The 143187-nt window shown below is 43.8% G+C and overlaps 3 protein-coding genes, 1 long non-coding RNA gene, 16 other non-coding genes and 2 pseudogenes across 30 annotated transcripts; 15 read left to right on the top strand and 7 right to left on the bottom strand.

Moving 5' to 3' along the window:
* Window positions 1–8139: 8139 nt before the first annotated feature.
* LOC133489400 (serine/threonine-protein kinase pim-2-like) lies at window positions 8140–8775 on the top strand. Its single transcript, XM_061798427.1, has 3 exons — window positions 8140–8281; window positions 8371–8538; window positions 8648–8775. Exons 1-3 carry the CDS (start codon window positions 8140–8142, stop codon window positions 8737–8739), a joined length of 402 nt encoding a protein of 133 aa, XP_061654411.1. The 3' UTR covers window positions 8740–8775.
* A 4456-nt stretch (window positions 8776–13231) lies between these two features.
* Window positions 13232–13304, bottom strand: trnat-agu (transfer RNA threonine (anticodon AGU)). The gene has a single exon. It is a non-coding gene; the product is annotated as a tRNA-Thr (tRNA).
* Window positions 13305–14166: 862 nt separating this feature from the next.
* LOC133489579 (U5 spliceosomal RNA) lies at window positions 14167–14280 on the bottom strand. The gene has a single exon (XR_009791978.1). It is a non-coding gene; the product is annotated as a U5 spliceosomal RNA (small nuclear RNA).
* Window positions 14281–14962: 682 nt separating this feature from the next.
* Window positions 14963–15153, bottom strand: LOC133489576 (U2 spliceosomal RNA). Its single transcript, XR_009791977.1, has one exon. It is a non-coding gene; the product is annotated as a U2 spliceosomal RNA (small nuclear RNA).
* A 1365-nt stretch (window positions 15154–16518) lies between these two features.
* Window positions 16519–16697, top strand: LOC133489578 (U2 spliceosomal RNA; annotated as a pseudogene).
* Window positions 16698–18716: 2019 nt separating this feature from the next.
* Window positions 18717–18907, top strand: LOC133489574 (U2 spliceosomal RNA). Its single transcript, XR_009791975.1, has one exon. It is a non-coding gene; the product is annotated as a U2 spliceosomal RNA (small nuclear RNA).
* Window positions 18908–21464: 2557 nt separating this feature from the next.
* On the top strand, window positions 21465–21628 carry LOC133489573 (U1 spliceosomal RNA). The gene has a single exon (XR_009791974.1). It is a non-coding gene; the product is annotated as a U1 spliceosomal RNA (small nuclear RNA).
* Window positions 21629–22725: 1097 nt separating this feature from the next.
* LOC133489575 (U2 spliceosomal RNA) lies at window positions 22726–22916 on the top strand. Its single transcript, XR_009791976.1, has one exon. It is a non-coding gene; the product is annotated as a U2 spliceosomal RNA (small nuclear RNA).
* A 1012-nt stretch (window positions 22917–23928) lies between these two features.
* On the top strand, window positions 23929–24092 carry LOC133489572 (U1 spliceosomal RNA). Its single transcript, XR_009791973.1, has one exon. It is a non-coding gene; the product is annotated as a U1 spliceosomal RNA (small nuclear RNA).
* A 2404-nt stretch (window positions 24093–26496) lies between these two features.
* On the top strand, window positions 26497–26608 carry LOC133489581 (U5 spliceosomal RNA). Its single transcript, XR_009791979.1, has one exon. It is a non-coding gene; the product is annotated as a U5 spliceosomal RNA (small nuclear RNA).
* A 4458-nt stretch (window positions 26609–31066) lies between these two features.
* LOC133489571 (5S ribosomal RNA) lies at window positions 31067–31175 on the bottom strand (annotated as a pseudogene).
* A 16153-nt stretch (window positions 31176–47328) lies between these two features.
* trnak-uuu (transfer RNA lysine (anticodon UUU)) lies at window positions 47329–47401 on the bottom strand. Its single transcript has one exon. It is a non-coding gene; the product is annotated as a tRNA-Lys (tRNA).
* An 859-nt stretch (window positions 47402–48260) lies between these two features.
* trnak-uuu (transfer RNA lysine (anticodon UUU)) lies at window positions 48261–48334 on the bottom strand. The gene has a single exon. It is a non-coding gene; the product is annotated as a tRNA-Lys (tRNA).
* Window positions 48335–59899: 11565 nt separating this feature from the next.
* trnak-uuu (transfer RNA lysine (anticodon UUU)) lies at window positions 59900–59972 on the top strand. The gene has a single exon. It is a non-coding gene; the product is annotated as a tRNA-Lys (tRNA).
* A 243-nt stretch (window positions 59973–60215) lies between these two features.
* On the top strand, window positions 60216–60288 carry trnak-uuu (transfer RNA lysine (anticodon UUU)). The gene has a single exon. It is a non-coding gene; the product is annotated as a tRNA-Lys (tRNA).
* A 910-nt stretch (window positions 60289–61198) lies between these two features.
* trnak-uuu (transfer RNA lysine (anticodon UUU)) lies at window positions 61199–61271 on the top strand. The gene has a single exon. It is a non-coding gene; the product is annotated as a tRNA-Lys (tRNA).
* Window positions 61272–62622: 1351 nt separating this feature from the next.
* Window positions 62623–62695, top strand: trnak-uuu (transfer RNA lysine (anticodon UUU)). Its single transcript has one exon. It is a non-coding gene; the product is annotated as a tRNA-Lys (tRNA).
* Window positions 62696–72482: 9787 nt separating this feature from the next.
* On the top strand, window positions 72483–72555 carry trnak-uuu (transfer RNA lysine (anticodon UUU)). Its single transcript has one exon. It is a non-coding gene; the product is annotated as a tRNA-Lys (tRNA).
* A 596-nt stretch (window positions 72556–73151) lies between these two features.
* trnak-uuu (transfer RNA lysine (anticodon UUU)) lies at window positions 73152–73224 on the top strand. Its single transcript has one exon. It is a non-coding gene; the product is annotated as a tRNA-Lys (tRNA).
* A 15814-nt stretch (window positions 73225–89038) lies between these two features.
* LOC133489308 (uncharacterized) lies at window positions 89039–116290 on the bottom strand. Its single transcript, XR_009791866.1, has 7 exons — window positions 116075–116290; window positions 103466–103495; window positions 100544–100621; window positions 100358–100453; window positions 100087–100259; window positions 94123–94321; window positions 89039–89713 (listed from the first exon to the last, which is right to left on the bottom strand). It is a non-coding gene; the product is annotated as an uncharacterized LOC133489308 (long non-coding RNA).
* On the top strand, window positions 103397–113340 carry LOC133489306 (gastrula zinc finger protein XlCGF17.1-like). 11 transcript variants are annotated; one of them, XM_061798256.1, is made up of 4 exons: window positions 104065–104523; window positions 104966–105067; window positions 106087–106226; window positions 110900–113340. In XM_061798256.1, the coding sequence occupies exon 4, from the start codon at window positions 111079–111081 to the stop codon at window positions 112024–112026; it is 948 nt and encodes a 315-aa protein (XP_061654240.1). In that variant the 5' UTR covers window positions 104065–104523; window positions 104966–105067; window positions 106087–106226; window positions 110900–111078; the 3' UTR covers window positions 112027–113340. The 11 variants fall into 11 exon arrangements, with proteins under 11 accessions (XP_061654245.1, XP_061654241.1, XP_061654243.1 ...); XM_061798257.1 differs by lacking the exons at window positions 104065–104523; window positions 104966–105067 and adding an exon at window positions 103927–104029; XM_061798253.1 differs by lacking the exons at window positions 104966–105067; window positions 106087–106226 and having other exon boundaries at window positions 104059–104523; window positions 110900–111066; window positions 111193–113340.
* An 8980-nt stretch (window positions 116291–125270) lies between the features above and the next one.
* On the top strand, window positions 125271–139969 carry LOC133489305 (zinc finger protein 135-like). The gene is made up of 3 exons (XM_061798249.1): window positions 125271–125406; window positions 137833–137943; window positions 138497–139969. The coding sequence occupies exons 1-3, from the start codon at window positions 125286–125288 to the stop codon at window positions 139612–139614; spliced, it is 1350 nt and encodes a 449-aa protein (XP_061654233.1). The 5' UTR covers window positions 125271–125285; the 3' UTR covers window positions 139615–139969.
* The last annotated feature ends 3218 nt before the right edge of the window (window positions 139970–143187 follow it).

A 143187-nucleotide genomic window follows, 5' to 3' on the forward strand; every position in this document is an offset into this window, starting at 1 on the left:
AAACGCAGATAAATGCAGAGGGTTGCGTCAGGAAGGGCATCAGGCTTAAAACTTTGCCAAACAAATATGAGCGTTCATCCAAAGAATTCCATACCGGATCGGACGTGGCCTGGGTTAACAACGTCCGCCACCGACGCCGTCAACCTGCGGTGCGCCGTTGGAAATTCAGCTACTGTGGGTCGAAGTCAAAGAAGAAGAGGTGGAAAGCGGGTTCTTCGGCAGAAAGAGAAGAGGAAAGCACAGAGCCTAGAACTGAATGTGGGGACTTTGAATGTTGGGACAGGAAAATCTCGGGAGATGGTGGATGATTTGGAGAAAGGTTGATATATTGTGTGTCCAGGAGACCAGGTGGAAAGGCAGTAAGGCTAGAAGTTTAGGGGCAGGGTTTAAATTATTTTACCATGGTGTAGATGGGAAGAGAAATGGAGTCGGGGTTATTTTAAAAGAAGATTTGGCTAAGAATGTCTTGGAGGTGAAAAGAGTATCAGATCGAGTGATGAGGCTGACAACTTGAAACTTGAAATTGAGGGTGTTATGTGTAACGTGATAAGTGGCTATGCCCCACAGGTAGGATGTGACCTAGAGGTGAAAGAGAAATTCTGGAAGGAGCTAGACGAAGTAGTTCTGAGCATCCCAGACAGAGAGAGAGTCGTAATTGGTGCAGATTGTAATGGACATGTTGGTGAAGGTAATAGGGGTGATGAAGAAGTGATGGGGAAGTACAGCATCCAGGAAAGGAACTTGGAGGGACAGATGGTGGTAGACTTTGCAAAAAGGATGCAAATGGCTTTAGTGAACACTTTTTTCCAGAAGAGGCACGAACATAGAGTGACCTACAAGAGCGGAGGTAGAAGCACGCAGACGCATCTTGTGCAGACGATGTAATCTTGTAGGTCACCCTATGTTCCTGCCTCTTCTGGAAAAAAGTGTTCACTCCAGCCATTTACATCCTTTTTGCAAAGTCTACCGCCATCTGTCCCTGTGTCTCCTGCGGTACAATGGCTCCCCAGTTACCAAGTTCCTTTCCTGGATGCCGTACTTACCCCTTACTTCTTCATCACCCCTGTTTCCCTCACCAACATGTCCATTACAATCTGCACCAATCACGACTCTCTCTGTCTGGGATGCTCAGAACTACTTTGTCGAGTTCCATCCCGAATTTCTCTTTGACCTCAAGGGCACATCCTACCTTTGGGGCATAGCCACTAATCACATTATACAAAACACCCACAATTTCAAGTTTCAGCCTCATCACTCGATCTGATTCTCTTTTCACCTCCAAGACATTCTCAGCTAACTCTTCATTTAAAATAACCCCTACTCAATTTCTCTTCCCATCTACACCATGGTAAAATAATTTAAACCCGTCTTCGCCTTCGACCCATAGTAGCTGAATTTCCACCAGCGCCCTGCAGGTCAACGGTGCCGGATGTTGTTAACCCGGGACATGACCGATCCGGTATGGGATTCTTTGGATGAACGCTCATATTTGTTGAGCAAAGTTAAAAGCCAGATGCCCTTCTTGACGAATCCCTCTGCATTTATCCAGGTTTGGCACCGGCCTACAGTTTGCACTGGGTTGTGCCACCCATAGGGGTGCATTAAAAGAGGATCAAACCCAGGTCAACCCAATGTCCCAACCCATAGTCAATGTTGAACAACACTTGACCAAATAGGCTTAAGAATTAATGTTCCCTGACCGGGAATCGGACCCGGGCCGCAGCGGTGAGAGCGCTGAATCCTAACCACTAGACACCAACAACTGCAAATCCAGGACTTGTCTGGATTTAAAGACAGGGGTAACAGCAGATTTCCAGGCCTTTGGAAAGTGACCAGATGAAATTGAAAGATTAATGATTGAGGCAATAGGAGTAGCAAGAGTTGAACCTAGATCTTTGAGCATGCTCGTGTCCATTCCAAAAACATCCTTTGCCTTAGATGGTTTGAGTGAATGAATTAAATCGATAACTTTGGTCTCAGTAATATTTGTAATAGTAAAGAACTGCGTTGCAGACAATGCAGGGTATTCCTTCCTTTGTTTTACAGCAAACTTAGAAGAGATTTCTGACACAGATTCAATGAAGTATTTGTTAAAAGCATCAGCCATCACTTGAGGTTCCGTCAGGATGTTTCCATTTAATTGAATTTGCATTAGTTTTGTTTTGTTATTTTGTGTATCACCCAATAGTTTTTTAATATAATTCCAGGTTATTTTTGAATTTCCCTTCGCACTATTCAGAGCAGTAATGAAAAAGTCAGCTTTAGATTTTCTTATTTCTTTCACTACCCTATTTCTCAGTGAGATAAAGTGCTGTCTATTGTATCCTGATTTGACCGACAACTTCAAGGAATGATCGCGTTCTTTCATCAGTTTCAGAATAAATGTGTTTAACCAAGGCAGGCCATTCTTTCTAGCTTTTAGTTTAATTATCCGTGTAAATTGTATAATAATTTCTTGTATTTTGTTGGCAAATTTAGAACACTCCTCATCTAAATTTTTACCAGCGAGTAATACATCCCAGTTTACTTCTTGGATGGAATCTTGGAAATTTTGTTGTTCATGTTTTGGTATCCTATTGGATTCAGTGGTGGCCAAGGGTTTGAAGCGCTTTTTATTTAATTTTCTTGGAACCATTATAAGATTGTGATCAGACAATCCTGTGAGCATATTGTATGGCTTCAAGATCCTTTCTGGCCTATTAGTAAAGGCTAGATCAATCTGAGTTCGGGTGGAGTTTGTAATTCTCGTAGGGCCATTGATAACCTGAGTCATATCCATATCATCCATAACCCTTTTCAATTTTTCCTAACTTTGTTAACTTCCCAATTAACATATTAGGTCACCCATTATTATCACCTCTTTTGCAAGATTGAGTTGTTTCAGTAACATTTCCAGCTTTTCATAGAAAGCGGCATTTGATGAGGGAGGCCTATAAGTAACTACAAGAATAAAAGACATTTGCTTTGACAAAGAAACAGTTAGTCCAGTTCTCATCTGTAACATGTATTTCATTACAATTAAAAGTGTCCTTGGCATAAATCATAACACCTCCTCCCTTAGAACCCTGTCTGTCATTTCTAAACATTTTATAACCAGGTACAGATAGTATTGCCGAGGGCGAAGATTCATGGAGCCATGTCTCAGATAGGCAGAGGAAGTCAATATTTGAGTCAGTGAGAAGGTGATTGACCTGATCACTTTTCGTTAAAATGCTTCGTATATTTCAGTGTGCACAAAGAATGCCTTTTGGTTTACGTGTTGAGTCCCATATTAATTTAGAGTTATTAACGGTTTGGAACGCCCTCCATTTCCGGTGCTTTAGTATTGCGGGGTTTGGCAGCCCCCTGTTTCTTTTATTGGCAATGTTTGCATATAGTTTTACGCTGCCAGCTTCCACATCAGCCGGCAGCGGTGGAGGCCCAGCCGTCGGTGGTGGTGGAGGCCCAGCCGTCGGTGGTGGTGGAGGCTCAGCCGTCAGAAGTGGAGGCTCATTGGCACACATGATAACACAGCAAGACAAGAAGAAACCGCGTCAAAAAGGTTGTTTGGAATCATACACCCAATATTGAGCCATTTTGACAAGAAAGCAGTTGAAGAAGTTGCGACTTTTGCGAGGACCAAGAAAAGCCCAATTGGCACGCCAGCTAGCTAGCTAGCTGGCTGGCTGGCTGACTGTCGACAAGTTCCCAAATACAGAGTGGCGTCCAAACACCAGAAAGTTTACCTTGCCTGTGTGCGGCTGGGCTTCGTCTTCGACGGAGCCGGCAAATTCGGTCACTTCGTCCTTCGTGCGCCGCCGACGAGGAGCTCCCTCCGCCACGGTGTGACCAACTAGCTGGTGGCACGTTAGCTCGGCGGCTAGCGAGGTTAGCCGAGTAGAAAGAGGAGGACGCGTTTCACTTCGGCGGACTTCGCTGCCTCGCCAAAAGGTCCGCCGCGCCGGCCGGTTCCCTCACACCTGGGCGATGGGTTGTGCTCTTCGAAGAGGAAACCGACACTTCAATTTCATCCAGACAGAAGCGCTGCACGTTCCCAGGCACAAGCTCAAACTCAAACCGCCTACGTCACTCTCAAACTGCCTACGTCACCGTTTCCTCATTCTTTTTGATTTGAAAAGATTTGAAAAGGACAGTTTCACACCACACACCAACCCGGCCGCACCCGCGACCACAATCACACCTCTGACCTCTGCGTTAACCATCCATGAACAGGATGTGAGACGCATCTTCAAACAACAAAAGATTAACAAAGCGGCAGGCCCGGACCACGTGTCTCCATCCTGCCTCAAAGTCTGCGCGGACCAGCTCGCGCCAGTCTTCACTCAGATCTTCAATAGATCTCTGGAACTGTGTGAAGTACCATCCTGTTTCAAATGCTCCACGATCATTCCAGTCCCCAAGAAACCTCCAATCTCGGGTATAAATGACTACAGGCCTGTCGCTTTGACATCTGTGGTCATGAAGTCCTTTGAAAGTCTCGTGCTGGACCACCTCAAGAGTGTCACAGGTCCCCTGCTGGACCCCCTGTAGTTTGCCTACCAAGCGAACAGGTCTGCGGATGATGCAGTCAACATGGGACTGCACTTCATCCTAGAACACCTCGACAGTGCAGGGACCTACGCGAGGATCCTGTTCGTGGACTTCAGCTCAGCGTTCAACACCATCATCCCTGAACTCCTTTCATCCAAGCTTCTCCAGCTCAGCGTCTCACCTGCCATCTGCCAGTGGATCTACAGCTTTCTGACGGGCAGGACACAGCAGGTCAGGCTGGGGGAGGCCACCTCATCCACACGCAGCATCAGCACTGGGGCGCCCCAAGGTTGTGTCCTCTCTCCGCTGCTCTTCTCTCTCTACACGAACGACTGCACCTCAGCGAACCCGACTGTCAAACTCCTGAAGTTTGCAGATGACACCACTGTCATCGGCCTCATCAAGGACAGGAAGCGGAGCGGCTGGAGCTGTGGTGCGGCCGACACAACCTGGAGCTGAACACGCTCAAGACTGTAGAGATGACCGTGGACTTCAGGAGGCATCCTTCGCCACAGCTGCCCCTCACGCTGTCCAGCTGCCTTGTGTCAACCGTCGAGACCTTCAAGTTCCTGGGAATTACAATCTCCCAGGACCTGAAGTGGGCGACCAACATCAACTCCGTCCTCAAAAAGGCCCAGCAGAGGATGTACTTCCTGCGGCTTCTGAGAAAGCATGGCCTGCCACTGGAGCTGCTGAGACAGTTCTACACAGCGGTCATCGAATCAGTCCTGTGTTCTTCCATCACAGTCTGGTTTGGTGCTGCTACAAAAAAGGACAAACTCCGACTGCAACGGACAATCAAAACTGCTGAAAGGATTGTCGGTACCCCCCTACCCACCCTTGAGGACTTGCACGCTGCCAGAACTAAGACAAGGGCGTGCAAAATCCTCTCGGACCCTCCCCACCCTGGTCACCAGCTCTTCCAGCTCCTTCCCTCAGGTAGGCGCTACCGATCAATGCAAACTAGAACTAGTAGACATTCCAACAGCTTCTTCCCTCTTGCAATCAACTTCTTGAACAGCTAACTTACAATTCCATTACAACAAGCTGGCAATTTTTTGACTTGAGTTCGTTGTCACATTTCTGTATTATGTATTACTCGTGCACTCACTGTAGTTGTCTCGCCGTGCTGCACTATTTGCATATAGTGGCCACTCATGCCAGAGTAGCATCTGCTTCATTTGCACACTGATTGAGGAGTATCTGTAACATTTGCACAACCATTGTCCCAGATTATCGCAGTACTCGCCACTTTAAACCGCATACACTCCTTGAAGTCTCAGTGCCCTTTGCACAATGGTCATTGCACCGGACTATTGCGTCATTAGCCATTCGAACTGAGGACTCTGCATCTTTTTGCACAATTGTTGTTTGTTGTTGTTTTTTGTCAATGTCTTTATGTCTCCAAAGTGTTCTGTAAATTGACTGTCTGTTGTACTAGAGCGGCTCCAACTACCGGAGACAAATTCCTTGTGTGTTTTGGACATACTTGGCAAATAAAGATGATTCTGATTCTGATTCTGATTTTCACACTTTTTTTCAACCATATTTTTCCCACTTACTCTTACTACTTACTGGTCCTGTCTCATCATCTTCCTGTCTTTGAAACAACATATCTTTATCCCTACCTGCCTGCCTTTTCTGTTCACTTTTTAAGGCCTTCTTTTTCTTACTTCCTTTTTCTCTTTTAGACACCATGTTGAGCCAGAAGAAAAAGTCGTCATATCCCTTTTTCTATTTTTGATATATTATTTTTGTGTCAACATTTGATTTCGTCTCGAAGTTTAACCAATTTTTGCGAATTTAGCTGGCCAGCGAAACCGTATTTGGTTATCCACGTGTTTAAATGTTTTATTTTGGGAGGGTTTTGGAGTTGAACATATTTCCAGTCTTTACACATTAAGCGTTCTTTTGGATCCGTTTTACTGTTATTTTTTCCCATTTTGTGAATTTGGAAGTCAGTTTATTTGCACATAGAGTGACCTCAATACTGACTTTATTCAAGTGACAATGAACGTCTGGGTTTTGGTAATCCTCAAACTTCTTCCCACACGGGGCAGAGGATTCTTGCATCTGCTTCCAAACCCAGTTGTCACTTACAATCCTGTCTTATACATTCATACTTTTACACATTCACACGATACTAGTAACGTTTTTACAAACACACGAAAACACGGAAACACGCCGTCCTCGCGGAATTTCTCGGACTCCGCCGTCCCTCTTTTACTTGCCAGTGACTAGTATTACACAAGGTTTATTCTGCCGCATAATTCTTTGTCGCGCAATTCACTCACTCTTTAATCCTTTTTAAAAAAAATTAACACATCAAAGTCGTCTTCAATCCTGTGGATTGTCGTCAACCTTCAGATCCCAGTTGAGGAGAACGAAGACCAGTCCCGTAAAGGGTCTTACTTGCCGTGGCCACGGTCTCTTAACTGGAAGTCGGCTCCACAACTGGAATCCTCAGGTGTGTTGACATCCGTCTCGAAGGACCAATTTTAATGTTGGATCTATCTCGCCCAACACCTATAAAAATAGACACCAAGGAATGAAGACGCTGGTTTCTTTTTGCTCATGAGGAGAACATGTGGGAGATTGTTCAGTTACATTCTCCTATCACGATCAAAACAATCTCCCCTGTTGCTCCTGTATTTATTTAAAATAGGGAGGTATCTAAGTTACAAGACATAACATTCTAAGGGGAGGGTTTCAAGGTGAAGATATGAGATTAACACCTGGCAATGTGTCCTTGATCAAGGTGCCCTTTTCTGATGATTCCTGCTGAGTCATTTTCTTGAAGGCGAGACATCTTCCTCTCCCCCACGGTCAGCAAGCAACCATCAAAATTGTCCACAATACCAATCCAAGCCAGCAAATAAATGATAACTTTGTACAATTTATTTAACACATCCCAATAATTGTCCTAAACGTAGGTGTCCACGATCAAAGGTGAAGAAGAACTTTTTGACTGCGCTGTAGCCTATTGCAGCTTCCCCAGTCACATTTTGCAACCTTTAGAAATTGTTTAGTGGTGGTTCACAGCGCTCTGCTCCTGAAGGGCATCCAACAAAGATGCCATTTCCAAAATGGCTGACAGGAAAAGAACAGGCTTAAACAAAACTTTTTATTTTTAATTCACCTTCAAACAAGTATTTCAACTACAAACTGAACATTTCACTGATTAGTAGGTTAAATTAAATAGGCCTCATTACTTTTGGACTGCCCTATTATTTTCCATAGGTTAGTTTTGGCACTGTCAGAGACAAGTGGCTGCTTGGAAAAGCATTTTCATTTTCATTCGTGAAGGCAGCACTTCATAACTAAGCAGGCTTATTAAACTTTTCGTCATTTCGTGTGGAGATACATGCATGTGGAGCAAGCAGCGGACACACAAAGTTAAGAACGCTTTGTTCACCAACGCATTTTCGGAAATAGGCAACTAACACAAGGTTTACTTGGTTGTGTAATGTCACACAAGAAGAGTGAGCAGGCCAACTATTTGCATAGAAGCCATGAAAAATATCATTTTCTAGATGTCCCCTTTCAAATTTCATCTGTTTGTCTTCATCTCAGAACATCTTGAAGCAGCTCGTGGTCGCAGCAGTCACGATGGACACTGCAAACGTTTTCCATCGTCACATCAAGATGGAAAACGTCCTCATTGACACCAGCTCCGATTTCCCTCGTGTCTGTATCATCGATCTTGGAAATGGCGGCTTTGGAACCACTTTGGTGCACAAGAATTTCCTTGGTACAGTGTTCACCTCCTGCTCTTCATTCACATCTGCTGTTGTTCTCAGGCTGAGTCTCATCATTTATTTCTCTCTGTATGTCTTGTAGGAACCATTGACTTGGCTCCTCCAGAAGTTGCTGCATGTGGGGAGTACAAGGCCAACCCCACCACAGTTTGGCAGCTCGGCACTCTGCTCTTCGAAATTCTGCATTGCGCTCCATTCGAACCGGAGGAGTTCTTCCTCAGGCGGGAAATCGACGCAAGGCTCTCTCATAGTAGGTTTAAGGATCCAGTCAGTACTGGCCATGATACTGTCAGCAGCGTTGTAGTTCGTAGACCACTGAAGTTGCCAACTTCAACTTTTTCTTGCATCTGTCATCGCAGCCTGCCAAGATCTGCTGAGCGCATGCCTGACAAGAAACCCTGACGCCTGTGCCACTCTGTCCCAGCTTCAACAGCACCCTTGGTTCCACTGAGGCAGCACGGAAGACTACTGATCAGCCTATTTTATTCCTGAAATTCATATCAACTGTATATATTGCTGTACAAAGAGATCCAACGGTGACAAGATGCTTCAATTTTGAAATCACACCGTGTTTATACTGTATATTTCTGTATTATTTTATGGTTTTTATATTCAGACTTTTTAGCTTTACTGTCATTCCAAAGACTTTTTAGAATGGTACACATTCCGTTCCAAATTAAAATGAACATAAAAGAACATGCAACAATCGTACAAAACAAGCTAAACATTTTTGGCAATATGGCAATTGTACATTCAAATTAACAGTAGCAACAACTGAGCACAAGCCAATATGAATTATATGTTGAACATGGAAAAAAATATTTCCTCTTTAAAAAAAACAAAGTATTGCACAAAGTTAAAATAGTGTACAATGTAGCACTGATAGAGCAACTTTATTTTTTACATTTAGATCATTCTTATATTCGTTTAGTTTTTCCTCCATTTTTAATCCCTAAAGGAATGTTCAAATTTCACCTGTGACATCAGAATGATCAGTAAACAATTTCCTGGTGTAGCATGAGTCCATAGGCTTATATTTGAATATTTTCATTTTCCCAATTGGATTAAATGATCAATATAAATTTTCTATACCGCCTGTGAGTTGTCGCGCATTCCAGCTGACTTTGGGTGAAAGACGGATATAACTAAGTTTTCTTCTTGTACAAATAAGCCACGCTCCAACTGAAGTTTAACCAGCATTTTTCTTCTTTACACAAGTAAACACAGTGAAAAACGTGCGCTTTCTGACCAGAAATTTAGGAGTTGTTACAGTCCTTTAGCGTCCATTTTCTTGTTTTCACCGACCAGCCTTTGTCCCCTGGCAGCACGTTTCCTTTTCACTGATCATGTGACGCTGCATGCTGACTATTCAGTGGCAATATACACTGTGACCAGTAGGTGGTAGTAACATGCCACAGAACTTGTAGACATTACATTTGAAACAAGACATTTTCTCTGTAGGAACAGAAAACTCTGGACAAAAAGAAACACATTTTGTGACAGCTACACTGCCACCAATATTACAAAGATTTATATTCACCCATATGTTAAACAAATTAAATCTTGTAATTTTCTCTGAATTGACAATCAACCATCAAGTCATGCCGCCTCAACATCAAAACAATGTACAGGAAGTCCTTGAGTTACGACATACTCGACCTACGACATTTCGACTTTATGAGGCTCGTGGTTCGTCCGCCATTTTGTCCCAGCACCATAGTGTTTTTGCTTTGCTAGTGCATAGTGCTTGTCTGTGTTTGTGCGCCGAGAGTATCTTTGCCTTTTTCGCCCTTCTTTTTTCACACTCTCAGCATTAATGGTAAGTACAGTTTTTTAGTTTCTTTATACGAAGTGTTAACCTTTCCTGCTACGGTCACCTGACCGTAGTCGGGAGACGCAGGGGTTAACTCCCTTCTCTCGTTGCACAGCTGAGCTGGGTGGCGGCAACAATAAAGGCACGAAGCACCAATTTGCTGCTTTAATGGCTTTATTAGCTCCTCTGCACATTCAACGTCAACGGGTCCTCCGCTACTTTTCCCCGGTCGCCGTCACTACACTTGCCACTGTACACACTCGCACCGGCGCGCACTCCTTCCTCCTTCGCAGTCCCGCCGGACGACGCCTGCGCAGTCCCGTCTCACTCACACATCGACGCCCACGCCCATGCAGTACCACAGTTCTTCTCTGGGTCCTCTGTCATAGGCTTTCTCGAGATCTACAAAGACACAATGTAGCTCCTTCTGACCTTCTCTGTACTTTTCCATCAACATCCTCAAGGCAAATAATGCATCTGTGGTACTCTTTCTAGGCATGAAATCATACTGTTGCTCGCAAATACTTACTTCTGTCCTGAGTCTCGCCTCCACTACTCTTTCCCATAACTTCATTGTGTGGCTCATCAACTTTATTCCTCTATAGTTCCCACAGCTCTGCACATCACCTTTGTTTTTAAAAATGAGCCCCAGGACACTTTCCCTCCATTCCTCAGGCATCTTCTCACACGCTAGAATTCTATTGAACAAGCTGGTCAAAAACTCCACAGCCACCTCTCCTAGATGCTTCCATACCTCCACAGGAATGTCATAAGGACCTACTGCCTTTCCATTTTTCATCCTCTTTAATGCCTTTCTAACTTCCCCCTTACTAATCATTGCCACTTCCTGGTCCACCACACTTGCCTCTTCTACTCTCCCTTCTCTCTCATTTTCCTCATTCATCAATTCCTCGAAGCATTCTTTCCATCTAGCTAGCACACGACTGGCACATATTGGCACATAGAACATATTTCCATCTCTATCCTTAATCACCCTAACCTGCTGCACATCCTTCCCATCTCTATCCCTCTGTCTGGCCAGCCTGTATAGATCATTTTGTCCTTCTTTAGTGTCCAACCTGGCATACATGTCATCATTGAGTTATGCATGCAAACCGAAAGGAAAAAACACACACAAGCATTCTACGCACAATTGTGACTGTTCTCGCTCTGCTTACGGCAAGATGTTTAGTCTCAAAATAAACACCAAACGCCATTTTTTTGGGAGGAACGCGGCAACAACCCACCGCCTGATGAAAATTTAAAAAAGCGTGGGAGTCTAAGCGCATCGTCGGCCTTTTTCCTGATGAACTGAGGCGACGTGATAACGAGGCTGTAAAGCGTTAAGTGTCAGTGATAAAGTGTTAAATATATTCTAGAAGTTATCATTTATTTGCTTAGCTTGCATTAGTATTATGGACGATTTTAGATGTCTCGCCTTCGAAAAGATGACTCAGCATCATCCGATGGAAGGGCGCCTGGACCAAGGACGTGATCGGATGTGGTCGGGTCGGGACAAGTGTTGGTCCAATATTTTGTGTTGTGTCTTATTGCTTAGAATACTATGTCTGGGAAAAACCCTCTTATTATCAAATATTATGTGTCGTGTCTTATTGTTTAGAATACTATGTCTGGGAAAAACCCTCTTATTATCAAATATTTTGTGTTGTGTCTTATTGCTTAGAACATTATGATTTGTAAATCCCTCCTATTTCAAATAAATGCAGGAGCGAGGGGGGGATTGTTTAGAGCGTGTTGAGAGGCTGTGATCTGAACAATCTCCCATACGCCCTCCTCATGAGAAAGAGAAACCAGCGTCTTCATTCCTTTTGTGTCTATTTTTTATAATGTTGGGTAAGATAAATCCAACATTAAATTGGTCCTTCGACCCGGATGTCAACACACCCGAGGATTCCAGTTGTGGAGCCGACTTCCAGTTAAGAGACCGTGGCCACGGCAAGTAAGACCCTTTACGGGACTGGTCTTCGTTCTCCTCAACTGGGATCTGAAGGTTGACGACAATCCACTGCTAATGACGCCGGGAGCTGCAGACTACATATAAATCAGACATTTTTCTTTCTCTTCTTTTTTTTAGTTTATCAGTTTATCAGTTTATTTTTGAAAGGGGACAATGCAATTTCATAAAACACATGAAGTACACATTATTAGACCAGGCCAGAATTAGCCAGAAGGCTAGGATACATAATCAAAGTATACTATTAAGAGAGAATAAAACCATAATTTTTTTGATCATAACAAAAAGACAACATAACATACTTTTAAGGGGGAAAAACAACAACACCTTTGTTCTTAAAAATGTCCACCAGCACACTTTTCCTCCATTCCTCAGGCATCTTCGACAAATGACTGAGAACTATGTGAATTTCTTGGGTAGCCCCTCACTTACACTCTGGTCCTGTAGATGTTTATAATTTACATAGCCACTCCCAACACACGTCAGTTGTCCAGCCGGGTCTACGACCCCCTGTCCTGCAGGCTTCCACTCCTGTCCCTGTCCTGTCCAATCCTGTCCTATCTTGTTGTATCCTTACCTCGCAGGGTGTAGCACAACTGACCCATACAACACTCGATTCTGCGTAATTGTACTATATTACTTTCCTCATCTTGTTAACAGCTAGAGTTTCATCTTTTGTTGTCTTCTTTTCCTCTATTATTTAGCTACCTTTTCACTCTGTCTCCTTTTTTTGTTTCTGAAATTGCCCTTTAAAAACTTTGCTCTATTTGACTGAACGATTGTAATTCTCAATAAATATCCATTAGAATACAAAGAAACCACATCTCAAGAATGGTTAGCATAAACATTGAATCTGTATCTGGGTGGCAGGCGCCAGTGAGAATTTAAATCACGACCCCTGGTTTACAAGACCAGTGCTCTCGCCCCTGAGATATGAGACCTTCTGTTAGCATTTTCGCTCATGAGCTAATTTTACAAAATGAAGAGCAAAGCTTGGAAATGTATGTGATTAGCTTGTTAACCATAGTGCTAACGGTAGGTTAACAAGGGTTGACAGAGTATGTCATGGGTTTTGACATGTGCAAATTGACTATTCAGGAAGCTGGTTTCCTACCTTGTCTAGCATCATGTACAACAAATAGGAAACTACACTTCAGGCCTCAGTGAGAATTGAACGCACGACCCCTGGTTTACTAGACCAGTGCTCTAGCCACTGAGCTATGAGGCCTTTCTTTTGTGTTTAGAGTTACCATTTTGGTTAACTAGTTAACAGCAACAAAGTGGGCAAATGCATTGTCAGCTTATTAAGAAACAAAGTATCAAGGAATTGTCTTACCAACACACATTTACACATTTTTGGATTCATACGCGACCAAGACGCGGAGTTAAATGACGTCATCGATCGGATCGGCGACTTATGACATGAAAGCTGGCCAGCATAAAATGCTAATTATCGGCCGATAACGTTAACACCAATCAGAACGGCGTAAAATCTACTTTTAAACAAAATAATTTATTCTTTTCAATTTATATGAAAGTGGGTCGCGATTTTGCAACATTAGCCACATGCAAGCTGAATGTACTACTGAACTGAATGTCCTGTTCGCCACAAGTGATTCGTTCGTTTAACGAGTCCTGTCCTGCCACGAGTGACTCAGGCGGAATTTCACTGCGAACTAGTACGATGAGTGATTCGTACTAGTGCAAGGAACGACATATTATGCAGTGAACGTACTCGTGAGTGATTATAACCGTTCTTCCTTACGGGACAGCTTTCACGAGCATCCGTTTCTCCAAGCTAAACGGCTAATGTTGGGTCAGTCAAGCACATGAAAACAAACACACATATTTAAAATAAATGTTAATTCATAATAAATGTACACATGCATACAGACATATTCCCCGGTGTCTCTAATGCAACAATTATATCATTTTAATTAATAACAACACAACTGCAATTAAGCTTACACAGCGCTTCTAAAACCACTCTGACACTTAACAGTAATCAGATGAATGTATTTAATACAAAATCATGAGTGAAACAGGTTTATGTATTCAGACAATAAAGTTAACTTTTCACAACAAGAGAAAGCTCCGCTTTCGCAGAGCATCAAAACATTGAGATAGACTCTTGTTGTTCCTTCTCACGGAAATCTTTAGTAAAAGGCGAAAGATTTATACGATCTGAAAAGAAACAAGAGTAAACTGCTTTGGTCAGAGCGAAGCGGACTATGTCATTGTCCGCCATGCCATTTTAACAGACGGTCTTAAATTCAAACAATTGGACTTTTTTTTCAACACTAAGAAAAAAAATCCACCTACATTTGACATACTCCAATATTCTCATCCTGTCACGCAAAAAGACAATGTAAACGTGTATAGATGCTCTGCTTTGCCGTTTTTTTTTTAATCAAGATTGACAACCATTTTGATGCACGGCATTGTGGGAAGGTGACACATTTCATGTCATCTGATTGATTGGGCGGCACGGTGGGCGACTGATTAGAGCGTCAGCCTCACAGTTCTGAGGACGCGGGTTCAATCCCCGGCCCTGCCTGTGTGGAGTTTGCATGTTCTCCCCGTGCCTGCGTGGGTTTTCTCCGGGTACTCCGGTTTCCTCCCACATCCCAAAAACATGCATGAATTGGAGACTCTAAATTGCCCGTAGGCATGACTGTGAGTGCGAATGGTTGTTTGTTCCTATGTGCCCTGCGATTGGCTGGCAACCAGTTCAGGGTGTACCCCGCCTCCTGCCCGATGACAGCTGGGATAGGCTCCAGCACGCCCGCGACCCAAGTGAGGAGGAGCGGCTCAGAAAATGGATGGATGGATGGATCTGATTGATTGGTGTGTTCGTTTGAGTTTATGATTATTTGGACAATCTTGTGGGGGTGCACCATTCCTGGAGGTACTGCGATACCAGGTCGATGCGTGGAGTGGACAGAACAAGCCCCTATTCCATCTCACAGTCCCAAAAACGAATTTAATATATGGTCCCCAGATAGGGGACGTATCAGATATTAAACTGATAAGAACAGATACTACACTTGATCTTAGCCAAAAGGCCGAGAAGCGATGCCGACATAACGCCAGAAAAGACGACCTCATTCTCCAGCCTACACGCCAAAATTATGGTGGCACATATCGACAAGATAATCACAGAGGAGTCACATATGGACACGGCAAACAACAATTATGAAACGAATGTCAACTGTGTCGTTTTTCAACGTTTATATTGAAAGAATGTTGTCAGATGCTCGTGTTCCTTGGTCACGTGGTCCACGTCGATCCATTAGAATGCGGACATTAACGCATATCCTTAAGCCGTGTATTAAGACCGAAGAAAATAATGAGTTATTTGGAATACAAATCGGTTGTTGGTATAATGTTGTGGCCACGAGCTGAATAGCTGTTTGCTCAACATTTTGAAATGAACACACATTTTGAAATCAATGGCTGTGCCTCGGTCCAATACTTACAGTTTCCTGCTTTGGGAACTGACAGTAGGACTCTAGCGCCATCGTCGCAGAGGAGGCGAATTACACCCCTTCCGCTAATTTAGTGACACAACGTTGCTGTTCCTCATGTCGTAAGCCTTAATAATCGAATAAAAACATGCCAGAAACATCAAAATCCTTGAATATTTTCCATTAAACATTTCAACGTATACCCCAAAACAGTAAGCATGCCCTGCCCAAGAATTAATGCAAAAAACGACAGAGTGAAAGCAAAACCAACCACTTGTGAAGTACTTAACTATAATCAGCCATTATTATTTTACAACACACAACAATAGAAAAAGAAAATCCATATTCATAAACAAATTTAGTTTGGTTGTCATATAGAGTATGTAGGAGAGTATAATAGTCTTAAGGAAATGTATGGTCACGAGAAGGCCCCGTGTTTCGCAATTAGCTTTACCTATTGATGTGAAGTGACATATCCAATTTTGCTTTCTTAAAATCTTATGACTGGTCACTCAAAGGAGATTGACAACTTAGAGGAGTCTGTAATAACATTTTGTTTCAGTTGTTGATGGCGAAAATGCAATTTTGTCATCGAATTTGTTCATTTTACCTAACTTGACCGCTTGTATTCCAAAGTGATGCTCAGGTCACCTGGGATATCTCAGCTTTCTTACGTAAAGGCGAAATAAGTGTTGCTATTGGACAATGACTTCCTTATAAAACGCTAAAAAGATGTATTTTTTGTGATTATTCATTGTTAATGAATTCATATTAAAATGTGCAAGTGGACATAATGTCAGAGAGCACTGAAGACTTTACCAATTATTCAGAAATAAGTTACAAATTGCCCTGCGATTGGCTGGCAACCAGTTCAGGGTGTACCCCGCCTCCTGCCCGACGATAGCTGGGATAGGCTCCAGCATTCCCGTGCTACTTAAAGAGCTGATGTAATATTCTGTTGGCAGGAACAATGAAATTGCTCAAAAGGGAAAAGAAAGTGATCTGTTCTTATCAGTTTAATATCTGATATGTCTCCTATCCGAGGACCATATATTAAATTGATTTTTGGAACTGGGAGATGGAATAGGGGCTTGCTCCTTCCACTCCACGCATCGACCTGGTATTGCAGTACCTCCAGGAATGTTGCACACCCACAACTTGGTCAAAGTAATGAAATGCTTAACCGTGCACACCCAACAATCATATGACATGAAGTGCAGAATGTAGTGTAAAACCAATGAATCTCAATTCGGGGGTTGGTCGCTCTCGGGATTCAATGGGTCGCAGACAACTATCAAAAACTTACGTGCATTGTTATTCTGATTTTCGGTACAGTACGCAGGCGTATTAAGTTCCCACATGGAGCATAGTTGAAAAGTGACAAGAAATGTTGCTTCCTTGTTCTCTCAGTAAACAAATACAGAGCAGCCCAATCTGGCTGGTGGACGTCTTGGCAGGCAATATGACTGGCGGTACAGCAAACTCATCTGAAAGGGCATTTACAAATATAATATACTGTACATGTACAAGTAGGTCGCAACTTTGCAACATTAGGAACATGCTCAGTTTATTGCTCAGTGACTGTTTTTTTTTCTCAATGTCTTTTATGTCTCAAAGTGTTCTCTGTCAATTGACTGTCTGTTGTCGTACGAGAGCGGCTCCAACTACCGTAGAAAAATTCCTTGTGTGTTTTTTGGACATACTTGGCAAATAAAGATGATTCTGATTCTGATTCAAGACCCTGACCGGAGCATCCGCCAACATCCCCTGACTCACGGCTGTGGTGTCCTTGAGCAAGACAGTGATACCCCAAACTGCTCCCATGGCGTTTCAGTTCCCCCCTGCTCCAGTGTGTTCCACTAACAAGTTTGTGTGTTCACTGTGATGGGTAAAATGCAGAGAACAAATTTTGTGCATGTTCATGACAATTAAGGTGATTCTTCTTCTTCTTTGCTTAATTTCCTCACTATTTGTAAAAAAAATTTCTGAATGTCTTCAGTGCTCTCTCTTTGACATTATGTGCACTTGCACATTTTAATATGAATTAATTAACAATGAAGACTCACAAAAATACATATTTTTTAAATAATTTAATAAGGAAGTCATTGTCCAATAGAAACACTCATTTAGCGCTTACATAAGAACACTGAGATGTCCCAGGTGACCTGAACATCACTTTGAAAACGAGTGGTCAAGTTAGGTTAGCTTAACAAATTAGATGATAAAATTGCATTTTCGCCATCAACGACTGAAAGAAAATTTTAATACGGAAGAAAGACTCCTGTAAGTTGTCAACCTCCGAGTGACTAGTCAGAAGATTTTAAGGATGCTAAATTGGATATGATGTCACTTCACATCAACAGGTAAAGCTAATTGTGAAACACGGGGCCGACTCGTGACCATACATTTCCTTAAGATTATTATACTTAAGTATTATAACCAAACTACATTTGTTTACTTTTTGTATGTTTTCAGTAATAATGGTTAAAAATAGTTAAATATTTCACGAGTGGTTGGTTTTGCTTTCACTCTGTGTTTTTTTTTGCATGAATTCTTGTGCAGAGCATGCTTACTGTTTTTGGATATAAGTTGAAATGTTTAATGGCAAATATTCATGTCTTTTGACGTTTCTGGCATGTCTTTAATCGATTATTAACACTTATCACATGACAAATTTGAACGTTGTGTAACCAAATTAGTGGAAGGGGTGTAATTCGCCTCCTCTGCGACGACGGCGCTAGAGTCCTACTGTCAGTTAGCAAAGAAAGAAACAGGAAGTAGTTGAGCGAGGCAGAGTCATTGATGTTTTTTCGTCAAAATGTTTAGCAAACAGCTATTCAGATTGTGGCCACAACATTATACCAGCAACCGATTGTTATTACAAATAACTCATTATTTCTTTGGTTGTTTCAGACTTAATACATGGCTAAAGGATATGCGTTAATCTCCGCATTCTAATGGATCGATGTGGATCACGTGACCAAGGAACACGAGCATCTGACAACATTATTTCGATATAAACGTTGAAAAACAACACAGTTGACATTCGTTTCATATTTGTTGATTGGCGTGTCCATATGTGACTCATCTGTGATTATCATGTCGATATGTGCCACCATAACTTTGGCGTGTAGGCTGGAGAATGAGGTCGTCTTTTCTGGCGTTATGTCGGCATCGCTTCTCGGCCTTTTGGCTAAGATCAAGTGTAGTATCTGTTCTTATCAGTTTAATATCTGATACGTCCCCTATTCGGGGACCATATATTAAATTGATTTTTGGAGCTGGGAGATGGAAAAGGAGCTTGCTCCGTCCACACCACGCATTGACCTGGTATTGCAGTACCTCCAGGAACGGTGCACCCCCACAACTTGGTCAAAACAAATATCAATTGAGCCATCAATCCAATGACTTGAACTATATCTCATAAACTGAACCGAAGGTAAACAAGTGACTCTCAACTCTGGGGTTTTTCTGTTATTCTCACTTTCAGTATTGTACAGAAGTGTGTTAAGTTTGGACATTGAGCATAGGAGAAAAGTGGAATGTTGTACGGCTCTCCCCAGCCGCTTCATCCAGCTCTTCCGGGGGGATCCCGAGGCGTTCCCAGGCCAGCCAAAAGACGTAGTGTCCTGGGTCGTCCCCGGGGTCTTCTCCCGGTGGGACGTGCCCGGAACACCTCACCGGGGAGGCGTCCGGGAGGCATCCGTATCAGAATCCGTGGCCACTTCATCTGGCTCCTCTCAATGTGGAGGAGCAGCGGCTCTACTCTGAGATCCTCCCGGATGACCGAGCTTCTCGCCCTATCTCTAAGGGAGAGCCCGGACACCCTGCGGAGGAAACTCATTTCGGCCGCTTGTATCCGGGATCTTGTTCTTTCGGTCACGACCCACAGCTCTTGACCATAGGTGAGGGTAGGAACGTAAATCGACCGGTAAATCGAGAGCTTCGCCTTTCGGCTTAGCTTCTTCTTTACCACAATGGACCGATACAAAGTCCGCATCACTGTAGACGCAACACCGATCCGCCTGTCGATCTCCTGTTCCATTCTCCCCTCACTCGTGAACAAGACCTTGAAATTCGGTCCATAAATGTTATGAGCAAAATCGGTGACAAATGGCAGACTTGGTGGAGTCCAACCCTCAGCGGAAACGAGTCCGACTTACTGCCGGATATGCGGATCAAACTCTGACTACGGTCGTACAGCGACCCGACAGCCCATATCAGGGGGTTCGGTACCCCATACTCACGAAGCACCCCCGACAGGACTCCCCGAGGGACACGGTCGAACGGCTTCTCCAAGTCCACAGAACACATGAAGACTTGTTGGGCGAACTCCCATGCACCCTCGAGGACCCTTCCGAGGGTGAGCTGGTACACTGTTCCACGGCCAGGACGAAAACCACACTGCTCCTCCTGAACCTGAGATTTGACTTCCCGACAGACCCTCCTCTCCAGCACCCCTGAATAGACCTTACCACGGAGGCTGAGGAGTGTGAGCCCCCTCTAGTTGGAACACACCCTCGGGTCCCCCTTCTTAAAAAGGGGGCCCATCACCCCAGTCACCCGACTCACAACGTCCCGAGTCGAGGTCAGCAGCGCCACATCCCCACTAGACACAGTCTTGATGGTGCACAGCTTTCCCTGCCTGAGACGCCGGACCAGAATTTCCTCGAAGCCGTCCGGAAGTCTTTCTCCATGGCCTCACCGAACTCCTCCCATACCGGAGTTTTTGCTTCAGCGACCACCAAAGCTGCATTCCGCTTGGCCAGCCGGTACCCATCAGCTGTCTCAGGAGTCCCACAGGCCAAAAAGGCCCGATAGGACTCCTTCTTCAGCTTGACGGCATCCCACACCAACGGGTTCGGGGATTGCGACGACAGGCACCAACCACCTTACGGCCACAGTTCCGGTCGACCGCCTCAGCAATAGAGGTGCGGAACATGGTCCGCTCGGCCTCGATGTCCCCCGCCTAGCCCGGAACATGAGCAAAGTTCTGTCGGTGGTGGGAATTGAAACTCCTTCTGACAGAGGTTTCTGCCAGACGTGCCCAGCAGACTATCACAATACGTTTGGGCCTGCCACGTCGGACCGACATTCCACATACCCAAGAGTCAGCTACTGTAGCCGGGGGTCGGATCGCCAAGGTCCCTGCCTTCGGCCACCGCCCAGCTCGCACTGCACCCGACCCCTATGGCCCCTCCCACAGTAGGTGAGCCCATGGGAGGTAGAATGAATGCTTTTTGTCTCAAACGTCACCAAGTTTGTAATGCGCAATAGCTCTGAGTAGGTAGCAGTAGCAATTTGAGATGCGCAGCCAACTGTTGGAACCGGAAGTCTTTTTAGTGTCTGACATTCGACGAGACGAATGCATTATTTTTGTCAAGAACTACTTCTAATTATGTTTACTTTCGATGGTTTTTAATTAGTCCAATCATTTCTCTTAAACCCGAATGGGTGGACTCTAAATTTCCCGTAGACTTGAATGTGAGTTCGAATGGTTGTTTGTTTCTATGAGCCCTGCGATTGGCTGGCGACCGGTTCAGGGTGTACCCCGCCTCCCGCCCGAAGATAGCTGGGATAGGCTCGAGCAGCCCCCGACCCTCGTGAGGAGCAGCGGTAAAGACAATGGATGGATGGAGGGAGGTTTATATGTTTCTGGGTGTTAATGACCTCACTTTCAACTTATTTTATCCTCTCTCGACGCCGCTGTGCATTATTGGTATCCATTTACTGTCTCAATTTAAACTGAAATTCTCAAATAGGAAGCATATTTGTTCATGTCTTAGCACACAGTAGCGTTTCATCTAGCGTATGTTCCGGCTTGCCCATTGTGTGTATGGTTGGTCACATGCTCATGATGACACCGTCGCTTGACATAGCGTGCGGGTGAATGACTTGCGTGCTTGCGCCGAGTCCAATTCATACTTACCTGACAGGGGAGACACCAGGATCAAGAACGTGGTTCACCGAGGGTGAGTCTAAGCCATTGAACTCAGATTATGCTGACCCCTGCGAATTCCCCAAATGTGGGAATCTCGACTGCATAATTCCTGGTAGTGGGGGACTGCGTTAGAGCTCTCCCCTGATCGTTGGTTGAAAATAATGAGGATGTTGCTCATTGTAAAGGCTGTAGTGTGCATCATATGACGCTATGGTATTGCAGTATGATCTAATTTCTAGCTGACTTATGAATGGCAAAAAAATGTTTGATCAAATATTGTGTTGACATGAAATTATAAAATATTGTTTCACCTTACTCTGTCTGTGTAACTGGTAATGGTAGTAATCATATACAGGTAAATAAATAAAAAAAATGGAAAACTCAATTGATTTCAGTACTCATACATAGAGATTCTTTAAACACTTGTGAAAATACTTTTCAGAGGGCAAATTCCTCCCTAAATTCTACATTAAAAAAAATTCAATTATTTTCTAGATTCTAGAGGTGGTGAATTTGGAGCTATCATTAGCTTTAAGCTACAATCCTCAAATTATTCATGGATAAAATAATGAAATATTTCAGTGTGTGTGGTGCATCTCTATAATATGAGTTTCACTTTTTGAATTGAAATACTTCAATAAATTAAGCTTTTGATACTATTATAATTTTTTGAGATGTATCACCATGGCAGCTTGTGTAATGTGTTTGTCAACACACGTTTGGAGAATGGCAAACCATAAACCCACATTTTCATGGAGCTGCTTGACAGGGTCTCTATTGCTGTGTCGAAGGGTCATCCATCGTTCCAAATTCTGAACCACTTCCTGAAGCAGGAAACAGGAAGTAGTTGAGCGAGGCAGGGCCATTGATGTTTTTTCATCAAAATGTTGAGCAAGCAGCTATTCAGCTTGTGGCCACAACATAATACCAGCAACCGATTGTTATTACAAATAACTCATTATTTCTTTTGTTGTTTAAGACTTAATACACGGCATATACATATATGCGTTAATCTCCGCATTCTATTGGATCGACGTGGACCACGTGACCAAGGAACACGGGCATCTGACAACATTATTTCGATATAAACGTTGAAAAACAACACAGTTGACATTCGTTTCATAATTGTTGTTTGGCGTGTCCATTTGTGACTCATCTGTGATTATCATGTCGATATGTGCCACCATAACTTTGGCTTGTAGGCTGGAGAATGAGGTCGTCTTTTCTGGCGTTATGTTGGCATCGCTTCTCGGCCTTTTGGCTAAGATCAAGTGTAGTATCTGTTCTTATCAGTTTAATATCTGATATGTTCTCTATCTGGGGACCATATATTAAATTGATTTTTGGAACTGGGAGATGGAATTGGGGCTTGCTCTGTCCACTCCACGCATTGACCTGGTATTGCAGTACCTCCAGGAGCGGTGCACCCCCACTAAATGGTTGAAACAAGTGTGTATCTCTCAGTCATATGCTTTGAAATTGCATAATGCACTGCATGGTAAGCAAGTTTGTAGTCTATACAGTATGTTGTGTTGTTATTTCCATTTTGGGTGTAGTACAGTGGCGTATTAGTTTCCCACGTGGAGCATAGTTGAAAAGTGACAAGAAATGGTGCTTCCTTGTTCTCGAGCCGCGAGTTTCCTCTGTAAACAACTACAGTGCAGCCCTGCCTGGCTGGTGGATGTCATGGCAAGCAATATGACTTTGGTGGTACAGCAAACTCATCTGAGAACGGCATTTACAAATATAATATACTGTAAATGTTTTCAGAGGCTATATTTAAACAAAGTAATTTATTATTCTCAATTTATATGAAAGTGGGTCGCGACTTTACATTAGTAACATGCGGGTGACAGTTGACAACCACTGTTAAGACCACGCAAGCCTGCTTGAGTGTTTGCCAAGGTTGTCATGCGCAATAGGTCACAGTAGGTGGCAGTAGCGTTTTGATACGCACATCAAACTGTTGTACCCGAAAGTGTTATCAGTGTGTGACATTCGACTGGACGAATGCATTATTTTCTTCAAGTCCAATTATGTTTACAGTTTTTCGATTTTCTTTAATTAGTTAAATCATGGCAGCACAGTGGTGTGAATGTGAGTGCGAATGGTTGTTTGTTTGCATGTGCCCTGCGATTGGCTGGCAACCAGTTCTGGTTGTACCCCGAATGGGTGGTTCATATGTTTCTGGGTGTGAATGACCCAACTTTCAAGTTATTTTATCGTCTCTCGATGCCGCTGTGCATTATGGGTATCCATTTACTGTCTCAATTTTAACTGAAATTCTCAAATAAGAAGCATATTTCTTCATGTATTAGCACACAGTAGCGTTTCATCTAGCGTATGTTCCGTTGTGGGTGTGGTTGTTCACATGCTCATGATGACACCGTCGCTTGAGATAGCGTGCGCGTGAATGACTTGTGTGCTCGTGCCCAGTCCAACTCATACTTACCTGGCAGAGGAGAGACCATGATCAAGAAGGTGGTTCACCCAGGGTGAGGCTCAACCATTGCACTCTGGTTGTGCTGACCCCTGCGAATTCCCCAAATGTGGGAATCTCGACTGCATAATTTCTGGTAGTGGGGGACTGCGTTCGCGCTCTTCCCTGATTGTTGGTTAATGAAAATGAACACTCTGTATTCCATAGTGACTTGAGCTTTAACATGTTTATTCTCTCAAGTCAGGAGGCCTAAGGAGCACAGGTTTCAATGTGTTTGCTTCTCCTCAGCTTCCTCTTTTCTTCATGAATAAGTTCTTTGTTATGGTACTCCAGGAAGCAGTTTCTCTTCTTTGTAAGGCAGAGGAACATCTTGCAACTTATGCATCGCATGTATGTTTTGCCCTTGAAACCTTGGTTTCGGCACCTCTCTGCATGGTTGCAGTCTTCCATTTCTGGCAAGTGCCTGGCCCCATATTTTCTTTACGATGATTCTCGTTGTGGAATTCTCTTCTTCACTTACCTCATGCTCCTCTACCCTCTTGTCAGCATTGTCAGGATCTAGGTAGTTCAGCAGGCCATTTGCCTGATGCAGTTTCAAGTCCAGGAACTGTTCAGTTTTTTTTTGAATCAGTTAAGCACTTTGATGTCAGACTTGTACTGGATCCAGGAATTTGTGATGGCAACAACAAAGAAATAAGTAATCACACGCGTGGTCCATTTCTTGGTTCTGCTTGCCATGCGATAAAAGCTCAGTATTCACCGAATGAGCACAGAGGTCCACACCACCCATGTTGTCATTGTACTCCCTGATGACTGCGGGTCTTCTCACTTGGACCTGGATCTGGTCTTTGTCTTTGTTTGACCATCTGATGCAGACATCTTCAGGATTTTTCCCGTGTGCAGTAGAAGCCATCAAAACTGGCTTGTTGTCAAACCAATTTGTTATTGCCAACTCTGGACTTCTCCTGACTATCATCACTGACGATCCCGTCCCTTCTCTTTTCAATTTTTTGTCATCAGTCAACCGACATGGCTTTGGGACAAGTTTTTTTGTTATGGTCTCAATTGCCGGAAGGCCCTTGGTCAGCAATTCATCCATGTGGTTAATTTACGTGAAGTAGCGGTCGAAGTACAGCGGACTTCCTGTGGGAACAGTTTCAACCATGCGTAGTACTGCCGCTGCCCCAATTCTCAACCTTTGACCAGCAAATGTATTCTTCCCTTGATATACGGTCCAACATCAGGAGAAGCAAGGACAAATACCTTTAAGCCTGTAGGGTATGGCTTACATGGAACAAATTGCCTGATGGGACAGTGGCCTGTAAAAGGGATCATTTGCTCATCGATGCAGACTTTTCCTGGTTTCAGGAAGCTAAGGCAGCCTCGCCTTACTCTGTCCAGAAGAGGCCTGACTCTCCAAATAATGTCTTTCCTCTGTTACAACCAGGTCATTGACAATCTTCAGTGAGTTTCTCAACCTGAAGAACCTGTTCCTTGTCATTTTTTGGCTTAATATTACTTATCTTATTACTTACTATTGCATATCTTAAGTATCCATCTATCGAGTTATCATACGTGCTGGTCTTGGCCCACAGAGGACGACGCTTTTCTTGTTCATGTGTTTCTGTCAGATCATCTGATGAGTCTCCTGCCTCTTCTTCTGAGCTTTCGCTCTTCTCCAGCCTAAGCAAGCTCATTTCTTGCATTTTCTTCATCTGACAATTCCAGAACTGAATTTTCTTCAATTATTTGGTACAAAATTTGCCTCGCTTCTGCCTCCTACAATAGTGTCACAATTAAAGAGGTTGAAATAAATAGTTATAACCTTATCTATCTATCTATCTATCTATCTATCTATCTATCTATCTATCTATCTATCTATCTATCTATCTATCTATCTATCTATCTATCTATCTATCTATCTATCTATCTCGCTATCTCGCTATCTATCTGTTTATAACCCCACAAAGAACTGTGTTTTGGGGCAGAAAATGCAATGTAAACAAAGAACTTGAAAGCTATTTAGCTATGAGCTAACACTATCAAATCATCCTCATGTCCATTACAGTAGACATTTATAAAAGGGCTCTAATTTTTACGAACAAAAAGTTCAACAGAACTCTGACTCCAAATTATGACTCATAACATGTTCATAAACAATAATATATGATTGCCTTTGGTGAAAAAAACATTATCTTTGTAATATTTAACTTTCCATTTCTCTTATCCTGGCATTTGTGTTTTGCTGCATTCTCCATTTTGTCTCAGGAAGAAAGCACAGCCGCTTCGAAGCCACCCAAACACATGAGATCATTGGAAAGGCCAGGATGTCCTCGACTGCGCTGTGCGTCGAAACAGTTGACAATCTAGATAAAGAACAGGAAAACTAAGCATTGATACAGGTTTAAATTGTCTTTTTGCGTTAAAAGATGAGACTTTTGGAGTATGTCAAATGTAGATGAAGAACTTTTATTTGGATTCAAAAGAAATAGTGGCACTTTTGAATTTAAGACCGTTTGTTAAAAAGGCATGGACAATGACATAGTCTGCTTTGCGCTGACCAAAGCAGTTCACGCTTGTTTCTCATCAGATTGTATAAATCTTTTGCCTTTTACAAAAGATTTCATTGGGGAGGAACAAGAAGAATCTATCTCAATTTTTTGATGCTCTGCACAAGTGGAGCTGACTTTGCACTGTAAAAAATCTAAATGATTTAATGGTGTTGTTGCATATGGTGTTTATAAAAATAGTGTTAGATAATCTTCTCCTTGTGCTGTCATCTTATTGTGGTGGAGGGGTTTGTGTGTCCCAATGATCCTAGGAGCTAAATTGTTTGGGGTTTTATGCCCCTGGCAGGGTCCCATGCCCCATGAAAAACAGGTCCGAGGTGAGGGACCAGACAAAGCACGGCTCAATGACCCCTTATGATGACGACAAAAAATGGACTCAGGTTTCCCTTGCCATCCATCCATTTTCTGTACAGCTTATCCTCACAAGGGTCGCGGGCGTGCTGGAGCCCATCCCAGCTCAAATAATTCTCTAGCATTTTAGACAAAAGTTAAAACACCAATGACCTCTACTCTAGGGGGCATTCAAGGATTGGCCACTGACATAAGTTTAGGTCAAATCAACATTACACACCGACGACATTTTTTCACCGACAAGATTGACTTTATTGGCCGTCAGATAGTTACAGTACTGTGCAACAAGACACGTGACAAGGCTAAAAATAAACTACCTTTTGGATTCATACGAAGACGAAGACGCGGAGTTAAATGTCTTGTGCGGAGCCGATCGATGACGTCAATGATCGGATCGGCGACTTATGACATGAAAGCCTGTCAGCATAAAATGCTAATTATCGCCCGATAACGATAACACCGATCAGATCGGCGTAAAATCTACTTTTAAACAAAATAATTTATTCTTTTCAATTTATATGGAAGTGGGTCACGACTTTGCAACATTAGCCACATGTAAGCTGAACGTACTACTGAACTGAATGTACTGTTAGCCACGAGTGATTCGTTCGTTGAACTAGTCCTGTCCTGCCACGAGTGACTCAGGCGGAATTTCACTGCGAACTAGTACGATGAGTGATTCGTTGGCGCAAGGAACGACATATTATGCAGTGAACGTACATCCATCCATCCATCCATTTTCTGAGCCGCTTCTCCTCACTCGTGTCCCAGCTATCATCGGGCAGGAGGCGGGGTACACCCTGAACTGGTTGCCAGCCAATCGCAGGGCACATACAAACAAACAACCATTCGCACTGACATTCACACCTACGGGCAATTTAGAGTCTCCAATTAATGCATGTTTTTGGGATGTGGGAGGAAACCGGAGTGCCACACAAGCACGGGGAGAACATGCAAACTGTACACAGGCGGGGCCGGGGATTGAACTGATTGAACTCAGAACTGTGAGGCTGATGCTCTAACCAGCCGGCCGCCGTGCCGCTGAACGTACTCGTGAGTGATTGTAACCGTTCTTCCTTACGGGACAGCTTTCACGACCATCCGTTTCTCCAAGCTAACGGCTAATGTTGGGTCAGTCAAGCACATTAAAACAAGCACACATTTTTAAAATAAATGTAAATTTATCATAAATGTACGCATGCATACAGACTTATTCCCCGGTGTCTCTCATGCAATTATTAAAGCCTTTTAATTAATAACAACACAACTGCAACTTCTCAAACCACTCAAAGACACTTTACAGTAATCAGATGAATGTATTAAACACAAAATCGGGAAAGAAACAGATTTATGTATCCAGACAATAAATTGCGGTGAGAAGCGGTTCAGAAAATGGATGGATGGATAAGATGAATGTGTGATTTCATCAAGAACTACTTCCAATTATGTTTACATTCGATTTTCTTTAATTAGTCAAATCATTGGTCTCTCTTAAACCCGAATGGGTGGTTTATTTGTTTCTGGGTGTGAATGACCTCACTTTCAACTTATTTGATCGTCTCTCGATGCCGCTGTGCATTATGTAACCATTTCCTGTCTCAATTTCATCTTTTATTGTCATGAACATCCATGTATGCATGCATGCACGCACACAAAATGTGTTCTCTGCATTTAACCCATCACAGTGAACACATACACATGTTTGTGGAACACACAAGAGGAGGGGGCCGCTGAAGTGCCCGGGGAGCATTTCGGGGTATCAGTGTCTTGCTCAAGGACACCACAAGCGTGAGTCCGGGGGATTCACCCAAATTACACCCAAAACTGGTTGCCAGCCAATCGCAGGGCACATACAAACAAACAACCATTCGCACTCACATTCACAACTAGGGGTAATTTAGAGTTGTCAATTAACCTACCAAGCATATTTTTGGGATGTGGGAGGAAACCAGAGTTCCCGGAGAAAACCCACACAGGAACGGGGAGAACATGCAAACTTCACACAGGCGGGGCCGGGGATTGAACCCTGGTCCTCAGAACTGTGAGGCAGACGCTCTAACCAGTCTCCACCTTCTATCATATAAATATAGGGAGAATTTGTGGAAAAGTGAATGTCTCAGTGACAGATATTTCAAGTGTGAGAAAGGAAGTTTCGACCACAAGTGGCGCCTTTCTCCTTGGGGTTTCCCCACACTTAATACATCTTTTTAATTCACTTCGGAATTCTCCTAACAGTTCTTTCGACGTGTACTAAAAATGCCTGAAAGAATTTTCTACACTTAAATAACACTGTATTATTCTGGTCCACCAAGACCTTCCCTGGTCTCTAACCAGAGGGATCCTTCACTTCTAATATTTACCTTTTAATAGTGGTAAATCTTCCCTGACTGTCGTCAGAGGATAACCTTCCCCAGTCGTCACTGGGGGATAACCTTCTCCAATCTGTCGTGATTGGAGGCTATCCTTCCACAACCTTTGTTGTAGGATTTCTCTATCTTGCGAGTCACACAAAACTTATGATTAGAAAAAATTACTTGTCTCGGACTCACAAATAATTTGGTAACTGTCAATGTGCAGAATTTTGTTAAAAAGGTCTCTGCTTACCTTAGTTTGTGAGCGATCTGTTTGTGAGTCCAGGCCAAGTAGTTGATGACCAAAATTAACTTCTCCTGTCGGACAAATCACGACGAAGGGTCACCATCTGTTAAGGACGTAATATAATGTCAATGTTCAATAGATCATGGAACCTTCAATCGTCCTTGCATGTTCGTTTTCTTTGTCCAAAAAGAGAGGAAAAAAGAACACCAAAGTGCTGAGTCTCAGGGTGCATTCAGTCAACTGTTCACCAGAGTGCAGCTTCACTGAATGACACACCTTGTTTATTTGCGCTAACTCCTTTTATACACATCAGAAGGTTTCGTTATGACTGTTCAGCAGAAGGTTTTGATATATGTTTCGCAGAAGCTACCTCTGGCCTTGGGTGTTATCAGAAAAGGGGGAGTCACCCTAAAACCATCATTCTTCAGTAATCTACCTTCTACATATTCTCATGGATAACAAAACCTAAACATGTATTACCCTAGTGTTTTGGAAACAGAACTTAATTGTGAGATAAAGGAACATAGCTTCATGAGTACAAAATAGAACAATCCAACAGGTTCCAACTACCGGAGTCAGATTTCTTGTGCGTTTCTGACATCCTCTGCAAATAAAGATGATTCTGATTTTGATTCTGCTGATTCTGATTGAATTTACTCAATTTCACAATTTCATTTGCACAATTGTCCAAAAAAAAAAAAAACACAAAATTTGCATCGACATGACCACATTACCGGTAAAATTTCATTGCTCAGTGACTCTCCGTACTTTGGTCGAATGTGATTATGTCTCCAAAGTATTTTCTGTCAAATGGCTGTCCGTTGTCGCACGAGAGGGGCTCCAACTACCGGAGACAAATTCCTTGTGTGTTTCTGACCTCCTCTGCAAATAAAGATGATTCTGATTTTTATTCTGCTGATTCTGATTGAATTTACTCAATTTCATAATTGTCCAAAAAAAAAAAAAACACAAAATTTGCATCGACATGACCACATTACCGGTAAAATTTCATTGCTCAGTGACTCTCCGTACTTTGGTCTAATGTGATTATGTCTCCAAAGTATTTTCTGTCAAATGGCTGTCCGTTGTCGCACGAGAGGGGCTCCAACTACAGGAGACAAATTCCTTGTGTGTTTCTGACATACTCGGCAAAAAAAGAGGATTCAAATTTTTATTCTGCTGATTCTGATTGAATTTACTCTACCTAATCTACTCCTAATAATAATGCCATTGACTGCACTGTAATGTATTCCTCGGACGTGGTTCGGGTTCATAAACTGTGGCTTTGGGATCCATACAATAATGTGCAATAATTACGTATCATTTAAAAATCCATACCTTCGTATCCCTAGCCTCGAGCCAATTAAAAGCACTGATGTGATAAAATTGTGACGTATCATGAGATACTAATATATATATATATATATACATATAGATATATGTGTTTATAGAATAGTTTTTTTTTTTACTGTCGGAAAAGGAGAAACGGGATTTTTATAAGAGGTACGTGAAGATTCTGTCTCCGAATAAAGAGACGGTAAGTCATAAGAGAGAGAATGACTGCATTATAATTTAGGTCAACCACCGATAAGAAAACAATTCCTCGAGAATCTCAAGTGAAGAAGCTTACAGCACCTGGTATTCCCTGGAGGTCTCCCAACCAAGTACTAACCAGGCCCACCCCTGCTTAGCTTCTGAGATTGTGCGTTCTCAGGGTAGTATGGCCATAAGCCACATGGTTACCTGAAAAAAAAAAAGCAACATTTTTGTTAAATATATTGTAGAAGTTATTTGCTTAGTATGGACGATTTTGAGAAAGGAAGATGTCTCGCCTTCAGAATCAGAATCAGAATCAGAATCATCTTTATTTGCCAAGTATGTCCAAAACACACAAGGAATTTGTCTCCGGTAGTTGGAGCCGCTCTAGTACAACAGACAGTCAATTTACAGAACACTTTGGAGACATAAAGACATTAACAAAAAACAACAACAAACAACAATTGTGCAAAAAGATGCAGAGTCCTCAGTTCGAATGGCTAATATCGCAATAGTCCGGTGCAATGACCATTGTGCAAAGGGCACTGAGACTTCAAGGAGTGTATGCGGTTTAAAGTGACGAGTACTGCGATAATCTGGGACAATGGTTGTGCAAATGTTACAGATACTCCTCAATCAGTGTGCAAATGGAGCAGATACTACTCTGGCATGAGTGGCCACTATATGCAAATAGTGCAGCACGGCGAGACAACTACAGTGAGCGCACGAGTAATACATAATACAGAAATGTGACAACGAACTCAAGTCAAAAAATTGCCAGCTTGTTGTAATGGAATTGTAAGTTAGCTGTTCAAGAAGTTGATTGCAAGAGGGAAGAAGCTGTTGGAATGTCTACTAGTTCTAGTTTGCATTGATCGGTAGCGCCTACCTGAGGGAAGGAGCTGGAAGAGCTGATGACCAGGGTGGGGAGGGTCCGAGAGGATTTTGCACGCCCTTGTCTTAGTTCTGGCAGCGTGCAAGTCCTCAAGGGTGGGTAGGGGGGTACCGACAATCCTTTCAGCAGTTTTGATTGTCCGTTGCAGTCGGAGTTTGTCCTTTTTTGTAGCAGCACCAAACCAGACTGTGATGGAAGAACACAGGACTGATTCGATGACCGCTGTGTAGAACTGTCTCAGCAGCTCCGGTGGCAGGCCATGCTTTCTCAGAAGCCGCAGGAAGTACATCCTCTGCTGGGCCTTTTTGAGGACGGAGTTGATGTTGGTCGCCCACTTCAGGTCCTGGGAGATTGTAATTCCCAGGAACTTGAAGGTCTCGACGGTTGACACAAGGCAGCTGGACAGCGTGAGGGGCAGCTGTGGCGAAGGATGCCTCCTGAAGTCCACGATCATCTCTACAGTCTTGAGCGTGTTCAGCTCCAGGTTGTGTCGGCCGCACCACAGCTCCAGCCGCTCCGCTTCCTGTCGATATGCAGACTCGTCACCGTCCTTGATGAGGCCGATGACAGTGGTGTCATCTGCAAACTTCAGGAGTTTGACAGTCGGGTTCGCTGAGGTGCAGTCGTTTGTGTAGAGAGAGAAGAGCAGCGGAGAGAGGACACAACCTTGGGGCGCCCCAGTGCTGATGCTGCGTGTGGATGAGGTGGCCTCCCCCAGCCTGACCTGCTGTGTCCTGCCCGTCAGAAAGCTGTAAATCCACTGGCAGATGGCAGGTGAGACGCTGAGCTGGAGAAGCTTGGATGAAAGGAGTTCAGGGATGATGGTGTTGAACGCTGAGCTGAAGTCCACGAACAGGATCCTCGCGTAGGTCCCTGCACTGTCGAGGTGTTCTAGGATGAAGTGCAGTCCCATGTTGACTGCATCATCCGCAGATCTGTTCGCTTGGTAGGCAAACTGCAGGGGGTCCAGCAGGGGACCTGTGACACTCTTGAGGTGGTCCAGCACAAGACGTTCAAAGGACTTCATGACCACAGATGTCAAAGCGACAGGCCTGTAGTCATTCAGACCCGAGATTGCAGGTTTCTTGGGGACTGGGATGATGGTGGAGCGTTTGAAGCAGGATGGAACTTCGCACATTTCCAGTGATCTGTTGAAGATCTGAGTGAAGACTGGCGCGAGCTGGTCCGCGCAGATTTTGAGGCAGGATGGAGACACGTGGTCCGGGCCTGCCGCTTTGTTAATCTTTTGTTGTTTGAAGATGCGTCTCACATCCTGTTCATGGATGGTTAACGCAGAGGTCAGAGGTGTGATTGTGGTCGCGGGTGCGGCCGGATTGGTGTGTGGTGTGAAACTGTCCTTTTCAAATCTGCAGTAGAAGGTATTCAAGTCGTTGGCTAGTGTGCTATTGTTCTCAGCTTGGGGGGATCGTCGCTTGTAATTAGTCAGCGACTGGAATGCATGCCAGACTGATTTAGAGTCGTTTGCGCTAAACTGTTTTTCCAACTTTGCTGTATAGATCCTCTTTGCAATGTTAATTTCTTTGGTCAGCTGGTTTCTAGCTCGATTATACAGGGCCCTGTCCCCGCTCTGATATGCGTCCTCCTTAGCTTGGCGAAGCTGCTTAAGTTTAGCAGTGAACCACGGCTTATTGTTGTTGAATGTGCGAAATGATTTTGTTGGAACACAGACCTCTTCACAGAAACTGATATAGGATGTAACAGTGTCCGTATATTCATCCAGGCTGCCAGCTGAATTTTCAAAGACACTCCAGTCTGTGCAGTCTAAGCAGCTTTGAAGTTCCATCTTGGCTTCATTTGTCCACTTTTTGACTGTTTTCACTGTAGGCTTCGCACATTTAAGTTCTTGCCTGTACGTCGGTATTAAGTGAATTAAGCAGTGATCAGACGAGCCCAAGGCTGCACGAGGTATAGCACGGTATGCGTTTTTTACCGTGGTGTAGCAGTGGTCTAAAGTATTATTTTCCCTGGTAGGACAGTCGATGTGCTGCTTGTATTTAGGGAGTTCGTGGTTGAGTTTAGCTTTGTTAAAGTCCCCGAGAATAATGAGGGGTGAGTCGGGGTGTTTTTTTTCAATTTCGTTGACTTGATCGGCGAGCGTTAGCAATGCGGCGTTCGTGTTAGCTTGAGGCGGAATATAGACTGCAGCGAGAATGAATGATGCGAACTCACGTGGCGAGTAGAATGGTTTACAATTTAAGAATAGCGACTCCAAATGCGGGCTGCAGTGTGTGCTGATCACCGTGACGTCCGTACACCATTTTTCGTTGATATAGAGGCATATCCCACCGCCCTTTGTTTTCCCCGATGATTCCATGTCGCGGTCCGCTCGATGAATGTGGAAACCGGGAAGCATAATGCCGGCATCGGGTACAGCGTCGCAAAGCCAGGTCTCCGTGAAGCACATGGCCGCGGAACGTCCGAAGTCTTTACGTGTCTTTAACAGAAGATGAAGCTCGTCCATTTTGTTGGGTAGGGAGCGTACGTTCGCGAGGTGGATCGACGGGAACGCCAATCTGTGTCCTCTCTTGCGGAGTTTCACCTGAATGCCGGCTCGCTTCCCTCTGTGGCGCCGCTTCCGTCTCCATGCGCCGAAAACCGCGGACGCCGCTCCGGTGAGTAACTCTGGGAAAAAACTGAGCGGATATTCGAAAGTTGGTGACAGAAAGTCTGGAGTAGACTCCTTGATGGTTAGCAGGTCTCCCCTTGTGTAGAAGATGACTCAGCAGGAATCATCCGATAGAAGGGCGCCTTGACCAAGGACGTGGCCGGGGACGTGGTAGGTGTTGGTCTCATGTCTTCACCTTGAAACCTTCCACTTAGTGTGTTGTGTCTTGTAGCTTAGTATGTTATGTCTTGTAACTCAGAAACCTCCCTATTTTCAAATAAATACAGGAGCAACGGGAGAGATTGTTGAGAGCGTGATGAAAGGCTATAATCTGAACAATCTCCCATACGTCCTCCTCATAAGCAAAAGAAACCAGCATCCTTTTGTGTCTATTTTTATAGGTGTTGGGTGAGATAGATCCAACATTAAATTGGTCCTTCGAGCCGGATGTCAACACACCCGAGGATTCCAGTTGTGGAGCCGACTTCCAGTTAAGAGACCGTGGCCACGGCAAGTAAGACTTCGTTCTCCTCAGATGGGATCTGAATGTTGATGACAGTCCACAGGATTGAAGACGACTTTGTGAGTTAAAATTAAAAAAACAAAAAAGGGATTAAAGAGTGAGTGAATTGCGCGACAAAGAAGTCTGCGGCAGAATAAACCTTGTGTGATACTAGTCACTGGCAAGTAAAAGAGGGATGGCAGAGTTCCGCGAGGACGGCGGAGTCCTATATGTACTTAAATTCCGTGTTTCCGTGTGTTTGTAAAAACGTTACTAGTATCGTGTGAATGTGTAGAAGTATGAATGTATAAGACAGGATTGTAAGTGACAACTGGGTTTGGAAGCAGATGCAAGAATCCTCCGCCCCGTGTGGGTAGAAGCTTGAGAATTACCAAAACCCAGACATTCATTTTCACCCTGTCATTTTGAATAAAATCAGTATTTAGGTCACTCTATGTGTTCTGTATTACTGCAGCTCATCACATTCTTTTTTATCTTCTATTTTTGTGATAAGCTCCAAGGCTGCAGACAACAGCCTTTCCCACGTTTAACGGTGGCTTGTCTTTTATTTTTTATATAATTTGATTCCTGCAACGCGGCTATTTTTTGTGTATTTAACCAACCATTAAAGCCGTGTTCGGTTATCCCTGTCTCTAAATATAAAATTTTATCAGGATCCTGTTTCTTTTTTTCTTTTAAATTTAATTTAATGAACCTCCAACCTTTACACTGCAGTGTATTCCTGTTTTTTATTTTACTACTTCCTTTCCCCATTTGAAAGAATTTGGTTCAGTGTAATACTACCTAGGGTAGTCTAGAACACTGTTTCTTTTCAGTAGGACGGTGATTCAAATTTACTTTCTGTGGTAATTCTCACTTCAACTCTTTCGAGTGGAGAATTCTTGCCTTTGCATCCACAAAAGTCCACCGTTTACTTTCCCACTTTTGGTATGGAATGAAAAACCGTGGTTTCCCATTTCCCATTTACACTCTCATTCAAACAGTTTTCATTCACACTGGCTCGTCAGAGGACTCCGCCGTCCCATACGGAATTTAACTACGTCTGTCAACAGCTCATTAGAGGACTCCGCCATCCTATACGGAATTTAACTACGACGCCACGAAACTTTCCTAGTTTCTTTATTCTACCCGCCATTGACTAGTATCCACAGGGTTTATTAAACACGGAATTTAAGTACGTACAGGACTCCGCCGTCCTCGCGGAATTTCTGGACTCCGGCGTCCTTTTTCCTAAAAAAAATTTTAATTTAACTCACCAGTCGTCTTCAATCCTGTGGATTGTCGTCAACCTTCAGATCCCAGTTGAGGAGAACGAAGACCAGTCCCGTAAAGGGTCTTACTTGCCGTGGCCACGGTCTCTTAACTGGAAGTCGGCTTCCACAACTGGAATCCTCGGGTGTGTTGACATCCGGCTCGAAGGACCAATTTAATGTTGGATTTATCTTACCCAACATTATAAAAAATAGACACAAAAGGAATGAAGACGCTGGTTTCTTTTTCTCATGAGGAGGGCGTATGGGAGATTGTTCAGATCACAGCCTCTCAACACGCTCTAAACAATCCCCCCCCTCGCTCCTGCATTTATTTGAAATAGGAGGGATTTACAAATCATAATGTTCTAAGCAATAAGACACAACACAAAATATTTGATAATAAGAGGGTTTTTCCCAGACATAGTATTCTAAACAATAAGACACGACACATAATATTTGATAATAAGAGGGTTTTTCCCAGACATAGTATTCTAAGCAATAAGACACAACACAAAATATTGGACCAACACTTGTCCCGACCCGACCACATCCGATCACGTCCTTGGTCCAGGCACCCTTCCATCGGATGATGCTGAGTCATCTTTTCGAAGGCGAGACATCTAAAATCGTCCATAATACTAATGCAAGCTAAGCAAATAAATGATAACTTCTAGAATATATTTAACAAGGTGCCAATAAACTGACTTCCAAATTCACAAAATGGGAAAAAATAACAGTAAAAGGGATCCAAAAGAACGCCTAAAGTGTAAAGACTGGAAATATGTTCAACTCCAAAACTCTTCCAAAATAAAACATTTAAACACGTGGATAACCAAATACGGTTTCGCTGGCCAGCTACATTTGCAAAAATTGGTTCAACTTCGAGACGAAATAAAATGTCGACACAAAAATAATATATCAAAAATAGAAAAAGAGGGATATGACGACTTATTCTTCTGGCTAAACATGGCGTCTAAAAGAGAAAAAGGAAGTAAGAAAAAGAAGGACTTAGAAAGTGAAAAGAAAAGGCAGGCAGGTAGGGATAAAGACAGAAAGATGACGAGACAAGACCAGTAGTAAGAGGTGAGAAAAAGTGAAAAGAATGAGGAAACAAAGGCATCACCACCCTTGTACCCGTTTTTGCCACCTCATGAACGTCCTCCAACTCATGAGTCAGAACCTCAACGAGTTTTATGATCAGGAGGGTCACAAATGAATTGGTCTAAAACTATGGGAGGAACATTGTCTCCCATTCCCAAAATAACAAATATAACCACAGACGAGGAAGACATGGATTTATATCCAATGATTGAGGTGGCAAATCCAAACGTCCAAGAGGACCACAAAGAAACTATTTTGGTCTATAGGACCTGGACTAATGAGGATGTGAAAAAGCCCGTAGCCGGCATCACACCCTATAAAGTAAACATTGTCCAGTTTGTTGAGGAAATGGAAAATCTTAGACAGTCCTATCATTTAAATGGAACAGAAACTCAACAAATTTGGATGACTGCAATGGGGCCTGATTGGGACCTTTGCCGAGGAGATTGGGACCCAAAACACCATGGTGTTGTAATGCCACATAATGACAGAGAATTATAACATCGAGTTAGGGCTTTAATAGAAAGAACCACAGCCAGGTTCCGCAAAAGGGCAAATTACACGGAAATTAGTAGGGTGAAACAAAAAGACGACGAACTTTTTGAAGAGTATAGGGTTAGAATGACCGCTTGTTTTAAAGCAAACAGCGGCTTGAAGGATGCCAATCCTCAGGGCCCTTATCAACAACAATTAAAAAATGCCTTACATGCGAATTCTGGAGAACACATTAAAAGATGGGTAGATAAACATTGGATAAAACTAGCAACTGGCCCTCTGGAGGAATATGTTAATCATGCCCTCCACGCAGAGAGAGAGTTAGGACTAAAAAAAAAAGAAGATAGATGTCTTCCTCAACGAAGGAGCAGAAATATACTACCAAGGCAGAGGGGGAGCAAATTTTACAGGACGCGGCAGAGGCTGTGGGAGAGGAAGTTATGGTAGAGGTCGAGGCAGTTATGAGGCTGTTGGTGCTGTGGAGAGAAAGGCCACATTGCACGTGACTGCCCTAAAAGAAATAAAAGAGAGTACGGACAAACTACCACATGACTAAGCCAGCCTGCTTCCCAACTTAACAAATCCTCTTGTGTAATCATTAAAGAGAATGAGGAAGTGGATTTCAATTTACAGGACATTCTGAGTTTGGACACTGAAAAACCTGAAATAACCTTGTTAGTAAATGGGAAATAAATGAAATTTCTTTGCGATACAGGAGCATGTAGGACTGCATGTCGAGAAAAGATGCCAGGTTCCAAACTATCGGGACATAAGGCAATAGTTAGATCTGCAAATGGGCAATTTAGTTTTGCCATGGAACTTGAGTCTGTGTGGATTAGAGACCCACAGGGGAGATCTTGTAGAATGCCCATCTTCGAAGTCCCGGAGTGCCCTGTGAATTTGTTGGGAAGAGATGGCTTATTCCATCTAGGACTTGTACTCATTCCATCGTCAAATGGAAATATTGTAGTGAAACGAAAACATGAATTAAAAAGAGAGGACCTCTATGTGACACTGGAAAGCAGAGAAATTACATTCTATTACACAATCGATATCCCAGACAAACCACCGTTAAACATGAGAAAAGCCCTGTTGTCTGCAGCCTTGCAGCTTATAACGGAAGTAGAAGACAACAAAAAAGGTGATGAGCTGCATATAACTCTGTGGTACAAAAACACACCAGGGCCAGACCCAGGATATGGGAAAAAGTTACGACATGCGACACCTGATAAAATTACTGAAGATTATCTGTACTCAGACAATGAAGCAAAAGCCGCGGCAGGAATTATTTTACCAGACAAATTAAAGGAACTGTATAAAAATACAAGTGTCCCACACATTTCATTGTGCAAAGATTATGAGTCACATGGAAACATATGGGAACATTAGTAAAACAAGGACAGGAGACAGATGTTTGGCAGCAAATAGAAAACCAACTGGAATACAGTGCATCAACTGGTCTAATTAGGAAGGCGATGTTTTGGACAATACAGGGTGATGAAGGGAAACACATGCATCCTGTTTGATTAGACCAAATGATTCTCACTGAAATTGATGAGGAAATATTAAAACAAGTTCCAAAAAAATTATGGTCAACAGGACCATTTGATGTAGGCCTTATTAAAGGGGCTTTACCAGTACAAATTAGACCCAAAAAAAGAATATAGACCAGGGATTCGTCAATATCCATTAAAACCAGATGCACATGAAGGAATCAAACCGGTAATTGAAGCACTAATTAAGGCAGGAGTTATAGTGGAGTGTCCAGAATCACCATGTAACACACCCATTTTTCCCGTAAAAAAGGCCCCACCTTCAGTGGGTTGGCGAATGGTACAAGAGTTACAGGCAGTAAATTCTGCAGTAATACAGAGAGCAGCATGCGTACCAGATCCACACACATTGTTAAATTCATTGAGACCAGACGCGTAATGCCTTCTTTTCTGTACCAGTAGAAAAGAACAGTCAATTTTGGTTTGCATTCACATTTGAGGGAAAAAAATATACATTTACTAGATTACCACAAGGTTACTGTGAAAGTCCAACCATTTATTCACAAGTAATGAGAACAAGCATGTGTAAATTCACTCCCCCAGGAGGGAGCCAAATTTTACTCTATGTAGTTGATGTTCTCCTGGCATCTCCAGATGGAGAGACATGCATCAAAGATTCATTGGCCTTACTGCATCTTCTAGCAGAAGAGGGACATAAAGTTAACAAAAATAAATTGCAATGGTGTAAAAGGCCAAATATCTAGGCCATAATTTAAGTGTAGGAGGAAGGACTATATTAGAAGACAGAAAAGCTATAGTCTTAAAAGCCCCTAAACCACAGATGAAGAAACATATGATGTCATTTTTAGGTCCAAACTATGCAGAAATTGTTGCACCATTGTCAAAATTAATGTATGAACCCAACCTTAAAATGACATCACCTGTTCAATGGAATACAGAGGCAGAAAAGGCCTTCTGTGACATTAAACAACATTTGGTGTCCAGTACTGCGCTGGCCCTTCCAAATTATGATAAACCATTCATTCAAATGGTAGATTGTAAAAACTATTAAATGACCTCCTGTTAGATAAATTGTAGAAGTTATCATTTATTTGCTTAGCTTGCATTAGTATAATGGACAATTTTAGATGTCTCGCCTTCAAAAAGAAGACTCAGCATCATCCGATGGAAGGGCGCCTGGACCAAGGACGTGATCGGATGTGGTCGGGTCGTGACAGGTGTTGGTTCAATATTATGTGTTGTGTCTTATTGTTTAGAATACTATGTCTGGGAAAAACCCTCTTATTATCAAATATTTTGTGTTGTGTCTTATTGCTTAGAACATTATGATTTGTAAATCCCTCCTATTTCAAATAAAAGCAGGAGCGAGGGGGGGGATTGTTTAGAGCGTGTTGAGAGGCTGTGATCTGAACAATCTCCCATACGCCCTCCTCATGAGAAAAAGAAACCAGCGTCTTCATTCCTTTTGTGTCTATTTTTTATAATGTTGGGTAAGATAAATCCAACATTAAATTGGTCCTTCGAGCCGGATGTCAACACACCCGAGGATTCCAGTTGTGGAGCCGACTTCCAGTTAAGAGACCGTGGCCACGGCAAGTAAGACCCTTTTACGGGACTGGTCTTCGTCCTCCTCAACTGGGATCTGAAGGTTGACGACAATCCACAGGATTGAAGACGAGTGGTGAGTTAAATTTTAAAAAATTTTTTGGGGAAAAAAGGATTAAAGAGTGAGTGAATTGCGCGACGAAGAAGTCTGCGGCAGAACAAACCTTGTGTAATACTAGTCACTGGCAAGTGGTCAAGATGGACAACGGTATCCGATAAAATCCGTGGGGACGGCGGGGTCCTGTACGTACTTAAATTCCGTATTTCTGTGTTTCTGTGTTTCCGTGTTTTCGTGTGTTTATAAAAACGTTATTAATATCGTGTGTATGTGTAAAAGTATGAATGTATAAGACGGGATTGTAAGTGACAACTGAGTTTGGAAGCAAAGGCAAGAATTCTCCGCCCCAATTAGGGTAGAAGCTTGAGAATTACCAAAACTCAGACATTTATTGTCACCCTGTCATTTTTGAATAAAGTCAGTATTTAGGTCACTCTAGGTGCAAATGAACTGACTTCCAAATTCACAAAAATGGGAATAAATAACAGTAAACAGGATCAAAACGTAGCAAACGTGTACACCAGCATGGCACTAGGTACATCTCACACCATTACCCCGCGCTCTCATAAACCCCGATGCACCACTGGACATTATACTCTGATACAATCACTAACCAACACATCCCACCTATATCCCCACATACATCACCCACCCCCTCATTCAAAGCTCAACAAATTAACCCATTCACCATCTTCATATCCCCCTTTACTTTCAAAACCCCAAACCCCCCTACCCATATCAAATCCCTCCCAACCCTCATTTACAACCCAATTCACCCAACCAAAAAATTTTTCATCGACTCCAACAATCCCACACCACCAAACACCCCCCCCCCCCCCCTCACCCACCACTCATAACAACCACCTCCACCCCCCCTACACATCCATACCCACCCCTCCCCCCACCCCCCATTCCCTTCTCCCTCCCCCCCCCCCCCCCCCCACCCACCCCTACCCCCCTCCTCCCCCACATACATACACCCCTAACCCCCCCCCACCCCCCCTCTTACCCAGTTTTGGACAATACAGGGTGATGAAGGGAAACACATGCATCCTGTTTGATTAGACCAAATGATTCTCACTGAAATTGATGAGGAAATATTAAAACAAGTTCCAAAAAAAATATGGTCAACAGGACCATTTGATGTAGGCCTTATTAAAGGGGCTTTACCAGTACAAATTAGACCCAAAAAAGAATATAGACCAGGGATTCGTCAATATCCATTCAAACCAGATGCACATGAAGGAATCAAACCGGTAATTGAAGCACTAATTAAGGCAGGAGTTATAGTGGAGTGTCCAGAACCACCATGTAACCCACCCATTTTTCCCGTAAAAAAGGCCCCACCTTCAGTGGTTGGCGAATGGTACAAGACATACAGGCAGTAAATTCTGCAGTAATACAGAGAGCAGCATGCGTACCAGATCCACACACATTGTTAAATTCATTGAGACCAGACGCTACTGGGTTGACAGTGGTGGACATAAGTAATGCCTTCTTTTCTGTACCAGTAGAAAAGAACAGTCAATTTTGTTTTGCATTCACATTTGAGGGCAAAAAATATACATTTACTAGATTACCACAAGGTTACTGTGAAAGTCCAACCATTTATTCACAAGTAATGACAACAAGCAAGTCTAAATTCACTCCCCCAGGAGGGAGCCAAATTTTACTCTATGTAGATGATGTTCTCCTGGCATCTCCAGATGGAGAGACATGCATCAAAGATTCATTGGCTTTACTGCATCATCTAGCAGAAGAGGGACATAAAGTTAACAAAAATAAATTGCAATGGTGTAAAAGGCAAGTCAAATATCTAGGCCATAATTTAAGTGTAGGAGGAAGGACTACATTAGAAGACAGAAAAGCTATAGTCTTAAAAGCCCCTAAACCACAGATGAAGAAACATATGATGTCATTTTTAGGTCCAAACTATGCAGAAATTGTTGCACCATTTTCAAAATTAATGTATGAAGCCAACCTTAAAATGACATCACTTGTTCAATGGAATACAGAGGCAGAAAAGGCCTTCTGTGACATTAAACAACATTTGGTGTCCAGTACTGCGCTGGCCCTTCCAAATTATGATAAACCATTCATTCAAATGGTAGATTGTAAAAACTATTACATGACCTCCGTACTCACACAACAATACGGTGATAAGCTAAGACCAATAGCTTATTTTTCGACTAAATTGGACAGCGTGACGTGTGCATTACCGCATTGTGTCAGAGCAGTTGTGGCAGCTTCGATGGCAGTAGAGAGCAGTTCCACGATTGTGTTATTTCATCCATTAACTCTTAAAGTCCCACATACAGTGTCTGCTCTCCTATTGCAAACCAATATGACGTTTTTATCACCTGCAAGACATTTATCTTGCATGGCCATCTTGCTGTCACAACCACATTTGACTGTTGAGCGATGCACAATCTTAAATCCACCCACACTAATACCCTTACCTGATGAAGGCACGCAGCATGATTGTCAGGAATTGGCTGAACAAACTGCTAAATGTAGAGGTGATTTGAAAGATCACCCGTGAAGTGACGGACAGGTTCTATATGTAGATGGTTCGTCGAAAAAAGATGAACTAGGGAAGATAAAAACAGGATACGCGGTGGTAACTGACATAATCCGCAAGGGCAATTGCGACCTACTAGAGGTCAATTCCCAGTGCCAACATACCCCATCCAACGCATTCACATGGATTACATAGACTTAAGTCAAAGTGAGGGAAAGAAGTACTGTTTGGTTATCATAGATGCATTTTCTAAATGGATCAAATTATTCTCAACAAAATCACCTGATGCTCTGACGGTGGCAAAAGCACTATGTAAAGACATCATTCCAAGATATGGCATATCTGAAACCATTTACAGCGATAATGGGACTCATTTTGTAAATCAAATAATCAATAAAATAGGAACCATGTTCCACATCAATTTGAAAAACCATTGTGCTTACCACCCTCAGAGTGCAGGTCTAGTGGAAAGAATGAATGGCACAATAAAAAATAGACTGAAAAAATGTATGGAAGAGACAGGAAGGTCATGGACACAGTGTCTTGACCTCGTTAAAATGTACATCAACATTACAAGCACCACAGGTTTAACACCTTACGAAACACCTTCTGTTGTTTAAACAAAAATGGGAACTTGATGACGAAACAAACTTAGCTGATTACATGAGAAAGTTGTTAGAGAAACAAAATGATTTAAAAGTATCTGCTGAAAGTAAACGTGTTTCCCAGCAGGAAACCAAGTTGGTTGGACCAGGAGACTGGGTCGTAATTCGAAGCATCAAAAAGAAGCACTGTCATTCACCAAAGTGGGAAGGACCGTATCAAGTGTTATTGACAACTCCAACAGCCCTAAAAATAGCAGAAAGAAATACATGGGTTCATTTAACACACTGTAAAAGAGTCATTTCAGCTGAGTACTCAAATAGGGAAGGTGAGCAAAAGTCTGATAACGGAGCGGGAGCAGATGCGTAGATTCTGAAAACGCTTGCTGGTCAGTGAAGAAAAAAGACACCAACCCGTTTTGTGAGAACTCAGCAGAATGGCACACCCACGTTGGTTACGAGATTCGATAAGTTGTTACGTAGCAACTTTGGCTACTATGGTGTTGGTTTTGTTTATGTGGTACATGGGACGTCCCACCCTAAATGATACAACCATTTTTTTAGATAGAAAATCACCTACCAGCTGGACCAATATGACGAACCCAATAATGGAAAATTTTGAATCATTAACTCGTATCAAAAGGAGTACAGCTGATGATCAGAACTGTGGGCATAGCCTCCAAACGCTGCAAACCGGTTTAATATTTTGTGCCCCCCAAAATCAAACTGCTTTAATCATAATTCCATATGCGGCTCTCACCAATGATGCTCAAGAGAATGGGCAGAATTGGGGATTTGGATATGACTGGTATGCAACTATAGGCTTTGGATGGGAACACCTCATTGGTGAAACAGGTTATGATTGGTCCAGTTGGTCACTAAAAAAAGCAAAAGAACATAGAAAGAAGTTTCACATAAGCAAAACGGCCCATAGTTTAATATTGAATTACAAATCAAGTCACCCAGTGTGTTTGATGATGAGCTTGTGGGCATATTCTGGCGGAAAAGATCCCCAATTCCGAGGAGCATTGTGTTATGGGAACCGTGTTAAACCAGAAATGCCATTGAAAACTTCAAGAAAGGTGGACAAATTTTAATGGTTAACAACATAACTACTGATGATTGGTTCCTTGTTTTCACAGGAGTTTCAGGACAAAATAACAATTGGTTACTATTGGTGGAACAAGCAGCAAATGTAGCGAGAAAAGATTGTGTGGTTTGCATGGGTCCCAGGCTTTTGTTGCGCATAGTTCCGGCACAATTATCACAAGATTGTATTATTCCATTAATGAACGCTACTGTACCAACTGAGAGGTGTAAATCATGGGATCCTATATATCCCGTAATAAAAGCAGATAAACACAAACCAATGTTTTCTACTTTAGTAGCACCGAATAATTTTACTTGTTTAAACATGATTAGTAAAGGCAAAAAATTAGGACCACTGAACGACACAATGTAAAGTAACCTTAAAAGTCGGACCAAATTTTATGCCAGTATCACGGAGCGACATCTGGTGGTGGTGCGGAGATGATAGACTGTTTGATAGATTACCTAAAGATATATCTGGATTGTGCGTTATTATCACTTTGATATTGCATGTGTCAGTATACCCTATGCCTGTTCAAGATTTAATGGAAAGGGCACCAATGTTTTTGTCCAATCTAGAACATAGACAAAAAAGAGATTTATCCTGGCAGAGGCAAAATTATCCAACATAAAACATACATCGACGCCATAGGTGTTCCTCGTGGGGTTCCTAATCAATACAAATTAGCTGACCAAGTTGCAGGAGGATTTGAATACTTCATATGCTGGTGGTGTACGATAAATAAAAATGTTGATGGGATAAACTATATCCACTTCAATATACAGAGATAAGGAAATTGGACTCAGAGTGGGTTGGAAGCTGTGCACGAGCAGCTCAAGGACATTCCAAAACCACATAGCTGTCGACATGCTCCTCGCAAGAGAGGGAGGTGTTTGCGGTATGTTTGGAGAACAAACAATACCCCCATAGAGGAACCGTATGGAGCAGATGTATCCTTTATTGGAGGTTGATAATGATGATAATGATGATGATGATGATGTTGTTTTACCTGATTTGTCTCCTGATCCAGATGATTACGATGTTTAAACGACAACATTCATGTATGACAAGTTTACTCTGAGTGTAAATGTATTTGTTTCATAAAAATGATTCTACAGTTAAAACAAATCGAAATGAAGTGACTGTAAAATGATATGAGAATTTGTACAAATACATGATAAACAGGAGGGAAATGTTAAATATATTGTAGAAGTTATCATTTATTTGCTTAGCTTGCATTAGTATTATGGACCATTTTGAGAAAGGAACATGTCTCGCCTTCAAGAAGATGACTCAGCAGGAATCATCAGAGAGAAGGACGTGGCCGGGACGTGGCAGGTGTTGGTCCCATGTTTTCACCATGAAACCCTACCCTTAGTGTGTTGTGTCTCGTAGCTTAGTACGTTATGTCTTGTAAACTTAGAAACCTCCCTATTTCAAATAAATACAGGAGGGACGGGAGAGATTGTTTAGAGCGTATTGAGAGGCTGTAATCTGAACAATCTCCCATACGCCCTCCTGATGAGAAAAAGAAACCAGCGTCTTCATTCCTTTTGTGTCTATTTTTTATAATGTTGGGTAAGATAAATCCAACAATACCCAAGGTCAAAGTCAGAAAGTGAGAGGTGCATCGATGAATATGTGGTGGGTGTTTTGAAGTGTTCAAGTGTCTGAGTCAAAGTACCTATATGATATTTAGTGAACAACTGCTTAAGAATTATCTCACCTGAACAGGTAACTCGAAACGGGACTTGAACCCTGGACCCTCAGATTAAAAGTCTAATGCTTCAACCGATTGAGCAATCCAGGAGATAGATTAAATGAGGGAGTGAGTTGAGGAGACGAGGTGCAAATTTAGCACAAGCAAGAAATTTGACACTGACTAAACAGGTCCTCGCAAGACAGAACATCAGATTAAAAACCAGGTATGCGAATGACCGAGATACCCAAGGTCAAAGTGAGAGTGTGTGGTGCATAGATGAACATGTTGGGTGTTTTGAAGTGTTCAAGTGTCTGAGTGAAAGTCCCTGCATAATATTTAGTGAACAACTTCTTCAGAATTATGTCACCTGAACAGGGACTTGAACCCTGGACATTCAGATTAAAAGTCTGATGCTTTACCGACTGAGCTATCCAGGCTCTACAGACAATGAGGGAGTGAGTTGAAGAGACGAGGTTCAAATTAAGCACACGCAATAAATTTGACTGACGAAACAGGTACTCGAAAGACAGAACATCAAATTAAAAGCCTGGTATGTGAATGACCGAGATACCCAAGGTCAAAGTCAGAAAGTGAGAGGTGCATCAATGACTATGTGGTGGGTGTTTTGAAGTGTTCAAGTGTCTGAGTGATATTTAGTGAACAACCTCTTAAAAAGTATGTCACCTGAACAGAGACTTGAACCCTTGAGCCTCAGATTAAAAGTCTGATGCTATACTGACTGAGATATCCAGGCTCTACTGGCAATAAGAAATTTGACTGATGAAACAGGTACTCGAAAGACAGAACATCAAAAGCCTGGTATGTGAATGACCGAGATACCCAAGGTCAAAGTCAGAAAGTGAGAGGTGCATCGATGAATATGTGGTGGGTGTTTTGAAGTGTTCAAGTGTCTGAGTCAAAGTACCTGCATGATATTTAGTGAAAAACTGCTTCAGAATTATCTCACCTGAACAAGTAACTCGAACCGGGACTTAAACCCTGGACCCTCAGATTAAAAGTGTAATGCTCAACTGACTGAGCATTCCAGGAGATAGAGTAAATGAGGGAGTGAGCTGAGGAGACAAGGTGCAAATTAAGCGCAAGCAAGAAATTTGACACTGACGAAACAGGTACTCGCAAGACAGAACATTAGATTGAAAGCCTGGTATGCGAATGACCGAGATACCCAAGGTCAAAGTGAGAGTGTGTGGTTCATAGATGAACGTTTTGGGTGTTCAAGTGTCTGAGTGAAAGTACCTGCATAATATTTAGTGAACAACTTCTTAAGTTTTATGTCGCTTGAACAGGGACTTGAACCCTCGACCCTCAGATTAAAAGTCTGATGCTCTACCGACTGAGCTATCCAGGGCCTGTTGTCAATGAGGAATGCAGTGAGGTGAGGATACTAGGTGCAAATTAAGCGCAAGTGGTTCTCAAAAAACAGAACATCAGATTAAAAGCCTGGTATCCTACTGACCTTAAGTGCAGCAGAAATGTTTTTGTAACCTTTGCCAGATCTGTGCCTTGCCACAATTCTGTCTCTGAGCTCTTCAGGCAGTTCCTTTGACCTCATGATTCTCCTTTGCTCTGTGAGCTGTAAGGTCTTATGTAGACAGGTGTGTGGCTTTCCTAACCAAGTCCAATCAGTATAATAAAACACAGCTGGACTCCAATGGAGGTGTAGAACCATCTTAAGGATGATTAGAAGAAATGGACAGCACCAGTTGAATACATCAATGGCACAGCAAAGGGTCTGAATACTTATGACCAGTTAAATACATCAATGGCACAGCAAAGGGTCTGAATACTTATGGCTTTGTGATATTTCAGTTTTTCTTTTTTAATAAATCAACAAAAATGGAATTGTTAAAATGTTTTCCGATTTATTAAAAAAGAAAAACTGAAATATCAGTATTCCGACCCTTTGCTCAGTATTGAGTAGAAGCAACCTTTTGAGCTAATACAGCCAAAAGTCTTTTCGGGAATGATGAAACAAGTTCTTCACACCTGGATTTGGGGATCCTTTGCCATTCCTCCTTGCAGATCCTCTCCAGTTCTGTCAGGTTGGATCGTGAACATTGGTGTACAGCCATTTTCAGGTCTCTCCAGAGATGTTTTTCTGAAGCCACTCCTTTGGTATTTTAGCTATGACTACAGGCCTGTCGCCTTGACATCTGTGGTCATGAAGTCCTTTGAACGTCTCGTGCTGGACCACTTCAAGAGCATCACAGGTCCCCTGCTGGACCCCCTGCCGTTTGCCTACCGAGCGAACAGGTTTGCGGATGATGCAGTCAACATGGGACTGCACTTCATCCTTGCACACCTCGACAGTGCAGGGACCTATGCGAGGATTCTGTTCGTGTACTTCAGCTCAGCGTTCAACACCATCATCCCTGAACTCCTTTCATCCAAGCTTGACCAAGGGATGCACACCAGAAGAAGCAGCACAATGAATTGAACTATGAATTTATGATGCACTAACTGTTTGTTAAATGTTATTAATCTGAGTTTTCTTGCCATAGTTTGAACACACGGGACACCTGGCTGGGCAGGTACGTGCGAGCCAGGATAGCAGCTTTGGGTAGGCGGTTGGTTCTGATCAGAAGCTCCAAACATTGATCCAGTCTGTGTGGAAATGATGACAGAACAACAGTTACACTATTGACTTTCACTTGGGGAGAGCTGAATCCTAGTCGAGATTCAAAAGGGGGTAGAGAGGTCCGGGGGGCAATTTAGGTCAAGGAGGACCTCCTCCCATATCTGTATGGGGTTAGGTTCGGGTTCAGTCATTCTTTTCCTACGGAAAATTTTGGGTCACGCATTTGGGCACTGGTTCGGAAGATCCTACAAGTTCTGAGTCTTTCGATAGAGCAGGGAGGCGATGCCGAAAGTCATGCAGTAACCGAGACTGACCAAGGCAATTAAGATGTTATCTGCTGCGGACCAGGAGTCCATGAGCGGGAGCTCGGGTGTTCTGTCTGTTTTAGTGTCTTGACTAGCCATTTGGACCCAACAATTTCCGCATGACTCGTAGTAACATGGTAGCGAGGTGTAGCTTCTGCTTGTCAAGTAGGCGGCCGAGCCACATGAAGCGATGGATGTAATGGAACGAAGATAGTAATTGGCTTATGTAGCTGGGTTCATATGATTGAGCTTAGCCCCAGTTTGCAATTCCTAGTTTAACCACCAGGGGTCGCCAAATCAAATTGAGATCATGAATAGGTGTCAGCCCCAGTTTACAATCCCTGGTTTAACCACCAGAGGTCGCCAAACCACATTAGAATTATGAGTCGCCAGTTCAAGCAAAGAAGTTAAATGTCCTCATCCTATTAAACCCCGTATTATGGTAAACAAACACATACTGAAGTCAACCACTTATAACCATTGTTTGATTTTATATCCTTGAGATGATTTTGATGTTCTCTTTGATGTTATAAACTTGGATGTACAATTAGGAATCATTGATAAAAAGTACATCAGGCCTGGATAGGCTGTTATATACTATTCTTACTTTTGAAATACTAAAGGGAAAAATGCTTTGAAACGGCTTTTGTGTAAGAACTGTAACCTGTGTGGAGTTGTCTCTCTCAGACAAAAATAACACATGATATATCACATAAGGATGATTGAACCTGTTGAATGCATGAGAGAATTGGATTCACATGGAATATTTAACATTTAAAATAGACTCATGTACTGCTGTATTGCTTAGAAAGTAACATGATGAGATGAAATGTATTGGTTGGAGTCAAGACATATGTAATATGCTTGGAAGTGGATGTATTTACCAAAAAGAAGCCTATTTGAGTGAGCAAATAAGAGGTCAGGTCAGGACAACGATGATGCCGTTCTGAGGGAAAAACAGGAAACAGGTGCTTCCTGTTCAGGTCAAAATAAGAACACGCTGAGAGTAAAAATAAGAGTTCAGGTCAGGATAACTCTGACGCTATTCTGAGGGGAAAACAGGAAACAGGTGTTTCACACTCAGGTCATATCAGGACAGCGCAAACAAAAGGAGTATTTTTAGAAAAAGGGAGTTTCTGGAAAAACCAAGGTTATAAAAGCCTCAAATGGGGAGAGCGCGAGGCTTCCTATCCTGATCCAGGATGAGGAGACGCACGCGCTTTTCTTTCGCAATACTAAGGGACATGCTGGCAGGAGGGATTTATCAAGCTACTTGGATAGCGATTCGTTTTTGAATATTCCTCCTTAATTGGGTAAGACTACAATATTATTATAATAAGGTAACTAATAGAACCGCTATTGATATTGCGTGGATAAGGGAAGAGAGCTAGTCAGCTGTTCAGGGTTTCTTATATTCCAAATTATCTTATTATTAATTGGCATCACGGCTCCGTAGGACTTGATCACTCCTTAAGGCTCACTCAAAAGGCAATACTTGTTTTATGATATAATATTTTTAACTACTTAACTATTTCTTTTCATTTTTGTTATTATTTCATTATTGATTTTTTATATTATAAACCCTTTCTGTCATATTATCATTTTAACCTTAAGTAATCACTAAAATAAATACCTTGCTTTAATTCTATTCTATCTTTGTCATTCTTATAATGAGAAGTTATCTCATTTTTAATACTCAACCTCTTACAAGTGATTGAACGTCGACGATACCAATAACATCGGGTAGTAACACCATCCCAAAAAGTAACTCATTCATATTACTTCGGCTTAATAATAAAACAAATCCGTACGGTTCTAACAAGGACTGTTAAACTTACTAGGTCTTTAACAATTGCAATCGATTTTTTAGGAATGAATCTGCTGTAAAAACAGAGTATTTACAATATTACCCTTTCACTCGGTGCGGTTACTCATCAAGGGGTGATATGTGAAGGCAGACCGGATTGGCTCTGTAAAACTAAAGGCAGTTAGCACACCTAGGCAAATTCATTTCGACACCGGCTTAACAGCTCCTCATCTCCTTGCTCATACGGCGTTGGTGCCGGTAAAGGAAAACGGGGGGAGTTTGACCCTTTAAACGGAGAGTCGGTCAGGACATTTCTCCCGATTAGTCCTGCGGATAAGCGAAATCTGACATGCTCTACACCGCGACCCATCCTTCATAGGCTTCAGCCTACAAATCCCATCCGCTACATCTCAGATGAACAGCTTTCTGGGACACAGGTAAGCAATGTTTTTGCGAGGATGCACATGTGCAAATTAGGCGCCAGATGCAGATCAGGATTACTATCATGATAGGCGACTACCGCGGGAGTACTGACTCGGACGTAAGTGTCGTGCTGCCAGATGCCAACATTAATTACAAGACATACAAGATAGTCGAACTCCCGAGAGAAAAAGCCAAGTGGGCTTGGACAGGGGTTATGGGGCTTGCTAGACCTTTAGACAGGATGCTTTCGACCAAGCTCAGGGGTACCAAGTATGGAGGGATTCTGCCCATTGCTAAATTGTCTATGGATGAAGAGACATGATGTAGCATGTCATTAATCAATGTGATAACAATCTGTGTTTGAGCATAATCCGTTTGGACCACCGACGGCAGCTGTCTAGTTTGGTTCAGGATGACACTGTAGTGTTGAGGACAAGGATAGTGCCCTCGAGTGTCTTGCCTAACGATTGGAGGTTAGCGGTTTGTCTCTCCATACTGCGTCGAATGTTAGGAATTTCAGTTCGGAGCGCCCCAATCTGTTTCTTAACCGTGTTTAAACTGATGCTGTTAACCGTGGAGGTTCCTATGCTAAACAATGAGTAAGCCCCCTACAAAACGCTTTGAACGTCTGGGGATTCCGCTGACGTCGGCCTGGGTGACGGCGAATTTTTATCGTTGCTGGAGCAGGTTTGTGGTGTCGAAGGCAGCATGGTGGATAGCGTTGCGGGACTACGTGGCTCATGGGGATAACATACAAACTCACACAGGCGAGGCCAGATTTTAACCCGTCCTCAGAACTGTGAGGCAGACGTGCTAACCATGCCCCGGTAACAGCTAAATTAGCTCCTTAACGAATACGCTAAGTCTGTCCAGCACAAGAAAGCCTTGTAGCTCAGTGTTTAGATCACTGGTTTAGTAAACCATTGCTTGTGAGGTCCATTCTAACTGAGGCCTGAAGTCAATTTTCGCAGTTGCAATTCATGATGCTATCCACAGTTGGAATGTGGCTGTCTGCATGGTCATTTTGAGTGTGTAAAAAAATCATCAGGTACGCTTTCATCCCTTGCGAATAAGCTGACGACAGACCTTTCCAACCTTTTGTCGACTTAAATCTCAGAATACATGAAGTTTCATTTTGCAAAATTAGGTGTTGTAAGGCGGCACGGTGGCCGACTGGTTAGAGCGTCAGCCTCACAGTTCTGAGAACCCGGGTTCAATCCCCGGCCCCGCCTGTGTGGAGTTTGCATGTTCTCCCCGTGCCTGCGTGGGTTTTCTCCGGGCACTCCGGTTTCCACCCACATCCCAAAAACATGCATTAATTGGAGACTCTAAATTGTCCATAGGTGTGAATGTGAGTGCGAATGGTTGTTTGTTTCTATGTGCCCTGCGATTGGCTGGCAACCAGTTCAGGGTGTACCCCGCCTCCTGCCCGATAACAGCTGGGATAGGCTCCAGCACGCCCGCGACCCTAGTGAGGAGAAGCGGCTCAGAAAATGGATGGATGGATGGATAGGTGTTGTAAGTTCATTAGCTGAAACACTAACAGGCCTCATAGCTGGCAGCTCCTCCTCTGGTTGAATCTACAAAGACATAATGTAGCTACTTCTGACCTGCTCTCTACTTTTCCATCAACATCCTCAAAGCAAATAATGGGGTACTTTTTTTCTAGTCATGAAACCATACTGTTGCTCGCAAATACTCACTTCTGTCCTGAGTCTAGCCCCCACTACTCTTTCCCATAACATCATTGTGTGGCTCATCAACTTTATTCCTCTATAGTTCCCACAGCTCTGCACATCAGCTTTGTTCCTAAAAATGGGCACCAGCACACTTTTCCTCCATTCCTCAGGCATCTTCGACAAATGACTGAGAACTATGAGAATTTCTTGGGTAGCCCCTCACTTACACTCTGGTCCTATAGATGTTTATAATTTACATAGCCACTCCCACCACACTTCAGTTGTACAGCCGGTTCCATGACCCCCTGTCCTGCATGCTTCCACTCCTATCCCTGTCCTGTCCAGTCCTGTCCTATCTTGTTGTATCCTTCCCTCACAGGCGGTAGCACAACTGCCCCATACAACACTCGATTCTGTGTCATTGTACTAGATTACTTTCCTCATCTTGTTAACAGCAAGAGAGTTTTGTCTTTTGTTGTCGTCTTTTCCTCTATTATTTAGCTACCTTTTCACTCTGTCTGTTTTTTTGTTTCTGAAATTGCCCTTCACAAACTTTGCTCTATTCAACTGAACGATTGTAATTCTCAATAAATATCCATTAGAATACAAAGAAACCACAATTCAAGAATGGTTAGTGTTGGATTTATCTTACCCAACATTATAAAAAATAGACACAAAAGGAATGAAGACGCTGGTTTCTTTTTCTCATGAGGAGGGCGTATGGGAGATTGTTCAGATCACAGCCTCTCAACACGCTCGAAACAATCCCCCCCCCTCGCTCCTGCATTTATTTGAAATAGGAGGGATTTACAAATCATAATGTTCTAAGCAATAAGACACAACACAAAATATTTGATAATAAGAGGGGTTTTCCCAGACATAGTATTCTAAACAATAAGACACGACACATAATATTTGATAATAAGAGGGTTTTTCCCAGACATAGTATTCTAAGCAATAAGACACAACACAAAATATTGGACCAACACTTGTCCCAACCCGACCACATCCGATCACGTCCTTGGTCCAGGCGCCCTTCCATCGGATGATGCTGAGTCATCTTTTCGAAGGCGAGACATCTAAAATCGTCCATAATACTAATGCAAGCTAAGCAAATAAATGATAACTTCTAGAATATATTTAACATTTCCCTCCTGTTTATCATGTATTTGCACAAATTCTCATATCATCTTACAGTCACTTCATTTCGATTTTTAATTGTAGAATCATTTTTATGAAACAAATACATTTACACTCAGAGTAAACTTGTCATACCTGAATGTTGTAGTTTAAACATCGTAATCACCTGGATCAGGAAACAAATCAGGTAAAACAACATCATCATCATCGTCATTATTATCAACCTCCAATAAAGGATAAATCTGCTCCATACGGTTCCATGTGGGTTATGGCTGTGGTGATTAATTTACTGATTAATGCCCGAATGCATGGGATACAACAACATCCACAAAATGTCAGAATGGCTGCAAAAACAGCAATTGATATCAATATTGGTGAAATTAGGGTTTTATATTTACCGAAAACGTCCATTCAGCTGTTTCACAAGGAGTGTTGATTGAGGGTCCGTAGACCATCGATGGCTCTGGTCAAGCTGCCATCTGAAGCAGTATTGTTTGTTCTCCAAACATACCGCAAACACCTCCCTCTCTTGCGAGGAGCATGTCGACAGCTATGCGGTCTTTGGAACGTCCTTGAGCTGCTCGTGCACAGCTTCCAACCCACTCTGAGTCCAATTTCCTAATCTCTGTACATTGAAGTGGATATAGTTTATCCCATCAACATTTTTATTAATCGTACACCAACAGCATATGAAGTATTCAAATCCTCCTGCAACTTGGTCAGCTAATTTGTATTGATTAGGAACCCCACGAGGAACACCATGTATGTTTTATGTTGGATAATTTTGCCTCTGCCAGGATAAATCTCTTTTTTGTCAAGTATGTCCAAAACACACAAGGAATTTGTCTCCGGTAGTTGGAGCCGCTCTAGTACAACAGACAGTCAATTTACAGAACACTTTGGAGACATAAAGACATTGACAAAAAACAATTGTGCAAAAAGATGCAGTCCTCTAGCAGCAGTTTGAATGACTAATATCGCAATAGTCCGGTGCAAAGATCATTGTGCAAAGGGCGCTGAGACTTCAAGGAGTGTATGCGGTTTAAAGTGACGAGTAGTGCGATTATCTGGGACAATGGTTGTGCAAATGTTGCAGATGCTCCTCAATCAGTGTGCAAATGGAATAAGACAATCTTGTGATAATTATGCCGGAACGATGCGCAACAAAGGCCTGGGACCCATGCAAACAACACAATCTTTTCTCGCTACATTTGCTGCTTGTTCCATCAATAGTAACCAATTGTTATTTTGTCCTGAAACTCCTGTGACAACAAGGAACCAATCATCAGTAGTTATGTTGTTAACCATTAAAATTTGTCTACCTTTCTTTGAAGTTTTCAATGGCATTTTTGGTTTAACACGGTTCCTATAACACAATACTACTTGATTTGTATTTCAATATTAAACTATGGGCCGTTTTGCTTATGTTAAACTTCTTTCTTTGTTCTTTTGCTGTTCTTTTTGACCAACTGGACCAATCATAACCTGTTTCACCAATAAGGTGTTTCCATTCAAAACCTATAGTTGCATACCAGTCATATCTAAATCCCCAATTCTGCCCATTCTCTTGAGCATCATTGGTGAGAGCCGCATATGGAATTATGATTAAAGCAGCTTGATTTTGGGGGCACAAAATATTAAACCGTTTTGCCGCATTTGGAGGCCATGCCCACAGTTCTGATCATCAGCTGTACTCCTTTTGATACGAGTTAATGATTCAAAAAAAATTTTTTTTATTATTATTGGGTTCGTCATATTGGTCCAGTTGGTAGGTGATTTTCTATCTAAAAAATGGGTTTTATCATTGAGGGTGGGACGTCCCATGTACCACAAAAACAAAACCAACATCTTAGTAGCCAAAGTTGCTACGTAACAACTTATCGAATCTCATAACCAACGTGGGTGTGCCTTTCTGCTGAGTTCTCACTAAAAGGGTTGGTGTCTTTTTTCTTCACTGACCAGCAAGCGTTTTCAGAATCTACACATCTGCTCCCGCTCCGTTATCAGACTTTTGCTCACCTTCCCTATTTGAGTACTCAGCTGAAATGACTCTTACAGTGTGTTAAATGAACCCACGTGTTTCTTTCTGCTATTTTTTAGGGCTGTAAAGTGTCAATCTATCTGTGCCACCATCCCTCCGGTTGAGACGTGACACAGCATGTCTCAATATAGCAGCCCATTTGAATAGGTTTTTTTTTTTTTTTTTCCTGTGCTAATGTAAATTTCATTTTGTAGTTTTGCACTTTGTTTTTCCCAATAATTGCGTTCTTGTTGTGGAATACTCATATTGGCTATCAGTATAGATTGTACCATCTTTATTTATCATTAGTTTGCATGCCTCGATTAATGCTACTAATTCAGCAGCTTGTTCAGCCAATTCCTGTCAATCATGCTGCGTGCCTTCATCAAGTAAGGGTATTAGTGTGGCTGGATTTAAGGTTGTGCATCGCTCAACAGTCAAATGTGGTTCTGATAGCAAGATGGCAATGCAAGATAAATGTCTTGCAGGTGATTTGCAATAGGAGAGCAGACACTGTATGTGGGACCTTTAGGGTGAACTGCTCTCTAGTTGAAAAATAAGCTATTGGTCTTAGCTTATCACCGTATTGTTGTGTAAGTACGGAGGTCATGCAATAGCTTTTACAATCTACCATTTGAATGAATGTTTTATCATTAAATTTGGAAGGCCTAGCGCAGCACTGGACACCAAATGTTGTTTAATGTCACAGAAGGCCTTTTCTGCCTCTGTACTCCATTAAACAGGTGATGTCATTTTAAGATTGTTTTTGTACATTAATTTTGACAATGGGTCAACAATTTCTGCATAGTTTGGAATCCATGCTCTACAATAATTTGTCAGACCTAAAAATGATTATTATGTTTCTTCGTCTGTGGTTTAGGATTTTTTAAGACTTATAGCTCTCCTGTCTTCTAATATAGTCTTTCCTCCTATACTTAAATTATGGCCTAGATATTTAACTTGTCTTTTACATCATTGCAATTTATTTTTTGTTAACTTTATGTCCCTCTTCTGTTAGATGATGCAGTAAAGTCAATGAATCTTTGCATGTGTCTTCATCTGTAGATGCCAGAAGACATGCGTGTTGTGAATTAACTAAATAGTTGGACTTTCACAGTAACCTTGCGGTAATCTAGTAAATGTATATATATATTTTTTTTTTTCTCAAATGTGAATGCAAACCAAAATTGACTGTTATTTTCTATTGGTACTGAAAAGAATGCATTACTGCATTAATGTCCATTACTGTAAACACAGTAGCGTCTGGTCTTAATGAATTTAACAATGTGCGTGGGTTTGGTACGCATGCTCTGTATTACTGCAGCTCATCACATTCTTTTTTATCTTCTATTTTTGTGATAAGCTCCAAGGCTGCAGACAACAGGGCCTTTCCCACGTTTAACGGTGGCTTGTCTTTTATTTTTTATATAATTTGATTCCTGCAACGGGGCTATTTTTTGTGTATTTAACCAACCATTAAAGCCGTGTTCGGTTATCCCTGTCTCTAAATATTAAATTTTATCAGGATCCTGTTTCTTTTTTTCTTTTAAATTTAATTTAATGAACCTCCAACCGTTACACTGCAGTGTATTCCTGTTTTTTATTTTACTACTTCCTTTCCCCATTTGAAAGAATTTGGTTCAGTGTAATACTACCTAGGGTAGTCTAGAACACTGTTTCTTTTCAGTAGGACGGTGATTCAAATTTACTTTCTGTGGTAATTCTCACTTCAACTCTTTCGAGTGGAGAATTCTTGCCTTTGCATCCACAAAAGTCCACCGTTTACTTTCCCACTGTTTTGGTATGGAATGAAAAACCTAGTGGTTTCCCATTTCCCATTTACACTCTCATTCAAACAGTTTTCATTCACACTGGCTCGTCAGAGGACTCCGCCGTCCCATACGGAATTTAACTACGTCTGTCAACAGCTCATTAGAGGACTCCGCCATCCTATACGGAATTTAACTACGACGCCACGAAACTTTCCTAGTTTCTTTATTCATTAAACACGGAATTTAAGTACGTACAGGACTCCGGCATCCTCGCGGAATATGTCGGACTCCGCCGTCCCTTACTTGCCAGTGACTAGTATTACACAAGGTTTATTAAACACGGAATTTAAGTACGTACAGGACTCCGCTGTCCTCGCGGAATTTCTGGACTCCGGCGTCCTTTTTCCTAAAAAAATTTTTTAAATTTAACTCACCAGTCGTCTTCAATCCTGTGGATTGTCGTCAACCTTCAGATCCCAGTTGAGGAGAACGAAGACCAGTCCCGTAAAGGGTCTTACTTGCCGTGGCCATGGTCTCTTAACTGGAAGTCGGCTCCACAACTGGAATCCTCGGGTGTGTTGACATCCGGCTCGAAGGACCAATTTAATGTTGGATTTATCTTACCCAACATTATAAAAAATAGACACAAAAGGAATGAAGACGCTGGTTTCTTTTTCTCATGAGGAGGGCGTATGGGAGATTGTTCAGATCACAGCCTCTCAACACGCTCTAAACAATCCCCCCCCTCGCTCCTGCATTTATTTGAAATAGGAGGGATTTACAAATCATAATGTTCTAAGCAATAAGACACAACACAAAATATTTGATAATAAGAGGGTTTTTCCCAGACATAGTATTCTAAACAATAAGACACGACACATAATATTTGATAATAAGAGGGTTTTTCCCAGACATAGTATTCTAAGCAATAAGACACAACACAAAATATTGGACCAACACCTGTCCCGACCCGACCACATCTGATCACGTCCTTGGTCCAGGCGCCCTTCCATCGGATGATGCTGAGTCATCTTTTCGAAGGCGAGACATCTAAAATCGTCCATAATACTAATGCAAGCTAAGCAAATAAATGATAACTTCTAGAATATATTTGACAGTCAGTGTCAAATTTCTTGCTTGAACTTAATTTGCACCACGTCTCCTCACCTCACTCCCTCATTGACTGTAGAGCCTGGATAGCTCAGTCGGTAGAGCATCAGACTTTTAATCTGAGGGTCCAGGGTTCAAGTCCCTGTTCAGGCGACATAAATCTTGAGAAGTTGTTCACTAAATGTTACGCAGGTACTTTCACTCAGACACTTGAAAACACACAACACATTCATCTATACACCACACACTCTCACTTTGACCTTTGGTATCTTGGTCATTCGCATACCAGGATTTTAATCTGATGTTCTGTCTTGCAAGTCCCTGTTTTGTCAGTCAAATTAGCTTGCGCTTAATTTGAATCACGTCTCCTCACCTCACTCCCTCTTTGAGTGTAAAGCCTGGATAGCTCAGTTGGTAGAGCATCAGACTTTTAATCTGAGGGTCCAGGGTTCAAGTCCCTGTTCAGGTGACATACTTTTTAAGAGGTTGTTCACTAAATATCACTCAGACACTTGAACGCTTCAAAACACCCAACACATGTTCATCGATGCACCTCTTACTTTCTGACTTTGACCTTGGGTTTATCATTCAGAAGCATTCCTGTTTTTTAATCTGATGTTCTGTCTTTCGAGTACCTGTTTAGTCAGTCAAATTTGCTTGCGCTTAATTTGCACCTCGTCTCCTCACCTCACTCCCTCATTGACTGGAGAGCCTGGATTGCTCAATTGGTAAAGCATCATACTTTTAATCTGAGGGTCCAGGGTTCAAGTTCCTGTTCAAGTGACATAATTCTTAAGAAGTTGTTCACTTGATATTACGCAGGTACTTTCACTCAGACGCTTGAACACTTCAAAACACCCAACACGTTCATCTATTCGCCACACTCTCTCACTTTGGCCTTGGGTATCTCGGTCATTCGCATACCAGGCTTTTAATCTGATGTTCTGTCTTTCAAGTACCTGTTTATTCAGTGTCGGGTCGCTTGAGCATAATTTGAACCTCGTCTCCTCAGCTCACGCCCTCATTTATTCTAACTCCTGGATAGCTCATTCGGTTGAGCATTAGATTTTTAATCTGAGGGTCCTGGGTTCAAATCCCTGTTCGAGTTACCTGTTCAGGTGAGATAATTCTTAAGCAGTTGTTCACTAAATACCACGCAGGTTCTTTGACTCAGACACTTGAAAACTTCAAAACACCCACCACATGTTCATCGATGCACCACACATTCTCACTTTGACCTTGGGTATCTCGGTCAGTAGGATACCAGGCTTTTAATCTGGTGATCTGTTTTTAGAGTACCTGTTTAGTCAGTTCCAAATTTCTAGCTTGCGCTTAATTTGAACCTCGTCTCCTCACCTCACTCCCTCATTGACTGTAGAGCCTGGATAACTCAGTCGGTAGAGCATCAGACTTTTAATCTGAGGGTCCAGGGTTCAAGTCCCTGTTCATGCGACATAATTCTTAAGAAGTTGTTCACTAAATATTACGCAGGTACTTTCACTTGAACACTTCAAAACACCCAACACATTCAACTATGCACCACACACTCTCACTTTGACCTTGGGTATCTCGGTCATTCGCATACCAGGCTTTTAATCTCATGTTCTGTCTTTCGAGAACCAGTTTAGTCAGTCATTTCTTGCGCTTTATTTGCAACTAGTATCCTCACCTCACTGCCTCCCTCATTGCGAAAACCTGTTTAGTCAGTGTAAAATTTCTTGCTTGCGCATAATTTGCACCTCGTCTCTTCAGTTCACGCCCTCATTTACTCGCGCTCCTGGATAGCTCAGTCGGTTGAGAATTAGATTTTTAATCTGAGGGTCCAGGGTTCAAGTCCCTGTTCGAGTTACCTGTTCAGGTGAGATAATTCTTAAGCAGTTGTTCACTAAATATCACGCAGGTACTTTGACTCAGACACTTGAACACTTCAAAACACCCACCACATGTTCATCAATACACCACACACTGTCACTTTGACCTTGGGTATCTCGGTCAGTAGGATACCAGGCTTTTAATCTGATGTTCTGTCTTTCGAGTACCTGTTTAGACAGTATCAAATTTGCTTGCGCTTAATTTGCACCTCGTCTCCTCAGATCACACCCTTGTTTACTCTATCTTCTGGATAACTCAGTCGGTTGAGCATTAGACTTTTAATCTGAGGGTCCAGGGTTCAAGTCCCTGTTTGAGTTACTTCTTCAGGTGAGGTAATTCTTAAGCAGTTGTTCACTAAATATCACGCAGGTACTTTGACTCAGACACTTGAACACTTCAAAACACCCACCACATGTTCATCAATACACCACACACTCTCACTTTGACCTTGGGTATCTCGGTCAGTAGGATACCAGGCTTTTAATCTGATGTTCTGTCTTTCGAGTACCTGTTTAGACAGTATCAAATTTGCTTGCGCTTAATTTGCACCTCGTCTCCTCAGATCACTCCCTTGTTTACTCTATCTTCTGGATAACTCAGTCGGTTGAGCATTAGACTTTTAATCTGAGGGTCCAGGGTTCAAGTCCCTGTTTGAGTTACTTCTTCAGGTGAGGTAATTCTTAAGCAGTTGTTCACTAAATATCACGCAGGTACTTTGACTCAGACATTTGAACACTTCAAAACACCCACCACATATTCATCGATGCACCTCTCACTTTCTGACTTTGACCTTGGGTATCTCGGTCATTCACATACTGGGCTTTTAATCTGATGTTCTGTCTTTCGAGTACCTGATTAGTCAGTGTCAAATTTCTTGCTTGAGCTTAATTTGCACCTTGTCTCCTCACCTCACTCCCTCATTGACTGTAGAGCCTGGATAGCTCAGTCGGTAGAGCATCAGACTTTTAATCTGAGGGTCCAGGGTTCAAGTCCCTGTTCAGGTGACAGTTCTTAAGAAGTTGTTCACTAAATATTACGTAGGTACTTTCACTCAGACACTTGAACACTTCAAAACACCCCACACGTTCATCTATGCACCACACACTCTCACTTTGACCTTGGGTATCTTGGTCATTCGCATAGCAGGCTTTTAATCTGATGTTCTGTCTTTCGAGTACCTGTTGTCAGATTTCGCTTACCCGCAGGACTAATCGGGAGAAATGTCCTGACCGACTCTCCGTTTAAAGGGTCAAGCTCCCCCCTTTTTCCTTTACCGGCACCAACGGCGTACGCGCAAGGAGACGAGGAGCTGTTAAGCCGGTGTCGAGATGAGTTCGCCTAGGTGTGCTAACTGCCTTTAGTTTTACGGAGCCAATCCGATCTGCCCTCACTTATCACCCCTTGATGAGTAACCGCACCGAGTGAAAGGGTAATATTGTGAGTACTCCATTTTTACAGCAGTTTCATCCCTTAAAAATCGATTGCACTTGTTAAAGACCTCGTAAATTTAACAATCCTTGTTAGGACCGTACGGATTTGTTTTTGTGTTAAGCCGAAGTAATATATATGAGTTACTTTTTGGGATGGTGTTACGACCCGGTGTTATTGATATCGTCGACGTTCAATCACTTATAAGAGGTTGAGTGATAAAAATGAGACAACTCCTCATTATAAGAATGACAAGATAGAATAGAATTAAAGCAAGGTATTTATTTCAGTGATTAATGCAGCCCTATGGGGGGCACAAGTCAGTGCAAACTGTAGGCCGGTCCCAAGCCCGGATAAATGCAGAGGGTTGCGTCAGGAAGGGCATCCGGCTTAAAACCTTGCCAAACAAATATGAGCGTTCATCCAAAGAATTCCATACCGGATCGGTCGTGGCCCGGGTTAACAACGTCCGCCACCGGCGCCGTCAACCTGCAGGGCGCTGTTGGAAATTCAGCTACTGTGGGTCGAAGTCGAAGTCAAAGAAGAAGAAGAAGAAGAGGTGGAAAGCGGGTTCTTCGGCAGAAAGAGAAGAGGAAAACACAGAGCCTAGAACTGAATGTGGGGACTTTGAATGTTGGGACTATGACAGGAAAATCTCGGGAGTTGGTTGACATGATGATTAGGAGAAAGGTTGATATATTGTGTGTCCAGGAGACCAGGTGGAAAGGCAGTAAGGCTAGAAGTTTAGGGGGAGGGTTTAAATTATTTTACCATGGTGTAGATGGGAAGAGAAATGGAGTCGGGGTTATTTTAAAAGAAGAGTTGGCTAAGAATGTCTTGGAGGTGAAAAGAGTATCAGATCGAGTGATGAGGCTGAAATTTGAAATTGAGGGTGTTATGTGTAATGTGATTAGTGGCTATGCCCCACAGGTAGGATGTGACCTAGAGGTGAAAGAGAAATTCTGGAAGGAGCTAGATGATGTAGTTCTGAGCATCCCAGACAGAGAGAGAGTCGTAATTGGTGCAGATTGTAATGGACATGTTGGTGAAGGTAATAAGGGTGATGAAGAAGTGATGGGTAAGTACGGTATCCAGGAAAGGAACTTGGAGGGACAGATGGTGGTAGACTTTGCAACAAGGATGCAAATGGCTGTAGTGAACACTTTTTTCCAGAAGAGGCACGAACATAGGGTGACCTACAAGAGCGGAGGTAGAAGCACACAGGTGGATTACATCTTGTGCAGACGATGTAATCTGAAGGAGGTTACCAACTGTAAGGTAGTGGTAGGGGAGAGTGTGGCTAGACAGCATAGGATGGTGGTGTGTAAGATGGTGGTGGGGAGGAAAATTAGGAAGACAAAGGCAGAGAAGAGAACCATGTGGTGGAAGCTGAGACAGGACGAGTATTGTGCAGCTTTTCGGGAAGAGGTGATACAGGCTCTCGGTGGACGGGAAGAGCTTCCAGAAGACTGGACCACTGCAGCCAAGGTGATCAGAGAAGCAGGCAGGAGAGTACTTGGTGTATCTTCTGGCAGGAAAGGAGAGAAGGAGACTTGGTGGTGGAACCTCACAGTACAGGAAATCATACAAGGAAAACGGTTAGCTAAGAAGAAGTGGGACACTGAGAGGACCGAGGAGAGGCGAAAGGAATACATTGAGATGCGACACAGGGCAAAGGTAGAGGTGGCAAAGGCAAAACAAGAGGCATATGATGACATGTATGGCAGGTTGGACACTAAAGAAGGAGAAAAGGATCTATACAGGCTGGCCAGACAGAGGGATAGAGATGGGAAGGATGTGCAGCAGGTTAGGGTGATTAAGGATAGAGATGGAAATATGTTGACTGGTGCCAGCAGTGTGCTAGGTAGATGGAAAGAATACTTCGAGGAGTTGATGAATGAGGAAAATGATAGAGAAGGGAGAGTAGAAGAGGCAAGTGTGGTGGACCAGGAAGTGGCAATGATTAGTAAGGGGGAAGTTAGAAAGGCATTAAAGAGAATGAAAAATGGAAAAGCAGTTGGTCCTGATGACATTCCTGTGGAGGTATGGAAGCATCTAGGAGAGGTGGCTGTGGAGTTTTTGACCAGCTTGTTCAATAGAATTCTAGTGCGTGAGAAGATGCCTGAGGAATGGAGGAAAAGTGTACTGGTGCCCATTTTTAAGAACAAAGGTGATGTGCAGAGCTGTGGCAACAATAGAGGAATAAAGTTGATGAGCCACACAATGAAGTTATGGGAAAGAGTAGTGGAGGCTAGACTCAGGACAGAAGTGAGGATTTGCGAGCAACAGTATGGTTTCATGCCTAGAAAGAGTACCACAGATGCATTATTTGCCTTGAGGATGTTGATGGAAAAGTACAGAGAAGGTCAGAAGGAGCTACATTGTGTCTTTGTAGATCTAGAGAAAGCCTATGACAGAGTACCCAGAGAGGAACTGTGGTACTGCATGCGGAAGTCTGGAGTGGCAGAGAAGTATGTTAGAATAATACAGGACATGTACGAGGGCAGCAGAACAGCGGTGAGGTGTGCTGTCGGTGTGACAGAAGAATTTAAGGTGGACGTGGGACTGCATCAGGGATCAGCCCTGAGCCCCTTCCTTTTTGCTGTGGTGATGGATAGGCTGACAGATGAGGTTAGACTGGAATCCCCGTGGACCATGATGTTTGCAGATGACATTGTGATCTGCAGTGAAAGCAGGGAGCAGCTGGAGGAACAGTTAGAAAGATGGAGGCATGCACTGGAAAGAAGAGGAATGAAGATTAGCCGAAGTAAAACAGAATATATGTGCATGAATGAGAGGGGTGGTGGGGGAAGAATGAGGCTACAGGGAGAAGAGATGGCAAAGGTAGAGGACTTTAAATACTTGGGGTCAACCGTCCAGAGCAATGGTGAGTGTGGTCAGGAAGTGAAGAAACGGGTCCAAGCAGGTTGGAACGGGTGGAGGAAGGTGTCAGGTGTGTTATGTGACAAAAGAGTCTCTCCTAGGATGAAGGGCAAAGTTTATAAAACAGTGGTGAGGCCAGCCATGATGTATGGATTAGAGACAGTGGCACTGAAGAGAAAACAGGAAGCAGAGCTGGAGGTGGCGGAAATGAAGATGTTGAAGTTCGCTCTCGGAGTGACCAGGTTGGATAAAATTAGAAATGAGCTCATCAGAGGGACAGCCAAGGTTCGATGTTTTGGAGACAAAGTTAGAGAGAGCAGACTTCAATGGTTTGGACACGTCCAGAGGAGAGAGAGTGAGTATATTGGTAGAAGGATGATGAGGATGGAGCTGCCAGGCAAGAGAGCTAGAGGAAGACCAAAGAGAAGGTTGATGGATGTCGTGAGGGAAGACATGATGGCAGTTGGTGTTCGAGAGGAGGATGCAGGAGATAGACTCTCATGGAAAAGGATGACGCGCTGTGGCGACCCCGAACGGGACAAGCCGAAAGGAAAAGAAGAAGAAGTCGACTTCGGCATTCCCTTACCAAAGTCCCCTTTTCCTTTGCCCTTCCTTTTTGCAACTTTAGCCAGATTTTGACTTTTTAACCAACAAGAATTACTTTCATTTTTCTTGAAGGTAGATTGATGTTGATTTTTCTACTAATAGGAATTACTTTAGTCTTCTTTGAAGGTGGACTGATTTTTATTTTTCTACCAACAAGAATTACTTTAGTTTTTCTTTGAAAGTGGCCTGATTTAAAAAAAAAATTCTACCAACAAGAATTACTTTAGTTTTTCTTCGGAAGTGGACTCATTTTGATTTTTGTCAACCAACAAGAATTACTTTGATTTTTCTTAGAAGATGGACTGATTTTGATTTTTCTACCGAAAAAGACTGCTTTAGTTTTTCTTCGAAGGAGGATTAAATTTAATTTTTCCTTTTCTTCAAATGAGACTGGATTTCAACTGAACCACACATTAACAGGGTGGGTCCCTGAACGCAGTAAGTAACCATCCTATCGTTTAGTAAAGAATGTTAGTCAGTGATGCCAGGTGAAACGTTCACCGGTGATTATTTTGAGTGTGTAGAAGCGACGCTAAAAGAGCGGAGCTGAGTAACCAGGAGCTGTAGTACGAGCCCATGACCCTATGCGCTACTGGGGGGTATCTGAAATAGGCAGCTCCACTCCTACAACAGAAGCGGGCTACGGCCAAGTTAATACGCTAAACAGAAGCGGGCTACGGCCAGGTTAATACGCTAAACAGTAGCGGGCCACGGCCAAGTAATACGCTAAGAAGAAAGATGTTTATGAATGCGGGAGAAGACGAGCCCCCGGGCCCCTCAGAAGAAAGAGCGGCAGTGGTGGAATCGGAGACCCGACATCTAGGACAACATGAAATACCAATAAGACTCGTGCTATATAGAATGGCCGCTTAGAAGAATGGCCGCCCGGAGTAAGGAGGATGGTAGAAACGGAAAATCCATCCATACAACCCTTAGAACTCCTGACAACGGTGAAGAAAGTCGTCAAGGGACAAGGCCAGTTTAAGGCAGAGAAGCCCGAAGGAACTGGAGTGATGACAATAATAGTAGACCACCCTGGAGAAGACTACAATCGTAGAGAAGCTCCCCAATGGTTGGAGTGGTGGATAAGGATGATGGAAAGATACAATGTAGTTGAATTGGTTAGCACTTGCGTTGGGTTGGACCCCATAGTAAAAATGCTGGCGAATACAACAGAGATAAAATGTAAACTGGTGGACAGTGAAAGGGCAAGGGCAGTGTCCAGATATCATGAACACCAAGGTTACATTCAAAGAATAAAAATGCTTGCGGAAACGAAGAAAGCGCCAGGTCTTAACACCTTAAGCGAGGAAGACTCATCAGATGTGGATCTAGACATGATTGTTATTCCCCGAGCAGAAGAGGACCAGGAGGAACAAAACAGAAAGGCAAGGTTGACATGGCAAATGACTCCTCTTATTTGAACAGAATCTTTGCCACCCTTGCCAAAGGAAACCAAAAAATGTAGAGCTGGAAATGGAGTAACCATGTGCCACTATGTAGGGAGCCCTTGGGACATTTGCAGAGATGCCCTGGTGATATTCACAAGTAAGAGACTGAGACCCTATAATAAAACATTTTGGGCCGATTTAGACCTTACAGCAGGAGAAGAATACATCACAGAGAAGGAACTAGAATTGCAAAGAAGAGAATCGGACTCGAAAGCAGTTGTGATAACCAGTGGAGGAGATACGTCCTATTATATGACCCTGGGGAGAAGTGGACGCCAGAAGTAGACCAAACACAATATTTGGAACAAATGACAGAAGCGCTAGAAAGAGGCATAGACAGAGCTTCGGAAAGTGGGGCCGCTCGAATCGTAATTGAAGTAAACGGAATAAAGTCAGAAAAATTGTCATGGAAGGTGGCTGAAACAGTGGCAGTCGGGGCTTTTAAGCTGAGAGCATTGACCCCAGTAACTTTAGCCTCAGGAGCTGAATTTGTGGTGGTAATATCACCAAGACAGAGAGGAGAAAGGATAAATGTAGCAAAAGAAGAAATATTGACTCAGATGCTACAAATATCCCGTGAGCAGTTACAACTGCAACAAAACCCCGGAGCTAAGCCCAAAACACCGCCTCAGCCAGCTCCACAGATAGAGAGCTACCCCATAGCGTCACCTAGAAGGAGGAAGGAAGGAGTAGAACAAGACTCAGGATCACCAAGAGCGGGAGCAGAAGTAGAAGACGAGGAACCAGCGGAACCAAATGAGCGGAGAAATGGAGGAAAAAGCCCTGTGAGAGGAGTAGTGACTTTCAGCCCGGCTACCTTCACTCCAAGATCGGTAAGTGACTCCTATCGAGCACTGCCTCCACCGACACCTTTACCTGAACCAAGGGGAAACCCGAGGCGATCACCTGGCGAAGTAAGAGAATTAGCTGGACCCCCGATGGTACCCGAAGTAGGAAGTGGAAACGAGGGTGACTGAGAAGATGAAGACTGGGTGTGTGTACCTCTCAGAGTCGAACCTGAGGCCGGGGTAAGGGAAGAGGATTTGGACTCGCTGACTTCGGACGCAGCTCCTAAGGTCCCTGAGGACCGACCTCCTAAGGTAGTCACAAGACCAACAAATAAAGGGAAGAAAAACCCACAACCGGTATATAACATATACAAAGCCTCAGACAGGCTTGCTAGAGACCTACATTTGGGATTTGTCCAGACTCAGGATGGGAGAAAGACTTTCGTACCAGAAGCGGGACAAAAAGAGTATCCATATCCATTTGTTTGGCGAGAGAAAATGGATGAAGACATGACTTTGAATGTAAAAATCACCTATGGAGAAGCAGCAAACATTTTGCAAACTCCCACGTATCATACGTTAGTGGGACATATGGAATTCACCAAGAATTTCAGAGAAGGCTTCGTGACAGTAATGTATAATATTTTGTTCAGGAAACTTAAACAAGCGGTGTATCAGAGAGCACAAATGGAATTAAGAGCTGAAGAAGACTGAGAGATGGATGCCGGGGCAATGGCAGCCCCTGTCAACCCTGCAAGTCAGCCCTCTCAGTACGGAATACCTCTAGGAATGACAGCGGTTGGACCTAACTCTATGTATCAGCCAAACAGCACGGATAGAGACATGCAAGAATGTAGGGCTTTGAAAGAATTGGTCCGGTCAAAAAATCAGAAAGAAACAGATTATTTAATTGAGATGTGGCCTATGGTCAGAGACGCCCCTGGAGGGGAAATAGCCAAGAAAATATGGCTGCAATATATAATTGCCAATCCCATTGGACCCAATGAAACATCACAACAGGTCTATGAGAGATGGGTAGACTGTGAAGATGAAGACAAAGAGGCCCATATAATGAGAGCCAGGGAGCAACTCAAGCAAGGAGTCACATTATTGAATGTGTGGCATAAAACAAGTCAAGTAATAGCTCCAAGCAGATATGTTAAATCGCTGCGAATGATCGTAAAAGAAATGGTAAACGAAGCTACTTTTGTGAAGATGGCACCAGACAGCACAGCACAAAAAATCGAAGCTTCCATTAAGCAATGGGATCGACTGACTAAATTCCACAGCGAGAAAAGGAACGCAGCACCAACTGACTACCGCTCGCGCGGGAATAATCAACAGTCAACCCAGAGAGCGACGCAATCTTCCCAAAGAACAAACGAAAGTCAGAAACCAAATTCCCACGCAGGGCAACAACAAACGGCGAAAAAGAAGGAACTTGGAGCATATATACCGAGAGATGAATTTCTCAAAATGACACCAGAAGAAAGGAAGGCCCATCTTGAGGCTCGCAAAGCTGCCGCCTCAGGAGGGCCCAGGAAATGATGAAAACCGAGGCACGGGTCACCCTGGAAGGAGTCTATCGGATAGGAGACGAGCTCTACGCAAAATTGAAAGGAGTACCCTATTTGGTGGACACCGGGGCCGGGGTGTCAATGACTCGTGAAACCTTGAGAAAAATTGAACACCTAAGCGTGAGAGTAGCTGATGGTTCTATTACAGAAATGCCAGTTGGAATTTGGAAAGGAATTGTGTGGATTTTGGGACCATACAACCTATTGACATTACGAGATTTAGAACGGCTGAATAAGCCTAGGAAAAAACGCCAAACTGCGTTAAAACAATGGAAGAAGTTGAAATTGGCAACAGTAAGGGTTGGACCTACCAAGATAACCCCAGAATACGAGTGGTATAAACCAGTGGATATTTCAGCAGTAAAGGCCCAACAAATTCAAGGAAGCGATTTGTCCCCAGAAGCCTCCGTAGCCCATTTTTAAAATGATTGCGGAGACCTAGGACCGAAATACCTGTCAGATTTCGCTTACCCGCAGGACTAATCGGGTGAAATGTCCTGACCGACTCTCCGTTTAAAGGGTCAAGCTCCCCCCTTTTTCCTTTCCCGGCACCAACGCCGTACGCGCAAGGAGACGAGGAGCTGTTAAGCCGGTGTCGAGATGAGTTCGCCTAGGTGTGCTAACTGCCTTTAGTTTTACGGAGCCAATCCGATCTGCCCTCATTTATCACCCCTTGATGAGTAACCACACCGAGTGAAAGGGTAATATTGTGAGTACTCCATTTTTGCAGCAGTTTCATCCCTTAAAAATCGATTGCATTTGTTAAAGACCTCGTAAATTTAAAAATCCTAGTTAGGACCGTACGGGTTTGTTTTTGTGTTAAGCCGAAGTGATATATATGAGTTACTTTTTGGGATGGTCTTACGACCCGGTGTTATTGATATCGTCGACGTTCAATCACTTATAGGAGGTTGAGTGATAAAAATGAGACAACTCCTCATTATAAGAATGACAAGAGAGAATAGAATTAAAGCAAGGTATTTATTTCAGTGATTACTTAAGGTTAAAATGATAATATGACAGAAAGGGTTTATAATATAGAATAATCAATAATAATAATAATAACAAAAATTGAAAAGAAATAGAAGTAGTTTAAAAATAATAAATCATAAAACAAGTATTACCTTTTGAGTGAGCCTTAAGGAGTGATCAAGTCCTACGGAGCCGTGATGCCAATTAATAATAAGATAAATTGGAAGCATCATCCACTTTCACTATCAGCGTTATCCTGACCTGACCTCTTATTAGCTCACCCAAATAGGCTTCTTTTTAGTAAATACATTCAACTCCAAGCACATATCATATGTCTTGAACTCAACCAATACATTTCATCACACTATGTCAATCTCTAAGCAATCTGCAATACATGAGTATATGTTAAATGTCAAATAAATGTATATACTTTCATGTGAATACAATTCTCTCATGCGTTCAACAGGTTCGTTCTTTCTTATGTAGTACATCATGTGTTATTTTGTCTGAGACAGACAATTTCACACAGGTTACAGTTCTTGCACAAAAGCAGTTTCAAAGCATTTCCCTTTAGTAATAAAAAGTAAGAATAATGTATAACAGCTTTACTAGGCCTGATGTACTTTTTATCAATGATTTCCAATTGTACATCCAAGTTATAACATCAAAGAGAACATCAAAATCATCTCAAGGATATAAAATCAAACAATGGTTATAAGTAGTTGACTCCAGTATGTGTTTGTTTACCATGATACGGGGTTGAATGGTATTAGGACATTTAAGAAGACTTTGCTTGAAGTGGCGACTCATAATCTACTTTCTGGTGGTTAAACTAGGAATTGCAGCTGGGGCTGACACATAATCATAATCTAAATTTGGTTTGGTGACCTCTGGTGGTTAACCTAGGAATTGCAAACTGGGGCTAAACTCAATCATATGAACCCAGCTACATAAGCCAATTACTACCTGTTCCATCGCTTTATGTGGCTTGGCTGCCCACTTGATACTGTTTAGTCAGTGTCAAATTTCTTGCTTGAGCTTAATTTGCACCTCGTCACCTCACCTCACTCCCTCAGTGACTGTAGAGCCTGAATAGCTCAGTCGGTAGAGCATCAGACTTTTAATCTGAGGTTCCAGGTTTCAAGTCTCTGTTCAGGTGACAATTCTTAAGAAGTTTTTCACTCAATATCACGCAGGTACTTTGACTCAGACACTTGAACACTTCAAAACACCCCATGCGTTCATCTATGCACCACACACTCTCACTTTGACCTTGGGTATCTCGGTCATTTGCATACCAGGCTTTTAATCTGATGTTCTGTCTTGCGAGTACCTGTTTCGTCAGTGTCGTGTCGCTTGCGCTTAATTTGAACCTCGTCTCCTCAGCTCACTCCCTCATTTACTCTAACTCCTGGATAGCTCAGTCAGTTGAGCATTAGGTTTTTAATCTGAGGGTCCAGGGTTTAAATCCCTGTTCGAGTTACCTGTTCAGGTGAGATAATTCTTAAGCAGTTGTTCACCAAATACCACGCAGGTTCTTTGACTCAGACACTTGAACACTTCAAAACTCCCACCACATATTCATCGATGCACCTCTCACTTTCTGACTTTGACCTTGGGTGTCTCGGTCATTCACATACTAGGCTTTTAATCTGATGTTCTGTCTTTTGTGTACCTGTTTAGTCAGTGTCAAATTTCTTGCTTGAGTTTAATTTGAACCTCGTCTCCTCACCTCACTGCCTCATTGAATATAGAGCCTGGATAGCTCAGTCGGTAAAGCATCAGACTTTTAATCTGAGGGTCCAGGGTTCAAGTCCCTGCTCAGGTGACATCCTTTTTAAGAGGTTGTTCACTAAATATCACTCAGACACTTGAACGCTTCAAAACACCCAACACATGTTCATCGATGCACCTCACTTTCTGACTTTGACCTTGGGTATCTCAGTCAGAAGCATACCTGTTTTTTAATCTGATGTTCTGTCTTTCGAGTACCTGTTTATTCAGTGTCGGGTCGCTTGCGCTTCATTTGAACCTCGTCTCAGAATCAGAATCAGAATCATCTTTATCTGCCAAGTATGTCCAAAAAACAAGGAATTTGTCCCCGGTAGTTGGAGCCGCTCTCGTGCAACAACAGACAGTCAATTTACAGAACACTTTGGAGACAGAAAGACATTGACAAAAAAAGAAAACAGTCACTGAGCAGTAAAGGGTTGCTAGTTATCTGGTAATGCCGGTACATTATTTTTTTTTTTTTTGACAATTGTGCAAAAAGATGCAGAGTCCTCTAGCACTTAGAGCAGTTCAAATGACTAAGATTGCAATAGTCCGGTGCAATGACCAATGTGCAAAGGGCGCTGAGACTTCAAGGAGTGTATGAGGTTTAAAGTGACGGTAGTGCGATAATCTGGGACAATGTTGGTTGTGCAAATGTTTCAGATACTCCTCAATCAGTGTGCAAATGGAGCAGATGCTACTCTGGCATGAGTGGCCAGTATATGCAAATAGTGCAGCATGGCGAGACAACTACAGTGAGTAATACATAATTGGCCCCACAGAAATGTGACAACAAACTCAAGTCAAAAAATTGCCAGCATGTTGTAATGGAATTGTAGGTCAGGTGTTTAAGAAATTGATCGCAAGAAGGAAGAAGCTGTTGGAATGTCTACTAGTTCTAGTTTGCATTGATCGGTAGCGCCTACCTGAGGGAAGGAGCTGGAAGAGCTGGTGACCAGGGTGCGGAGGGTCCGAGAGGACTTTGCACGCCCTTGTCTTAGTTCTGGCAGCGTGCAAGTCCTCAATGGTGGGTAGGGGGGTACCGATAATCCTTTCAGCAGTTTTGATTGTCCGTTGCAGTCGGAGTTTGTTCTTTTTTGTAGCAGCACCAAACCAGACTTTGATGGAAGAACACAGGACTGATTTGATGACCGCTGTGTAAAACTGTCTCAGCAGCTCCGGTGGCAGGCCGTGCTTTCTCAGAAGTACGTCCTCTGCTGGGCCTGTTTGAGGACGGAGTTGATGTTGGTCGCCCACTTCAGGTCCTGAGAGACTGTAATTCCCAGGAACTTAAAGGTCTCGATGGTTGACACAAGGCAGCTGGACAACGTGAGGGGCAACTGTGGCGAAGGATGCCTCCTGAAGTCCACGATCATCTCTCCAGTCTTGAGCGTGTTCAGCTCCAGGTTGTGTCGGCCGCACCACAGCTCCAGCCGCTCCACTTCCTGTCGATATGCGGACTCGTCATCGTCCTTGATGAGGCCGATGACAGTGGTGTCATCTGCAAACTTCAGGCGTTTGACAGTCGGGTTCGCTGAGGTGCAGTCGTTCATGTAGAGAGAGAAGAGCAGCGGAGAGAGGACACAACGTTGGGGCGCCCCAGTGCTGATGCTGCGTCTGGATGAGGTGGCCTCCCCCAGCCTGACCTGCTGTGTCCTGCCCGTCAGAAAGCTGTAAATCCACTGGCAGATGGCAGGTGAGACACTGAGCTGGAGAAGCTTGGATTAAAGGAGTTCAGGGATGATGGTGTTGAACAGGTCCACGAACAGGATCCTCGCGTTGGTCTCTGAACTGTTGAGGTGTTCTAGGATGAAGTGCAGTCCCATGTTGACTGCATCATCCGCAGACCTGTTCGCTTGGTAGGCAAACTGCAGGGGGTCCAGCAGGGTACCTGTGACACTCTTGAGGTGGTCCAGCACGAGACGTTCAAAGGACTTCATGACCACAGATGTCAAAGCGACAGGCTTGTAGTCATTCAGACCCGAGATTGCAGGTTTCTTGAAGGCTGGAATGATGGTGGCGTGTTTGAAACAGGATGATACTTTGCACAGTTCCAGAGATCTATTGAAGATCTGAGTGAAAACTGGAGCGAGCTGGTCCGCGCAGACTTTGAGGCAGGATGGGGACACATGGTCCGGGCCTGCCGCTTTGTTAATCTTTTGTTGTTTGAAGATGCGTCTCACATCCTGTTCATGGATGGTTAACGCAGAAGTCAGAGGTGTGATTGTGGTCGGGGGTGCGGCCGGGTGGGTGTGGGGTGTGAAACTGTCCTTTTCAAATCTGCAGTAGAAGGTATTCAAGTCGTTGGCTAGTGTGCTATTGTTCTCAGCTTGGGGGGATCGTCGCTTGTAATTAGTCAGCGATTGGAATGCATGCCAGAGTCGTTTGCGCTAAACTGTTTTTCCAACTTTGCTGCATAGTTGCTCTTTGCAATGTTAATTTCTTTCGTCAGCTGGTTTCTAGCTCGATTATACAGGGCCCTGTCCCCGCTGTGATATGCATCCTCCTTAGCTTGGTGAAGCTGCTTAAGTTTAGCAGTGAACCACGGCTTGTTGTTGTTGAATGTGCGAAATGATTTTGTTAGTACAGACACATCTTCACAGAAACTGATATTGGATGTGACAGTGTCTGTATATTCATCCAGGCTGCCAGCTGAATTTTCAAAGACACTCCAGTCTGTACAGTCTAAACAGCTTTGAAGTTCCATCTTGGCTTCATTGGTCCACTTTTTGACTGTTTTCACTGTGGGCTTCGCGCATTTAAGTTCTTGCCTCTACGTCGGTATTAAGTGAATTAAGCAGTGATCAGACGAGCCCAGGGCTGCACGAGGTATAGCACGTTATGCGTTTTTTACCGTAGTGTAGCAGTGGTCTAAAGTATTATTTTCCCTGGTAGGACAGTCGATGTGCTGCTTGTATTTAGGGAGTTCGTGGTTGAGTTTAGCTGTGTTAAAGTCCCCGAGAATAATGAGGGGTGAGTCCGGGTGTTTTTTTTCAATTTCGTTGACTTGTTCGGCGAGCGTTAGCAATGCGGTGTTCGTGTTAGCTTGAGGCGGAATGTAGACTCTAGCCAGTATGAATGATGCAAACTCACGTGGCGAGTAGAATGGTTTACAGTTCAAAAAACAGCGACGCCAAATGCGGGCTGCAGTGTGTGCTGAGCTCCGTGACGTCCGTACACCATTTTTCGTTGATATAGAGGCATGTCCCGCCGCCCTTTGTTTTCCCCGATGATTCCATGTCGTGGTCCGCTCGATGAATGTGGAAGCCGGGAAGCATGACGGCGCCATCGAGTACAGCGTCGCAAAGCCAGGTCTCCGTGAAGGACATGGCCGCGGAACGTACGAAGTCTTGACTGGTCTTTAATAGAAGATGAAGCTCGTCCATTTTGTTGGGTAGGGAGCGTACATTCGCGAGGTGGATCGACGGGAACGCCAATCTGTGTCCTCTCTTGTGGAGTTTCACCTGAATGCCGCCAAGCTTCCCTCTGTGGCGCCGTTTCCGTCTCAATGCGCCGAAAACTGTGGACGCCGCTCCGGTGAGTAACTCGGGAAAAAACTGAGCCGATTTGCGAAAGTTGGTGACAGAAAGTCCGGAGTAGCCTCCTTGATGGTTAGCAGGAAGGCTCCACGGATACAAACTACACCATCTCCACTGCATCCAAACTGGGTATGTTGTGACCCAGAGTACCCCGAGACATCTGTTTTTAGACCCCTGTGGTGTTGCGCAAAGGCGGAGAAACCGCTTGACCCGACGTACGTACGTTAACCCTGGTCCAAATTGTATGTGGCATGTTGACTCGTACGACAAACTAAAGCCTTTTGGTCTTTGCATCAATGGAGCGATTGATGGCTTTTCAAGGCTCATGGTTTGGTTCCATGTCTATTCAACAAACAGCAACCCCAAGATCATTGCTGGTTATTCCATATCCGAAGTTGAGAAAAGGATGGGGACACCTGCCAGAATTCGAGCAGAGTCGGGGACAGAAAACGTCACAGTGGCAAAGATGCAAATTCCGACACTGGAGTACGGATATGGATCGCCACGTCGGTAACTGCTTAATTTCTGGGTCCAGCAATCACAATCAGAGGATGGAAACCCAGTGGGCCATTTTGAGAAGGCATCATTCTCAATTCTGGATGTAGCGTCTCCAGGAACTCAAAGACAATGACAGATTTTTGGGAGACTTCTTGGACAAACAGCTTGTATTGTTTACTTGCCTGAACGTCATAGAGGTAGGCATCATGTATATATATAAATAAGTGTCATTATCTATCTAGCTATATCGTTGCTGTATGTTTGTATCTCTCTCTCTCTCCCCCGCTCGTCTTATATACACTTTCCCTTTGAATGAATGTAAATATTCACATTCACAGGCTTGAGCTTGTTTTTACCTCCTTATTCTGTTCACCTTTCCTCCTTCCTCTCCTAAGCACTACTTTACTCTGTCCCATATCTAATTCTTTTGAGCTGTTTTTTTCCCGATGCCTAGACCATTATCAAACCCCGGTCTTCCGCGTGACAGACGGAGATACTGTCCACTATATTAATGAGGAGTCTTTTGCCCTAACTTCACCTTGTGTCAAGCACGTCAATGCACATGAACGCATCGGAAATGCCAGCGTGCGAGGCGGGTTTGCTGGTCCTGCTAACAGTTTCAGTCGTGGAGTGGTTGTTATGTTCACCAACACGCGTATGGTCCCTGTTTAGAAACAAGGCTGATGGGCTTTTTTGTGTTCCCGCAAATAAGAGCCCCACCAAAAGCTAACGAGATCATGAACTCAACTCCCCGTCAGGGAATCGAACCCCGGTCTTCCACATAACAGGCGGAGATACTGTTCACTATACTAGCGAGGAGTCTTTTGCCCTAACTTCACCGAGTGTCAAACACACGTCAATGCACTGAAGGCATCGGCAATGCCAGCTCGTGAGGCGGTTTGCTGGTCCTGCTAACAGTTTCAGTCGTGGAGTGGTTGTTATGTTCACCAACACGCGTAAGGTCCGTGTTTGGAAACAAGGCTGATGGGCTTTTTTGTCTTCCCGCAAAGAAGAGCCCAGCAGGGCCTCGACAGACACTTGTAACGTGTCCAGTTTTTCCACATGCAAAGAATTTTATGGAGTTTGCACCGCGTGAGTGACCCCTGAAACCACCTCTGACCCCCTCTCGTCTGCTGCTGTTGTCGCAAAGTGGCCCACGTCGGGTCCTGCGACAGGAGCTGAGGTGCTATGACAGATAGTGCCTGTTTTTTTTTTTGTTTTTTTTTTCCTGACACATTTTCTCTGGCAGCGCCTCGTTGCTCTTTTAGCAAGGTTTTCTGCATTTGTTCTATCTCACTGTTTTCAGAAGTCTTTTTGTCTATCCATCTTTTCATAAAGTGAAGTACTGTTATTTCTGGGTATCGTGAGGAAGTTTGTGGTGCCTGCGCATATGGTGGGGTTTTTACTTTTTTTTGTTTTTTCAATTTCATCCTCCTTTCTTTCTGTTTTTTCCTTTTATAATGCCATAATCATGGCATCATCTTTTGGTTCAATCATCCCCACCGATGCAAGTACATTCGTCACTGTACACAGATCTTGTCCTTTTTCAACGATTTTAGAGTTGACTGCGGATTTCTTAAAGACGGACGTTTTTTTGTTTTTTAAAAGTTTTACTTCTACAACTAGTCTGTCTTTTAGACGGTGTAACTCAGGAAGCAAAGGCTCAGTCTTTCTGATTTGTCCTTCCTCTTTTTCATCTAACCACTTACTTATGTTCTCTCTTTCCTTTTTCTGTTTCTTCTCCCCTACCTACCTTATTCCCGTATAGTGTAACAGTAACTTTGTGAATTGCCACCTATTCCATCCTTTTCCCCCTTCGTGACCTGAATCTCCCAATACCAATGCGGTGTTTCCTACCAATTGACAATGTTTCCTTCCATCATATAAATATGGGGAGAATTCGTAGAAAAGTGAATGTCTCAGTGACAGATATTTCAAGTGTGAGAAAGGAAGCTTCTACCACAAGTGGCGCCTTACTCCTTGGGGTTTCCCCACACTTCATACATCTTTTTAATGCACTTCGGAATTCTCCTAACAGTTCTTTCGTCGTGTACTAAAAATGCCTGAAAGAATTTTCTACACATAATAACACTATTAATCTTGTCCTGCAAGACCTTCCCTGGTCTTTCAACCAGAGGGATGCTTCACTTCAAATAACCTTTCCCAACCTTTGTTGGAGGATTTCTCTATGTCGCGGGTCACACAAAACACTGTTTCGTGTCCAAAACACTAGGGTGATACATGATTAAGTTTTATTATCCTTGAAATTATGTCGGAGTTTAGATTACTGAGGAATGGTGGTTTTAATATGACTCCCCCATTTTGTGATAACACCCAAGGCCAGAGATACCTTCTGCCAAACAGTCATAACGAAACCTTCTGATGTGTATAAGAGGAGTTAGCTCAGTAAACGAGGTGTCTCATTCAGTGGACTTGCACTCTGGTGTACAGTTGATTGAATGAACTCTGAGACTCAGCCCTCTGGTGTCTTTATTTTTTCCTCTCTTTTTGGACAAAGAAAACGAACATGCAAGGACGATTGAAGGTTCCATGATCTATTGAACATTGACATTATATTGCATCCTTAACAGATTGTGACCCCGTGTTGTGATTTGTCTGATAGGAGAGGTTCATTTTGGTCATCACCTACTTGGCCTGGACTCACAAACAGCACGCTTATAAACTAAGGTAAGCAGAGACCTTTTTAACAAAATTCTGCACATTGACAGTTACCAAATTATTTGTGAGTCCGAGACAAGGAATTTTTTCTAATCATAAGTTTTGTGTGACCCGCGACATAGAGAAATCTTCCAAAGAAGGTTGGGAAAGGTTATTTGAAGTGAAGAAAGACGGGGAAGGTCTTGCAGGACAAGATTAATAGTGTTATTATGTGTAGAAAATTCTTTCAGGCATTTTTAGTACAGGCAAGGTAATTGAGAACAGATTCTCATTTCCAAGGCTGACATTGGAGCAGACAGTATAGTAGAATAAAGCAAAATAAAAGCAAATACAAATACATAGACGAGAAACTGGACAGTGTGATATAGTTACATAATATATTACATTACGAAATGTGTGTTTGTTTTAGTCAGGTTCACATGGTATGCAGTTTTCCATCTTACTCAAAGAGTTAAACGTTTCTTTGCCATCTATTTCAATCAATCATTTGCTTATTTGAAATAAACATCACAAAAACATTGGATAAAGGAGATGTATGGCTACAAGTGTTTTAGCACGAGTGCTAATTCTCAACACTGTTAAAAGGAAGCCTTTAAGAAGGTACACTGAATATAGATTTCAAATCAGAGCCAAAGTCATTTGTTTTAAGATTAAACATCCTGCCAATATGAATATTCTCTTTCATCAGGTCCAGGGCTTGACATGAACTTTTTGCTCACCAGCCACTGCGGCTCCTGGCTTCGCAGAGTTATTAGCCACTCATTATTTTCACTAGACACAATTTTGTGTTGGATAAATATTAACATTTTTGGAGACTATGATGTTTGGGTTTTCATGATTGGTAAGCCATTAGCATCAGCTTGCAAAAAACAAGGGCTTGTAATACCTTTATTTTACATGGGTTTCACTTTCCGCAATCCATCCATCCATCCATTCTCTACCACTTATCCGGGTCGGGTCGCGGGGGCAGTAGCTTCAGCAGGGACGCCCAGACTACCCTCTCCCCAGCCACTTCATCCAGCTCTTCCGGGGGGATCCCGAGGCGTTCCCAGGCCAGCCGAAGGATGTAGTCTCTCCAGCGTGTCCTGGGTCGTCCCCGGGGTCTCCTCCCGGTGGGACATGCCCGGAACACCTCACCAGGGAGGCGTCCGGGAGGCATCCGAATCAGATGCCCCAGCCACCTCATCTGGCTCCTCTCAATGCGGAGGAGCAGCGGCTCTACTCTGAGATCCTCCCGGATGACCGAGCTTCTCACCCTATCTCTAAGGGAGAGCCCGGACACCCTGCGGAGGAAACTCATTTCGGCCGCTTGTATCCGGGATCTTGTTCTTTCGGTCACGACCCACAGCTCATGACCATAGGTGAGGGTAGGAACGAAGATCGACCGGTAAATTGAGAGCTTCGCCTTTCGGCTTAGCTCTTTCTTTACCACAACGGACCGATACAAAGTCCGCATCACTGCAGACGCTGCACCGATCCGCCTGTCGATCTCCCGTTCCATTCTTCCCTCACTCGTGAACAAGACCCCAAGATACTTGAATTCCTCCACTTGGGGCAGGATCTCATCCCCGACCTGGAGATGGCATGCCACCCTTTCCCGACTGAGGACCATGGTCTCAGATTTGGAGGTGCTGATTCTCATCCCAGCCGCTTCACACTCGGCTGCGAACTGCTCCAATGAGAGTTGGAGGTCACGGCTTGATGAAGCCAACAGAACCACATCATCTGCAAAAAGCAGAGATGCAATACTGAGGCCACCAAACCGGACCCCCTCTACGCCTCGGCTGCGCCTAGAAATTCTGTCCATAAAAGTTATGAACAGAATCCATAAAAGTTATGAACAGAATCGGCGACAAAGGGCAGCCTTGGCGGAGTCCAACCCTCACCGGGAACGAGTTCGACTTACTGCCGGATATGCGGACCAAACTCTGACTCCGGTCGTACAGGGACCGAACAGCCCGTATCAGGGGGTTCGGTACCCCATACTCCCGAAGCACTCTCCACAGGACTCCCCGAGGGACACGGTCGAACGCCTTCTCCAAGTCCACAAAACACATGTAGACTGGTTGGGCGAACTCCCATGCACCCTCGAGGACCCTGCCGAGGGTGTAGAGCTGGTCCACTGTTACACGGCCAGGACGAAAACCACACTGCTCCTCCTGAATCTGAGATTCGACTTCCCGACGGACCCTCCTCTCCAGCACCCCTGAATAGACCTTACCAGGGAGGCTGAGCAGTGTGATCCCCCTGTAGTTGGAACACACCCTCCGGTCCCCCTTCTTAAAAAGGGGGACCACCACCCCAGTCTGCCAATCCAGAGGCACTGTCCCCGATGTCCACGCGATGTTGCAGAGGCGTGTCAACCAGGACAGCCCCACAACATCCAGAGCCTTTAGGAACTCCGGGCGAATCTCATCCACCCCCGGGGCCCTGCCACCGAGGAGCTTTTTAACTACCTCGGTGACCTCAAACCCAGAGATAGGAGAGCCCGCCTCAGAGAACCCACACTCTGCTTCCCCATGGGAAGGCGTGTCGGTGGAATTGAGGAGGTCTTCGAAGTATTCTCCCCACCGACTCACAACGTCCCGAGTCGAGGTCAGCAGCGCCCCATCCCCACTATAAACAGTGTTGGTGGTGCACTGCTTTCCTCTCCTGAGACGTCGGATGGTGGACCAGAATTTCCTCGAAGCCGTCCGGAAGTCTTTCTCCATGGCCTCACCGAACTCCTCCCATGCCCGGGTTTTTGCTTCAGCGACCACCAGAGCTGCATTCCGCTTGGCCAGCCGGTACCCATCAGCTGCCTCAGGAGTCCCACAGGCCAAAAAGGCCCGATAGGACTCCTTCTTCAGCTTGACGGCATCCCTCACCGTTGGTGTCCACCAACGGGTTCGCGGATTGCCGCCACGACAGGCACCGACCACCTTACGGCCACAGCTCCGGTCGGCCGCCTCAGCAATGGAGGCGCGGAACATGGTCCACTCGGACTCGATGTCCCCCGCCTCCCCCGGAACATGAGCAAAGTTCTGTCGGAGGTGGGAGTTGAAACTCCTTCTGACAGGGGATTCTGCCAGACGTTCCCAGCAGACCCTCACAATACGTTTGGGCCTGCCACGTCGGACCGGCATCTTCCCCCACCATCGGAGCCAACTCAACACCAGGTGGTGATCAGTTGACAGCTCCGCCCCTCTCTTCACCCGAGTGTCCAAGACATGCGGCCGCAAGTCCGATGACACGACCACGAAGTCGATCATCGAACTGCGACCTAGGGTGTCCTGGTGCCAAGTGCACGTGTGGACACCCTTATGCTTGAACATGGTGTTCGTTATGGACAATCCGTGACGAGCACAGAAGTCCAATAACAGAACACCGCTCGGGTTCTGATCGGGGGGGGCCGTTCCTCCCAATCGCGCCCTTCCAGGTCTCACTGTCATTGCCCACGTGAGCATTGAAGTCCCCCAACAGAACAATGGAGTCCCCAGCGGGAGCGCTCTCCAGCACCCCCTCCAAGGAGTCCAAAAAGGGTGGGTACTCTGAACTGCTGTTTGGTGCATAGGCACAAACAACAGTCAGGACCCGTCCCCCCACCCGAAGGCGGAGGGAGGCTACCCTCTCGTCCACCGGGGTGAACCCCAACGTACAGGCGCCGAGCCGGGGGGCAATAAGTATACCCACACCTGCTCGGCGCCTCTCACCATGGGCAACTCCAGAGTGGAAGAGAGTCCAACCCCTCTCGAGAGGACTGGTACCAGAGCCCCAGGTGTGTGTGGAGGCGACTCCGACTATATCGAGTCGGAACTTCTCGACCTCACACACCAGCTCGGGCTCCTTCCCTGCCAGAGAGGTGACATTCCACGTCCCTAGAGCCAGCTTCTGTAGCCGGGGATCGGATCGCCAAGGTCCCCGCCTTCGGCCACCGCCCGGCTCACACTGCACCCGACCCCTATGGCCCCTCCCACAGGTGGTGAGCCCATGGGAAGGCCATTAGTAGGTCTTTATTGAATAAATTGTAACATGACGAACTATGTGATTTCGGCAGAACTTTTAAACCCTTAAGTTAGAGCTAGTGGGCTGACGTTCGACAAACTCGATCGCGGTGAATTCACCTTTCAGGGGAGGACTTCCCCAAGTCTCTGGACGGTTGTGGGGCCGAGCGGCGACCGTCAAAGCATTCAGTTTCGCTTCAGTAGTAAGCCTTTATTGACTAAATTGTAACATGATGAACTATGTGATTTCGGCAAAACTTTTGACCCCTTAAGTTTGAGCTAGTGGGCTGACGTTCGAAACACTCGATCGTTGTGAATCCACCTTCCAGGGGGGCCCTCTCCCAAGCCTCTTGGAGGTCGTGGGGCCGAGCGGCAAGCGTCAAAGCATTCCGTTTCGCTCCAGTAGTCGGCCTTTATTGACTAAATTGTAACATGACGACCTATGTGATTTCGGCAGAACTTTTGGACCCTTAAGTTAGAGCTATTGGGCTGACGTTCGACACACTCGATCGATGTGAATCCGCCTTTCAGGGTAGGTATTCCCCAAGTCTCTGGACGGTTGTGGGTCCGAGTGGCGACCGTCAAAGCATTCAGTTTCGCTCCAGTAGTAAGCCTTTATTTACTAAATTGTAACATGATGAACTATGTGATTTCGGCAAAACTTTTGACCCCTTAAGTTTGAGCAAGTGGGCTGACGTTTGAAACACTCGATCGTTGTGAATCCACCTTCCAGGGGGGCCCTCTCCCAAGCCTCTTGGAGGTCGTGGGGCCGAGCGGCAAGCGTCAAAGCATTCCGTTTCGCTCCAGTAGTCGGCCTTTATTGACTAAATTGTAACATGACGACCTATGTGATTTCGGCAGAACTTTTGGACCCTTAAGTTAGAGCTATTGGGCTGACGTTCGACACACTCGATCGATGTTAATCCGCCTTTCAGGGTAGGTCTTCCCCAAGTCTCTGGACGGTTGTGGGGCCGAGCGGCGAGCGTCAAAGCATTCAGTTTCGCTCCAGTAGTACGCCTTTATTGACTAAATTGTATCATGACAACCTATGTGACTTCGGCAGAACTTTTGAACCCTTAAGTTTGAGCTAGTGGGCTGACGTTCGAAACACTCGATCATTGTGAAACCACCTTTAAGGGGAGACCTCTCCCAGGCCTCTTCGAGGTCGTGGGGCCGAGCGGCGACCGTCAAAGCATTCAGTTTCGCTCCATTAGTAGGTCTTTATTGAATAAATTGTAACATGACGAAATATGTGATTTCGGCAGAACTTTTGAACCCTTAAGTTAGAGCTAGTGGGCTGACGTTGGACACACTCGATCGTTGCGAATCCAGCTTTCAGGGGAAGCCTCTCCCAAGCCTCTTGGAGGTCGTGGGGCCGAGCGGGGACCGTCAAAGCAATACGTTTCGCTCCATTAGTAGGCCTTTATTGACTAAATTGTAACATGACGACCTATGTGATTTCGGCAGACCTTTTTAACCCTTAAGTTAGAGCTAGTGGGCTGACGTTCGACACACTCGATCGATGTGAATCCGCCTTTCAGGGGAAGCCTAACGCAAGACTCTTGGAGGTCGTGGGGCCGAGCGGCGACCGTCAAAGCATTCAGTTTCGCTCCAGTAGTAGGCCTTTATTGACTAAATTGTAACATGACGACCTATGTGATTTCGGCAGAACTTTTGGACCCTTAAGTTAGAGCTATTGGGCTGACGTTCGACACACTCGATCGATGTGAATCCGCCTTTCAGGGTAGGTATTCCTCAAGTCTCTGGACGGTTGTGGGTCCGAGTGGCGACCGTCAAAGCATTCAGTTTCGCTCCAGTAGTAAGCCTTTATTTACTAAATTGTAACATGACGACCTATGTGATTTCGGCAGAATTTTGTAACCCTTAAGTTAGAGCTAGTGGGCTGACGTTCGACACACTCGATCGATGTGAATCCACCTTCCAGGGGAGGTCTCCCCCATGTCTCTGGACGGTTGTGGGGCCGAGCGGCGACCGTCAAAGTATTCAGTTTCGCTCCAGTAGTAGGCCTTTATTGACAAAATTGTAACATGACGACCTATGTGATTTCGACAGAACTTTTGAACCCTTAGGTTTTACGTAGTGGGCTGACGTTCGACAAACTCGATCGTTGCGAATCCACCTTTCAGGGGAACCCTAACCTAAGCCTCTTGGAGGTCGTGGGGCCGAGCGGCGACGGTCAAAGCAATCCGTTTCGCTCCAGTAGTAGGTCTTTATTGACTAAATTGTAACATGACGAACTATGTGATTTCGGCAAAACTTTTGACCCCTTAAGTTTGAGCTAGTGGGCTGACGTTCGAAACACTTGATCATTGTGAAACCAACTTTAAGGGGAGGCCTCTCCCAAGCCTCTTCGAGGTCGTGGGGCCGAGCGGCGACCGTCAAAGCATTCAGTTTCGCTCCAGTAGTAGGCCTTTATTGACAAAATTGTAACATGACGACCTATGTGATTTCGACAGAACATTTGAACCCTTAGGTTTGACCTAGTGGGCTGACGTTCGACACACTCGATCGTTGCGAATCCAGCTTTCAGGGGAAGCCTCTCCCAAGCCTCTTGGAGGTCGTGGGGACGAGCGGGGACCGTCAAAGCAATCCGTTTCGCTCCATTAGTAGGTCTTTATTGAATAAATTGTAACATGACGAACTATGTGATTTCGGCAGAACTTTTGAACCCTTAAGTTAGAGCTAGTGGGCTGACGTTCGAAACCCTCGATCGTTGTGAATCCACCTTTCAGGGGGGCCCTCTCCCAAGTCTCTTGGAGGTCGTGGGGCTGAGCGGCGAGCGTCAAAGCATTCCGTTTCGCTCCAGTAGTCGGCCTTTATTGATTAAATTGTAACATGACGACCTATGTGATTTCGGCAGAATTTTGTAACCCTTAAGTTAGAGCTAGTGGGCTGACGTTCGACACACTCGATCGATGTGAATCCACCTTCCAGGGGAGGTCTCCCCCATGTCTCTGGATGGTTGTGGGGCCGAGCGGCGACCGTCAAAGCATTCAGTTTCGCTCCAGTAGTACGCCTTTATTGACTAAATTGTAACATGACAACCTATGTGATTTCGGCAGAACTTTTGAACCCTTAAGTTTGAGCTAGTGGGCTGACGTTCGAAACACTCGATCATTGTGAATCCACCTTTAAGGGGAGGCCTCTCCCAAGCCTCTTCGAGGTCGTGGGGCCGAGCGGCGACCGTCAAAGCATTCAGTTTCGCTCCAGTAGTAGGCCTTTATTGACAAAATTGTAACATGACGACCTATGTGATTTCGACAGAACATTTGAACCCTTAGGTTTGACCTAGTGGGCTGACGTTCGACACACTCGATCGTTGCGAATCCACCTTTCAGGGGAAGCCTCTCCCAAGCCTCTTGGAGGTCGTGGGGACGAGCGGGGACCGTCAAAGCAATCCGTTTCGCTCCATTAGTAGGTCTTTATTGAATAAATTGTAACATGACGAACTATGTGATTTCGGCAGAACTTTTGAACCCTTAAGTTAGAGCTAGTGGGCTGACGTTCGACAAACCCGATCGCGGTGAATTCACCTTTCAGGGGAGGACTTCCCCAAGTCTCTGGACGGTTGTGGGGCCGAGCGGCGACCGTCAAAGCATTCAGTTTCGCTCCAGTAGTAGGCCTTTATTGACTAAATTATAACATGACGACCTATGTGATTTCGGCAGAACTTTTGGACCCTTAAGTTAGAGCTATTGGGCTGACGTTCGACACACTTGATCGATGTGAATCCGCCTTTCAGGGTAGGTATTCCCCAAGTCTCTGGACGGTTGTGGGTCCGAGTGGCGACCGTCAAAGCATTCAGTTTCGCTCCAGTAGTAAGCCTTTATTTACTAAATTGTAACATGATGAACTATGTGATTTCGGCAAAACTTTTGACCCCATAAGTTTGAGCTAGTGGGCTGACGTTCGACACACTCGATCGTTGTGAATCCACCTTTCAGGGGGGCCCTCTCCCAAGCCTCTTGGAGGTCGTGGGGCCGAGCGGCGAGCGTCAAAGCATTCCGTTTCGCTCCAGTAGTCGGCCTTTATTGATTAAATTGTAACATGACGACCTATGTGATTTCGGCAGAAATTTGTAACCCTTAAGTTAGAGCTAGTGGGCTGACGTTCGACACACTCGATCGATGTGAATCCACCTTCCAGGGGAGGTCTCCCCCATGTCTCTGGACGGTTGTGGGGCCGAGCGGCGACCGTCAAAGCATTCAGTTTCGCTCCAGTAGTAGGCCTTTATTGACAAAATTGTAACATGACGACCTATGTGATTTCGACAGAACTATTGAACCCTTAGGTTTGACGTAGTGGGCTGACGTTCGACAAACTCAATCGTTGCGAATCCACCTTTCAGGGGAAGCCTAACCCAAGCCTCTTGGAGGTCGTGGGGCCGAGCGGCGACCGTCAAAGCAATCCGTTTCGCTCCAGTAGTAGGTCTTTATTGACTAAATTGTAACATGACGAACTATGTGATTTCGGCAGAACTTTTGAACCCTTAAGTTAGAGCTAGTGGGCTGACGTTCGACAAACTCGATCGCGGTGAATTCACCTTTCAGGGGAGGACTTCCCCAAGTCTCTGGACGGTTGTGGGGCCGAGCGGCGACCGTCAAAGCATTCAGTTTCGCTCCAGTAGTAGGCCTTTATTGACTAAATTGTAACATGACGACCTATGTGATTTCGGCAGAACTTTTGAACCCTTAAGTTAGAGCTAGTGGGCTGACGTTCGACACACTCAATCAATGTGAATCCACCTTTCAGATGAGGTCTTTTCCAAGCCTCTCGGAGGTCGTTTGGCCGAAAGGTGAGCGTCAAAGCATTCCGTTTCGCTCCAGTCGTAGGCCTTTATTGACTAAATTGTAACATGACGACCTATGTGATTTCGGCAGAACTTTTAAATCCTTACGTTAGAGCTAGTGGGCTAACGTTCGAGACAATCGATCGATGTGAATCCACCTTTCAGGGGAGGTCTCCCCCAAGTCTCTGGACTGTTGTGGGGCCTAGCGGCGACCGTCAAAGCATTCAGTTTCGCTCCAGTAGTAGGCCTTTATTGACTAAATTGTAACATGACAACTGTTGGATCTATCTTATCCAACACCGATAAAAAATAGACACAAAAGGAATGAAGACGCTGTTTTTTTTTTTCTCATAAGGAGGGCGTATGGGAGATTATTCAGATTACAGCCTCTCATCACGCTCTCAACAATCTCTCCCGTCGCTCCTGCATTTATTTGAAATAGGGAGGTTTTACAAGACATAACGTACTAAGCTACATGACACAACACACTCAGGGGAGGGTTTCAAGGTGAAGACATGGGACCAACACCTGCCAGGTCCCCGGCCACGTCCTTGGTCAAGGCACCCTCCTATCGGATGATTCCTGCTGAGTCATCTTCTTGAAGGCGAGACATCTTCCTTTCTCAAAATCGTCCATCGTAGTAATGCAAGCTAAGCAAATAAATGATAACTTCTACAATATATTTAACATTTCCCTCCTGTTTATCATGTATTTGCACAAATTCTCATATCATTTTACAGTCACTTCATTTCGATTTTTAACTGTAGAATCATTTTTATGAAACAAATACATTTACACTCAGAGTAAACTTGTCATACATGAATGTTGTAGTTTAAACATCGTCATCACCTGGATCAGGAAACAAATCAGGTCAAGCAACATCATCATCATCATCATCATTATCATTATCAACATCCAATAAAGGATACATCTGCTCCATACGGTTCTTCCATGGGGGTTAATTGCTGTGGTGATTAATACTGATTAAAGGCCGAATGCATGGGATACAGCAACATCCACACAATGTCAGAATGGCTGCAAAAACAGCAATTGATATCAATATTGGTGAAATTAGGGTTTTGTATTTACCACAAACGTCCATCCAGCTGTCCCACAAGGAGGTGTCCACAGCAGAGTGTTGATTGAGGGTCCGTAGACCATCGATGGCTCTGGTCAAGCTGCCATCTGAAGCAGTATTGTTTGTTCTCCAAACATACCTCAAACACCTCCCTCTCTTGCGAGGAGCATGTCGACAGCTATGCGGTTTTGGAACGTCATTAAAGAGGTAGCCTTGAGCTGCTCATGCACAGCTTCCAACCCACTCTGAGTCCAATTTCCTAATCTCTGTACATTGAAGTGGATATAGTTTATCCTATCAACATTTTTATTAATTGTACACCACCAGCATATGAAGTACTCAAATCCTCCTGCAACTTGGTCAGCTAATTTGTATTGATTAGGAACCCCACGAGGAACACCTATGGCATCGATGTATGTTTTATGTTGGATAATTTTGCCCCTGCAAGGATAAATCTCTTTTTTGTCTATGTTCTAGATTTGACAACAACATTGGTGCTTTTTCCATTAAATCTTGAACAGGCATAGGGTATACAGTGGTCCTAATTTCTTGCCTTTACTAATCATGTTTATACAAGTACAATTACTCGGTGCTACTAAAGTAGAAAACATTGGTTTGTGTTTGTCTGCTTTTGTTACGGGATATATAGGATCCCATGATTTACACCTCTCAGTTGGTATCATTCAGGGTGGGACGTCCCATATACCACATAAACAAAACCAACACCATAGTAGCCAAAGTTGCTACGTAACAACCTATCGAATCTCATAACCAACGCGGGTGTGCATTTCTGCTGAGTTCTCACTAAACGGGTTGGTGTCTTTTTTCTTCACTGACCAGCAAGCGTTTTCAGAATCTACACATCTGCTCCCGCTCCGTTATCAGACTTTTGCTCACCTTCCCTATTTGAGTACTTCACTGAAATGACTCTTTTACATTGTGTTAAATGAACCCACGTGTTTCTTTCTGCTATTTTTTAGGGCTGTAAAGTGTCGATGTATCTGTGCCACCATCCCTCCGATTGAGACATGTGACACACCATGGATCAATATAGCATCCCATTTGAATAGTTTTTTTTTTTCTTTTTTTTTTTTTTTTTTTTTTTTTTTTTGGTAGTGTTTGTTTCCCTTCTGTGCTAATGTAAATTTCATTTTGTAGTTTTGCACATTGTTTTTCCCAATAATTGCGTTCTTGTTGTGGAATACGCATATTGGCTATCAGTATAGATTGTAACATCTTTATTTATCATTAGTTTGCATGCCTCGGTTAATGCTCCTAATTCAGCAGCTTGTTCAGCCAATTCCTGCCAATCATGCTGCGTGCCTTCATCAAGTAAGGGTATTAGTGTGGCTGGATTTAAGGTTGTGCATCGCTCAACAGTCAAATGTGGTTGTCACAGCAAGATGGCCATGCAAGATAAATGTCTTGCAGGGGATAAAAACGCCATATTCGTTTGCAATAGGAGAGCAGACACTGTATGTGGGACCTTAAGAGTTAATGGATGAAATAACACAATTGTGGAACTGCTCTCCACTGCCCTTGAGACTGTCACAACTGCTCTGACACAATGCGGTAATGCACACGTCACGCTGTCCAGTTTAGTCAAAAAATAAGCTATTGGTCTTAGCTTATCACCGTATTGTTGTGTAAGTACGGAGGTCATGTAATAGCTTTTACAATCTACCATTTGAATGAATGGTTTATCATAATTTGGAAGGGCCAGCGCAGTAATGGACACCAAATGTTGTTTAATGTCACAGAAGGCCTTTTCTGCCCCTGTATTCCATTGAACAGGTGATGTCATTTTAAGGTTGTCTTCATATATTAATTTTGACAATGGTGCAACAATTTCTGCATAGTTTGGAATCCATGCTCTACAATAATTTGTCAGACCTAAAAATGACATCATATGTTTCTTCGTCTGTGGTTTAGGTTTTTTTTTAAGACTATAGCTTTCCTGTCTTCTAATATAGTCCTTCCTCCTAGACTTAAATTATGGCCTAGATATTTGACTTGCCTTTTACACAATTGCAATTTATTTTTGTTAGCTTTATGTCCCTCTTCTGCTAAATGATGCAGTAAGGCCAATTAATCTTTGCATGTCTCTCCATCTGGAGATGCCAGGAGAACATCATCTACATATAGTAAAATTTGTCTCCCTCCTGGGGGAGTGAATTTAGACATGCTTGTTGTCATTACTTGTGAATAAATGGTTGGACTTTCACAGTAACCTGGTGGTAATATAGTAAATGTATATCTTTTGCCCTCAAATGTAAATGCAAACCAAAATTGACTGTTCTTTTCTATTGGTACAGAAAAGAATGCATTACTTATGTCCACCACTGTAAACACAGTAGCGTCTGGTTTTAATGAATTTAACAATGTGTGTGGATCTGGTACGCATGCTGCTCTCTGTATTACTGCAGAATTTACTGCCTGTAAGTCTTGTACCATTCTCCAACCCACTGAAGCTGGGGCCTTTTTAATGGGGAAAATGGGTGTGTTACATGGTGATTCTGGAAACTCCACTATAACTCCTGCCTTAATTAGTGCTTCAATTACCGGTTTGATTCCTTAACGTGCATCTGGTTTTAATGGATATTGACGAATGCATAGTCTATATTCTGTTTTGGGTCTAGTTGAGTATATTTCTGTTTCTTCGTTGAGGAAGACATCTATCTTCTTCTTTTTGAGCCCTAACACTCTCTCTGCGTGGAGGGCATGATTAACATATTCCTCCAGAGGGCCAGTTACTAGGTTTATCCAATGTTTATCTACCCATCTGTTAATGTGTTCTTTCGAATTCGCATGTAAAGGATTTTTTAACTGTTGTTGATAAGGGCCCTGAGGATTGGCATCCTCATTCAAGCCGCTGTTTGCTTTAAAACAAGCGGTCATTCTAAACCTATACAGTTCAAAAGGTTCCTCGTCTTTTTGTTTCATCCTACTAATTTCCGTGTAATTTTCCCTCTTGCGGAACCTGGCTGTGGTTCTTTCTATTAAAGCCCTAACTCGATGTTGTAATTCTCTGTCATTATGTGGCATTACAACACCATGGTGTTTTGGGTCCCAATCTCCTCGGCAAAGGTGCCAATCAGGCCCCATTGCAGTCATCCAAATTTGTTGAGTTTCTGTTCCATTTAAATGATAGGACTGTCTAAGATTTTCCATTTCCTCAACAAACTGGACAATGTCTACTTTGTAGGGTGTGATGCCGGCTCCGGCCTTTTTCACATCCTCATTAGTCCAGGTCCTATAGACCAAAATAGTTTCTTTGTGGTCCTCTTGTACGTTTGGATTTGTCACCTCAATCATTGGATATGAATCCATGTCTCCCTCGTCTGTGGTTATATTTGTTATTTTGGGAATGGGAGACAAGGTTCTTCCCATAGTTTTAGACCAATTCATTTGTGCCCCTCCTGATCGTAAAACTTGTTGAGGTTATGACTCATGAGTTGGAGGAAGTTCATGAGGTGGCAAAAACGAGTACAAGGGTGCTGATGCCTTTGTTCCCTCATTCTTTTCACACCTTTCTTCAACCATCTTTTTCTCGCTAACTCTTACCACTGGTCCTGTCTCGTCATCTTCCTGTCTTTGAAACAACATATCTTTATCCCTACCTGCCTGCCCTCTCTGTTCACTTGCTAAGTCCTTCTTTTTCTTACTTCCTTTTTCTCTTTTAGACGCCATGTTTAGCCAGAAGAATAAGTCGTCATATCCCTCTTTATCTATTTTTGATATATTATTTTTGTGTCGACATTTTATTTCGTCTCGAAGTTGAACCAATTTTTGCGAATTTAGCTGGCCAGCGAAACCGTATTTGGTTATCCACGTGTTTAAATGTTTTATTTTCGAAGGGTTTTGGAGTTGAACATATTTCCAGTCTTTACACGTAAGGCGTTCTTTTGGATCCGTTTTACTGTTATTTTTTCCCATTTTGTGAATTTGGAAGTCAGTTTATTTGCACCGAGAGTGACCTAAATACTGACTTTATTCAAAATGACAGGGTGACAATGAATGTCTGGGTTTTGGTAATCCTCAAACTTCTACCCACACGGGACGGGGGATTCTTGCATCTGCTTCCAAACCCAGTTGTCACTTACAATCCTGTCTTATACATTCATACTTTTACACATTCACACGATACTAGTAACGTTTTTACAAACACACGGAAACACGGAAACTCGGAATTTAAGTACGTACAGGACTCCGCCATCCTCGCGGAATTTGTCGGACTCCGCCATCCCTCTTTTACTTGCCAGTGACTAGTATTACAAAAGGTTTATTCTGCCGTAGACATCTTTGTCGCGCAATTCACTCACTCTTTAATCCTTTTTCCTAAATATGTTTTTAAAATTTAACTCACCAAAGTCGTCTTCAATCCTGTGGATTGTCGTCAACCTTCAGATCCCAGTTGAGGAGAACGAAGACCAGTCCCGGAAAGGGTCTTACTTGCCGTGGCCACGGTCTCTTAACTGGAAGTCGGTTCCACAACTCGAATCCTCGGGTGTATTGACATCCGTTTCGAAGGACCAATTTAATGTTGGATCTGTCTTTCCCAACACCTATAAAAAATAGACACAAAAGGAATGAAGACGCTGGTTTCTTTTTCTCATGAGGAGGGCCTATGGGAGATTGTTCAGATTACAGCCTCTCATCACGCTCTCAACAATCTCTCCCGTCGCTCCTGCATTTATTTGAAATAGGGAGGTTTTACAAGACATAACGTACTAAGCAACAAGACACAACACACTAAGGGGAGGGTTTCAAGGTGAAGACATGGGACCAACACCTGCCAGGTCCCCGGCCACGTCCTTGGTCAAGGCGCCCTTCTATCGGATGATTCCTGCTGAGTCATCTTCTTGAAGGCGAAACATCTTCCTTTCTCATAATCGTCCATAATACTAATGCAAGCTAAGCAAATAAATGATAACTTCTACAATATATTTAACAAATTTTTAAATTTTAACATGACGACCTATGTGATTTAGAACCCTTAAGTTAGAGCTAGTGGGCTGACGTTTGACACACTTGATTGATGTGAATCCACCTTTCAGGGGAGGCCTCTCCCAAGCCTCTTGGAGGTTGTGGGGCCGAGCGGGGACCGTCAAAGCAATCCGTTTCGCTCCATTAGTAGGTCTTTATTGAATAAATTGTAACATGACGAACTATGTGATTTCGGCAGAACTTTTGAACCCTTAAGTTAGAGCTAGTGGGCTGACGTTCGACAAACTCGATCGCGGTAAATTCACCTTTCAGGGGAGGACTTCTCCAAGTCTCTGGACGGTTGTGGGGCCGAGCGGCGACCGTCAAAGCATTCAGTTTCGCTCCAGTAGTAGGCCTTTATTGACTAAATTGTAACATGACGACCTATGTGATTTCGGCAGAACTTTTTAACCCTTAAGTAAGAGCTAGTGGGCTGACGTTCGACACACTCGATCGATGTGAATCCACCTTTCAGGGGAGGCCTCCCCCAAGTCTCTGGACGGTTGTTGCGCCGAGCGGCGAGTGTCAAAGCATTCAGTTTCGCTCCAGTCGTAGCCCTTTATTGACTAAATTGTAACATGACGACATATGAGCGGCACGGTGGCCGACTGGTTAGAGCGTCAGCCTCACAGTTCTGAGGTGCGGGGTTCAATCCCCGTCCCCGCCTGTGTGGAGTTTGCATGTTCTCCCCGTGCCTGCGTGGGTTTTCTTCGGGCACTCCGGTTTCCTCCCACATCCCAAAAACATGCATTAATTGGAGACTCTAAATTGCCCGTAGGCATGACTGTGAGTGCGAATGGTTGTTTGTTTCGATGTGCCCTGCGATTGGCTGGCAACCAGTTCAGGGTGTACCCCGCCTCCTGCCCGATGACAGCTGGGATAGGCTCCAGCACGCCCGCGACCCTAGTGAGGAGAAGCGGCTCAGAAAATGGATGGATGGATGACGACATATGTGATTTCGACAGAACTTTTGAACCCTTAGGTTTGACCTAGTGGGCTGATGTTCGACACAATCGATCATTGCGAATCCACCTTTCAGATGAGGTCTCTTCCAAGCCTCTCGGAGGTCGTGTGGCCGAAAGGCGAGCGTCAAAGCATTCAGTTTCGCTTCAGTAGGAGGCCTTTAGTGACAAAATTGTAACATGACGACCTATGTGATTTCGGCGGAACTTTTGAACCCCTAAATTTGAGCGAGTGGGGTGACGTTCGACACACTCGATCGATGTGAATCCACCTTTCAGATGAGGTCTCCCCCAAGTCTCTGGACAGTTGTGAGGCTGAGCGGCGACTGTCAAAGCATTCCGTTTCGCTCCAGTAGTAGGCCTTTATTGACTAAATTGTAACATGACGACCTATGTGATTTCGGCAGAACCTTTTAACCCTTAAGTTAGAGCTAGTGGGCTGACGTTGCTTCACAAAGGATGCTTTCCCAGTAAAATCTCTTGCTTATTAGAGTAGAACTCTCCCCTTTATACTAGTTACAGGCAGTGGTTTGAATCCCAAAGCTTTGGTTGGGGTTTTACACACATTTGCAGTTTTTTATTGCTTAAAAATGCTTCCCAGCGCCTGCTGTACACTTTTTCTATTTTCACTCATAACTTCACAAAGGATGCTTTCCCAGTAAAATCTCTTGCTTATTAGAGTAGAGGTCTCCCTTTTATACTAGTTACAGGCAGTAGTTTGAATCCCAAAGCTTTGGTTGGAGTTTTACACACATTGTGCAGTTTTTTTATTGCTTAAAAATGCTTCCCAGCGCCTGCTGTACACTATTTTTATTTTGACTCATAACTTCACAAAGGATGCTTTCCCAGTAAAATCTCTTGCTTATTAGAGTAGAACTCTACCCTTTGCACTAGTTACAGGCAGTGGTTTGAGTCCCAAAGCTTTGGTTGGAGTTTTACACACATTTGCTGTTTTTTATTGCTTAAAATATCTTCCCAGCGCCTGCTGTACACTTTTTCTATTTTCACTCATAACTTCACAAAGGATGCTTTCCCAGTAAAATCTCTTGCTTATTAGAGTAGAAGTCTCCCCTTTATACTAGTTACAGGCAGTGGTTTGAATCCCAAAGCTTTGGTTGGAGTTTTACACACATTTGCTGTTTTTTATTGCTTAAAAATGCTTCCCAGTGCCTGCTGTACACTTTTTTTATTTTGACTCATAACTTCACAAAGGATGCTTTCAAGTAAATTCTCTTGCATTTTAGAGTAAAACTCTCCCCTTTATACTAGTTACAAGCAGTGGTTTGAATCCCAAAGCTTTGGTTGGAGTTTTACAGACATTTGCAGTTTTTTATTGCTTAAAAATGCTTCCCAGCGCCTGCTGTACACTATTTCTATTTTCACTCATAACTTCACAAAGGATGCTTTTCAAGTAAATTCTCTTGCATTTTAGAGTAAAACTCTCCGCTTTATACTAGTTACAGGCAGTGGTTTGAATCCCAAAGCTTTGGTTGGAGTTATACACACATTTGCAGTTTTGTATTGCTTAAAAATGCTTCCCAGCGCCTGCTGTACACTTTTTCTATTTTCACTCATAACTTCACAAAGGATGCTTTCCCAGTAAAATCTCTTGTTTATTAAAGTAGAAGTCTCCCCTTTATACTAGTTACAAGCAGTGGTTTGAATCCCAAAGCTTTGGTTTGAGTTTTACACACATTTGCTGTTTTTTATTGCTTAAAAATGCTTCCCAGCGCCTGCTGTACACTTTTTTTATTTTCACTCATAACTTCACAAAGGATGCTTTCCCAGTAAAATCTCTTGCTTATTCGAGTAGAACTCCCCTGTCAGAGAAGTTTCTTCAAAACAACTGAGAAAAGCCTGAGGACTGTATCGAAGTGAACTCACACCAACCAAGATTGTCCTTTTCTGCTCGCGAGGGACAGCAGAGCAACTCACTGGAAGAGTGCTCACCAAGTCTGTCAAAGAATTGCTGCCCCGGTCCGCTGTTAATTTGAAGCAAAGCAGGATGCAACACAGTGGAACTTTACCGAAATGCGCAGGTGCACCGGAAAAATGCTTAGATCGTTTCCTGTTGTTCTAACAGTTTCTAACAGACAGCATAATTACACGTCTACTTGAGTAAGTGTGAAAATGACAGCTTGAGGAAGTGTAAACCAGACAGCTTCCTTGTCTCGTCCACAAATCTGCGTGAGCGAATTTTTACAAAACGTGAATATGCTTTAAACATGATAACTATAATAGTAATGAATTATTTCACATTTCCCCCCTGTTTATCATGATTAAAATAAAACAAAACATCAAACATCATCAAAAGCTATTGCTTGAGTGGGAAGAAAACTACTCAAAAAACCAGTGGGAAAAAGGTAGAAACCCTTCCCAAGCAAGAGCCAAGCACAAAGGTGAGGGCTATGATTAAAGCTATTTTTGGTCCAATATATGTATATACAAGGTAAACCCGGAAACATCAAACATTCACAACTGCATTGCTTTTCTGTCAAGTCGTCAAGAAAGGGATTACATGATAGTAGAATCATCATCATTATCAGAGTCCACGTGCACTTGTTGGCATTCAGACATGGCTACAGTAACTTGAGCAGCTACTTTCAATTTAACAACATCCATGACTTTGGCAGTACAGACTTTGCACAGGGGAATACCACAAGTGATACAAAAACAAGACAATACTAGGATACAAATGATGATCATGGCTATAGGGACAGCTATGCCTTTCTAATTTCCAAACGTATTCTGTAGCCATTGCGAAAAGGCGTGTGGTTCGACACCTTCCATACTCTTGAGTTTTTTCCCTGTAAGACCTGAGCAGTGTAAGGGTCTCTGTTAATGAACCATTCGACAATGTGTGTAGAGGGATGAAAGTACAACACTCACCAGATTTAATCATTCGACCAACCCCTCCTTTTTCTGCCAATATCATGTCTAATGCCTGCCTATTCTGCAAAGCCACAAGTGAAGTAGCATGCAACATAAATGTAAGCCGACAGTTAATTAAGACACCCATTCAACAAACTGCGGGCAACATAAACACACTAATGTGGCTCCCTGGTCGTGGCTGACAAGAAATTGTTGCCCCCTCCATCATTTAGGTTGCCTATCCCTGCTCTAGTCTACACTCTTTACAACACATATACACCCTACATATACTGTATTCTGTACAGACAATATTTAAACTCGATTTATACTTGAAATAAGCACTGACGGTGTAGTGGTACACTCGCCTGACTTTGGTGCTGGCAGCGTGGGTTCAGTTCCCACTCAGTGACGGTGTGAATGTGAGTGCGAATGGTTGTCCGTGTCTATATGTGCCCTGCGACTGACTGGCGACCAGTTCAGGGTGTAGTCCGCCTTTGGCCCGAAGTCAGCTGGGATAGGCTCCAGCTTTCCGCGACCCTGACCAGGATAAGCGGTGTTGAAAATGGATGGATGGATGGATGGATACTTGAAATCAGTGATTCTCAAAGTTATGTATGTGTAACACTAGTGGTACATGGGCTCCATTTAGTGGTTTGCAAAAGAATCACTGCGTAGGTATAGTTCAGTTATATTTCACTTTTTAGTACAATATATTTGCATCTAATCCATCCATCCATCCATTCTCTGAGCCGCTTCTCATCACTAGGGTCGCGGGCGAGCCAGAGCCTATCCCAGCTATCATCGGGCAGGAGGCGGGGTACACCCTGAACTGGTTGCCAGCCAATCTCAGGGCACATACAAACAAACAACCACTCACAGTCACACCTACGAGCAATTTAGAGTTGTCAATTAACTTACCATGCATGTTTTGGGGTTGTGGGGGGAAACCGGAGTGCCTGGAGAAAACCCACGCAAGCACGGGGAGAACATGCAAATTCCACACAGGCGGGGCCGGGGATTGAACCCCGGTCCTCAGAACTGTGAGGCGGACGCTCTAACCAGTTATCACCGTGCCACCCATCTAATCTGTTTATTTTTAATTGTTTTTAGTTAGGTAGATTTTTTTATTTAACGTTTACGTGTAATACATTTTAACAGAATCATTTTTAAATAGTGGGCGGCACAGTGGACGACTGGTTAGCACATCCACCTTACAGCTGTGGGGTCAAAATCCGGCCTTCCTGTTTGCATGTTTTCCATGTGCCTGAGTGGGTTTTCTCTGGGTACTCCAGTTTCCTCCCACATTCTAAAAACATGCATGGTAGATTGATTAAAGACTATAAATTGTCCATAGGTGTGAGTGTGGCACGGGAAGAATCTTGTATTAAACTGTATGCAGACAATAAATGCACTAGACATTCCCCATATAATTGACTACATAGAGATATACTGTTTATGGGGAATTCACCAGAAATACAGGAGGTGGATAAGAAGTGTTGTGTTCACATTACCGTCCATGTTCTCGATGTCACTGATGTGTTGCAGGTTGGTTTTGATGAAGGTCTCCTCCTGCCGCAGGGTCGGTTCTGGTTCGGCGTGGTGCTCTTCCAGCCTGGAGTGGACTTTCGGGGTGGAGAGGACGCGGCAAGAGGTCATGCTGCCCATCCTGGACTCCTCTGGGTACCTGGAACCTCACAGCCACAGCACACCATCGCGTTTTCCAATTTGAAGGTGAAATGGTGACATCTGCAGGTGAGTTGATGACTCAACAAGATAGAACACCTTTAGTTGGATTTTGAGTGGACAGTGAGTCAGGCCAGATGTAATGCAGCCCTATGGGGGGCACAAGTCAGTGCAAACTGTAGGCCGGTCCCAAGCCTGGATAAATGCAGAGGGTTGCGTCAGGAAGGGCATCCGGCTTAAACATTTGCCAAACAAATATGAACGTTCATCCAAAGAATTCCATACCGGATCGGTCGTGGCCCGGGTTAACAACGTCCGCCACCGGCGCCGTCAACCTGCAGGGCGTCGTTGGAAATTCAGGTACTGTGGGTCGAAGAAGAAGAAGAGGTGGAAAGCGGGTTCTTCGGCAGAAAGAGAAGAGGAAAGCACAGAGCCTACAACTGAATGTGGGGACTTTGAATGTTGGGAGTATGACAGGAAAATCTCGGGAGTTGGTTGACATGAGAATGGTTGATATATTGTGTGTCCAGGAGACCAGGTGGAAAGGCAGTAAGGCTACAAGTTTAGGGGTAGGGTTTAAATTATTTTACCATGGTGTAGAAGGGAAGAGAAATTGAGTTGGGGTTATTTTAAAAGAAGAGTTGGCTAAGAATGTCTTGGAGGTGAAAAGAGTATCAGATCGAGTGATGAGGCTGAAACTTGAAATTGAGGGTGTTATGTGTAATGTGATTAGTGGCTATGCCCGACAAGTAGGATGCGACCTTGAGGAGAAAGAGAAATTCTGGAAGGAGCTAGACGAAGTAGTTCTGAGCATCCCAGACAGCGAGAGAGTCGTAATTGGTGCAGATTGTAATGGACATGTCGGTGAAGGTAATAGGGGTGATGAAGAAGTGATGGGTAAGTACGGCATCCAGGAAAGGAACTTGGAGGGACAGATGGTGGTAGACTTTGCAACAAGGATGCAAATGGCTGTAGTGAACACTTTTTTCCAGAAGAGGTACGAACATAGGGTGACCTACAAGAGCGGAGGTAGAAGCACGCAGGTGGATTACATCTTGTGTAGACGATGTAATCTGAAGGAGGTTACCGACTGTAAGGTAGTGCTAGGGGAGAGTGTGGCTAGACAGCATAGGATGGTGGTGTGTAAAATGACTCTGGTGGTGGGGAGGAAGATTAGGAAGACAAAGGCAGAGAAGAGAACCATGTGGTGGAAGCTGAGACAGGACGAGTGTTGTACAGCTTTTCGTGAAGAGGTGAGACAGGCTCTCGGTGGATGGGGGGAGCTTCCAGAAGACTGGACCACTGCAGCCAAGGTGATCAGAGAGGCAGGCAGGAGAGTACTTGGTGTATCTTCTGGCAGGAAAGGAGAGAAGGAGACTTGGTGGTAGAACCTCACAGTACAGAAATCATACACGGAAAAAGGTTAGCTAAGAAGAAGTGGGACACTGAGAGGACCGAGGAGAGGCGAAAGGAATACATTGAGATGCGACACAGGGCAAAAGTAGAGGTGGCAAAGGCCAAACAAGAGGCATATGATGACATGTATGCCAGGTTGGACACTAAAGAAGGAGAAAAGGATCTATACTTGGTGGCCAGACAGAGGGATAGAGATGGGAAGGATGTGCAGCAGGTTAGGGTGATTAAGGATAGAGATGGAAATATGTTGACTGGTGCCACCAGTTTGCTAGCGAGATGGAAAGAATACTTTGAGGAGTTGATGAATGAGGAAAATGAGAGAGAAGGGAGAGTAGAAGAGGCAAGTGTGGTGGACCAGGAAGTGGCAATGATTAGTAAGGGGGAAGTTAGAAAGGCATTAAAGAGGATGAAAAATGGAAAGGCAGTTGGTCCTGATGACATTCCTGTGGAGGTATGGAAGCATCTAGGAGCGGTGGCTATGGAGTTTTTGACCAGCTTGTTCAATAGAATTCTAGTGCGTGAGAAGATCCCTGAGAAAGGGAGGAAAAGTGTACTGGTGCCTATTTTTAAGAACAAAGGTGATGTGCAGAGCTGTGGGAACTATAGAGGAATAAAGTTGATGAGCCACACAATGAAGTTATGGGAAAGAGTAGTGGAGGCTAGACTCAGGACAGAAGTGAGTATTTGCGAGCAACAGTATGGTATCATGCCTAGAAAGAGTACCACAGATGCATTATTTGCCTTGAGGATGTTGATGGAAAAGTACAGAGAAGGTCAGAAGGAGCTACATTGTGTCTTTGTAAATCTAGAGAAAACCTATGACAGAGTACCCAGAGAGGAACTGTGGTACTGCATGCGGAAGTCTGGAGTGGCAGAGAAGTATGTTAGAATAATACAGGACATGTACGAGGGCAACAGAACAGCGGTGAGGTGTGCTGTAGGTGTGACAGACGAATTTAAGGTGGATGTGGGACTGCATCAGGGATCAGCCCTGAGCCCCTTCCTGTTTGCAGTGGTGATGGATAGGCTGACAGATGAGGTTAGACTGGAATCCCCGTGGACCATGATGTTTGCAGATGACATTGTGATCTGCAGTGAAAGCAGGGAGCAGCTGGAGGAGCAGTTAGAAAGATGGAGGCATGCACTGGAAAGAAGAGGAATGAAGATTAGCCAAAGTAAGACAGAATATATGTGCATGAATGAGAGGGGTGGTGGGGGAAGAGTGAGGCTACAGGGAGAAGAGATAGCAAGGGTCGAGGACTTGAAATACTCGGGGTCAACCGTCCAGTGCAATGGTGAGTGTGGTCAGGAAGTAAAGAAACGGGTCCAAGCAGGTTGGAACGGGTGGAGGAAGGTGTCAGGTGTGTTATGTGACAGAAGAGTGTCTGCTAGGATGATGGGCAAAGTTTATAAAACAGTGGTGAGGCCAGCCATGATGTACGGATTAGAGACAGTGGCACTGAAGAGACAACAGGAAGCAGAGTTGGAGGTGGCGGAAATGAAGATGTTGAGGTTTGCTCTCGGAGTGACCAGGTTGGATAAAATTAGAAATGAGCTCATCAGAGGGACAGCCAAGGTTCGATGTTTTGGAGACAAAGTTAGAGAGAGCAGACTTTGATGGTTTGGACACATCCAGAGGAGAAATAGTGAGTATATTGGTAGAAGCATGATGAGATTGGAGCTGCCAGGCAAGAGAGCTAGAGGAAGACCAAAGAGAAGGTTGATGGATGTCATGAGGGAAGACATGAGGGCAGTTGGTGTTCGAGAGGAGGATGCAGGAGATAGGCTTACGTGGAAAAGGATGATGTGCTGTGGCAACCCCTAACGGGACAAGACGAAAGGAAAAGAAGAAGTGAGTCAGGCCAGAAGTTGGATCATCCTGTGAGTTTTCGCTTAGATTTTGAGTATGATTCTGAATCCAGACCTCCATAGAATGTGGATTTTGATTTCCATTCGTCATTCTTATTTCATTTTGTTCTCAAGACATGCCACTATGTATTGAATGAAGATTTTCAACCAGAATGTAATCATTCACTGAGCTCTAGGATTTGTTAAGTATTCCCTTTCATTATTTTTTTTTAGCAGTTGTCTATATTTTCTTTGATGGAAACGAACACTTTAGACTGTAAGACAAAGCAGTACTCATTTCCAGGTCATTTGTGGCAGTCATACACAGTTTGTAAAAAAGAAAAAGAAGAACTTTGTCACGTGACACGGAGGGCGCGGGGGGGGGGGGGGGGGGTATATCTCACGGAGAGAGAGAAAAAAGGAAAAAGAAGTGCATGCATCCCCGGTTCTTATTTGTTACTTAATATTGACATTTGTTCAAGAAAATCCATGCTACATGAGTGGCGTGTGAGTATCTAATATTATTACCAGTCTCGATGTGCCCATCCCCAATTGAAACAACTTCCGCTCCGGGTTTTCTTTTGTGCTTTTTTCTCTCGCTCTCTCTCCCCATAACCACAAGCGCCCCTCGCTAATTCACCTCGAATTAGAAATGAATGGACTGAATCATCGACGCAATACTTCCATCACTACTTTAAATGACTAAAACAGCCTTCATTATAAATCTTCGTGTCGGTTTAAACTCGTCTCTGTTCCCGTTGAGGCTTCTTCGCGGCCTAGTTAGCTTAGCTTATTTTAGCTTGCTAGCCGCTAACAAAGAGACGCGTTTGTTCGAGCCCCATCGCTAAGAAGAGATCAAGTGTGAACGTGTTGGGATTATGATGTGAAAATGTGTGCAAGACCGACATCACAGTACGCGGAGGAACTTTCAGGAATAAAAGAGGAAAACGAACATCATCTGCTGCGTGACACTCTTTTCAAGCAGCCTCGACACAGAACAGGTTTCTAGACTTCATCTTAACTTGACTTGACTTCACCCCCTTAACTAACTACTTTCTGTTAAAAATATCTTTATATTTCAATGGAATCCTAATTACTGTATGGTAGTGCGAGCCTAATCAAGGCTGGTCTGTTGAACATTTAATGGTGCCGAATGAAATCTGTCCGCTAAATCTGTGATACAAGTTTGATCCCTTCCACTCCTAAATGCATTGAGTACACTTTGGAAAATGTTAATTAACACAAAGAACAATTGCTAGCATATAATGGATGGAAAATACTGTTCACATTGTAGCGGCCGTGCACTTTTATAATATGTAAGTTTATTCAATACCGCTTCAATAGTTAAGGCTTTTTGGCCTTAGTTCTGTATAGACAAAATAAAAAGCATTTGACACAGCACATGGAACAATGATATAATAATATACAATGTGTCTAAATCAGATATTCTCAAAGTGTGGTCAGTAATCCGTGGCTCCGGGGCCACATGCGGCTCTTTAATCCCTCTGCTGCAGCTCCCAGTGGAAAATAGAAAATAAATCATGGGTAAATATTTTTATCTGTTTTTTTTAGTTTTTTTTTTATTTTTAAACTATAACTCTAAGAATATAGATTACCGTAGAGCATTAAAATGTGTCTATTTAAATGACCTGTTCATTTGCTGTATATACTTGTGTACTTAATTGCTCAAAAAATTATATTTACAATAAATAATGTATCTTCGTTCCTCTATTTATGACAGTGATGCATAGAGACAGACAGAACAAATGAATGGTTTTCTATTAGATGGCAGGAAGTAAATATAGTAATTCATGTATCCACTTTTTGTGACATTTTTGTTTGTTGGTGTGCCGTGAGATTTTTCAATTGTGAAATATGTTCCTTGCCTCCATAAAGGTAGGAAATCACTGCTCTAATCAGATCGTGTATTCTAATCAGTCAGGTCAAACCAACATTACATGACAGAAATAATGGGTGCTAACTTACTGTAATTAAATGACTTTATTTTTAATTAAATTACTTCACCCACGCGGCACGGTGGACGACTGGTTAGAGCGTCTGCCTCACAGTTCTGAGGACTAGGGTTCAATCCCCCGCCTGTGTGGAGTTTGTATGTTCTCCCCGTGCCTGTGTGGGTTTTCTCCGGGCACTCCGGTTTCCTCCCACATCCCAAAAACATCCACGGTAGGTTGATTGAAGACTCTAAATTGCCCGTAGGTGTGAATGTGAGTGCGACTGGTTGTTTGTTTGTATGTGCCCTGCGATTGGCTGGCAACCAGTTCAGGGTGTACCCCGCCTCCTGCCCGATGATAGCTGGGATAGGCTCCAGCACGCCCGCGACCCTAGTGAGGAGAAGCGGCTCAGAAAATGGATGGATGGATAATAATAAAAAGGTCAAAATCTCAAACAAAAACACAGGGTAGCGGAAGAAAATGGATGAATGGAAAAAGACCAGGTAGTTTCTATCCCTAAAATGCTATAGCAAATGAATTTTTAAAAAAGTTATGAATTCAACTAATTTGTAATTGTCTGTCTCTTCTTGAAATTACAAATGCCAAAAACAGGCACAGGAACAGATGCATGTGAGGACACAGTGGCCACCTGGCAGTATTTTGAGGACATACAGTACATGAGGCGTGGGATGCCAGGCCATCGATCGAGCCCCCAGTCTTGGTGGTATCTTTTCAGGCGGTTCCATCAACAAGTATGGTGAAATATGTTAATTGTATTCATCAAACAGTCGCTATGGTCAGGAGTTTCTGGTACCCAAATACAATTTGAAAACATGTAGACATCACTTCAGACATGGCCACATGGCAATACAAACAGGTACATTTCAATCAGTGCGAATGGTTGTTTGTTTATGTGTCCCCTGTGATTGGCTGGCAATCAGTTCAGGGTGTACCCCGCCTCCTGCCCGAAGATAGCTGGGGTAGGCTCCAGCACTCCCGCAACCCTAATGAGGATAAGCTGCTCAGAAAATGGATGGATGGATGGATACTTCAACCACACCGAAACTTTAGAGCATGATTCGACAGAACGGCGGCATGTTTAAGTCCAACCTTTCGTGGTACCACTAGCTTGCTAGGCTACATAACATTTTATTGCCTGCTGGTGAGCCGTATTGTATTAAAAGTACGTGAACATACCGAAAGCAAGCCTTAAACGAACATCCTCTCCTGTCCTGAGCACCGGTGACCACCAACATGCGTTTTCCCCCATTTTGTCCTTATAATACAGTCGGATCGCTCCACTCTTGTTGTCGTCGCCATGTTAACAAGTGTATCCGGTCGCATTTGAGTTGACAAGATAAAGCCCAATGATCGTAAAAAATGGGATGTGGTGGTATCGGAATGCAAGATTTTATTGCAGTAGTCTGACAGTGCAATCGTGAAAGAGCACATTTGTCTTCTGATCCGGGCATTACGTGTTGCCTGTCTCCGACGTGTTGTCTGTCCCACACCGCCGGCATGTTTTTTTTAAATAACTTCATTGGCCGTCAGATATTTACAGTACTACGTCAAAAGCCACGCAACAAGGCTAAAAATAAACTAGCTTTTGGATTCAAATATACTGTGCACGCGGCAATGCGGAGTAAATGTCTTTTGAGGTAATTGATCGGATCGGCAAATTCTGACATTAAAGCCGATCAGCCAATCAGCATAAAATGCTAAACATCGGCCGATACCGATCAGCCCGATAAAGTCGGTGTAAAGTCATATATATATATATATATATTCTATATGCTTTGTATATAATTTCCTGAATAAATTAATGTTTGGGTTACTGTGCCCGCTGTTGTTCTATTTAAGGGTTGCAGTGAGTGGCGCAGATAGAGGTTCTGAAATCGGGAGTGTATCAGTCAGTCATTTGAAGAAGAGATGAAAGAGATTGAGCTTCTAGTTCATTGGTTCTCAAACTTTTTACACTGAATACAACCTCAGGAAATACCTCTCCAAGTATCACCATAGCTGCCAACATTAAAGTACAGTAACGTAGTAGGTCTAAGTGTTCATAAAATTATTTATTTATTTATTTTAAAAAGTCACCGGCTTTACTTCGAAAAAGTAGTAATGGTCGAAAAGCAAAACATATCCCTAGGGTTTTCTTATTGGCGGATTTCACCTTGACAAGTAACATGCTGCAAGAACAAATTTTTTTCCCCCTTGTCAACAAAGTAAATGATTGGCGGATTTCACCTTGTCAAATAGCATTCTGGAAAAAAAAACATTTCTCCCTCAAAGAACATTTTAATATTTTTTGATTGGCAGATTTCACCACTTCGTACCGATAAGCTACTGTAACATTCTGAACAGTTTGAACATTATCACAGCGCTTAAATATAGGGAGACAAAAAAAAGTATACTTGAATAATGAATCAATTCATATTTATTCCATGTAAGTTCAATAAATGTTTAAAGCAAACAATTGTGTACTGTACTGAACTTAAAAGTTAAATACAACTGAACTGTAACTATAAATGTATTGTACTTGAAAAGTTCAAATGTACTGTACATGAAAAATAAAACTACTGGATAAAAAAAATTATTAACAGGATGTAACAAGCTACATTCTGCTATGTTTGATTGTACTGATTATGTATGTCATCGCAATAAAATAGAATAAATTAATAAATATTATAATTTCTTAAAATGTACCTGTAAATAATAAAACTCCCTACCTCAAAGACTGTCTGCAGCCAGGTTGGCATTGGAAATGTGAATCAGTTCTCAATTGCCTCACCTGGATAAAGGGTTAGGTTTTAAAGGTATCACAAATATTTGAAATTGAGATTAAGATATAAAATAAGACATTGAAAAATTGAAACACCAGCATTTGTTTAGATCCAGGAGGTGTGAGTAATGAGCAACATTAGCCTCATTTGCTTAAGCTACCCTGAACTAGTGTGATGGAAACACAAACCACATGGGCCACAGGAACCTTTTTCTGGCAGGAACTCAAACTTCCTGGACTGGTTGGTGGAAAAGCCCTTATGGCTTTACTTGGGTGGGCTGTCCAAGTACATGGACAGCTGCCCAAGATGAAATGGAAAAAACGAGAAAAACAAACAACTCGATCATGTGATCTCCAAAGCTGTCTTTTTTTGTTGTTGTGGTTTTGCAGCGCTCCCGACTGACAGATTCTGTCCATTAACTACATAGAGTATTTTGCTAAGCTCACCAATCAGAAGTGCCATGCTACTTGTGGACAGGTCACGCAAACCAATCAGCTTCGAGCTGGTTAAAAAAAAAAAAAAAAAGAACGGCACATTGTCAGGTTCCCAGCTGCTCACAAAAGTGGAAGGGATGCTGTGCAGTGCGCAAAGCTATCTGGAGGCTATCCCAGCTATCTTTGGGCGAAAGGCAGGGTACACCCTGAACTGGTCGCCAGCCAATCACAGGGCTCGGTGTCAGTTTTTCTTTTTTCAATCATCTCCTGATGCTCAGACGGTATGACACATTATGTAATGATTGATTTCAATTCATATCTGGTTGTCCTTTTTGCCGTCAATGTGTCAGACTATTGTCATTTGATTGATTGAATAGGAAGAGGTTTTAAAATATAATGATCATCTATTTAATATACAGTAGTATTATCAAATATACATTTTATGTACTTTATGGCCATTTGGGTACAAGTTAGACTCATGGATTAACAGCTAATATATAAATACGTAATGTGAAGAGAATGTTATTTTTATATATAGCTTAAGCATTCCCTAGATTAAAAATGTCTGTCTGTATTGTATGTCAAAAAGTAAGTAAATATTTTGGAGGTGGCATTTGATCATTAGACATAAATTCTTGACTTTTAAGTCATGAGAGGCGCAGACAAATTCTGTTCAATTTAATAAACAATTTATTCAACGGTAGGACCCTCCCTCTTGGTTACTATTAGAAGTGGCACAAGTTTACCATACAGTCAAACGTAACCTCAGCTACAACAGTGTTAACTGTGCACATAAACATAATCAAAGGATTCTACCACATTCAAATACTCTTTAAAAATCAACTCTCGGCAGTGGCAGTGATTAAAGATACCCTTGCTCCAAAAGCAGTAGTATCGTCAACTGCTCTGTGGTAGACTGAACTGTATCTCATTGATTATATTAACTGATTGTGCAATTACTGAGTTATGAGCATGTGGCATTTTTTTTTTAACACTTTCCTCATTGTACGTAAATAGGAATGCTAATTTGCTTCATTCACCCCTTTATTGAAAACATTGACAAAAATATAATAATGTATTACAGTTCTATAGCGTTTTCAAGGCAGTCAAGGATACTACATAAAAGAAAAAGATGAGATTTACATGAAAATGTAAAATTTGAATGAAAAGAAGCAGAGAGCATATATCGCATACTTTCTGTCACCTTTAACAGGAAATATTTACATTTCACATTTAAAAACCCATTCAGAATAAAATTTTGTCAACTTTGTCAAAAGCTAACTGGAAATGATATTGTTGCATACTGTATGTGCAATAAATAGGCATAGTTCATCAGCTGTCGTTTGACTCGATTATTTTGAATGTACTTATCAAACACCACCCTATACTGCTTTGCCAACCACCACAAGTAATTTCTCAACCTAGTGAAACACTGAATATATTGAGTTTGATGGATTTATTAATTGATAGATGCTGCTGTTAGTGGATATTATTTTTTAATCTATTATTGTTGATTAGATTTCATTTTAGGCTGTCGATGAGGGCTGATCATTGTTTATTCGGGTCATCTTTATTTATTTATTTTTTTGTCAAACAGGCGCAACTAAAACATTTTATTTTTTTCCTTGTTTTTAAGATGATGAAGGCGGTTAGGTAATTTATAAGGTTATAGCTTCAGCCCTGAGCTTTTTGGCCAGCCATATGAAAAAAATGGTATCTCTGAATCTCATGAAAGTGGTATTTCGCGTATTATCATAATGTTGTCTGAAATTAAATTCATTCATTGATTCTTTCAAAAGAAAGACAAGGGCTTGAGTTGCATACAGCAAGATCTTTCTCTTAACTCCTCCCAAATACCAGTTCAGAAGGTGAAACCGCATACATGACCATGTTTAATGTATATTTTATGTTATTGAGCTGTATTATATCTTATTATTGATATGATGTTGAGAGCTAACAATTCTGGTTCATGGCCAGTTGAAAATGTTAGCGGTAATAGCATCCTGTGGTGCACGTAATTATTGTACAGTGTGTAATTGTATCTCTTTGATAGTTTTTCATTGCAAAATGGTGTTCACCAATGATGGATGCGCGGAGAATAAAAGAAGATCGTCTTTCTGAACTACAAGAAAAGATTTGAAAGCAGTTATAACAGCATGAGATGTGACTTTCCCAAACCAAATGTGTTTGTCTTCTTGTGTCCTGCAGACAGTAGTGAAAAATATCATCATCATGAGCAACAGGAGCAAGAGTCGCTTCACATTAAAGAGGAGGAGCAAGAGCCCCCTCACATTAAAGAAGAGGAGGAGGAGCACTCCGACATTAAAGAAGGGGAACCAGTGTTCCCTCACAATAAAGAGGAGGAGGAATGTAAGGTGGGTGCTTATATGGAGGAGGAAGATCCCCCTCATATTAAAAAGGAAGCCAAGTCAGAAACTCCCCACATCAAAGACGAAGAGGAGGAAAATATCAAGTTGCCATTGACCTTTGTCCTTTTGAAGAGGGAAGTTGATGAAGACATAGGTCAACGTGAGGAGAACAGAGGAGTGGAGCCTCCAAGCAGCAGCTCAAGTCGATACATGACACCAGGAGGTGATGGAGACCACTGTGGTGGATCCCAAGTCGACGGCCTCATCGCTCCACTATCAGATAGTGACGACATAACGTCACACTCTCCTGACACTGATGATGATAATAATGAACACTCGAAAGGTGATATGACATGTCACACTGACAACAATTGCAGGAAATGTTCTCAGTGTGGGAAAACATTTAGTTCAAAGGGGAATTTGAATGTTCACATGAGAATACACACTGGAGAGAAACCTTTTGTCTGCTCAGTTTGTGGTAAAAGATTCTCTTATAAGGACTGTTTAACAATACACACAAGAACTCACACTGGAGAAAAACCTTTTGCATGCTCAGTTTGTGGTAAAAAATTGTCTGATAGTGGAACTTTAAGAACACACACAAGAACACACACTGGAGAAAAACATTTTGCCTGCTCCATTTGTGATAAAAGCTTCTCTGCAAAGTCCAGTTTAACAATTCACACAAGAACACACACTGGTGAGAAACCTTACGACTGCTCAGTTTGCGGTGAAAGATTTGCTGAAAAAGGCACATTGACAATACACACAAGAACACACACTGGGGAGAAACCTTTTGCCTGCTCATTTTGTGGTAAAAGTTTCATTGCAAAGTCATCTTTAACAACGCACACAAGAACACACACAGGAGAAAAACCTTATACCTGCTCAGTTTGTGGTCGAACATTCTCCTTAAGTGGAACCTTAAAAAAACACAAAAGAACACACTGGGGAGAAACTACTTAGTTGCAGTGTTTCTGCTTGAAGTGTTCTCGTATTTTTTTTACAAGTGTGCTGGTGAGAATAGCAGTGATCATTAAATCTTAAAAAAAAAAAAAAAAACTGAAGATACTGACTCATTGTGGTAAACTGTAAAATTGTGCATCGCTGGCATCGAGCTGAAACCTGTGTTGGAAATTCTTCTTCTGGCAGAATAATTAAGAAAACAATCTTGTATTTCTAATTTATTTTTAATTTATTTTTTTACTACAAGGAAATATTTACAGGGATCAAGAGAGATGAGAATGAGAGAGAGTGAGTAAGAGAGAGAGGCTGCTCCTTATTGCTGTTTCCCACACATTCTGCCACCCAAGAGGTGAAAACAAAGATTATACAGGAAGTTCCTCAAATCACCTAGTACCCAGTAAATTTCCATGAGATGAGGTTCACACATTAGCTCAATGCTTCTGTTTTTTTCTGTTACGACCCCCCCCCCCCCGAGTAAGAAGAAAAAAGATTGTGACCCCCCCCCCCCTACCCGCAGCCCCTGCGAGTACACCTCTATATAACATTGTATATAAAGAATAATCTAATCTAATCCTTATAAACATTGAAGAAAGTACAAAAGAAAGAGACTGCCATCTACTGCAGTGGATGTGCAATTACACTTTATTCTAGTACGGCAAATCATGTTCTTCAGGGTCTCACACGCCCTGGCATCGTGCCCCATTATTTGAGAGAAACTGCATTAGCTAGACACTACTTTCCCATCCCAGCGAGCTGCAGCCTTATTTTATGGGATATCCAGAGGCTGAGAGACAAAGCTGAGTTGCTGTTTAGACATGGTTACATAGGATTGCGTATAAGCTAATTTAGCCCAGCGTTATTGAGCAGTAAAAGCATGCAAAGGTTATATTAAACTTAAAACAGATATTAGTAATTATGCCAATTCACTCCTTTTTCACATTTTTACACAAAATCTATATGTGTTGTTTTTACAAATTATTGACCAATTTTAGGTGTTGAAAATCGCTTGCTCTCTTTAAAGATGCAATGTTGTGTGAAAAGTGATGGTTTTGGAGATGTGAGGTTTCCACCCGATAACAGCGATATGTGATTTCGAATAAAATATGACAGTGGATTTAATGATGATGACGTAAAGATGCTAAGCCAATAATTTTATCTGACAGAAAAAACATTTGGTTGTGTGGTCAATTGCCAGGAGTTAGTGATTCAATTCTTTGTTTATTTCAGACGTGAATGAAATAAGATGTAAATTATTGTATCTCTTTGCCTGTAATAACATTTGTAAACAACATTAAAAACACAACCTAGACGTTACAGTGGACCCATGTGGAAGGTAGAGGCATAGCTTTTTGCTCCGACTCAATCGGCTTGAATCCACTCGGGAGGCAAACCCTCCACCCACCAACAAGGACCTTAGAAAGGCCTCTCAAATTCAGGAAGTCAACATTTACTGTAATTTCGCATGTATAATGCACACCCATGTATAATACGCACCCCAAGGTTGACCTAAAAATTCTGGAAACCCCTTCTACCCATGTATAATGCATTTTTACAATGCATGAATTTGCTTCTACCCATATGATCAAAAAGAAGTATCAGTATTTTGTTAGTTTTTTTCAAAGAATTATTCTGAAGTTAAGCACTTTATTTGAACACGTAATACCTTTTTTTATTTTAATTGCTCTTATTGTGAAAGTCACAGCCCTACTTTTATTTAGTAAATGAGAAAAAAAAACAGTTGTGCTCATATGTTTGATTACCCAGGCAGAATTTGTAAGATGAGTACAATTCTTGGAAGAAAACATGAAGGCCCAGGCAAAGCAGATTTAGTTTTATTTTAATGGATTCAAATTAAACAGTCAAGCATTTCAAAAAAGCATTATCATTAAACAAAACATAACCATGAAGAAATTAATGATGGTTGTTCATTCATTCATATTTAAAAAAAACTATTTCACAAATTGCCAGGGTCTGTAAACGTATGAGCACAACTGTACATATATGAAGTCATACGTACCCCCATCATATTGGAATGAAAGTGTAGGCTACACCTCTTTCATAACCATTAGGTGGCGGTGGCATTAGAATTAAAGTGTACAGCTTTTTCATAACCTCTAGATGGCGGCATACATTTATAAAATGTGAAATTATTTTTCCATTTTCCCCCCCCATACCTATCTATAATGCCCACTATTGACTTGACAAAATTTTTGGGGGGGCGGGGGGGGATGCGCACTATACACAAGAAATTATGTTACGTTCTAATTGTCTTGAACTTAAGTTATTTTTCTATGTTGCAAGCAGGGGAGATTTTTTTTCTATCTTTACTACAAGGGGTCAGCAATTGAGGAAACCATTTTCAAAGGGTAGATAACATGCTTGAATCAAATCACCTAGTCACTCATATATGGTTAAGCTAATTTCATTGACTGTCAACGGACTTCTTAACCCAACAGTCCAAACTCCTTACCAACCTTAAAAAGACAAAATATCGACATTGCATTTTTGAGCAATGTCAATAATAATAATAATAATAATAATAATAATAATAATAATAATAATAATAATAATAATAATAATAATAATTATAAAATCTGTGGCGGCACGGTGGCGACTGGTTAGAGCGTCAGCCTCACAGTTCTGAGGACCCGGGTTCAATCCCTGGCCCCGCCTGTGTGGAGTTTGCATGTTCTCCCCGTCCCTGCGTGGTTTTTCTCCGGGCACTCCGGTTTCCTCCCACATCCCAAAAACATGCATTAATTGGAGACTCTAAATTGCCCGTAGGCGTGACTGTGAGTGCGAATGGTTGTTTGTTTCTATGTGCCCTGCGATTGGCTGGCAACCAGTTCAGGGTGTACCCCGCCTCCTGCCCGATGACAGCTGGGATAGGCTCCAGCACGCTTGCGACCCTAGTGAGGAGAAGCAGCTCAGAAAATGGATGGATGGATAAAATCTGTAACATAGGAAGAAAAGACACGTTTGTTCCAAAATTAGAACAGAAGGAGGCAGTAATGTACCATTAAGCTGGTTGCCAACCGCCGTAAAAAAGGAAAAGAAGAAGGAGACGGCGCTTTACTTTACTTTGCGTAACATCAATAATTCTTCTTGAATTTGTACCGAACGTACGCAAGCCCCGACCGAGTACAGCAATCAGTGACCGGAAACATAATTCATTCAGTATTCGTGTCTCGGTGTACGTTGAAGCTTTTAGGCCTCGTTAGCTTGGTTTAGCTTAGCTCGCTAGCCGCTAACAAAGAGAACAAAGAGCCACGTTGGTCAGTAAGGTTTTAGTGACACATTGCTGAACACAGGTCAAGTGCGAACGTGTCGGGATTATCGTGTGAAAATGTGTGCAAGACCAGCAGCAAAGTACGTAAAGGAATTTAGTGGAATAAAAGAGGAGAAAGAACGTCAACTGCTGGACGCTGTTTGCAAGCAGCCTCGAGTTGTGTTAAACACAGCAGGTTTGTACGACTCTTACGATCACTTTTTAATCGTTAACAATATTCCTGTGTTCATATTTCAATGGAATGCATGGTATTGATGGCCAGATGTTGTTCGGAAAACAACGTTCAAGTTTTCGTTTCCTTTGTTTGCCCCCCCCTTTTGCTGGCTGATCTTAAGATTTGGTCATGCCAAATGAAATAAGTCAAGAAAATATGAGGATTTGAATTATTGACGTTATCCACCAAACGGTCATAATTGTAAAATGTAAAAAAAAAAATATATATTCTAATTACTATTAAAACTTTTATTGTCTTTACCGTTAAAGCCACAGGAGAGAGCCTCATTATGGTTGTTACAATACACCAGAGGATCTGGGATCTGAAATGCCACGATGAGGCAGTCATTTTGCATTCAGACAATAACATAAATAAGTAACATAAATGATGTTATTTCTGAGATACGAGTGAATATGTATGAATTTGTGAAAGTGTCTGAACGATTGCATGTCTTTACATGTGTTAGGATCAGTTATGCACTTGTATCCGCAGAGTTTGAAGGCCAACATGACGCTATATAAATATATATATATATATATACATACCTTCGATATAATCGTGAACGTTGCTTTAACGATGCGCAATTTTCCATTATCAAGTATTCATACCGTCTCGACAAGATAACAACCAAATGGGTGCATGGATGGCATCGGAGGAAGAGAGACAGGAGGAAACGCATGAAAGTCCTCATTAACCGAATCAGCGGATATGATTTAGTCATGTGACTCAGTGGCAAGCAAAACAAACGCTTGCTCTCACTCTAGTGGGCCAACTCTGAGCAACCTTCTCACGAGTTTAGCAGCTTACCAGTGGGTGAATGGTAGCTTTGTGGAAGGCATGTTTTTTTATTTTTTTTGTTGGCCAATCGGAAAATGGCACAGGCCACTCGATTTATGTGCGGGGTCCCAAACGCGGCCAGTTTAAAAGTGAAACGAAGAGAATGGACAGTCCTGTTTTGATCGTATATTCACTGGAGGATTTATTCATTTGGAATAACATTTACAAAGAAAGCGGCACGGTGATCGACTGGTTAGAGCGTCAGCCTCCAGTTCTGAGGACCGGGGTTCAATCCTGGCCCCGCCTGTGTGGAGTTTGCATGTTTTCCCCGTGCCTGTGTGGGTATTCTCCGGGCACTCCGGTTTCCTCCCACATCCCAAAAACATGCATGGTAGGTTGATTGAAAACTCTAAATTGCCCGTAGGTGTGAATTTGAGTGTGAATGTTTGTTTGTTTGTGCCCAGCGATTGGCTGGCAACCAGTTCAGGGTGTACCCCGCCTCCTGCCCGATGATAGCTGGGATAGGCTCCAGCACACCCGCGACCCTAGTGAGGAGATGCGGCTCAGAAAATGGATGGATGTATGGATTTACAAAGAAAACGGTGCACCGTCAAAGTCATCTCGACTGCTGGTGAGGCAAATGGAGGAGCGAGCTAGCATAGACCTACAGCCGAACCAGTGAGTAAATATCTCACTGTCCCGTCACCAATCACCCACTGTTTTAATTATTCAAACTCTATTACCAATACCAGCTGTTAAACTTGTCACCGGGAATAAAAAAAAGGTTTCACGGTCATATTGTCATCGGTAACTGTATTGTAATACATTTTTAAAATAAACCTCCCAACCCTGAGTATGAGGAATACGTAAAACTTTGTTGATGTTGATTCCACAAGCACAATGGGCGGGAAAGAAAAGATAAATCTGCACAACGCACTCAGAAAACCTTTGCCGAGTCATTGAGCAAACATGTACTGTACCATATGAGTATGGTTGGGCATCATTTGAATTTGAGCGATTCCGGTCTCGATTCTGGTTCCTCATTTTGACTCTGGTTCCAAAAGATTCTCGATTCCAATTCTTTCAGGGGGCTGCAAAAAAGTTTGCATGGTTTAAATAAAGGGTGTCCAAATTCTGAACGTCCGTTTTCTGAGCAGCCTGCAGCATAGACTAAAATGAACATTTGACTCGGGCTTCTTTATAACCCGTATCAATATCAAACCTATGAACTAAAAGGCAATGTGTGTGGAACTTACCCAGTTGACTTAATATTCATTAATTCATGTTTCAGCTAAAAGTTAAATATAGCATTGTTAAAATAGTTATTTGCGATTGTTTTATCATGTCAAATGGTTTATATGTGCAAGTTTTAACTTGACTTCCTGTTTTAAGCATGGAGCCTTTTATTTTGGCTCAACATTTTGGCACGTAAAATAACTTCACACGACACCGGTTAAAATGAAAGTAAAACGAGGTGCAAGGAAAAGAGTAATGAATGGAACCCAATGCTCTGTAAAACGTTGATTCCTTTACCTACCCACCGATGAGACACAAGGTTAGTGTTTGTGATACTGTGAGACAACGTTTTTGTGAATTTTGTCTCAATTCATTGTGATGTAAAGTTGCTAGTTTGATCTTTGGTGAAGTTTTAGCTCAGTGTTAAGCTTGTAATGCAACTGTTTCAACTTTGTTTTCCTGTATGGTAAAGTAATTTATATTTTATTTTTGTGTTTGACATCAGCTCTAAAAGCCATCAGTCCAAGAGTGCAATCCACCGTTGAATTTGTTAGCTGCCTCAATGTTGGCATAGACTTATTTCATTGTTTCACTCACCCAATTAACTTCAATGAAGTTCTGCGCGGTGTCGGCTGAGGCTCGGAGCGGGAGGGAACGCGTCAGACTTCTACACATCGTGAAAGCCTCCCTTGCACATCCATCCATCCATCCATTTTCTACACCGCTTATCCTCACTAGGGTGACGGGTATACTGGAGCCTATCCCAGCTAACTACAGGCAGGAGGCGGGGTAGACCTTGAACTGGTCGGCAGCCAGTCGCAGGGCACATATAATCAAACAAACCATTCACACGCACACCTATGGGCAATTTAAAATCTTCAATCAACCTACCATGCATGGTTGTTTTTTTGGGGGGGGGGGGGGGGGGGGAGTAAATCGAGAGGGAAATTGCAACTGTCGAGTTCTTTTCAGTTTGTGACCGTGCATGACTGACCACTGGTCAAACAGAACAACGGAGACATACGGTCCTTGACAATTCACGATTTGGACGACGGGGATTTTCAAATGAAAAGTCAGTGCTTGCAGCCTAACGTTATTGCTTTCTATGCATAAACTGTATTTGCTTCCATTAAGTTGCAATTTGTGATCGCACTTGCACATTGGTTCAGTTAGCCCTTGCTAAAGTAGAACTTATTATTATTATTTTTTTATTATTTTGGGGGAATTATTATCTATCATTTATTCTTATTAAAAGATTCATTTTGAACTGAAAACTGTGGGCGTGCGGGAGCCTATCCCAGCTATCTTCGGGCGAGAGGCGGAGTACAGCCTGAACTGGTTGCCAGCCAATCGCAGGGCACATATAAACAATCAACCATTCACACCTACGGGTAATTAAGAGTATGGTAGGTTAATTGAAGACATATTTTGGGATGTGGGAGGAAACCGGAGTGCCCGGAGAAAACCCACGCAGGCACGGGGATAACATGCAAACTCCACACAGGCGATGTTGGATTTGAGCCTGGGTCTTCAGAACTGTGAGGCAGATGTGCTAACCAGTCGTCTACTGTGCTGCCCATATAAACCTATTCAAAAGATTTAAGTTGATAGTTGACATAATTGTTATTGTAATTCTGTATAATTGTATATCAAAAATTGTAAATAATTATGGAGACGTGTCAAACTGTGGGAACAGGTTTATTGAGCTCACATTGACAAGGTAAGAAATTAAGAATGATGAAAAAAAACAGGTTATAATCCCTCCTCTAACCTCAAATACAGTCAGTCTTAATTCATGAACACTTTTTCATTCAAATTTACATCTGTTTTGTGTGTTTTACATTTGATGCTCAAATTATTGAATTGTGGTTATTTATTTATTTCTTTTTGCTTTATAAAAGAGCGTCACCTGCCAGGTGATGGGGAGAACAACAAGTTCCAGAGAATGCCATGCCTTGCCCACACTCTTCAGCTCACACTGAAAGATGCCATGAGGCACACAAATGTTGATTCACTCATAACAAGAGCAAGAAATCTGGTTCACACTGTGAGGACATCATCTGTGGCAAATTAAGCAATGATTTAAAAAAAAAAAAAAGTGTGGAAAAGGTCTGGCCCGTGATTGTAGCACACACTGGAACAGTACAGTTTTTATGATAGAAAAGAAACGAGACCAAGATAAATCTTTTAAAAGCTTTTTCAACCATTAATGGCCAAAATAATATCTCCCCAACACATGTGGGAAAATGTATTATGGTCCGATGAAACCAAGGTTGAACCTTTTTGCCATATTTCCAAAAATTATGTTTGGTACAAACGCAACCCTGCTCATCACCAAAAGAAAACTGTACCTACAGTGACGCGTGGTGGTGGCAGCATCATGCTTTGGGGCTGTTTTTCTTTAGCTGGAACTGGGGCCTTAGACAAGGTGGAAGATAATATTAGTTAGTGTTAGCAGGCGGTGCATTAAATAACTGATTAATTGACAACTAATTGATTATCAAGTTAGTTGACAACTATTTTAATAATTGATTAATCTTTGAGAGACCTTGTTTAATTTGTAATTTTCCAAATCCTTGGGATTTCATCCTCTCAACAGTAAATATTCTCTGATTTCTGAAGTCATCCATGAAAGCAGACTGATTATCTTTGTTTCATCAAAATAAGACATTTGGAAACATCTGCTTTTATTTGGAAATCAATTAACAAAATTTTAGCCCATTTTTGACATGTTATGGACTTAAGCGGTAATTGAAACATAATCATGTTTGTGCATTTTGTAGACTTTGAATTTTATTTATTTTTTTATCTGATGAATCGAAAAATAATCGACAGATAAATCTGTTATTAAAATAAACGTTAGCTGCAGCCTCAGTGTTAGCACTAAAGCTTCAGGCTTCTGCCAGAAAGCAAAAAAAAATATCAGGAAAAGCCTACAACTGAACTCTATTTGGGTTTAATCAGCGGAATTTTAAATGGGGGCAGGGGTGTGCTGTCTCGCATTTAACATGAGTTTGAAGTTGTACAGATTTATAGGTCACATTAATAGTGGATCCCTCCTTGAGCCGTCACCTTATCATGGTGGAAGGGTTTGTGTGTCCCAAGGATGTGTGCTAAGTTGTCTGGGGCTTTATGCCCATGGCAAACAGGTCCTAGGTGAGGGACCAGACAAAGCACAGCTCAAAGACCCCTGATGAAGAAGACAAATTATGGACTCAGGTTTCCCTTGCCCGAACGCGGGTCACCGGGGCCCCCCTCTGGAGCCAGGCCTGGAGTTTGGGCTCGAAGGAGAGCGCCTGGTGGCCGGGCCTGCACCCATGGGGCCCAGCCGGGCACAGCCCGAAAGGGTAACGTGGGTCCCGCTTCCCATGGGCTCACCACCTGTGGGAGGGGCCATAGGGGTCGGGTGCAGTGCGAGCTGGGCGGTGGCCGAAGGCGGGGACCTTGGCGATCCGATCCCCGGCTACAGAAGCTGGCTCTAGGGACGTGGAATGTTACCTCTCTGGCAGGGAAGGAGCACGAGCTGGTGTGTGAGGTCGAGAAGTTCCGACTAGATATAGTGGGACTCGCCTCCACGCACAGCTTGGGCTCTGGTACCAGTCCTCTCGAGAGGGGTTGGACTCTCTTCCACTCTGGAGTTGCCCACGGTGAGAGGCGCCGAGCAGGTGTGGGTATACTTATTGCTCCCCGGCTCAGCGCTTGTACGTTGGGGTTCACCCCGGTGGACGAGAGGGTAGCCTCCCTCCGTCTTCGGGTGGGGTGACGGGTCCTGACTGTTGTTTGTGCCTATGCACCAAACACCAATTCAGAGTACCCACCCTTTTTGGAGTCCTTGGAGGGGGTGCTGGAGAGCGCTCCCGCTGGGGACTCCATCATTCTGCTGGGGGACTTCAATGCTCACGTGGGCAACGACAGTGAGACCTGGAAGGGCGTGATTGGGCGGAACGGCCCCCCCCCGATCAGAACCCGAGCGGTGTGCTGTTATTGGACTTCTGTGCTCGTCACGGATTGTCCATAACGAACACCATGTTCAAGCATAATGGTGTCCACACGTGCACTTGGCACCAGGACACCCTAGGTCGCAGTTCGATGATCGACTTTGTGGTCGTGTCATCGGACTTGCGGCCGCATGTCTTGGACACTCGGGTAAAGAGAGGGGCGGCGCTGTCAACTGATCACCACCTGGTGGTGAGTTGGCTCCGATGGTGGGGGAAGATGCCGGTCCGTCGTGGTAGGCCCAAACGTATTGTGAGGGTCTGCTGGGAACGACTGGCGGAATCCCCTGTCAGAAGGAGTTTCAACTCTGACAGAACTTTGCTCATGTTTCGGGGGAGGCGGGGGACATCGAGTCCGAGTGGACCATGTTCCGCGCCTCCATTGCTGAGGCGGCCGACCGGAACTGTGGCTGTAAGGTGGTCGGTGCCTGTCGTGGCGGCAATCCCCGAACCCGTTGGTGGACACCAATGGTGAGGGATGCCGTCAAGCTGAAGAAGGAGTCCTATCGGGCCTTTTTGGCCTGTGGGACTCCTGAGGCAGCTGATGGGTACCGGCTGGCCAAGCGAAATGCAGCTTTGGTGGTCGCTGAAGCAAAAACTCGGGCATGGGAGGAGTTCGGTGCGGCCATGGAGAAAGACGTCCGGACGGCTTCGAAAAAATTCTGGTCCACCATCCTACGTCTCAGGAGGGGAAAGCAGTGCACCATCAACACTGTGTATAGTGGGGATGGGGCGCTGCTGACCTCGACTCGGGACGTTGTGAGCCGGTGGGGAAAATACTTCGAAGACCTCCTCAATTCCACCGACACGCCTTCCCATAAGGGAGCAGAGTCTGGGTTCTCTGAGGTGGGCTCTCCTATCTCTGGGGTTGAGGTCACTGAGGTGGTTAAAAAGCTCCTCGGTGGCAAGGCCCCAGGGGTGGATGAGATTCGCCCGGAGTTCCTCAAGGCTCTGGATGGTGTAGGGCTGTCCTGGTTGACACGCCTCTGCAACATCGCGTGGACATCGGGGACTGTGCCTCTGGATTGGCAGACTGGGGTGGTGGTCCCCCTTTTTAAGAAGGGGGACCGGAGGGTGTGTTCCAACTACAGGGGGATCACACTCCTCAGCCTCCCTGGTAAGGTTTATTCAGGGGTGCTGGAGAGGAGGGTCCGTCGGGAAGTTCAATCCCAGATTCAGGAGGAGCAGTGTGGTTTTCGTCCTGGCTGTGGAACAGTGGACCAGCTCTACACCCTTGGCAGGGTCCGCGAGGTTGCATGGGAGTTCGCCCAACCAGTCTACATGTGTTTTGTGGACTTGAAGAAGGCGTTCGACCGTGTCCCTCGGGTGGTCCTGTGGGGGGTGCTTCGGGAGTATGGGGTACCGAACCCCCTGATACGGGCTGTTCGGTCCCTGTACGACCGGAGTCAGAGTTTGGTCCGCATATCCGGCAGTAAGTCAGACTCGTTTCCGGTGAGGGTTGGACTTCGCCAAGGCTGCCCTTTGTCACCGATTCTGTTCATAACTTTTATGGACAGAATTTCTAGGCGCAGCCGAGGCGTAGAGGGGGTCCGGTTTGGTGGCCTCAGTATTGGATCTCTGCTTTTTGCAGATGATGTGGTTCTGTTGGCTTCATCAAGCCGTGACCTCCAACTCTCATTGGAGCAGTTCGCAGCGGCTGGGATGAGAATCAGCAACTCCAAATCTGAGACCATGGTCCTCAGTCGGAAAAGGGTGGCGTGCCCTCTCCAGGTCGAGGATGAGATCCTGCCCCAAGTGGAGGAGTATCTTGTATCAAGTATCTTGGGGTCTTGTTCACTAGTGAGGGAAGAATGGAACGGGAGATCGACAGGCGGATCGGTGCAGCGTCTGCAGTGATGCGCACTTTGTATCAATCCGTTGTGGTAAAGAAGGAGCTAAGCCGAAATGCGAAGCTCTCGATTTACCGGTCGATCTGCGTTCCTACCCTCACCTATGGTCACGAGCTGTGGGTCGTGACCGAAAGAACGAGATCCCGGATACAAGCGGCCGAAATGAGTTTCCTCCGCAGGGTGTCCGGGTTCTCCCTTAGCGATAGGGTGAGAAGCTCGGTCACCCGGCAGGATCTCAGAGTAGAGCCGTTGCTCCTTCACATCGAGAGGAGCCAGATGAGGTGGCTGGGGCATCTGATTCGGATGCCTCCCGGACGCCTCCCTGGTGAGGTGTTCCAGGCACGTCCCACCGGGAGGAGACCCCAGGGACGACCCAGGACACGCTGGAGAGACTACATCCTTCGGCTGGCCTGGGAACGCCTCGGGATCCCCGTGGAAGAGCTGGATGAAGTGGCTGGGGAAAGGGAAGTCTAGGCGTCCCTGCTAAAGCTACTGCCGACCTCGGATAAGCGGTAGAAAATGGATGGATGGATGGATGGATTAATAGTGGAAATAAAATAGTTTGGAAATAATTTATCGTGGTCTTATTTTATATATCACAAAAATGTTTTTTTTCAAAAATGGCATTTGAACATTGTGTGTAGACTTTTTATCACAACTGAGTTAAGCAGAGTTAGGGCCACACTCAGTTCTATGCCTTAGCCCTTCCACTTTGTCTTCGTTCTTTCTCTTGGCCCTCTGTTTCGAGGGCCAAAATGATGGGGTAGGATAATGGCCCGAAGAATTGGGACAACACTTGAATACCGCCACGTCATCACCCCTCACCTTCTGCTGGCTGTGTTGAAGGCAGATGTGATAATTGTTTACATTTCCAAAATGTCATCTTGTGCCAAATGAATGTTACTATTATAAATTGCTTTTTCATTTCAATTTGTCTGGTAGGTTTTGAGCATATGCAGTTTCTAAAGGTGATTGTCTCGTATTTTGAAGTTGTTGTTTTTTTTTTGCAAATGTTTTCTCCTGGTGAAGACATTTCTATATTTCTTATCTACTCTAGAAACACATTTTCATCAAAGGAACATTAAGGAGCATTATGGCCTTATGTTGGTCAATAAATAAAATCAACAGCAACCAACAAGCGCATAACAAAATATTTGAAAAATATTAAGAAAATATCGCAAAACAGAATTAGAATTTTTTTCCTTTTTTTTCACTGTCGCAATAACAATAAAAGTTAGGCATCTCACAATTTGCAGCGTTAAGGTAAAACACGCATCCATTTACATTTAACAAATTGGGAAATTATTTTTTTTTTAGTTGAAAAATTTAATATATTCACTGACAAATTGGAAATGTATCAAACATGAAATGGAAACAATAATACAACAAATTTAAATGCAGCATAAACATTTCAGCTGGAAAGCTATAAAAACTTGTTTATGCCTCAGTCATGTTGTTTTTGTTTATATTCCTCGAACAAGAACACTAGAATTGCATTTTGTGTCCATTGTCTTCGAGTGCTGCGTGCTGTTGTGGAAGACTGTTGTCTTGCGGTGTGAATATGCCCTGTGAAGCAAAATGTGTCAGGTTATTACATTGGCCTCAAGTTTGTTTCCATCCATCCATCCATCCATTTTCTACCGCTTATCCAGGTAGGGTCGCGGGGGCAGTAGCTTTAGCAGGGACACCCAGACTTCCCTCTCCCCAGCCACTTCATCCAGCTCTTCCGGGGGGATCCCGAGGCGTTCCCAGGCCAGCCGAAGAACGTAGTCTCTCCAGCGTGTCCTGGGTGTCCCCGGGGTCTCCTCCCGGGGGGACATGCCTGGAACACCTCACTAGGGAGGCGTCCGGGAGGCATCCGAAACAGATGCCCCAGCCACCTCATCTGGCTCCTCTCGATGTGGAGAAGCAGCGACTCTACTCTTGAGATCCTCCCGGATGACCGAGCTTCTAAGGGAGAGCCCGGACACCCTGCGGCTGAAACGCATTGTATCCGGGATCTACAGCTCGTGACTGTAGGTAAGGGTAGGAACGTAGATCGACCGGTAAATAGAGAGTTTCGCCTTTCGGCTTAGCTCCTTCTTTACCACAACGGACCGATACAAAGTCCGCATCACTGCAGACGCTGCACCGATCCGCCTGTCGATCCATTCTTCCCTCACTCGTGAACTAGACCCCAAGATACTTGAACTCCTCCACTTGGGGCAGGATCTCATCCCCGACCTGGAGAGGGCATGCTACCCTTTTCCGACTGAGGACCATGGTCTCAGATTTGGAGGTGATGATTCTCATCCCAGCCGCTTCACACTCGGCTGCGAACTGCTCCAGTGAGAGTTGGCGGTCACGGCTTGATGAAGCCAACAGAACCACATCATCTTAAAAAAACAGACATGCAATACTGAGGCCACCAAACCGGACCCCCTCTACGCCTCGGCTGCGCCTAGAAATTCTGTCCATAAATCTTATGAACAGAATCGGTGACAAAGTGCAGCCTTGGCGGAGTCCAACCCTCACCGGGATCGAGTCCGACTTACTGCCGGATATGCGGACCAAACTCTGACTCCGGTTGTACACGGACCGAACTGCCCGTATCGCGGGTTCGGTACCCCATACTCCCGAAGCACCCTCCACAGGACTCCCCGAGGGACACTGTCGAACGCCTTCTCCAAGTCCACAAAACACATGTAGACTGGTTGGGCGAACTCCCATGCACCCTCGAGGACCGTGCCGAGGGTGTAGAGCTGGTCCACTGTTCCACGGCCAGGACGAAAACCACACTGCTCCTCCTGAATCTGAGATTCGACTTCCCGACGGACCGTCCTCTCCAGCACCCCTGAATAGACCTTACCAGGGAGGCTGAGGAGTGTGATTCCCCCTGGAGTTGGAACACACCCTCTGGTCCCCCTTCTTGAAAAGGGGGACCACCACCCCAGTCTGCCAATCCAGAAGGAATGTCCCCAATGTCCACACGATGTTGCAGAGGCGTGTCAACCTGGACAGCCCCACAACATCCAGACCCTTTCGGAGCTCAGGGCGAATCTCATCCACCCCTGTGGCCCTTCCACCGAGGAGCTTTTTAACTACCTCGGTGACCTCAAACCCAGAGATGGGACAGCCCGCCTCAGAGAACACACACTCTGTTTCCTCATGGGAAGGGATTGAGGAGGTCTTCGAAGTATTCTATCCATCGACTCACAACGTCCCGTGTCGAGCTCAGCAGCGCCCCATCCCCACTATACACAGTGTTGGTGGTGCACTGCTTTCCTCTCCTGAGACACCGGATTGTGGACCAGAATTTCCTCAAAGCCGTCAGGAAGTCTTTCTCCACGGTCTCACCGAACTCCTCCCATACCCGAGTTTTTGCTTCAGCGACCACCAGAGCTGCATTCTGCTTGGCCATCCGGTACCTATCAGCTGCCTCAGGAGTCCCACAGGCCAAAAAGGCCCAATAGGACTCCTTCTTCAGCTTGATGGCATCCCTCACCGTTGGTGTCCGACTACCCTACGGCCAGAGCTCCGGTCGGCCGCCTCAGCAATGGAGGCGTGGAACATGGTCAACTCTGACCCGATGTTACCCCGGAACATGACCAAAGTTCTGCCGGAGGTGGGAGTTGAAACTCATTCTGACAGGGGATTCCGCCAGACGTTCCCAGCAGACCCTCACAATACGTTTGGGCCTGCCACGTCGGACCGGCATCTTCCCCCACCGTCGGTGCCAACTCACCACTAGGTGGTGATCAGTTGACAGCTCCGCCCCCTCTCTTCACCCGAGTGTCCAAGACATGCAACCGATGACACGACCACAAAGTCGATAATCCAACTGCGACCTCAGGTGTCCTGGTGCCAAGTGCACGTGTGGAATTATACTTGAACATGGTATTCGTTGTGGACAATCCGTGACGAGCACAGAAGTACAATAACAGAACACCGCTCGGGTTCTGATCGGGGGGGGCGGTCCTCCCAATCACGCCCTTCCAGGTCTCACTGTCATTGCCCACGTGAGCATTGAAGTCCCCCAGCAGAACGATGGAGTCCCCAGCGTGAGCGCTCTCCAGCACCCCCTCAAGGACTACAAAAAGGGTGGGTACTCTGAACTGCTGTTTGGTGCATAGGCAAACACCAGTCAGGACCCATCCCCCCACCCGAAGTCGGAGGTAGGCTACCCTCTCGTCCACCGGAGTGAACCCCAACGTACAGGCGCCAAGCCGAGGGGCAATAAATATACCCACACCTGCTCGGCGCCTCTCACCATGGGCAACTCCAGAGTGGAAGAGAGTCCAACCCCTCTCGAGAGGACTGGTACCAGAGCCCAAGCTGTGTGTGGAGGCGAGTCCGACTGTATCTAGTCGGAACTTCTCGACCTCACACACCAGCTCGGGCTCCTTCCCTGCCAGAGAGGTGACATTCCACATCCCTAGAGCCGGCTTCTGTAGCCGGGGATAGGATCCGCCCAGCTCACACTGCACCCGACCCCAATGGCCCCTCCCACAGGTGGTGAGCCCATGGGAAGAAGGACCCTCGTTACCCTTTCGGGCTGTGCCCGGCCGGGCCCCATGGGTGCAGGCCCGGCCACCAGGCGCTCGCCTTCGAGCTCCACCACCAGGCCTGGCTCTAGAATCAGAATCATCTTTATTTGCCAAGTATGTCCAAAAAACACACAAGGAATTTGTCTCCGGTAGTTGGAGCCGCTCTAGTACGACAACAGACAGTCAATTTACAGAACACTTTGGAGACAGAAAGACATTGACAAAAAAAACAGTCACTGAGCAGTAAAGGGTTGCTAGTTATCTGGTAATGCCGTTACATTTTTTTTTTTTGACAATTGTGCAAAAAGATGCAGAGTCCTCTCACACTTAGAGCAGTTCGAATGACTAATATTGCAATAGTCCGGTGCAATGACCATTGTGCAAAGGGCGCTGAGACTTCAAGGAGTGTATGCGGTTTAAAGTGACGTAGTGCGATAATCTGGGAGAATGTTGGTTGTGCAAATGTTACAGATAGTCCTCAATCAGTGTGCCTCACTGTAGTTGTCTCGCAATTTTTTGACTTGAGTTCGTTGTCACATTTCTGTGGGGCCAATTATGTATTACTCGTGCACTCACTGTAGTTGTCTCGCCATGCTGCACTATTTGCATATACTGGCCACTCATGCACACTGTTTAAGTTTAGCAGTGAACCACGGCTTGTTGTTGTTGAATGTGCGAAATGATTTTGTTGGTACACACACATCTTCACATAAACTGATATAGGATGTAACAGTGTCCATATATTCATCCGGGCTGGCAGCGGAATTTTCAAAGACACTCCAGTCTGTGCAGTCTAAACAGCTTTGAAGTTCCATCTTGGCTTCATTGGTCCACTTTTTCACTGTTTTCACTGGAGGCTTCGCGCATTTAAGTTCTTGCCTGTACGTCGGTATTAAGTGAATTAAGCAGTGATCAGACGAGCCCAGGGCTGCACGAGGTATAGCACGGTATGCGTTTTTTACCGTAGTGTAGCAGTGGTCTAAAGTATTATTTTCCCTGGTAGGAAAGTCGATGTGCTGCTTGTATTTAGGGAGTTCGTGGTTGAGTTTAGCTTTGTTAAAGTCCCCGAGAATAATGAGGGGTGAGTCCGGGTGTTTTTTTTCAATTTCGTTGACTTGTTCGGCGAGCGTTAGCAATGTGGTGTTCGTGTTAGCTTGAGGCGGAATGTAGACTCCAGCCAGTATGAATGATGCAAACTCACGTGGCGAGTAGAATGGTTTACAGTTCAAAAACAGCGACTCCAAATGCGGGCTGCAGTGTGTGCTGAGCTCCGTGACGTCCGTACACCATTTTTTGTTGATATAGAGGCATATCCCGCCACCCTTTGTTTTTCACGATGATTCCATGTCGCGGTCCGCTCGATGAATGTGGAAGCTGGGAAGCATGACGGCGCCATCGGGTACAGCGTCGCAAAGCCAGGTCTCTGTGAAGCACATGGCCGCGGAACGTCCGAAGTCTTTACTGGTCTTTAACAGAAGATGAAGCTCGTCCAATTTGTTTGGGTAGGGAGCGTGGTGTTTTCACTGTAGGCTTCGCGCATTCGCGAGGTGGATCGACGGGAACGCCAATCTGTGTCCTCTCTTGCGGAGTTTCACCTGAATGCCGCCACGCTTCCCTCTGTGGCGCCGCTTCCGTCTCCATGCGCCTAAAACCGCTCCGGTGAGTAACTCGGGGGGGGGGAACTGAGCGGATTTGCGAAAGTTGGTGACAGAAAGTCCGGAAATGCAGCCCTATGGGGGGCACAAGTCAGTGCAAACTGTAGGCCGGTCCCAAGCCCGGATAAATGCAGAGGGTTGCGTCAGGAAGGGCATCCGGCTTAAAACCTTGCCAAACAAATATGAGCGTTCATCCAAAGAAAATTCCATACCGGATCGGTCGTGGCCCGGGTTAACAACGTCCGCCACCGGCGCCGTCAACCTGCAGGGCGCTGTTGGAAATTCAGCTACTGTGGGTCGAAGTCGAAGTCAAAGAAGAAGAAGAAGAAGAGGTGGAAAGCGGGTTCTTCGGCAGAAAGAGAAGAGGAAAACACAGAGCCTAGAACTGAATGTGGGGACTTTGAATGTTGGGACTATGACAGGAAAATCTCGGGAGTTGGTTGACATGATGATTAGGAGAAAGGTTGATATATTGTGTGTCCAGGAGACCAGGTGGAAAGGCAGTAAGGCTAGAAGTTTAGGGGGAGGGTTTAAATTATTTTACCATGGTGTAGATGGGAAGAGAAATGGAGTCGGGGTTATTTTAAAAGAAGAGTTGGCTAAGAATGTCTTGGAGGTGAAAAGAGTATCAGATCGAGTGATGAGGCTGAAATTTGAAATTGAGGGTGTTATGTGTAATGTGATTAGTGGCTATGCCCCACAGGTAGGATGTGACCTAGAGGTGAAAGAGAAATTCTGGAAGGAGCTAGATGATGTAGTTCTGAGCATCCCAGACAGAGAGAGAGTCGTAATTGGTGCAGATTGTAATGGACATGTTGGTGAAGGTAATAAGGGTGATGAAGAAGTGATGGGTAAGTACGGTATCCAGGAAAGGAACTTGGAGGGACAGATGGTGGTAGACTTTGCAACAAGGATGCAAATGGCTGTAGTGAACACTTTTTTCCAGAAGAGGCACGAACATAGGGTGACCTACAAGAGCGGAGGTAGAAGCACACAGGTGGATTACATCTTGTGCAGACGATGTAATCTGAAGGAGGTTACCAACTGTAAGGTAGTGGTAGGGGAGAGTGTGGCTAGACAGCATAGGATGGTGGTGTGTAAGATGACTCTGGTGGTGGGGAGGAAAATTAGGAAGACAAAGGCAGAGAAGAGAACCATGTGGTGGAAGCTGAGACAGGACGAGTGTTGTGCAGCTTTTCGGGAAGAGGTGATACAGGCTCTCGGTGGACGGGAAGAGCTTCCAGAAGACTGGACCACTGCAGCCAAGGTGATCAGAGAAGCAGGCAGGAGAGTACTTGGTGTATCTTCTGGCAGGAAAGGAGAGAAGGAGACTTGGTGGTGGAACCTCACAGTACAGGAAATCATACAAGGAAAACGGTTAGCTAAGAAGAAGTGGGACACTGAGAGGACCGAGGAGAGGCGAAAGGAATACATTGAGATGCGACACAGGGCAAAGGTAGAGGTGGCAAAGGCAAAACAAGAGGCATATGATGACATGTATGGCAGGTTGGACACTAAAGAAGGAGAAAAGGATCTATACAGGCTGGCCAGACAGAGGGATAGAGATGGGAAGGATGTGCAGCAGGTTAGGGTGATTAAGGATAGAGATGGAAATATGTTGACTGGTGCCAGCAGTGTGCTAGGTAGATGGAAAGAATACTTCGAGGAGTTGATGAATGAGGAAAATGATAGAGAAGGGAGAGTAGAAGAGGCAAGTGTGGTGGACCAGGAAGTGGCAATGATTAGTAAGGGGGAAGTTAGAAAGGCATTAAAGAGAATGAAAAATGGAAAGGCAGTTGGTCCTGATGACATTCCTGTGGAGGTATGGAAGCATCTAGGAGAGGTGGCTGTGGAGTTTTTGACCAGCTTGTTCAATAGAATTCTAGTGCGTGAGAAGATGCCTGAGGAATGGAGGAAAAGTGTACTGGTGCCCATTTTTAAGAACAAAGGTGATGTGCAGAGCTGTGGCAACTATAGAGGAATAAAGTTGATGAGCCACACAATGAAGTTATGGGAAAGAGTAGTGGAGGCTAGACTCAGGACAGAAGTGAGTATTTGCGAGCAACAGTATGGTTTCATGCCTAGAAAGAGTACCACAGATGCATTATTTGCCTTGAGGATGTTGATGGAAAAGTACAGAGAAGGTCAGAAGGAGCTACATTGTGTCTTTGTAGATCTAGAGAAAGCCTATGACAGAGTACCCAGAGAGGAACTGTGGTACTGCATGCGGAAGTCTGGAGTGGCAGAGAAGTATGTTAGAATAATACAGGACATGTACGAGGGCAGCAGAACAGCGGTTAGGTGTGCTGTCGGTGTGACAGAAGAATTTAAGGTGGACGTGGGACTGCATCAGGGATCAGCCCTGAGCCCCTTCCTTTTTGCAGTGGTGATGGATAGGCTGACAGATGAGGTTAGACTGGAATCCCCGTGGACCATGATGTTTGCAGATGACATTGTGATCTGCAGTGAAAGCAGGGAGCAGCTGGAGGAACAGTTAGAAAGATGGAGGCATGCACTGGAAAGAAGAGGAATGAAGATTAGCCGAAGTAAAACAGAATATATGTGCATGAATGAGAGGGGTGGTGGGGGAAGAATGAGGCTACAGGGAGAAGAGATGGCAAGGGTAGAGGACTTTAAATACTTGGGGTCAACCGTCCAGAGCAATGGTGAGTGTGGTCAGGAAGTGAAGAAACGGGTCCAAGCAGGTTGGAACGGGTGGAGGAAGGTGTCAGGTGTGTTATGTGACAGAAGAGTCTCTGCTAGGATGAAGGGCAATGTTTATAAAACAGTGGTGAGGCCAGCCATGATGTATGGATTAGAGACATGATGGCAGTTGGTGTTCGAGAGGAGGATGCAGGAGATAGGCTCTCATGGAAAAGGATGACGCGCTGTGGCGACCCCTAACGGGACAAGCCGAAAGGAAAAGAAGAAGAAGAAGAAGGTGACAGAAAGTCCGGAGTAGCCTCCTTGATGGTTAGCAGGTCTCCCCTTGTGTAAGTGAGTCGTGTAAGGTCTCCAAAGACGGACGAAAAACACAAAAACAATACTAGAGCGCGCGTTACTGAGGCGACCACACTGGTAGGCCCCGGTGACCCGCATCCGAGCAAGGGAAAACCAAGTCCATTGTTTGTCGTCATCATAAGGGGTCTTTGAGCCGTGGTTTGTCTGGTCCCTCACCTACGACCTGTTTTTCATGGGTGACCCTGCCAGGGGCATTAAGCCCCAGACAACTTGGCTCCTAGGATCATTGGGCCACAGAAACCCCTCCACCACGATAAGGTGACGGCTCAAGGAGGGGAAGTTTGTTTCCATAAAGTAAAATGATGTCAGTTCAGGATATTCACAGCCACGGGGAAAAATCTCGGTCAAGTACTTTTTAGACCTTGAAAAACACCATTTGGTGTATGACCCAAAATAGGGCTAGCGTTGCCTTGTCAGTAAAGCACAGACCTTTTGTAACATTATGAATGTAATATTTCATCACAGAGGAAAGGAATATGAAAAACATTTTGGCTAGTCTCTAGCTCTATTAAAGAAGAAATCAGTTGTTTTTAAGGTCACCTTTTGATTTGAGTAATAGACAACACTGTTGGAAATGTAGTACACACCCATGATTTTTATTTTGGCTGGTCAAGGAGTCTGTGACCTTTTGTTACGATGCTGTCATGTCTGAGCCAATAGATGGGAGTGTGAGCTAATTAATGCAGTTCTGACCCACTAAAGTGACGAAAGGAAACAAGACTGTTTGGAAGTAGGAATTATTAAATGGAAATTAACTGTAACAAATTTGAGAAATATAAATATATATTGGGTCATTATCACTCAAACAATGACCATGTTGTATTTTACCCTGTTTTGTATTTACACAGTTACTGTACATGGATTTGCAATGTAAACTATACATTGAGGTGTCAAATTTTAATTATTTTTGACTAGAAATAAAATAGTCTTGGTAAGCTTTTGAGTTTTTGCAGGCATGTTAACTTTTTCTGCCCCATACTCCGGGGGGTAACCACGACATATGAACATGCCCTATCTTGGCAGAAGATACTTCACATAGACATTTCAAATCGGATCAGATACACTGGGAAAAAAGTATTTGCTATTTAATTAGCTAATGATAGCTCCGAGTGCCTAATTAGCTTATTTGTTAATAGCTACGCAGTACGCACCATTACAAGCCCCTGCCGAGTCAGTGCCGACACATATAGCAATTAAAGAGGAGGCATTGAAGCATCACCGTGTGGTCAACTGTCATTTCATAGATTGTGTCAGGGTTGTAAATCAAGGATTACCTGGTTAACATACTTGCAAATGTGTGTAGCAATTCTGACCATAGATATGAAGACTATACGCCAGTGCGCTGTAGCAGCTAGGCTGACCAACGTGCCTATGTGGCGGCCATGTTGGGAAGGTCGGTGCCTTCAAAGGTAATGGATGGACATTGAAATTAAGTCATAACTTGCTCATTTCTCAATTTATTTACATGAGGTTTTTTTTTTTGTTAATTTCAAAGCGTGTGCATTTTTATTTCTTAAAAAAAAAAATGAAACGTTCTGAGGACCGGGGTTCAAATCCCGGCTCCTCCTGTGTGGAGTATGCATGTTCTCCCCGTACCTGCGTGGGTTTTCTCCGGGTACTCTGGTTTCATCCCACATCCCAAAAACACGCATGGTAGGTTGATTGAAGACTCTAAATTGCCCGTAGGTGTGAATGTGAGTGTGAATAGTTGTTTGTTTCTATGTGCCCTGCGATTGGCTGGCGACCAGTTCAGGGTGTACCTGGCCTCTTGCCCGAAGATAGCCGGGATAGGCTCCAGCACGCCCACGACCCCTGTGAGGATAAGCGGTACAGAAAATGAATGGATGGATGGATATATTTTTCAAGTTTATTTGATATATCCGTGGCCTTATAAGCTCTTAACATCGACAATTAAATGTTTTACCATTTTATTGGGTGCACATAATTTGGGAAAATGTCCACATTTATTGATAAGTATCTTGTTTGCAAATCTTGTTTCAAATCATATGAGCAATCTCAAATGTCATAACAAAAATGAGTGCAATTTCAGCATTATGAATCAGTCTTTTTTAATTACAGTTGCAACTTACAGATCACAGTCGATCTGTAAACTGTATGTACCTTTTGTAAAACAACTTATTTAGAGATTGTTTTAAATTTAAATAAAAATAAATTGAATAAAAAGCTGAAAACACAAACAATGACTTTATATGAGGTGAGCGTTAGTCAGCACAAACAATTAGCAACCCCTCACCAACACATTATTAGGATTCCCACATAGTTTCCAGGCAGGACACACCCTCCTCCAACTGGCTCGAGGACACGCGATGCTGCTCTATCCCGGAAGAACAGACCATACTGCTTCCAGGCGGGAAAAGAAGTGTGGCAGCGTTAACATGTTTCCCAATAACACTAACCCACCCTAATTGTAACCTTAACCCATCCTAAACCACCTTAGGCCCTAACCATAAACCTAACCATAACAAACTTCTTTGTTTTTATTTCATACAAATGTGATTCATGTTTGGGATGGTCATCTTGTTACATCTGCGTAGCCTGCCCTTTCCGTGATGCAGGAGCCAAATAAACTATGGAAACTATGTGGGAATCCTAATAACGCCTCTCCAACTATTAGCATGCATCGCATTAGCTTGTAACTTACATTTAACTAAGAAGGGAATTTCACCTTTTCCCTGTCAGGAGTCAGCGGGTCACTCGCATGATTTGTTTGTCTGGCGTAACCCAACCAGTTTTATCCATGCTTTAATAAACCCATGTCCCAATTAACTTCACAAACTAGTTTTTTAACTGCACATATGCACATAAAATTACTTATCAAACAATATATCATATGATACATATTGGCATTGCTTCACACAAAGTCCCACTCTCGAACTGCATATGGATTGCTGATCTTTTTTCTTTCTCTCAGCTTCGTGCATGTTACATCACGCAACTCACAACACTTCAGGTTCTACGGTGCTTCTACGGTGCTTGTGTCAGAATAAGTGTTTCAAAATAAGAGTGTGTATGTATAAATGAACTAAAATTCGTCTGACAGGCCGATTCTGGCCAGCAGGCTATACGTTTGACGCGACTGCGCGCTGGCCACAGTTTTTGCTTGCAACAGAAAAACATCCTGTTTGGACCGAAACAAAACTGAAAATACACTTTTCACCATTTTCGGCCGCAACATTTTGGTGGCCAAAATTTCAGTGCATCACTTATGAATTTAATTTTGGTTATTATCATGTAAACCATGAAAAATGGCCGGATGTCAGCTCTTGAATTAAACTCTTATGAGCTATTTTCTTTGTCATCATATTTTTCCAACAATGTACCTTTAGTAGTACCAGGCATTAAAAATTAAAAATAATCAGAAGAATGTTTTTTCCCCATATCTATATATCCATCCCTCCATCTATTTTCTGTACCGCTTATTCTCACTAGGGTCGCGGGCGTGCTGGAGCCTATCACAGCTATCTTCGGGGGATAGGCGGGGTACACCCTGAACTGGTCGCCAGCCAATCGCAGGGCACATATAAACAGACAACCGTTCTCACTTACATTCACACCTACGTGAAATTTAGAGTCTTCAATCAACCTAGCACACATGTTTTTGGGATGTGGGAGGAAACCGGAGAAAACCCACCCAACCACGGGGAGAACATGCAAACTCCAAACAGGCGGAGCCGGGATTTGAACCCTGGTCCTCAGAAATGTGAGGCAGATGTGCTAAACAGACGGGCACCGTGCCGTCCATATGTATATATTTATACATAATTTACTTCAATGTAATATAAGCTTTTAGTAGCCAGTATTCTTGTATTTGATTTCTTCCATTGTAAACAATACATGTGTACTAACTCAGTGGCCGTCACTCGCTGGTGTTTTTCATTGCCACAACTCTCAAACTGTTGACCTTTTTGCTCCACTTGGATATTAAATGGTTCTCCTTTTCCATTTGGGTTCATTTTTATTTTTCTCAAACTCCCCGATTTCCGGAGGGGTCCCTGACAACGAGTAAAGCCTGTACACGGACAGTACTCACCCGTGCTAGTTTGTGCCATGCTATCGATGCCATCGATCCCCTGGTGGTAACCCTGACTCTTGTGTGCATCGAACGCAGTTTCCCTATCAGCAGAGGAAAATCCACTGCATACATGTATATAACTGACTTTGCTCACACATCCATAGCCTCGTGAGCTGCGAACTCAGCTTACATCCCACCCTTTTCCTGTGGCTAACGCCAATGTGTGCTAATGCGTGCCCACGCTTGGAGCTAACTGGTTAGCACACCACAAAGAGCGAGTAGTAGCAAGTAGTTCCAAATTATGCTTTGTGCATCTTCTTTCCATGTGAGGAGTGGAGAGTCCACAGGATCTTAGCAGTTTGTAGCCATTCCCCCCCCCCCCCCCCGGCCCATGCTGTCATGAACGGAACAGAGGATAGGACCCAAAAATGCACGACTCCAAAACAAATGGACAGTTTCAAAAAGAGAGGTTTAATACACGGGCAGAGGTCGGTACACAGGCAGGCAATCCAAAGAAGGCAACAGTATCCAAAAACGTGAGGCAAAAAGGCGAGGTCGATAATCGGAACAGGGTCTAGTCTTACTGTGAGTCTGTGACGTGGAAACAAGGAATGCTGAAACGCGACGACAAGGTACAACGAACTGGCGACTAGAAAGAATGAGACACGAGGTTAAATGCAAGGGGTAATTAGGGTGAACAAGGCACAGGTGGTGAATATGCTCTCAGGACCAGGTGTGTATGAGACGGGGAAGACAACAACCGGAACACACACCCATGACACATGCACAGTTGCACACACAGAGGCCTTCACACTTCAAGGAATCTCTTAACTTGTCGACAGACAGGCAGTCATCGGAAAACTGTTTGTTTTTTAGTTTACTGGCCTTTAAGACAGAGTAAGAGTGCTGCTGTCGTGTATGTCTTTTTTAAATACCAGTACCAAAAAAATGGTACTTTACTACTTTTAACGTCAAAATACCCCGGTCCGGTAGTTGTATTGGTACTTGGTGTAACACTACAATGAGGGTCTTAGCCCCCAGGAGATGCACAGGATGTGAGCGAACGTAGATCACGAGCACAACATTTCAAAAATGGCTAACAAAGACTGAGAAGTTACTGTTCTATGTTTTTGGACAGATTGAACAAAGATAGACAGTTAACAAAGATAGGCGGGACGGTGTATGACTGGTTAACACATCTGCCTCACAGTTCTGAGGACCGGCTTCAAATCTGACCTCGCCTGTGTGGACTTTGCATCTTCTCCCCATGCGGTTTTCTCCTGGTACTCCGGTTTCCTCCCACATCCCAAAAACATCCATGGTAGGTTAATTGAAGACTAAATTTTCCGTAGGTGTGATTGTGAGTGCGAATGGCTGTTTATTTATGTGTGCCCTGCGACTGCCTGTTCATGGTGTACACCACCTCTCACCCGAAGTCAGCTGAGATAGGTGCCAGCACAACCGCCAACCCAGTGAGGAAAAGCAGCTCGGAAAACGGATAGATAGATGGATGGATTAACAAAGATACAATACTTATAAAGTTTCTGTGTGCACGCACATGGCTTTCAGTTTAATTACACATCATGAAACCAGTTTATTTCTTTACATTCTCTCTTACTGTTTTAATATTTATACTTTACAATGGTGCTATTTTTATTTATTAAAAACACTGGCTGCAACTCATTAGCATTTCAATTCATTTCAGTGGGTAAACTTGATTTCATATACGAGTAATTCGAGTTATGCGTTTGGTTATGGAATGAATTAAACTCATTACTCAAGTTCCAGTGTAGAAACAACAATACACAACATTAGTCATATCTTGAGATTTGAATTTACCAAACCAAATGTGTTTGTCTTCTTCTGTTCTGCAGACGTCAGTGAAAAATATCTCCGTCCTTGGCAGCAGGAGCCAGATTCCCTCCACGTAAAAAAGGAGGAGGAAGAAGAGCACCCTCTCATTAAAGAGGAAGTGGAGGAGCCCCATTACATTAAAAAGGAGCCAGAAACCACCCTGATTAAAGAGGAAGAGGAGGATGATCTCACCGTGTTACCATTGTACTTTGTCCCTTTAAAGAGTGAAGATGAAGACAAGGGTCAGAGTGACGAGAAGAGAGAGGCGGAGCCTCCAAGCAGCAGCTCAGGTCAACCCACAACAACAGAAGGTGATGGAGAGCACTGTGGAGGATCCCACGCCGATAGTGACAACATAACGTCACAATCTCCTGACATTGATGATGACCATGATGAGGATTATGATGATGAGGATTATGATGATGATGGTGATGGCGATGAACACTCTGAAGATGATATGGCACGTGACAACAAAGGCTGGAAATGTTCTCAGTGTGGGAAAACAGGTAGATCAAAAGGGCATTTGAATGTTCATATGAGACGACACACTGGAGAGAAGCATTATGTCTGCTCAGTTTGTGGCAAAAGCTTCTATGACAAGTCAAGTTTAACCACACACACGAGAATACACACTGGAGAGAAACCCTTTGTCTGTTCAGTTTGTGGGAAAAGCTATTCCGCAAAGGCAAGTTTAACAATGCACACAAGAACACACACTGGAGAGAAACCATTCATCTGCTCAGTTTGTGGCAAAAGCTTCTATGACAAGTCATCTTTAACATCGCACACAAGAACACACACTGGAGAGAAACCTTTTGCCTGCTCACTTTGCGGTCTAAGATTCTCTCATAAGGCACCTTTTAGAAGACACAAAAAAACACACACTGGAGAAAAACCATTTCCTTGCTCAGTTTGTGGTAAAAGATTCACTCAGAAGGGAAACTTAAAAATACACACAAGAACACACACAGGTGAAAAACCTTTTACCTGCTCAGTTTGTGGTGAAAGTTTCTCTGTAAAGTCGAGTTTAATATCTCACACAAGAACACACACTAAAGAGAAACCTTTTGTCTGCTCAGTTTGTGGTCTAAGATTCTCTCAAAAGGGTCAATTAGGGAAACACAAAAAAACACACTGAGGAAAAAACATTGTCGCCGTGTGTGTACTAAAATATTTTAAGGTAATGGTTTTTAAGAGACACGTGCTGCTGAGAATAGCAATTGTTGAATCTTTTTAAAAACACTGAAGAAAATTACTCTGTTTTAATCTGTAAACGTGTTTGTGATTTTGAATAAAATACAAAAGTTAATTTTTTTTACAATGATGTAAAGACTTTAAGCCAATAATTGGTTCTGTGACAGAACCATTGTCAAGTACGCTGTCCTTGTTTAATTGTTTATTTCGAACATGTAAATAAAAAAGATGTCAATTTGAAAAGGAAGAAGAAGCTGTGCTTATTAAATGACCTGAAATAAAATTACTTGTTGCACTTGTATAACTGCCCTTCATTACATTGTAAAAAAAATTAAAAGAACAACAAAAATAGGTCAATTATAACGAACATAAAAGAGAAAAGCAAGTCCTCCCAGGATGTCTCAAGAGCTTGAAGTCATACAATACCCTTAAATTATATTTTTTCTCCCTTTGACGCAACATGCTATTACCTGGCAATTGATGTGTTTTTCTTTGAACATGATTTGTGCTGTTTGGTATTGTATTTGAGAAAAGAGTTTTAATATCCTATAGCAAGCTCTATTGATTATCCTGATAGTTGTTTTTCCTGTAAAATATGTAGTTTTTATTGAAGTCCAGTAATTGTTGGCCCATTTATCTTATTAGCAGAAGGGAATGTAAAGTGATGTGTTATCCAAAGACCTGTATTGCTTGAGTTATTACACTTGCAGTCAGTGGTTATGCTCAACACACACACACTCAACGTGAGCATGAATGTCAAATTAATGATGGCCTTTTAGGGATTTATTTGGACCGCTCTTTTTTACTGCGTGGAATAGTCGAACAATGTGTGTCAGAAAGGACAGGCATGAGAGCGTTTCAGTAGTGAGTCTGAGAGGAAATCAGGAATTACGGTATGTCCCTGATGGCCTGTCACAACATTCGCTTGTGAGATAGAGGAGATGGAATCGTGGTGGGGGTGGGGGGGTGGTTGAGCGCTAAAAATAATGACAAAAAGATGTTGCACACCAAAAGGTTAAGGTTTTTTTTTTCTGATTCCCTTTAAAAAAAAATAAAAATTAAACCTGTCGGTGAGAAGGATAAGTCCAGCATAATAGCTGGTGTACAGAGAAGATCACAAACTGCAGAGAGGTGTAGTTGAAAGAAGAATAAAGGCAGGACTGAATGCAGTGTTCAAGGTCCGTACGCCTTCATCAATGGAAAGAGAGTCATGCCAGAATCACAATTAAGAAGTGACAAATTCCAACAAGAAGGTGAGTATGGAGTTTTGACACTTACAAATGTTCAGGGTTTCACTACCAATATGAAATATATTCTGATATTTGACACAGTTACACACTTTTAAAGTGGTATTATTGGCTGTATTTGTACGTTTGAGCTAAAAGAAAACGTTTTACTAATATCTATCAATGCAAGGGGTTTAAGAGATGACAAATGAAGAGTTTTTTTCTGTTCTGTATAGGGAAAAAAGTAAGCATTATTTTCTTACAAGAAACACATTCTAAACAAGAAGATGTCAAATTTTGGTGTAAACCACCAGGTGTGTCAAACTAATTTTTGTTGCGGGCCAAGTTACGGTTTCCCTCAAAGGGACATTACGACTGTGAAACCATATAAATTGCCAATTGACTCATATTAAGAAGAAGAATAAGAAGAAGAATCATCTTTTATTGTCATGAACATGCATGCATGCACACGAAATTTGTTCTCTGCATTTAACCCATCACAGTGAACACATACACATGTTAGTGGAACACACTGGAGCAGGGGGCAGCTGAAGCGCCCGGGGAGCATTTCGGGGTATCAGTGTCTTGCTCAAGGACACCACAGCCGTGAGTCCGGGGGATGTTGGCGGATGGTCCAGTCAGGGTTTTGAACCTAGGTCCCCCACGGTGGCAGGCGATGATCTTAACCATTGGGCCACGGCTGCCCAATTATTGCATATAGACAACAAATTGATGGATCCCAAGATGGCGCCGACCAGTGTGGTCGCCTCGGAAACGCGCTCTCTAGTATTGTCTTTGTTTTTGTGTTTTCGTCCGTCTTTGGAGACCTTACACGACTCACTTACACAAGGGGAGACCTGCTAACCATCAAGGAGGCTACTCCGGACTTTCTGTCACCAACTTTCGAATATCCGCTCAGTTTTTTCCCCGAGTTACTCACCGGAGCGGCGTCCGCGGTTTTCGGGGCATGGAGACGGAAGCGGCGCCACAGAGGGAAGCGAGCCGGCATTCAGGTGAAACTCCGCAAGAGAGATTGGCGTTCCCGTCGATCCACCTCGCGAATGTACGCTCCCTACCCAACAAAATGGACGAGCTTCATCTTCTGTTAAAGACCAGTAAAGACTTCGGACGTTCCGCGGCCATGTGCTTCACGGAGACCTGGCTTTGTGACGCTGTACTCGATGGCGCTGTCATGCTTCCCGGCTTCCACATTCATCGAGCGGACCGTGACATGGAATCATCAGGGAAAACAAAGGGCGGCGGGATATGCCTCTATGTCAACGAAAAATGGTGTACGGACGTCACGGTGCTCAGCACACACTGCAGCCCGCATTTGGAGTCACTATTCTTAAACTGTAAACCATTCAACTCGCCACGTGAGTTCGCATCATTCATACTGGCTGGAGTCTATATAACGCCTCAAGCTAACACGAACGCCGCATTGCTAACGCTCACCGAACAAGTCAACGAAATTGAAAAAAAACACCCGGACTCACCCCTCATTATTCTCGGGGACTTTAACAAAGCTAAACTCAACCACGAACTCCCTAAATACAAGCAGCACATCGACTGTCCTACCAGGGAAAATAATACTTTAGACCACTGCTACACTACGGTAAAAAAACGCATACCGTGCTATACTTCGTGCAGCCCTGGGCTCGTCTGATCACTGCTTAATTCACTTAATACCAACGTACAGGCAAGAACTTAAATCTGCGAAGCCTACAGTGAAAACAGTCAAAAAGTGGACCAATGAAGCCAAGATGGAACTTCAAAGCTGTTTAGACTGCACAGACTGGAGTGTCTTTGAAAATTCAGATGGCAGCCTGGATGAATATACGGACACTGTCACATCCTATATCAGTTTCTGTGAAGAGGTTTGTGTACCAACAAAATCATTTCGCACATTCAACAACAATAAGCCGTGGTTCACTGCTAAACTTAAGCAGCTTCGCCAAGCTAAGGAGGACGCATATCAGAGCGGGGGCAGGGCCCTGTATAATCGAGGTAGAAACCAGCTGACTAAAGAAATTAACATTGCAAAGAGGAACCATGCAGCAAAGTTGGAAAAACAGTTTAGGGCAAACGACTCTAAATCAGTCTGGCATGCATTCCAATCGCTGACTAATTACAAGCGACGATCCCCCCAAGCTGAGAACAATAGCACACTAGCCAACGACTTGAATACCTTCTACTGCAGATTTGAAAAGGACAGTTTCACACCACACACCCACCCGGCCGCACCCGCGACCACAATCACACCTCTGACTTCTGCGTTAACCATCCATGAA

The sequence above is a fragment of the Phyllopteryx taeniolatus genome, chromosome 14 (assembly GCF_024500385.1).
Source record: "Phyllopteryx taeniolatus isolate TA_2022b chromosome 14, UOR_Ptae_1.2, whole genome shotgun sequence".
Classification (NCBI taxonomy): Eukaryota; Metazoa; Chordata; class Actinopteri; order Syngnathiformes; family Syngnathidae; genus Phyllopteryx; species Phyllopteryx taeniolatus.

Bases quoted from the DNA above. Each gene is read 5' to 3' on its own strand.
- LOC133489400 (XM_061798427.1), top strand. From the start codon at position 8,140: ATGGACACTGCAAACGTTTTCCATCGTCACATCAAGATGGAAAACGTC. The intron at 8,282-8,370 runs GTACAGTGTTCA...TATGTCTTGTAG, and splicing joins GGTGCACAAGAATTTCCTTG to GAACCATTGACTTGGCTCCT. The intron at 8,539-8,647 runs GTAGGTTTAAGG...CTGTCATCGCAG, and splicing joins CGACGCAAGGCTCTCTCATA to CCTGCCAAGATCTGCTGAGC.
- LOC133489306 (XM_061798250.1), top strand. From the start codon at position 104,412: ATGTGTGCAAGACCGACATCACAGTACGCGGAGGAACTTTCAGGAATA. The intron at 104,524-110,899 runs GTTTCTAGACTT...TGTGTCCTGCAG, and splicing joins GCAGCCTCGACACAGAACAG to ACAGTAGTGAAAAATATCAT.
- LOC133489305 (XM_061798249.1), top strand. From the start codon at position 125,286: ATGTGGAGAAGCAGCGACTCTACTCTTGAGATCCTCCCGGATGACCGA. The intron at 125,407-137,832 runs GTAAGGGTAGGA...TCTGCCTCACAG, and splicing joins TCTACAGCTCGTGACTGTAG to TTCTGAGGACCGGCTTCAAA. The intron at 137,944-138,496 runs GTAGGTTAATTG...TCTGTTCTGCAG, and splicing joins ACATCCCAAAAACATCCATG to ACGTCAGTGAAAAATATCTC.